We start from the raw sequence: 125,463 nt of genomic DNA, 5'->3' as shown, positions 1-125,463 counted from the left end.
CTCCTCCAGCTTATTGTCCGGTTGGAGGCAACATGCACAGATGCATAGTAATGCAGAGACTTGAACAACCAGCTCGGCCAACCATCCAACCCAAACTTTGGGTCTGCTTCGTGGATGACATCTTTGTCATCACTAAACAAAACAAATTAGAGGAAACCTTCAAGACCATCAATAGTACCCTTACTGGCATAGAATTCACTTAATAGGGGCTTTAATGGATCAGTATATTGTTATAGAGTGGGAGGTAGATAACAAACATTTAAGAGAAAGGAGGCTTAGAGTTGTAAATAGTTGTTGTTTAATGTTCATTTTAGAGTTAAAGAATAAAATTGGTATTTTTTCTTTAAATAGTGGAATTTAGGTAGTTCTCTGTCACTCATACTTCAACAGATTACAAGGCGAGGTGAGCTTTTCTGCGTGTTTGCTTTAATTAGCAGAGCATTTCCTGCACTTTCACAATGGGAGCAACTCAACATAAATGCGTGAAAGACTGAGCATTGAAGCATATGTATTCTTGTGGGAGAAATGTCATCAGCGGTCACCACCATGGTTTGTTGTGGGTGAACACTGCATCACAATGGTCAGCATAACTGAACTGTGGCTTGAGACGTACTGGGTAACGTAAGGAGAATCAAACATAAAGAGTTGGCTGACAATGTGAGGAAGCTCTGAAACGACGGGGTTGACAGGGAGTGTAAGGGAAAAGAAACACAAAGCATTGTGGAGTGGGGGATTCATCTAAATTGGCAGGCTGAGCTTGCGATTCATTCTGTGAAGTGTGACCTTATGCTGCCTTCCATCTCACTTGAAACTCAAATGCGCAATGGAAATGAAAATGCTGCCACCCCAGCAGGAATGGGATGAGAAAGTTATTTTTTCTGCCAGAGAAAGCAGGCTGTACTAATGACTGTTGTGAGGCCCTTTCAGTTGCAAGGTGTTAACTGTGTACTTACACATTTCAGATTTAAAATATCTGCAATCATAGAATTCTGCATATGTACCGAATGCAGTAACCAACAGTTCCAACGTTAAAAAGACATTTGGACAGGTGTATGCATAAGAAAGGTGTAGAGGCATATGGGCCAAAAGCAGGAAAATGGAACTAGTTCAGCTCAGGAAACCTGGTTGGTATGGGCAAGTTGGACAAAAGGGCCTGTTTCTGATAACTGCATGAGATACAAATCCTGTCCACAAGCAATCTTGACTATGTCATTGAATATGGAAAATGATCGCAGTCAGCTCCTTGAAACAGGAGTAATCACAAGTGACCTTAAAAGTTTCACCTGCTGGCTGCAATTTATGAAGACAAATTCAAGGTCTTAGAGACTGCACAATAAGCGGAGCCGTACTTCACTCGTCTTGAACTGTAAACATTTGGCAATGCGATCTTGGACGATGTGAGTGTTGAGTGGAGACATACTTTCAGTAACCTCACTGCACTTATAAGCTGCTGTTTTATTTATGCAACATGGCTTGTACTGTATTGGAATAAGGTCTCCTGTGTGAATAGTCCATGTCTCAGCATTCTATGGCCCTCCTTGTCAGAATCATCCATTTCCCACTATATCCAGGACTATTCTACCATGTCATGTGTGTGTGATGTAAATGCTGACTGATCACAAGATTAAGCTACAGGAGGGAAAGCAGGCTCAGAGTCTATCATCCATGATGTGATTTCCTTCAGATAAGTGAGGTACATTGCTATCACAGGCTAAGGATGTCCTGAGACAGAATTATATCATCTGCTGGAGTGGGACCTGAGACCTGAGGGAGCATGTGGACATTCCATCCCAATGGTCATCAAAGTGACAGCTGCACTAAATTTTGATGAAGTTGGCTGCTTCTAAATACCTGCTAGAAACCCACATGGAATCTCCCAAACATTGACCCATAAATGCATCAAGGCAGTTGGCAATGTAATTTGTGAAAAATTACATTCTTTCATATTGTTTCCCCATGTTTAGGGCAGTGCTATAATGCAAGCAGAATGCTTGCTAATATAGTTGGTTCAGAGTGCCACAGTTACACATATGTTGGGAGTGCTATATTATAACACATTTAACTTCATCAAAAGAAAACAGTTTGGTCAATGAACAAATCATCAGTAATCATTGGTGCCAGATTAGTATGCCAAATATCCTGAGAGATACCATGATTCCTATATCCTCGATAACTCAGGCTGCTGCTTTATTTTACTGGGAGATTAGGGATACCCTGCACAATCATGGCTGATGAATCAGTTATGTAAACCCTGGAATCTGATTGTAGACATAGTACAGCTCATTGTTCCACCAGGGCCATTGTCAAGTAGACAATATGCCTCCCGAAGGTGAGGTTCTGGTGTTTGGATCAGTCAGGGGAAGGCAGCTTTACAGTTCACTCCAGAGTATACTGCATAAACCTATCACAGTATGCTCTGTGCAACTAGAACCTGAAAGAGAGGATGTGATGGAAGTGAAATAGATTCAGTCAGCTTTTTAAGCTTATTATTTCAATACAGGGATTTTAAGTTACATATCATTCTAATGGCTCCAGCTTGAACTTTATCCAAAGCTTATACATCACCTACAGTACGAGGTGTGATACTGTAAACTTTAGATTTTTAACACCTGTTCATGGATTGAAAAAAAACAACAAAGATAAGCTGTTGTGCGTGGAAATAAGGAGCAATAACTCTGTCTGGAATAAACTATTAAGAGACAGGAAATCTTATATAGAAATTGAAAGCAAATAGTCATGTCTGCAAAAAGGAAGAGTGGGGGCTACATAAATAAAACTGTTTTGACACTTGTTTGTGCCTTACGCCACAAGGATAAATGTTTGCCTTGCTGGAGAATTTGACTTAATTCCAAGACAGCATGTGTCTTCAAAGAGATGATCAATGCCAAATGTAACAAGAAACAGGTAAGCTAGTTCTGGTAAGAAGGCAAGTTGCAGACTTGGTTTCAGAAGATTAATTAATATTTTGCATGAAAGGACTCTAAAGAATCATCAATAATATCACATCAGAGACCTGAAGGACAGAAGTCTGTATAACACCAGAACTCTTCATTAACAGAACTTCGAAGAACAACACCATACACTTCCAGAGACAGACACTATTGGTTGGAATTGTAGCTAAATTCCAAGTTGACTTGTGAGGCTTAACTTGCTTACTTGAAGGGACTTCTCTTGGTTGATACATGTAATAAAGTATGTCATTGTTTCAGTACCTGATTGTGAGTATTTTAGTAAGTAGATTAATTAAAGGTAACTTTGGTGATTTACCCACAACAGAGGGAACCAAAACTGCAGTATGACTAAATGCAACATGCGAAACATGGTTCTTCTGTTTTACACTGATTCATTACAGTGATACCTCACACTGCCTTAACCTTAACTAACGCTTCATGGCACTGGTTGGAATCTTTGAGAATGATGTATTACATCAATTTATAAAGATACAGTAGAGTTTTTGTTCAGAGCTCTAACACTGTTAAATTTGCATATCAGCTGAAAACTGATGGACAATCCCTTAAAGATTACGTGTAGTGCATTAAACAATATTATGAACAAAAAATCCTAACACCACAGGACTTTAAGCTATCATCAATTTTTAATGGCAATGGATGTAATTTATAGATCAAACAGAAATTTTGGTAAGAACCTAGATAATTTAGAGACGGGGAGAAGGACAATCACTTAGTTCTTCTCAATAAGCATCTAAAAGAAATCTGTATCTCTTCATAATTTTCCCATATGGTGCTGAGAAAGAAGTAATTTAGAACTTTGACAAACCTCAACTTTAATTTCTCTAACTGTTGTATTTTACTAGGTGAAATTCTACACTGGTTCAAAATATCATATTGTGCCCACATATATATCTTTGATTAAACATTCAAACTGATTCATTAATCCCACATATGCAGCAGGTAACTGCGATTGCAAGGTCTGCATCTAAGAAAACCTATGGTATGCAACCAGTCCACACCTACCCTCCAAAGAGTAACCCACCCAGACCCATTTCCCTCTGACTAATGCACCTAACACCATAGACAATTTCCCATGGCCAATTCAGCTGACCTGCACATCTTTGTGACTGTGGGAGGAAACCAGAGCACCCAGAGGGAACCCATGCAGACACGGGGAGAATGTGCAAACTCCACACAGACAGTGGCCCAAGGCTGGAATCGAACCTGGGACCCTGCTGCTGTGAGGCAGCAGTACTAACCACTGAGCCACCGTGTTGCCTGTAATTTTCTACCCAGTTAACTTATAAGATGGAAAATTGCAAGTTTTAAACACTCAATTTCTTGAGATGTGCACCCAGCTGGAACTGTTGGATAATGGGTTATTATTAAATGGATATTAGACAGGTGCTTTTTCAAAAGTATCTAGTGTTAAAATAAGAACCCTGATTTTCCCTGAGACCAACATTGGATGCTATTCAAGTCATCAGGGAACTACAATGTCATTTATTAACAACAGTATGTGCTATGCTGAAATTTAATGGACAAACCTTGTATCCAGAAAAGAATAGAGGGCTGCATTGCCAATATTTTGCTTCAGTATAAACATACTTCTCCATAAAAATATCCAGTACTCTTCCTTTTACACACAGATCTGAAATGTAGTGTTTTTCACCAATTTGAAGACATCCACATTGCAAGGGGTAATGTAGCCAACACACTTTCTATTGTATGCCTAAATGGTTTTAGGCCTTATTGTTTTTTCTCTGAGAACAACATACCAATATTGTATGCAGTTCTGGTGGCTGTGGAAATAATTCGTAATCAAGAAAATATTATGACTGAATATGCTCGGTTATGTCAAAGAAAATTTGTACACAAATGATTTCAAATTTAGTTTCAGTAACATTTCAATTCATTTGCCTTTCTTCAGTCTACGAGATTCATGTAATGTAATCAACAATAAACTGCATAAATAGGGATATACACTTGTAATTGATGCCAATGGAATTGAATTACAACATTTTATTCATCAACTTTGACATTTTTAATTGAAATCAAACATTGCAACAAGGTTGTCAAAGATCTACAACTTCTGTTTAGAATGAAGTGAGTTTGTAACTACAAGGTCATTCATGGAAGTCAAGTCTTGCATCAAGCAAGTGTGTGCATAATTGACTATTTCAGGAATCCGAGAAAAATAGGTCTTTCCCAAAGTGTGCCGATGCTTGATCTTGCGAACAAATGTGGCCTCATAATCCTGCATGGTGAATGAGAACAGAAACCAGCGTAAGTCACTGCGATTTCAAGTTAAGGGCTGATAGATGAGATTTTCTTTGTCACATTGTAAATTCACATTTGTATGTTCCATTTGTAGCACAGACGTGAAAAGTCTTGAGGCTGTCATCTTTAGTTTAAGGAAAGTAAGGGAACACTACAAAATTACACATTAAGCACGAGGAAAAAGAGTGTAAACTGTAAGCATTAGATGATCAAAATCACGTTTCATAGAACATAGAACAATACAGCACAGAAGGTCGTGCCTCTCAAACCTCAATGAGTTTTTTGAGAAGGTGACCAAGCATGTGGATAAGGACAGGGCAGTAGATGCAGTGTACGTGGACTTCAGTAAAGCCTTGATAAGGTTCCACATGGTAGGCTTTTGGAGAAAATGCAGAGGCATGGGATTGAGGGTGATTTAGCAGTTTAGATTAGAAACTGGTTTTCTGTAAGAAGGTAAGAAGGCAGTGGTGGTTAATGGAAAATATTCAGCCTGGAATCCAGTTACGAGTGGTGTGCCACAAGGATCTGTTTTGGGACCACTTCTGTTTGTCATTTTTATAAATGACTTGGATGCAGGCATAGGTGGATGGATTAGTAAGTTTGCAGATGACACTAAAGTTGGTGGTGGACAGTGTGGAAGAATGTTGCAGGTTGCAGGGAGACTTGGATAAATTGCAGAATTGGGCTGAGAGGTGGCAAATGGAGTTCAATGCAGATAAATGTGAGATGGTTCACTTTGGGAAGAATAACAAGACGGCAGAATACTGGGTCAATGAAAAGATTCTTGGTAGTCTGGTTGTGCAGAGGGATCTTGGTGTCCATGTACATAGATCCCTGAAAGTTGCCACCCAGGTTGATAGTGCATACGGTATGTTAGGCTTTATTGCTAGAGGGATTGAGTTCTGGAGCTGTGATGTCATGCTGCAACTGTACAAAATGATAGTGGCTTCACTTGTAATATTGTGTGCAGCTCTGGTTGCCCCGTTACAGGAAAGATGTGGAAGCATTTGAAAAGGTGCAGATGAGATTTACCAGGATGTTGCCTGGTCTGGAGTGAGGAAAGGGTGAGGGACTTGGGTCCGTTCTCATTGGAGAGAAGGTTAAGAGGAGATTTAATAGAAACATACAAGATGATCAGAGGATTAAATGTGGTGGACAGTGAGAGTCTTTTTCCTAAAATGCTGACACCGGCTTGTACGAGGGGGCATAGATGCAAATTAAGGTGTGATAGGTTTAAGACAGATGTCAGAGGCAGGTTCTTTACTCAGAAAGTGGTAAGGGCATGGAATGCCCTACTTGCCAATGTAGTTAACTCAGCCACATTAGGGGCATTTAAACTGTCCTTGGATAAGCTTATGGATGATGATGGGATAGTGTAGGGGGATGGGCTTAGATTAGTTCACAGGTTGGTGCTACATCGAGGGCCGAAGGGTCTGGTTTCATAAAGACTCACAGAGGAAAGACAAATGAATTAAGAGAGGAAGGAGATGTGTAGAGGGAGGAACTGTATGAGACCATAAAAAAGGAATGATATTCAGAAACTGCTAAAATATGGATGAATAAGCAAGTTTAAAAAAGGGAGATGAGTTTATGTACCTTTTCAATATTGCTGAGTTTAAGATGGGCAACAGCTTCTTCTTCTGTAAGGAGGATACAGTTCCATGGAGACCACTCAAATCTTTTATCCCACCTTATCATCGTTAAATCTTTCAGATTATTCGAAGCGCTCAATGCAGATTGTGTTCCCCAAATACTGTCAACCAGATGCTTCAAATCTTGTTCCTGCCAACATAATTTTTGATTTATAACTTAATGTCAAACTAAAAAGTATTGGTTCAAAATAATGGTTCAAAAATGTTAAACTCGAAATAGTTATTTGTTCAAAATTGCATTATTTTATTACGGAGGTATCAGACAAAAGGAGAACTCTTGTTGTGGCCAATACTCCCTCTTCTATCAGCAGTATAAAAGTATTCATCTCTCTGCAGTTGCCTGTGTTTTCAGTATTCACTGCTTTTCTGTCAGATTACCTAACATCAGTAATATTCTACTCTCTTCAACATAAAACTACTTGACATGAAAAGTGCATGAATGTACAGTCACCTCTGGCCACTAGAAAGGTTTTGTTTGTTTTTGTGTTAGAAAACAGATATGGCCGCATAAAATTAGCAAATCTGCTTTATAGTCACATATATTTTCATTAATATTAGGCAGGAAAATAATAACAGAGAAGTATTTGTTTAAAAGTTTTGCACAAGAATTATATTGTACCTGTAATAAAAATGCCAGCCGGGATCCATCTTCAAAGTTTGCCTCAGTTTTTCTCAGCCGCTTAAGCATTGTTTTGTACAAGGTCGATTCTTCACGACGTCGAGCTTCATTATTCAGCTGAAAGCATTGTCGACATATTTTAAGAGTCTGTGAAGTTAGTGACAAGGGGAACTCTGTGGATGGCAAATAGCTTCCACAGCTTGAACAGAAGTAAATATTTTTGCGTAATTGCATTGGATCCTGTGGGACCTATAAAAGAAATGAAATATTTACCTTATATTGTTAGCAAAATCTTCAATTCTGCTACTGCGTGCAAACCAAAAACTGAAAGAGGAAGTTCACCCTATTTCTACTCTTTGCACAGCAACATTGAAGAAGAATTAAATTTACCTTCCGGTGAAGATTATAGAATCACTACAATGTGGAAAGAGGCCATTCGGTCCATCAAGGCTGCACCAACCCTCTGAAAAGCATTGCACCCAGACCTGATGCCCATCCTATCCCTGTAACCGATTACCATGGCAAATCCATCTAGCCTACACATCCTTGGATTGCACAGGGAAATTTAGCACAGCTAATCAAATCCTTGGACAGTAGGAGGAAACTGCAGCACCTGGAGGAAACTCCACACAAACACGGGGAGAACGTGCAAACTCCAAAGCCAAGGCTGGAATCGAAACCAGGTCAGTGGCACTGTGAGGCAGCAGTGCTAACCACTGAGCTGTGCCACCCAGAGAAAATGAAAACTAAATAATATCAGACTCCAGGACCAAATACACTTAGTTACAATATAACAACACAATTCACACGCTGGAAACTAGAAATTGAGATGACACAGTCCTGTTGCCAGAACGACAACAGGACAGCCCAATATTTGGATCCCCTCAAGGCCTTGTCCGAAACTATTTAGGGGAGAGTCCTGTGCTTGCAGTGGCACGTCCAATATTAACAAAGGATCTTTGGAGTGATGCCATGCTCAACCCAGTGGAGGTTATTAATCAGTGGTTTAATCAATCGGAGTTTTACAATCTCCGTTTGTCAGTCCACAACCCAACTAGAGCTGTTACTGTTAGGCCCAATATCATCACAGAATGTTAATTATGCCTGTTTTTAGTATACCAGAGGAATGTAGGAAATATTTTCAGGATTGCCTGGGAAGCACCAAACTGCTGCAAGGTTGAACTAAGTCATTAGACATAGCACATGCTATTTTCCATCACTGAAGTTGAGTTTACTGTACAGAACAAAAGCAGCAGGACTCTTAAGTGTGAGAGCCTTTCAACATTTCTAACTCCATGAGGTGCACAGAGAAATGCTAACACTGTGGCCGCAAAAGTAGGATAGAAGTTTAGAATCCTGTCGTGAGCAAATCACCTACTGACCTCCCAAACCCTACTCACCATCTACAAGGACAACTGATACATGTATCACTACCTGTAAGTTTCCCTTCAAGATCATCTGACTTGGAAGTATATCACCACTCTTCCAGCGTAGCTGGATCAATATCCTGGATTTTAGCCCTATAAGTGGGTCAGCATAAATGCAATAAAAGAATGCTACAACTTAAAACATAAAGTCAAGCAGATTAGCTTGATAAAACTGGTTTGATTTACATAAACTTAGAAGACTCTGGGGTGATTTACTTCAGGTGTTCAAAATAATAAAGGGATTTAGTCCCTCCCTAATGGCACTGTAGGGATAACTAATCCAAATAGATTGCATCAATTTGAAAAGGCAACTTATCACCACCTTCAAGAGCAGCTACAGATGGGTGAAAAATATGGATGATGCTCAGGTCCATTGAATTAATTTCGATATATTTATTAGATTTCTATGTTACTGTCTACTTTCATGTAAAAGCAATCTATCTCAATTTTGAAAATTTTAGAGGTTTTTTGGCTGAGACTGCAATATTTCCAGTTGCGTTTCCTGAAACTAATTTAAAGACTATGCCCAGCGTTTTGGATTTCCGAACCAGAGGAATAGTTACTTTACAATTTTCTTGAAACCAATTTGTGATGACACAACTCTGGATCAGGTAAGAGTTGAACACAAACCTCTTGGTCCAGAGATAGGGATATTATGACTATGGATGTAGGCTTGCTCGCTGAGCTGGAAGGTTCGGTTTCAGACGTTTTGTCACCATACTTGGTAACATAATCAGCGAGCCTCCAGATGAAGCACTGGTGGTGTGGCATGCTTTTAATTTATGTGTTTAGGTTTCCTTGGGTTGGTGGTGTCATTTCCTGTGGTGATGTCATTTCCTTTCCTTTTCTCGGGGTTGGTAAATGGGATCCAAGTCGATGTGTTTGTTGTAGAGTTCAGGTTGGAATACCATGCTTTCAGGAATTCTCGTGTGTGTCTCGGTTTGGCTTGTCCTAGTGGAAATAGTGTCCTTCCTCATCTGTATGTAAAGATACTAGTGAGAGTGGGTCATGTCATTTTGTGGCTAGTTGATGTTCATGTATGCTGGTGGCTAGTTTTCTGTCTGTCCAATGTAGTGTTTGTTACTGTTCTTGCAAGGTATTTTGTAAATGACATTAGTTTTGCTTGTTGTCTGTATAGGGTGCTTCAAGTTCATTAGGTTGCTGTTTTAGTGTGTTGGTGGGTTTGTGGGCTACCATGATGCCAAGAGGTCTGAGTAGTCTGGCAGTCATTTCCGAGATGTCTTTGATGCAGGGGAGAGTCCAACCGAAACTCTATCAACAAACAAATTGACTTGGATCCCATTTACCACCCCCTGAGAAAAAGAACAGGAAATGACATTACCACAGGAAATGACATCACTAATTCAAGGAAACCTAAACACATAAATAAAAAGTGAGCCATACCACCAATACTTCGTCCGGAGAATCACTGATAATGTTACCTAGTACGGTGACGAAATGTGTGAAACCGAACCTTCCAGCTCAGCTAGCAAATCTACATCCAGACCCTGAACCTGAGCTACAAATTGTCTCAAAACTCAATACTACCACTATATCACAAGAGCGCTCTACAGTTACTTTACTAAATCCTTTTATTGTTTTGAACACCTGAAGCAAATCAATGCTCAATCTTCTAAGTTTATTTAAATCAAGCCAGTTTTATCAACCTAATGCCCAGGACTATGTTTTAAATTGCAACATTATTCTATTGTAATTATGCTGACCTACTTACAAGGCCTATATATATATATTATGTATATATACTTGTACTGAGACAGCCAATGTCTGCTGCACCCTCACAGCAACACTCTAATTAATCAAATCTATATCTGAAATGCTTAACAAATGTCTAATAAAATTAGGTGCAGGAGTTTATTTTCTCTGACTGTGGAATCTAGAAGATGGGAGCCCAGTCTCAAAGTAAAAGGGACAATCATTTAAGATTGTGATGGGGATAAATTTATTCATTCAAAGCATTATGAATTATTGGAATTCCCAACCAGAGAATTGTGATTGCACGATATTTTAGGCTGAGATAGGGAGATTTGAAATCCATGATCAGTCACATCTGCAGTAAATGGCAGAACAAGCTTGATGGGCCTTGATGGAAAGTCTTCTCTAGTGACCATTTCTTATGTTCTTTCCTTAGGTTCAGTATTTAAACAGAACAAAGCATTAGCTCCGGGTCTACCGTCTTGGATCAAAAATGGATGGCCTTCCCATATTTTGTTCATTTATTCTGTCTGTGGAATTTTCCATTTACATGACATCAAGCATGAATATAGAACTCAATTTGTCCATCCAGGTTTTTAACATACGTGATCAAAAACTGAAGACTGAGCACAGATCCATTGGGACCATTAATTGCCACAAACTGGCTATTAGCAAAGAGCTCCTTTATTCTCATTTGTCACCAATTTCCGAAACTATTATCAACCCATGTTACAATGTGACATCCAATTCCATGAGCCTCTGTCCTATGAATCTTATAAAATGTTGTCTGCAAGTCAATGACCTTTGCCACTCTCTTAACCACTATGTTAGGGACCTCCACAAACAAAATAACTAGATTAGTCTGACATAACCTGTCCTTCAAAAATTCATGCTTGGACTAGATTAGAGATTAGATTCCCTACGTGTGGAAATGGGCCCTTCGGTTCAACCAGTCCACACCGACCCTCTGAACAGGAACCCACCCAGATCCATTTCCTTCTGACTAATGCACCTAACACTATGGGCAACTTAGCATGGCCAATCCACCTGACCTGCACATCTTTGGACTGTGGGAGGAAACCGGAGCACCCAGAGGAAACTCACGCAGACATGGGGAGAATGCGCAAACTCCATACAGACAGTCGTCCGAGGCTGCAATCGAACCAATGTCGCTAGCTCTGAGGCTGAAGTGCTAACCACTGAGCCACCGTGCCGACTCTCTCTGATTAGCTGGCTATGCATGGACATTGAGATTGATGCAGCCAGCTACATGTAAAGCCTAGTGTATAGGATTCTTGCTGACCATTGACAGATATTAGAAAGTGAATATATTGGATTACTTTTGTAACAATGGAAGTGCAGAAATGTTTACATCTAAATCAACCCTGCCATTTGAAACCATATTCATCCTTTTTTTGTACCTTAAGAAATCTGGCAATTTCTGGGTTAAATGTTGGTGTTTTGACATACTGAAGAAAGAGTGTTGATATTCTCTGTCTGAGTCCTTCCAGGTAAGATTCCTTCACTTGTCTCATGAGAAGATCTGCCTCTCTGTCAATCAATTCCACAATTTCTTGTGTTAACTTACAGTCATGTTCCTATACAGAAAAAAACAAGTGATATCAGAGCTTAACTTAGAATTTAAGAAGCAAATCACACAATCCTAAATAACAAAGCTTTTGAAGACAAAACAGAAAATAGTTACCATTTAATTCAAGTTGTAGCATGAGAATGAAAGATAGTTAATGTTTACTTCAACAGGAAGACAAGAATAAAAGGCAAACCCTTATAATTCATATATCAAATAAAATATAAAACAAGGAAAGCACTTATGTTACTTAGTGCCTTTAATGATACAGGCCTGTGTCATAATTACAGATACCATTCAACAAAACTATTAGAACATCACTAAAATGCTTTGTCTTTCAAAGAAAGTGTCAAAGGATGACTGAAGATTGATGTAAAGAGGTTTGATGGGAGCTTGCAGGTTGCTGCTTGGGAGTGGGCAGTGGCCAATGCCAACGAGATGCAGGAATTCTGCTATGGAATCCTTAGCAGACAATATAAGCATGTCATAAGATGGAGATCATTCGCACACTGCCAGCTTTTGAGATTTACCAGAAAGTGAGAAATAGGCACTGAATAGTGAGCACACTGTGGAATGTTGATTCCTCATCATCCACATACACTGAGCAGCAATATATTTATCAATTAATTTTCCATTGTGACAGCCATTACTGAATAAGGTGCAATTTCCTGCTCTGCACATTAATATTGTGTAGCTTTAATTTTCTTTTTATTTGGCTCTATATGGAATAAACATTTTAAGCTGTGTATCTTATTAGTGTAAAAACCTAACTTTAAAATACTGTTTTCTTCCATGCCTTTACTAACTCTTTAAAATATTTTATGAATAGAATTTCTTTGTTTCCATGGGTGGTACACATTTGCACACTACCATGATTACTTTAATATTGATATGCAAAACAAAATTTGGGTGCCCTATTTAAGGAAAGATAAACTGGGAATGATAAGATTCAGTAGGTTGACCCCAGGTATGAAAGAGTTTTTCTTATGATGAGAGGTTAATAGGTTGGTACTCATTGGAGTTACTTTATTAAAACATAAGATTCTTTGGGGCTTGACATGAGAAATGTGGGGAGGTTGTTTCCCCTTGTGGGAGAGTCTAGGAACAGAGAGCTTAAGTTCAGAATAAGACTGGGATGAGGATTTGTTTTTCCCTAGAGGCTGATGAATCTGCAAAATTCTTTACTGTGACTGTCAGGGCTGGATTGTAATGTATTTTCAAGAGTGAAATGGACAAATTTTTAATCTATCAGGGAATCAAGGGTTATGAAGAAAAGACAGGAAAGTGGAGTTGAGTTTATCAGATCAGCTATGCTCTCATTAAATGGCAGAACAAACTTGATGGGCTGAATGGGCTACCTTTGCACATTTGTTTTATGGTCTTAACTCATGTCAACCTCATTTTATTGTTCATCCCTGCAAATGTGCTTCCAGGTATGCATCTGAGTTTTAACAGAGAAAAAGTATCATCCAACATCAGTCGGTTAATAACAAATAAAAACAGAAATTGTTGGAGAAACTCAGCAGGTCCAGCAGCATTTGTAGTGGGAAAACAGAGTTAATATTTCAAGTCCAGTGTCCCTTCTTCAGAACTGTTCTGGTAGTTTAATGTTTGTCGGGCAGTTCTGTGCCGATTTTACACACTTCAATACCTTGACAGTATGCTTCAGTGTCAAAAGTGCATCCAGCCGCTCGTCCCGGGTCAAGTATTTCATGTTAATACTGTTGTAAATATCTCGTAGCTCTCTGGCCCGGATGGTGAATGGTGTGTCCATTTCAGTGACTCGCCCATCATATGCTTTCCACCTTATGGGATCTGCACACTGCAACAGTTAAATATATTTTTTAAAAACATTTTTCACAGCTCACATTAAATTACATTTAGAACAAAAGCGTTTCCCATATAACAAACGGTCAATAAGATATATTCCATCATACTATCTTAACACTTTGTGAGAATAGTACGATTAGTTTAGTTGAAAAGTACAGCTAAATAAACATTTGAGGTACAATACATTTTCATTAGTTTTCGTTCTTCAAGGAAAATTCTGAATTAAACTAAAGCACTATATTTAGGCAGACAGAAAGAAATATGTAAGGTTATTTTAATAATAATTGAACAAGATTTCACCAAAGGCAAACAAAGTAACAAAATCTTGATAAGGAAGGAAAGTTGCAATTATCATAAGACAAAGTATCAGGTACTTGCCTGCATCTTCAATTTTGAAATAATAGCTGACTGACATTATAAACTAATTAAAATATGGAGTTTTCTAAACTTTATAGAGGAGCATATGTCAATGCCTTTTGAACTTAACTAGACTTGAACTCCAGCATACTTCAGAGTTAATGGGATGTGAAACTTCTTGTAACAAATGAACAAATTTGTATTACAAGAATGAAGCATACTTTTAACGTGAACAGTTATGGATTGTGCCACTTATCAATCTGCAAACTTCTGATCATTAGTTTAGATTCGTAAGGGGTACAGAAGGTTGGTTTGCTCACTTGACTAGATGTCTGGAATGTTGTGTAGAAAGTGTGGGTTCAATCTTACCAGTTCATGAAGGTCTGACCCCTCACCTTACTGCATGCTTATGGAGTGATTACCCTCAATCCAGACAAAACCAAATGTATCTCTCTAATGAAGAAAGATGCCTATAGTGCCTTGTGGATGATGATTCCATGCATAACCTCAATCATCTTGTGAAATGTGGAATTCAAGAGCAGGAATTTAAGGTGGAGTTGGATTCTGTTGCCAAGATTACATGAAGGCTGTGTTCTTATATTGTTTAGGAAACACCTCCAGTCAGTAATTTTTCACAACTTGACCAGTTAACAGCCAGACCACATGCTTGTTGTCCAATTAGGAATGTTAGACTGATTCTCTGGAGCAGGAAGCCCAATGGGAAATTTATTGTTCAGATAAGAGAGTGTGTGGGTCCCTCCAACAACTAACATATTTCAACTAAAAATATCCTCATTGTGGAGGAAGAGCTGGGACTATTTTCCCTGGAGCATCAGTGGCTGAGGGGTGGCATGGTAGCTCAGTGGTTAGCACTGCTGCCTCACAGCACCAGGGTCCAAGGTTCAATTCCAGCCTTGGGTGGAGTTTGCTCATTCTCCCCGTGTCTGCGTGAGTTCCCTCCGGGTGCTCCGGTTTCCTCCCACAGTCCAAAGACATGCAGATCAAATGAATTGGCCATGCTAAATTGCCCATAGTGTTAGGTGCATTAGTCAGAGGGAAATGGGACCAGGTGGGTTACTCTTCGGAGGGTCGGTGTGGGCTTGTTGGGCTGAAGGGCCTGTTTCCACACTGTCGGGAATCTAATCTTATAGAGGTTTACAAACTTATGAGGGCACAGATAGGATAAATAGACAAAGTCTTTTCCCTGGGATGGGGGAGTCCAGAATTAGAGGGCATAGGTTTAGGGTGAGAGGGGAAAGATATAAAAGAGACCTAACGGGCAACTTTTTCACACAGAGGGTGGTACCTGTATGGAATGAGCTGCCAGAGGAAGTGGTGGAGGCTGGTACAACTGCAACATTGAAAAGGCATTTGGATGGGTATATGAGTAGGAAGGCTTTGGAGGAATATGGGCCGGGTGCTGGCAGGTGGGACTAGATTGGGTTGGGATATTTGGTCGGCATGGACAGGTTGGACCGAAGGGTCTGTTTCCATGCTGTACATCTCTATGACTCTAATAACAGGGCCTTAAAAGCCTTCCAGGAGCTCTGACCTCTGTTCTGCCACTGGGAGGTCACCTCCAGGCAGCTGGCTCATTCCTTGACAACATGAAAACCAGTCAGCAACCGACAAGAGGCCTCGAGTGACCTTAGGTCCTTTTAATAGATTACCCAATCACACTTAATCACCTGCAACCCTTATCCCGTATTCAGGGAAATGGCCAGAGGATTGGATGGTTACAGAAAACAGGCATGCTGGCTGGCAGCATGGATTTTCATGTCTGTGTAGCTCAGTACCTCCCTCCACCACCTTACCTTCCAACCCCCGAAGAGAGTAAAATCCTAACAAAATCCTAATTTAATTTTATACTGTTGCATGGGATTCCAGAGATACTGTTCAGCGGCTATCTAACTTCCCTGATGCAGGTTTGACTATATTCACTATCTTATTTGATCGACATTTCAAATAAGATCTGGCTTGTATGAAATTGTTTTAATATAATAAGTAACATTGACCTTATTCAAAAGATTCTGAATTAGTTTTGGTCCAGTTTCCTTAGCAGCATCAACTTTGTGTCGAGAAATTGATGCAATAAGCTGTGCTTCTTGCTCCAGCAGCGTGTAAAGAGCTGCTTTTCTCTCTGGTCCAGTAAGAGTCCGGTTTATGTTACTCAGCTCCTCCTGTTTCCACACTATATACACATAAATAAAGAACATAGAGGTAATCTCAATTTTCAGTCTTACCACAACCAATGAGTACCAGCAACAAATGATCACATAAAATAATCAGAATGAGTACGTAAATGTAAAGACCAAATCATTTTACCTTTCTTTGTAACTTTGACTCTTATAAAAGAATAGTTTTAAAAACCAAGGATCGTGTAAAGTATTACTGCACTTTTTAAAAGCAGGTAACCTAATATTCATTGTAAGTGCTATTTACAGAGCTGCTGATTCAAGCAGTAGTAGTTGTCTAGTTGCAGACAAGTAGGAGCATCTGTGAATGGAGATTTGACCAGTGGTAAGTAGTTGAATGGCCTGGGGAATAGTGACCTGTAATCAGTGACAAAGGCCTTCTACCTGCCAACAACCTTCCTAGGTAGCTGAACAGCTTGTGGATGTGAATGTTTAAGGAGAAACCATTGGACCTATGGAAAGGAAGGAGATGGATTTCACGCGAAAAAAGATCTCAAGCCTGAAAAAAGGAAGTTTATTTACCGCATCAGTTACTGTACACAGGGGCTTTTAACCAATAATTCAGAGACATTACATGTGAACCACTCACACTTTTGTAACCTGCAGGCAAGTGTAAGTACCTGAAGAAGGAAGGTCAAGAAACAGCAACAAGTCCTCACAAGCCAAATAGGATCATTTAAGCAAATCCTGTGAACAGGAACCATTGAACTGCCTTCCCAGTCTTTCTGTCCACCTTGACATCCATATCTTCCTGTGTCTATCTTTATGTGTGCATAGGGGGAGTTTTATAAGCGGGTTAGAAATTTAATCAGTAGAATTAAATGGTTTTGTGAAGATTTGTAGTTCAGGTTGTGGATGCATTTGTCGGTTTACTTGCCAACTCCAAATGGAGTTGTTGGTTTGCTTGATGAGCTGGTAGTTTGTCATACAGATGTTGTGTCATCATGTGAGGTAACATCATCAGTGTGACTTCTGTGTAGTGTTGTTGTTCTACTCTGCTTGACATTTATATGATTTGGTCTGTTGAGGTGGGTAATGACAACACCCATCTTAACAGACCAGATCATATAAATATCAAGCGGAGTAGAACAACAATGCTTTATAGAAGTCGCATTGATGATGTTATCTAGCATGGTGATGAAACATGTGCAGAAGAATTATGTGTCATTGGTTTATAATTATTTACTTGTAAATAGAATCTGCTCATTTGTATAGAAACCTGCTCCATAGTTTCTGTCAACCAAGGGCTATAAGTCAGGTAAATTGGAAAATGTAGGCACTTTTATAAAATTCTTTCACTTTTATGTGACTTCAGGAAAAGCAGGGCTTGATTTCCAGCATGCTATCCAAATTAGTTACAACAAGACAAAAAAAAATCAGAACTGAAAGTGAATGTCACCTCTGAATTGACACAAAATGTCCAAGTTCAGGAATAAAATAACATTTAATAAAAATAAAAATTATGTCCACATTACAGGAAGCAAGAACATTAAAGGTCTATCTTAAAGCATAAATATACCTTCCAATGCATGAAAGAGTAGGTCAAAATCTTCTTTTGTCTTAGGATTCATTCTTCTTTCATACTGTTTCTTCAAGTATTCTTGCTTTCCCATTTTAATTTTTAGTTCTTGCTCCTGTTCCCATTGTATCCTCCTATCCCTTTGCATCCTCAGTTGTTGAACATAATTCTTAGCAGCCCAGCGTCTAAAGTGGGTCTGCAGCACAATTACCTAATAAGAGGAATAAAACTATGCAGCTAAAAATCACACATGAATTTTTGTTCATACATCAGTACAATAATACAGACATCTTTTAAAACAACGCTTTTGTAAATGTGATAACATTTATTTCTTATTGCCATCAAATAATCTTCTCCAAGAAATTAGCTGGTGCTAATTACCAACAGGTTAATCAGAGCAGATACTTGGCGGCTACAGTTCACTGATTCCCAGCAATCATTTAGCTGTACCTTCAGTGCATGCTCGTTACCATCTTACATGCCCATGGACATCATTCTCCTCAACCTTATATCCATTCAGCTTTGACAAAGGGTCAGTTAGACTCAAAACGTCAGCTCTTTTCTTTCCTTACAGATGCTGGTGAGATTTTCCAGCATTTTCTCTTTTGGTTTCTTATATCCATTCAAGTTGGCATTTGCAAACCATCAGCCTTGCCATGTCATCATATCAAATCACACCACTTGAGTTTGTCAATACTCTACTTCAGAGTTAACAATATACATGTTTCTGCCAAGTTGCTACAGAGCATGGACCAGGCATTTACATGGCAAACACATTTGCTTCAACCAAATAACCATGTGTGAAAGTCTAAGGGGAGCAGTCCATAAAGGTATTAAGGTGGACTGTGGTCAGTAACACTACAATCAGTAAAAGAGCTCATTCAATTCCATGCTAGGTGATGGTTACGTTCAGGAGGGAAAAAGTGAGGACTGCAGATGCTGGAGACCAGAGTTGAAAAATGTGGCGCTGGAAAAACACAGCAGGCCAGGCAGCATCGGAGGAGCAGGAGAATCGACGTTTTGGGCATAAGCCCTTCTTCAGGAATGAGGTTGGTGTGCCAAACGGGGTGAGATAAAAGGTAGGGGGGAGGGGCGCTGGGAATACGATAGGTGGAAGGAGGTGAGGGTGAGGGTGATAGGCTGGAGAGGGGGTGGGGGCGGAGAGGTCGGGAAGAAGATTGCAGGTCAAGAGGATGGTGCTGAATCCGGGGGTTGGGACTGAGATAAGGTGGGGGGAGGGGAAATGAGGAAGCTGGAGAAATCTACATTCATCCCGTGTGGTTGGAGGGTTCCTAGTCGGAAGATGAGGCACTCTTCCTCCAGGCGTCGTGTGGTCAGGGTCTGGCGATGGAGGAGGCCAAGGACCTGCATGTCCTTGGTGGAGTGGGAGGAGGAGTTAAAGTGTTCAGCCACAGGGCAGTTGGGTTGGTTGGTGCGTGTGTCCCAGAGGTGTTCCCTGAAAAGTTCCGCAAGTAGGCGGCCTGTCTCCCCAATGTAGAGGAGACCACATCGAGTCCAGCGGATACAGTAAATGATGAGTGTGGAGGTGCAGGTGAATTTGTGATGGTTACGTTCAGTCAGGCACTTGGTTCCACTGAGGACTTGTGCCCTTGCAATCCGTGGATCAGGATCATGAGTAAGCCATTTAGCCCATAGATTCTAGATCATTGCTGATCATCTATGCAATGCTGCTATCAAACTCTACCTCCATATCCCTTGGAGTCATTAGTCACTGTTTCTTTTCCTGACACAAAGTAAATTTCTTAAATTGGAGGCACTGCTAAGGGAAGTTGCAGTAATCATGCCTTCAATCATTAGTAATGTCACCCACCTAGGTGCACTTTCTAGTCAAGTTGTTTATTGTCTGTGAATACAGATTAAGAATTTTGACTTCAAACAATCATGATGAACACACTGAATTGTTGCCATAGAGTTACGGTATCCCTATGTAACAACGAGCACAATGTGATTTTTACATCTGGTTTGAAAGGGAAACGATTGGATCTAAGACTTGCATTTTAAACCTGAATAAGGGAAATTATTTGACACAAAAACTAAGTAAGCTGAACTTACCAGGAATAGAATGCCATGTGCTAGATAAATAAGGAAGAAGTAGCAAACATTTAAGGCAATATTTCAGAATACATATGTTCCAACTATAAAGAAAAATTCTAAATTGAGGAGCTAGCATCCATGGTTATCCAAAACATTTAGAGAAATAGTATTTAATTACGCAAAAATGAGTGGTGGGTCAGATCATTGGTCAGAATATAAAAAACAGCAGACAGTATGATCAGGAGAAAGAAATGAAAGCATAAGAAGAAGCTAACTAGATACATAAAAATATATTGTGAAAGTTTTTATATTTACTCAAAAAGGAGAAGAGTACGTTGAGAATTGGTCCTGAAGACAGTGGGAATGGGGAATTAATAGTAGACAAAAAGAAAAGGCAAATGAACTAAACAAATATTTTCTTTTTGTCTCATTAGAGGGGACAAAGAACACCTTGTCAATTCTGCCATGCATAACCTATTTCAATCAGAACCTGATAAGATTCTGCCCAGTGTTTATCCTAAGTATTGTCGATATTAAAATGCACACTTTGGCTGTAGTCCTCAATATCGTGGTTGAAGGATCTCTGATAGCTGAGCCTATCTGCAGTCAAAGACTTGGTTACTTGTCAGAGATGAATAATGCTTGGCTGTTACAACTCCTTTCATCTTTGGTTATCTGAAGATGCTGCTTATCTCGCAACTTAACCAGGTACAATAATGAAAATATACTGGAGCAGACATTTTAACAGTGCAAGTGAAACTATAATGACTAAAGTGAAAGGTTATTTATACCCATGACATATTTTACCCATGTTATCTGTGTCGTCAGAAAGTTTATTTTTCTTATTCCGTTCCACCTCCATGTTCAAATGTAGTCCCAATTTACAAAGCTGGAGGTGGAGAAATCCTGCTTTTAGTTGGCAATGTTGACCGGAGACTAGATGGTTACACCTGGATGTGTTATTGACAACATCCTGTCCGAAGTTCATCCTCTTCGGTTTGACGTTCTGTCGGTTTTGCGCACACAGGCAATGGGGACGTGGAGGGGCTCGGCACGCCAGGAATTCCTGAGAAGTTCGACCTCTACTGTCCTACCTTTCGTGTCTGTTGGAAACGTACAGCCTCCATGAAAAGAAGGAGCGCCTACCTCTGGGTGAGGCTGAGACCCCTTGATTCCCATTTTACCCTGCCGTTGACATTGAGAACCTATAACTAGAGCGATGGGTGTAGGTCCAGACACAGAGCTTGATGAGGTTGGGTCTCTATGGCAGCTGCTAACCTCTCCATGGAGGTAGTCAGATACATGCATGATGAAGCCATCACAGTACTGATTTCATTAATGAACTCCTTGATCTTTTTAATGTAGCTTACTGAATGTCTCTGAGAAATCTACCTACTGTTGCTGTGCTTGTCCGTGCATTCTAACAAATGGCCAATACTATAGAACCATCTTCTGCTTGGGCAGAGACAGTGAGTGATCTCCAGGAGTTCTCTGAGAGACAGAGACTGGAGCATTCCTTCTTCAGTCAGTTGCAGACATGTCAAGGATGTGCTCACCAGATTGTGCCCCTGAGTTTAATGTTGCAAGAGAACCCACCAAGGTGTAAGATCTGAGCTGGTGAAGAGTGCAGGAGGAAACCTAGCTGGCACATCCTTTGAAGTTTCCTCCTTAGAGGCAGAGCTGAACATTTCTGGCCTTGGCCTCAGCCTGACAAAAATTCATTGAGTGCACCTTGTACATAAGACAAGAGACGGAATTATTTGCCTAAAATTAAAGTTAGTACAGATTAAGAAAGAGTCAGCAATGATGTTTATGGAGAGCAATGAAGCACAATGAAGTTGACTCGATTGAGTGGCCATTGCTATCTCCCAGTCACCACATGATCTTCTCTGTCTAATTTGAAAATCTTCTTGCAGACAATGAGAATTTCCACAACACTCTCTCCCATCCATCCAACAATTCACATCCTAGTCTGATTATTAGCCATTTTGAGACAAAGTGAGGGATTAAGTACAATGAAAGTGGATGGAAAAGCAGTTCATGATAATGCATAAGTAGGATAGGTTGCATAGAAAACTCAAGAGGGTAGGAGGGGTTATTAGTATGAAAGTTTGAAGGAGGTAGAGCTGTTGATTGGACATGATGCATGCATTAGTGAGAGTTGGAGACAATGATCCTTGGTGAGAATCACGTGTATTGGCAAAGTTAGATGGTAATCCTGCTAGTGTCAGTTGCAGGGAGAATATGAAGTGAATTGATTTAGTTTTATTGTTAAATGTACTCAAATAAGTACAGCAAAAAGTTTATAAGTCACCACATTAAGGCGCCACCTCAGGTACAGACCTACCCAGGTACAGAATCTGAAGAACAAATTCTACGGAAAAAAAGATAGAAAAATTAATGAAAGGTTCAGAATAATAGGCTTTCAAACCCAGTCCACAACGGCAACTAGCTTCCAGTAACTGCAAGAGAGACCTGCGCTGGACCTACAATGTAGGATACTGGATTAGTGGTGCTGGAAGAGCACAGCAGTTCAGGCAGCATCCAACGAGCAGCGAAATCAACGTTTCGGGCAAAAGCCCTTCCTGATGAAGGGCTTTTGCCCGAAACGTTGATTTTGCTGCTCGTTGGATGCTGCCTGAACTGCTGTGCTCTTCCAGCACCACTAATCCAGTATTTGATTTTCAGCATCTGCAGTCATTGTTTTTACCTACAATGTAGGAGCCAAGATTAGAGTAGTGCTGGAAAAGCACAGCAGATCAGGTAGCATCCAGGGAGCAGGAAAATCGACGTTTCGGGCAAAAGCCCTTCATTAGAAATGGCTTTGAATATTCCTGACTGGCTTTTGCCCGAAATGTCGATTTTTCCTGCTCCTCGGATGCTGCCTGACCAGCTGTGCTTTTCCAGCACTGCTCTAATCTTGACTCTAATCTCCAACATTTGCAGTACTCATTTCTGCCCACCAATGTAGGAGTCATGACACTTTAGGCGCCAAGTCTTCGCCACTGGGCCCACTTTGTGAATGTTGCTGAATCCTCACTCACCCCAAAACCAGGAGTCCTCAGCTCCGCAGCCTCACCAATAACCAGAATCCCCACTCAGGGTCTTCCACGATGGCAACCAGGCATCCTTGGCTCCCACACTGCCTCGATGATACCAGGAGTCCCTGCTTCAGGCATACCATATTCCCACCACTACCACACCAACACCAGGAGTCCCTACTCTGGGCCAACACCACCAAATGTCTCTGGATCCACTACCAGGCCAGACTGCTGTGATAAAAACAATGACTGCAGATTCTGGAATAGAGTGGTGCTGGAAAAGCACAGCAGTTCAGGCAGCATTCAAGAAGGAGGAAAATCGACATTTCAGGCAAAAGCCCTTCATCAGATTTCTTGCTCCTCGGATGCTGCCTGAACTGCTGTGCTTTTCCAGCACCACTCTAATCCAGACTGCTTTGATGCCAAGAGCCCTGCTTCAGCTGCAGATGTTGCCTTGCCGGCTCCATCTTGATGAGTCCACTGCCGCCAGCACCAATGCCCCCAAACGCTGGAGGAGCTTTTATGCCACTGCCGCTGGCCCCAAGTACTGGAAGGACGTTCTTGCTGCCACTGCCACAAACACTGGGAGGACATCCATGCAGCCGCTGCCTCCAATTGTCAGGAGAAGTCACATCTGCCACTCCACACCCGGCCCACTCTCACTACCGTGCCAAAGCTACCAACCACTCACCACAGAAAAGTAAAGAAAGAAAAAGGATGGAAGCAAAAGAAAAAAAAAGGAAAACAGATGGGAGTGGATGTGCTTATTCTTGCAGAGCACAGACATTCATTGACATTTTTGTGCATTGCTGGGTGTCTCCTCTGACACAGTATTATACCAAACTGCTACTTGGGTCCAGGCTGGCTTGGTCTGGTGGCATGGCCTCCTGTGACAGTTGACAGAAATAAAATAGCACTGCTCTTCACCACCCATCGAGCAGCATCTCCCAGATCCCCGTCCATTATGCACAGTGTAAAGGACAGTTCCTAGTTTATAGTGTCCAGAGTGATGTTTTAAGTATGGTGCCAGTGATGTGAATGTTACAAGATCCCTGGAGTGAAAAAACACTTCCAGTACTCCTGACATGCAATTCCACAAAATGGATACTGAAATAGCCACCAGTCGCACTCATACAGTGAAGAGCAGAAATTTCATGATAAAAGCCACTTTGATCCATTGTGGTTCAGGTGCCATGAATCTTGCTTGACAAAACACTGACTGAAAATGGGAATAATCCACTCATAACTTTATATCGGCATATCACCTATCTAAATCAATTATTATTTGAACCTGTTACCATGGGGAAAAAATGCTATAATTATGTAGTTAAGTTGCTGGTTCAGAAATGTTAAAAATGTTTACAATCTTTCTAGACACATTAATAACTCACCGCTTTCAATCTCTGAGCATGGTATTCTGCAGCAGTGAAGTATTTTCCTGGAGTAACCAATTTGTCTGTGATATTGGACACGTAACAGCCAATTTTGGTCATTTGTGTAGATGTGTTATTTGTTGTTTGCTGATACTGATTCTTGGCAGAAACTGTCTAAATGGAAACAATATTATTTATTGAGGAAATTTGCCAAAGACAAAAGAAAATAAGTGTTATTACAATAAGCAAAATTTGTGAAGAACAAACATCATCATGCATCTCCTTTTTGATTTTCTCATTAATTTCATAGTACGTTTACCCCATTAATAATTAGGCTAATTAACTCCAGAAGTAAAAGAGCCATTTTTTCTCAATACTGGCAAGCAGTTAGCATATTGATAACAAAGCCCACACTGAAGAAGAACAGAATAACAACTTCTATTAATATGGCATGTTCAATGTTATGAAGAGTTCCAAGGCATTTTCCAGGAGCATTACAAAGCTAATTACGCCACAAAACCAAACTAGATTATACTAGAACTGAAAGCAAAAAAATGCTGAGATCACAGCAGGTCAGGCAGCACTCACAGAGAGAAAGCAAGCTAATATTTTGAGTCTAGATCACTCTTCAAGTGAGGTGAAGTCAGGTCTGCTGAAGAGTCATCTAGTCTCAAAACGTTAGCTTGCTTTCTCTTCATGGATGCTGCCTGAGCTGCTGTGACCTGCAGCATTTTTTGTTTTCAGTTCAGATTTTATCATCTGCAGTGAGATGTCCTGTATTATACTAAATTATAACGAAGTTGTTGGAGGGTTTGAGCTACAGGGAGAGGCTGAATAGGCTGGGGTTGTTTTTCCTGGAGCATCAGATGCTCAGGGGTTACCTTATAGAGGTTTATAGAGGAGTGGGGGAGTCCAGAACTAAATGGCATAAGTTTAGGGTGAGAAGGAAAAGATTTAAAAGGGACCTAAGGGGCATTTTTTTTCATGCAGAGGGTGGCACTTGTATGGAATGAGCTGCCAGAAGAAGTGGTGAAGGCTGGTACAATTACATTTAAAAGACATGTAGGTGGGTACATGAAAAGAAAAGATTTAGAGGGATATGGGCCAAGTGCTGACAAATGGGACCAGATTAATTTAGGTTGGACTGAAGGGTCTGTTTCTGTGTTGTACATCTTTATGACATTATAAGTAGATTTTAAAAGAGGAAAGGAATGTAGAGATGTTTATGGAGGAAATTCCAGAATGTACGATCTAGGCAACTGAAGGCATGGTCAGTATTAGAGAAGCTTTTCAAATTGGAACTATTGAAGAGGCCTGGGTTCAGTGAGTACAGATATCTTGGAGGGTTGTAGATTAGGAGAAAATTTTAAAGATAGGAAGTGGAGAGACCATAGCATGATACGAACATAAGGCATTGTTTAACTTGAGAAATAACCTGGATTATAAATCCTATATTCATAGATTTATATGGGAGAGATAGTGAGCAGGAACTGATGTGGATTCAGACACAGGCAGCAGTTTGAATTATGTTAAGTTTCCCATGTATGGGCTGGCCAAGCGTGTTTTGATAAACACAGGCAAGGACAGAATTAGTAATGATATTGAAGTGGAAATAGGTGGTCTTAGGAGTGATGTGGATTTGTGGTAATAAGCTCATCTTAGTGTTAGAAACAAATTAAAAGATCTTCTTATCATTGAATCCACCCCTGTGGAGACAAATGTTCTCAACATTTATTAGCAGAGCTTGCACGGGCAGTCAGAGTTTCATCTGAGGAATGGAAAAGTAAAAGAAGTGCCTTGTAAATTCATTTCACATTTCTGCCACTGGTTAACACAGAAATGTTGAAGTTAGCATTAAAGCTGAAAACCTACTCCTGAAGAGCTAGCTACGTGACAGGAAAATACTTTTCATAAGAGGGTGGAATTTTCAAGAAAGCAATAACATATTTATAAAACACAACAGCAGGTTAAAACTTGAAAAGTTTTAAAAATCTAACAAATTACATAACAAATTTGCTTCAATTTACCTGTGTTTCCCTGCAGAACCTCTCCACACAGCTACAGTTTGTTTTTTTGATCGGAGTCTGTGTTCCTGCATGATGAAATTCTTTTCCTGTAATCTTGTGCCTGAAGCCACCCAAAAAAGGCTTGTGATAAGGACGTCTTTCAATTTCCACCACAACACAATAACAAGTCTCATCTTCTGTAAGAAATCAGTGTTACTTGTTGAAAGAGAAAACTTTCAGAATATACATTTAAGACCATAAGACATAGGAGTTGAAGCAAGGCCAGTTGGCCCATTGTTCATAAGCAATTGTTTTAATCCAGTATTTTCTCCTTTTGATAACGTTTGCATTCTAGACTTAATGAATGTATAAGTGATATCATGTTTCCTTGTTTTATTTGTAATAAGTACCTGTCTGTAAAGGAGGAGTATGTTTGTTTATAACCTGAAGTAATGAAATACAACCCTAGGCATTTCGAGCCACCCACCTTTAACTTCACATTTACCATGGCCAATCCACTTAAAAACCCATGCAGACAGGGAAGAATGTGCAAATTTCCCACAGACAGCCACCCAAGGCTGGAAGCAAATCCAAATCCCTGGCCCTGTGCGCTTTTGTAATATATGCAAAAGGACTCACAATTCAATCTGTGTTGTAGCTTTCTGCAGTCTTTCTCCAGTTAAATAATAGTTGAGACTGAAAATTTAGTGCTTGAAAAATTGCAGGTATAAGTCTGTCTTCTACCATTCATCCATTCAGCGTGTTAGTACAATGAAACAGCATAAATAAACTTACTCATTGCTCAAAGACCTCAAGATACCTTTGTGAAACAATATGTGTGGACAGCTAAGGCCCAAGGACTTTCATCCTCAAAATCTATTAATTTCATCTGGTCAGAAATATATGAGCAAGTAACGAGTCAATATCTCCATATATCTTGAATGGAAATGGAGCTAAAAATCATCATAATTTTCAAGTCTTAGTATGAAAATGTATTGACTTTTGTACTTATAAAGAGGCCCAGTAGTAGAATGCCCCTCTATGTGCATCAGGCACAGAGTAAACAGAAGAACTGATCCACAAGTTAACACGTACCTCGTTTACAAAATTTCAAAAATGAGAAAGGTCAGGAATTGATTAAAAGGATCAAAAGTGTAAGATGAAAGATCCACATTGTTCCTCAATTTCCTCCATAATTCTAATGTTTCTGTTTAAAAATAATTGTTGTAGAGCTGTGCGTTCTTGGACAAATCTGAATAGATTTATCTTAGTATCTAATATTCATGGGTTGGTGCTTATGCAATACCTTTTTGAATGGTGACAGTTATTACATCAGACGTGGCAGATTCCTGCTGTGGTCTAATTAGTTTGATTGGGTGTTTTTCAGGATCAACAGATGTCAGTTCCAGCTGGATAGAGCCATGTGGTCTGACTCCTAAGTCTACCAGCGTTTCAGAGTCCTTAGCTATTTTGCCTAAAACATAAGACAAGAATGTTAATTCATTAGAAGCTTAAACCTTAATATTAGGTTGAGGTCCAAAACTTTCTATGATCAATTCATTCAACATGAAAATAGTACAGACTTCATTCTGTAATAAAAAATACAACCAAATTCTTCACATTTTCAAAAATACATTGTTTTAGCAACAATAACATGTTTCTACACAGTATCTCCAATGTAATAAAACATTCCTTTGCCCTTCACACAAGCATAATAAGGCCAAATTTACAAGCCACAGAATATTGATATTGAGCTGAATGGCCAAAGTCTTTGTCAAAGAGGTAGTTTACAAGGAGCATCCCAAATGAGGAAGGAGAGAATTAAAGAGGTGGAGAGGTTTAGGAAGAGAACTCCAGAGACTTGAGACGAGGCAGCTGAAATTTTGACTCCAAATGGTAGTACAATTAAAATGGATAATAATCAAGGGCTATTCTTATATGTTGTTCCCATCAAACAATTTAAGATCATATTAAGACTCGCCAAAACTTTAGGTTGTAAGGTAACAGCTCATATCTGTCTGTTAGGCACAAGCAGCAGTGAAGAGGAGTGTATATTTTTGCCTCATTCATATACTCCGTCAATTTTCAGTACAATAATGTGGATTTTCAATCAGTATATCTCTCAGATTCACTGAGATGCATCCATGAACAAAACTGCAGAACTCAATTCTCCCAGATGCAAAACAGGCATTTCTTCTCCAACTCCAAGCAATCAACATCTTGAGCAAAGTTAAATTATAAAACTGCTAAATTATAAAATAAGTACTGTTCTTGGAGCATCTCCAAATATCCTCGCAGGTAATGACTGCAAAATTATGAAAATATCCTATTGAATCAGTAACATTAATGGGCCTGAGGAAGGCTTTGCTCACTGAACAGTATGTTCTCTACCCCACTGCAGCAACTGTCTCTCAAAGATACTCAATTCAAAAACTTTTAAATATATCACTACAACAGGCAAGTTTAATCTTATGTACATTAAATAGATCAATAGGGCTTATTGAACTTTACAATGGAAATCATCTGTGTCGAACCAAACTGATCTGATATAAATCTGTACACAAACTGTAGTGAGGATTTGGATCTGCAGTTTTACTAATTTACCAGAGGTAAGGAACTCCAAATCAGTCTGCATTAAGTAAATCCAAAATTATGACTACAAAATATTTTAGGCAATGTTCTCATTTTTAGTCAGAATGGGGTGTTCAATGGCCACTAGCATGCCCCCTCCCAATGCCAAATAACTTGACCTATCACTTGGTAATCAGATCATTAAGAATTTAGGTGGTTATCTTGACATTGGCATTCTGAATTGCCTGAAACCGCTGGACAATCAGTGGCAGGGAGGTTCTGGGACTTAAGAACCTTCACCAAGCCTAAGCCTTGGGTAAGACAGCAACAAGAAGGTTAGTGTTCTTTATCTTACGCAGGGTGGAGTTGCAGGGAGAGGGACATCAAAGGCAAGGGCAGACAGGTGCACTTCAGAGGCCACCCCTTTGTCCCCCAATCCAGCAAAAAAGGCCATCCTGGTTTCATTGTTGGAAAACTTTCCCACCCAATGCAAAGGCAAGAAATCAGAGAGGTGATGAGTTGAGGCACTTAAGTGGCTATCACTTGACTACTTAAGCATCTTAATTACTGGCAGACTGAGAAAGCTCTAAAAGGACCTTCCTGCCCAGAACATAGTAAGTGAGGTGGCAAGAAGGTGTGGACATCTTGTCAAATAGATGGGCCTAATTAATTCTCCTTCTCACCACAATCAGATAGGGAAAATAATTCCATCCACTAATTCCACTACTCTACGATCGTCCTTTGCAATCGTGGCAATGGATTTCCATTATCCAATTACTAACATGCCTGACCCTGTCAGAATTCAATGGGTTAGTATCAGCCAGAACGTTTGAAAATTACTGATCACCTTTAAGACTAGCTACAGCAACGAAATTACTTAACAAAATCTTATGGACCACACTTCAAAACAATTGTGTCAACAGTCACAATCAGCATTTGAGACCACATTACATGTTGGTAGCACTACAGGCAGGTCAACCCAGGATGTTATCTTACCAATCAATTCCTATCTGTTTCTACAGACTGTAAGGTAGTGGATGGAAGAGCTGCACATCTATGCTAATAAGATCTCATACTTCTAGTGTAATTTGAAGATCCAGTATAGCTGGTAACATGCTGAAAAAAGCCTTGTACTGACAATAGTCCAAATCCACCAAAAAGACTGTAACATGCATTCCACTTGACATTTCAAATCAAGTTGATTTAATTTGGCCTGACTTCATCTGTACTTCTGTTCACACAGAAATGCTTTACAGAATGTTACAAGGGTGATAGGGGTGGATAGAAAGGGACAGAATAACTGCCACTTTTATGAGCATCTTACCCGTGACTGGCGTTACAGTTATGTACCCAGATTTAAAGGGTTGGAGTTTTAAACAGTGGTCTTCAAAAGGTTTGGTTATTGACCTGTGAGAGGCATGAGGAAAATGGAAGGTTGACCTGCGAAATGTAAATGAGAGAGTGGAAATCTACAGTGACCACAAAAAGAATTGAATGGGTAGTTAAGATAATCATTACATTGCATGTATTTAGAACGTAGAACTCTCTTCTACAATCTGACATTCCAGGAGAATTCTTAAGTACTTTCAAAATGGAAATTGTTTGAAATACTGTAATATTCAGAATATTTGGAGAGGAAGCAATTTCTGAGACAAGGTGGTTTATGTTAGTAAAAACAATGAGACAAAACCTGATAGACAAAATGATTAACCACCAGGCTAGAAGATTCCATGGCTAATAATGCATCAGATAACAGTTCAGTCAACACATATATTGTCACACATTATTTCAGCCTTACTGTCACATGTTATTTCCAGTTTATTTGCTGGTACTTTCAACTCTTTTCCAAATCGTGCTTTTAGCTTCCCTGTTGTAAGGCAGATGGGGAGTGCCACAGTCATAACATCACCAGTAGGAAGTAGGGCAACTTTAACTAAATTAAAAAAGCACAAAAAATTAGTTTGAACACAAAAATAAACTTGGTACTGTTCTACTGAATTAACATTGGAGTAATTTATTCATAGTCATTATTTATATTATAGCCATTTGTGTTTAGCAAAACCTGTAAATCAAAACTCCCTCCCAAAAAAAACCTGTAAATTTGAGGAAGGCATTTTGATTCCAGAATTAAAATTAACTGGAAAGGCACATTTTGTAGATTCCAAAATCATTCTGCCTCTCTACAGTACAATGGTTATGAATATTCAGTAGTTTTCTGCAAATTCAAAATTTGGCAATTTTTTTGAACCATTATGTACCATCCAACAGTCAAATATAACACTGGTTAACATTGCAATATACAGGTTAAATGCTTGCTGTTAAGTCAGTTAATCAGGTAAACCATAAACTGAACACATGCAACAACATTTTTCTTTGGGGGTCATTACCTGTGACTGTACTACTTGCAATATCTGGTGGTGGGGTCTTTGGTAGCGGAGGATATGCCTGCAGTACTGATCTCTTTTTTAAGTCTCTGTCAGCAGCAGTTGGTGGAGATCGATAAACCAAGCATTCGGTAGCATCTTACCAGCAAGAGGGAAAACAGGAAAATAAATGTAAAACCTAAAAGGTGTGAAGAAATACACAGCTGGTGCAACACAGTGACACAAGCTCTTTTCATTCATATCCTATCAACTTGTATGTCTAGAGACTGGTAGAGCTAGTTTGTTTGCTAGTTCTATTCAAATGTTATCTGATTGAAATGCACACAAACCATCAAAGTCCATTGTGTTTACTTTTATCGTAATCTATTCTGATTTATGAAGGATGTATATTAACTACAGTTGATTCCTTGCTGGGTTGCATGATAGTAACCAATTTTGGTGTTTCAGTCGTGAAAGAAAGCTTCATTTTGCTTCTGAGGGAGAGATCACGCCATACTTATGCTAACCTTACCACATTTCCCCTCTGTGATTACTGAAAATTTCAACAGAAGAAGGAATACTAGCTAGAATTTCATGATTCTTAACCCAGTACTCTGGGTTCAATAGTTGGGCTCTCACCATTGGTTTGGCTGAGATAACTAAATTTGGGGAAACGTGGGGAGAAACCTAGAATCTCTGTAAAACTCATTGAATAAACTTATAAATGAGAACATTTTTTTACCTTCGTAACTTTATAAACAATCAAATATTTATAACTGGGAACAACCACCAAAAAAAAATTAAAATTTATTAGTTATTAGTATATCCTGAAGTTAATGTCATTATTTGATAGGGATGCAGAGGTAACGTGGAACAGAGATGGTTATAAACTAATTGGGTGAGAACTTGATTGGGTGCATTTCAGCCTATAATCATCCCAGTTTATATGCAACCTGGAGGCTTAGGGAGCTTGATAGGGTAGATGTGGAGAGGTTGTTTCCCCTTATGGGATAGACTAGGGCCAGAGGAGAAAAATCTCAAGAGTAGAGCCTCACCTATTTAATACTGGATTAGTGGTGCTGGAAGAGCACAGCAGTTCAGGCAGCATCCAACGAGCAGCGAAATCAACGTTTCGGGCAAAAGCCCTTCATCAGGAATAAAGGCAGTGAGCCTGAAGCATGGAGAGATAAGCTAGAGGAGGGTGGGGGTGGGGAGAGAGTAGCATAGAGTACAATGGGTGAGTGGGGGAGGAGATGAAGGTGATAGGTCAAGGAGGAGAGGGTGGAGTGGATAGGTGGAAAAGAAGATAGGCAGGTCGGACAAGTCAAGGAGACAGTAACTGAGCTGGAAGTTTGAAACTAGGATGAGGTGGGGGAAGGGGAAATGAGGAAGCTGTTGAAGTCCACATTGATGCCCTGGGGTTGAAGTGTTCCGAGGCGGAAGATGAGGCGTTCTTCCTCCAGGCGTCTGGTGGTGAGGGAGCGACGGTGAAGGAGGCCCAGGACCTCCATGTCCTCGGCAGAATGGGAGGGGGAGTTGAAATGTTGGGCCACGGGGCGGTTTGGTTGATTGGTGCGGGTGTCTCGGAGATGTTCCCTAAAGCGCTCTGCTAGGAGGCGCCCAGTCTCCCCAATGTAGAGGAGACCACATCGGGAGCAACGGATACAATAAATGATATTGGTGGATGTGCAGGAACGGATACAATGCTGCCTGAACTGCTGTGCTCTTCCAGCACCACTAATCCAGTATTTGATTTTCAGCATCTGCAGTCATTGTTTTTACCTCACCTATTTAAGACAGCTGGTTATGCAATTGGTGGAATTCCTTACCATGGAGAGCTGTAGAAGCTGTGTCATTGGGTGTATTCAAGCCTGAAATAAACAGGTATTTATTCTGTAAGGGAATCATGAGTTCTGGTGAAAAGGCAGCAAAGTGGATTTGAGGCTGGTCAGATCAGCCATGATCTAACTGAATGGTGGAGAAGACTCAATGGCCTACTTCTGCTTCTATATACTTTTATATATGGGGAAGGGGTCTTATGATGCAGTTGTACTATCCCTACCTCTGAACCCTACCAGAGACATGTTTCCATATGAAGTTGATTAAAAGAAATAGGTGTTGGAATAAAACTGACGACTGACTGGATTCTGTCTAGCCAATATTTAATCTCTGTTTTTATCATTGATAACAGTGGATTTAGCTATTTGCAAGTCAACAATTGAAAACAAAGAATTATTATACCAAAGACTGATTTACACAAAACTTTCGAGAGATGGCTGAGTCAAAATCTAAAGCATTGGGGTTTGAGCGGCAGGGCATGTTCAACCTAACCATTTTATAATATGGGAACAACTAAGCAATGGTGTTGATGCTGGTGATGTTCAAGTTGGAATAAAACTGACCACAAAGGCATATGCCTGAACTCTGTCTGAACAACATTTTATGCTCTGGTTTCACTGATGGACATGACCCCTTTGCCCGCCTCCAACACAATCCATCCACCTGGACACCCCGTGCTGGCCTATTACCTGCCCTCGATCTCTTCATTTCCAACTGCCGCCGAGACATTTACCTCCTCAACCTGTCTACCCCCCTCCCCCTCTCCAACCTCTCACCCTCACAATGCGCAGCCCTCCACTCCCTCTGCTCCAATCCCAACCTCACCATCAAACCTGCAGATAAAGGGGGTGCAGTGGTAGTTTGGCGCACTGACCTCTACACCGCTGAAGCCAGATGCCAACTTGAAGACAGTTCCTCCTACTGCCCCCTTGACAATGACCCCACCCCCCCATCACCAAAACGTCATCTCCCAGACCATACAGACCGTCATCACCTCAGGAGAGCTCCCACCCACTGCTTTCAATCTCATGGTCCGGGAACCCCGCACCATCCGGTTCTACCTCCTTCCCAAGATCCACAAGCCTGACCACCCTGGCCGACCCATTGTCTCAGCATGCTCCTGCCCCACCTAACTCATCTCCACTTACCTTGACACTGATCTATTCCCCCTAGTCCAGGAACTCCCCACATACGTTCAAGACACCATCCACACCCTCCACCTCCTCCAAGACTTCCATTTCCCTGGCCCCCAACGCCTCATTTTCACCATGAACATCCAATCCCTCTACACCTCAATCCACCATGACCAGGGTCTCCAAGCCCTCTGTTTCTTCCTCTCCCGACGTCCCCAACAGTACCCTTCCACTGACACCCTCATTCATTTGGCTGAACTGGTCCTCACCCTTAACAATTTCTCCTTCGAATCCTCCCACTTCCTCCAGACCAAAGGGCCGTATGGAACCAGCTATGCCTGTCTCTCTGTTGGCTACGTAGAACAGTCCATCTTCCGTAGTTACACCGGCACCACTCCCCACCTCTTCCTCCGCTACATTGATGACTGCATTGGCTCCACCTCGTGCTCCCGCGAGGAGGTTGAGCAATTCATCAAGTACACCAACATATTCCACCCCAACCTTAAATTCACCTGGACCATCTCTGACACCTCCCTCCCCTTCCAGGACCTTTCCATCTCCATTAACGACGACCAACTTGACACTGACATTTTTTACAAACCCACCGACTCCCACAGCTACCTGGATTACACCTCTTCCCACCCTACCTCCTGGAAAAATGCCATCCTGTATTCCCAATTCCTCCCCCTCCGCTATATCTGCTCCCAGGAGGACCAGTTCCACCACAGAACACACCAGATGGCCTCCTTCTTTAGAGACCGCAATTTCCCTTCCCATGTGGTTAAAGATGCCCTCCAACGCATCTCGTCCACATCCCACCCCTCTGCCCTCAAACCCCACCCCTCCAATCATAACAAGAACAGAACCCCCCCCTGGTGCTCACCTTCCACCCTACCAACCTTTGCATAAACCACATCATCCAAAGACATTTCCGTCACCTCCAGGGATATATTTCCCTCCCCACTCATTTCCGCTTTCCACAAAGACCGTTCCCTCCGTGACTACCTGGTCAGGTCCACACCCCCCAACAACCCACCTCCCGTCCTGGCACCCCCCCCTGCCATTGCAGGAATTGTAAAACCTGCACCCTTACCTCCTCCCTCACCTCCATCCAAGGCCCCAAAGGAGCCTTCCACATCCATCAAAGTTTTACCTGTACATCCACCAATGTCATTTATTGTATTCGTTGCTCCCGATGCGGTCTCCTCTACATTGGGGAGACTGGGCACCTCCTAGCAGAGTGCTTTAGGAAACATCTCCGAGACACCCGCACCAATCAACCAAACCGCCCTGTGGCCCAACATTTCAACTCCCCCTCCCACTCTGCCAAGGACACGCAGGTCCTGGGCCTCCTCCACCACCGCTCCCTCAGAACCCGACACCTGGAGGAAGAACACCTCATCCTCTGCCTCGGAACACTTCAACCCTATGGCATCAATGTGGATTTCACCAGTTTCCTCATTTCCCCTTCCTCCACCTCACCCCAGCTCCAACCATCCAGCTCAGCACTGCCCTTGTGACCTGTCCTACCTGCCTATCTTCCTTTCCACCTATCCACTCCACCCTCCTCTCTGACCTATCACCTTCATCCCACCCCCATTCACCTATTGTACTCTAGGTTACTTTCTCCCCACCCCCACCCCCCCTCTCATTTATCTCTCCACTCTGCAGGCACCCTGCCTCTATTCCTGATGAAGGGCTTTTGCCCAAAACATCGATTTTCCTGCTCCTTGGATGCTGCCTGACCTGCTGTGCTTTTCCAGCATCACTCTAATCTCGACTCTGGTTTCCAGCATCAGCAGTCCTTGTTTTTACCACAAGGAAATCACGAGCAGTTGCCAATTCTGAAGTATTATTCAGCCTCTCCTCCTGCTTGCAATGCACATGAAACCTGGCTGCTAATTTATTCCAATAAACACAGAACTAGTTTTGAAAGTGCAGACCTTTGACAAACATTTCATTGATCATTATTTCCCAATGGTCAACTCTGAAGTGTGGGTGAATCAAGTGATGACCTTGTACAGTAATGATCTAAAGTTAAATCATTTGTACAAATCTCAATCATTCAAGTTTTTAAATAGTAATATCCTATGAATCAAGAGACTCAGATTAAATGTTCCCTCCTGGAGCTAATGTTTTAGTGATTTCTAATTACTGTACCAATTTCAAAACAAACAAAAATAGCACAAAACAGTGTAAACAAATCGGGACTGACAATTATTTTTGAAAAGCTTTAATCTGGTCATGTGAAGTTGCTGAGTAGAATGGGACAAAATTGGTTTACACCGATGAAGCAACTGGAGAAATGAACAAAAAAAATTAGTTTGATAATTCTGCTCCCAGACATCACCAAACATCTGATTATACAGTCAACCTGAGAATAACAGTACCTGCCAACTACATTCACTATAAAATGGTGCGGGTTTTCGCTAACTCTATAAACCATTTCAAAACATGGTAATAAAACTAACCAATTTAATATTATTTTGCTGGTTAATAAGCTGCAAATTAAAACACTTTGATTAGCAACTTTACCTGTGCCTTTGGAAACTAGTGTCTCAGTCTTTTCAGGTTCAATTTTACCATGTACTGATGCAATAGCAGCTATCTGTGCTTCTAACTTGGCTCTTAATTCCTCACAGGTTACTGCAGGTTCAGTTTCTGGTTCTTCTGCAGAGTAAAATAGAAAGTGAGAAATAAACATAGCTTAAATGAAATTAAAGGAAGGCAAAGTCAATATTTGCTGTTGTGACTAATACAAGAAACATAGACAAATACAGGGGAATCAAGGCAATCCAAATTTGCGTTCATCCTAACAGAGTTTAACATAAAAGGGCAAACAAAGTTCATGGATCTTTCAATCTTCATCCCCACAAATAATAACATACACCCGTGTTTTCCAATCCTACCATCTCTATTTATCTCTAATAACCTAACCACGCTAAGTCCAAACTCTTACATAAAAAAATAATATCGATTCAAGGCCTGTATGTCTCTAAAGTAAGTAAACCTAAACCGAGCTGTCGAACCAGTTCTGGTCATTCCCCTCTGCAGCTTTACCAAAGTTTGAAAATTCACATATTACCATTCTATGTTGTGCATTTATGAGCTCCACAATACAAAAGTATAAGACCCAAAAGAAATAGTGTTCATATCATTCAGGCTAATCTCCAAATCTGGTGTTTGGAAGTCACCAGCCTCAGACTAACTGGGTGAAAGTCAGGAAGACACAAATGTTTTAGCAGGTAAGGGTAAAGACTGGTCAGAGTTGAAAAAGCTTACTCATTTGAAGAAAAAGTTGCAACAACCCATCACTGGAGAGGGGAAGAATCAGCATGAAAACTTTGTCAGTTCAAGAGGTCATTCTTCAATTGGCATTGTATCACAAAGAGCAGTAAGCAAGATTGTTGGATTCCACAGCAAGGTGCATCTGCTGCATAATAAAGTGGTTCATTCTGCAATCCTCTGAGAAGAGAACTTCCTTCTTCTCATTCATGGCCTCCAGCAACAGATGCAGATCAGTGAGTGATAAACGTATTGTCAACCCTGAGTGCAACATCTCCAGTTCCTGCGTGCTATTTCATTTCCTTGTGTGTAGTGGCAAACATTGATCCAAAACCACAGATCTCTCTCAGAATAACCAGTGATCTCAGAGAAGGCTACCAATGAAGGGTCGAGATGAGTCCCACACTTCAGCTGATCCACTTTCATTTCTGACCACTAACTGAACAGAAAATCCACTTCCGCTTCAATTAAGACTAATGTCCACAAACGTCTGAACTTTAGTCAGTTTCCTATTGGAGGTAGGTTTTTGACATTGTTGTGAACCAGACAAACCCTCTCAAAACATTTCAAGAAGGTAGCCCAGGCCCTAACTTTGCTCGTTGTTTTAAGCAGGTGTTAAGAGGATATTCCCAGAGAGTATCAGCTGGTCAAACTACTTAGTTTAAACAAAACAGAATTTAATTACAAGATTACTGAATGAAGCACAAACAACAGAAAACAAAATACGGAATAACTTAATCTCTCTGAAAACCCAATGGATCATTCCATCTTAATGATGCTGTTCCAAATACTTGCAACAATCCCCACAAACACCCCTTGCCACATAAAGTAAAATCAAACACAGGTTTTTACAAGAAAGAAGTCAGAGACAAAGTACCAGCCTGGACCTGCTTTCTTTGGGTCCAGCAGCTTTTTCCACACTACTGCTAAAAACCAAACCAAACAAGAGAAAAGCTGAGCTAGCCACTCCCCTTTCATTGTACATGTGTTTGCTTTTAAAACTTGAAAGCCTTCTTCCCAAGGCAGTATCTGTTAGCTATTATCAAATTGGCCCTAAAACCCTTCAACCCCCAGACATTTTGAAGTCTGCGTTGTTTATGACCTCTCAAGAAAAAAAGTCAAAGACAGCATAACCTTGTTAAAGGAACAGTTTCATCACAACATACATACCAAGGACCCCTATGCCTGCCTCTGTGAATCTTGCAAAAGCATCACTGGTGGTGCTTCTCCAGTGCTTTGAGATGCTTGTTGCAGCTTACTCAAGTCTCCACATACTAGAGCCTGGAGATCATTGTTGCCATGACTTTCACCTCAGCTTTGAGGTTCTGGCTCTTAAGTACTTTTATCTTCAGTTGGTTAAAGGCTGAGCTGACCCAGTGGCAATTATGCATTTTGTCTTCTATGTCTGATGCTATTGAATAGAGGTTCTCAAGATATGTAAAATGGTTCACATGCCAAGTGGCCCATTGCACACAATTTGAAACTGTACTGTACTTTGAAACTGTATTTTAGTCATTCCTGGCATGTTCACATCACTGGTTAGACTAATATATATTACCCATTCCTACCTGCCCTTCAGAAGGTCATGGTGAACTTTTTTAAAAATTTTTGCAGTCCTTGGCAAAGGTATACCCACAATGCTGTCAAGGAGGGAGATCCAAGACCCTGACAGAGCATCAGTGAAGGAATAGTGACACATTTCGAAATGTGATGGTATGTGGCTTGGAGGTGAACTTGCAGATGATGGTGTTCTCAAATATCTGCTACCCTTATTCTTCTGCATGGTTGAGGTCCCATATTTGAGAATTTTATTTTGCAGACTTTGGCACCCTTTTCCAAGTATGTAAATTAATTTGGCAATACTGTAGCTTTTCAGTCACCGAATGTCACCTTGTCCATTCAATGTGGCCAACCTAAGTAAGCATGTTAAGCCCATTAAATAGCATTGAAACAAATAACCAATTAATCTGGAAGTCTTTGATGCTGTTTGTTGGAAATGTAATGTTGATTTAGACACTGAGAAAATCACTGTTCTTAAAAGATGCTCTGGAATCTTTAAAGTCCACTTGAACCAATTTACTTTCTGATGAAGCAGTTAACATTGGGTGGGCAGGAATAATGGAAAAATGTAAATTAATATTTTATGAGCGATAAACCACAGCTGTATAGTGACTGTACAGTGATGAGGGTGCTCACTACAGACAATGGTTTGTAACATTCACTTACAAATTTCAACTAAACATTTGAACTGTGCTATATTGCATATACTCAATTTATACAATATACCACAGTTTAACGGTGGTGTATTGCATAAATTCAACCTTCATGTAAAAGTTCATCTCATGATTTTTGGCATTAAAGAAACATAATTTCTCATATGCCTTATGCAAAAGTGGACCATAGTTTTTTTTTGGGATTAAGGCATGAAAAGTTCAGAATCAAAGGATACGTGGGGTTGGGAAGAGAGAAGCAATTGCTTTAACTGCTTTGGCTACAACTGAAAAAGCAAGAGCAAAACTAACTAAATACATCTTAATATGGATAAGAATTGCAAAAAATAAATCCAGCAATTAGAAAAGTTAAAGAAATTATTACAGTGATGGTCAGTAGCTGAGATTATAATGGATTTATTTTATTTGTTAAAATGGAGAGAATATTGTTTGGACCCTACTGCAATGTTACTGATATATCACTCAAAAACAACAGCAAAGGAAGGATATCTTTATAAAATGCAGTACAAATGCCATAGCTGCCTTAGGTTTCTTTCAGCTATACATAGTTAAATATTGAAAAGGATCAGATTTGAAAGGTCTATTTAATAAACATCGACTCCCTTTTATAATATGTTAAAAACTACTTAAATTTATTTGGCAATGCCTCAGCTCCGTAGCTACTCAAGGTCATCTTGCCCATTCAATGTGGCCCAAATCATCTATGCACGTGAAAAACATTATCCATATAAAAGTCAATCCCATGACTTTTGACAGATTGTTTCAAAAAATTAATCTTTTACATGAATCTATAGGGTGATATAGTATCTCTTCATGAAAATATAAAAATAATCTCCCATGTGTATTACTGAATGTGTACTACACCAAGTGACTAGCTGGTGTTTATGTGTTAAATCCTAGATTTTATTAAATCCTAGACTTTGTGCGTTAAATCCTAGGAAGGGCATGTTTGTTCAGCCCTCCCTTGATTTGTAGGTATCAGTTCTAATCTTCAAAGAAAGTAACTTACTTAACTGCTCGCAGTCCTTTCCCATGATTGGCAAATTTATATGTGGAAAACGAGTAATACAACATAAAGTAGCTGAAGAGCTCAACAATAGTTTGCTTCAAATTAGCATTGATTTACCTTCTGGCCACTCATTTGAGACAATCGGTGTAGGGCTCTCTGTTGTAGTACATTTCGAACAGTCCAAAATTAGAGTGTCTGATCTCACTGTCACATCTATTTGTTTCAGGGAATGCAATAGGAAAAAAGTTGTGAACACATTAACTCAAAACAAATGCTAATGAGCTAAATTGTTGTCCCAACATAGCAAACCAATGTGGTGTGATATTGTGGACACATGCTAATACAATGAGCAACAAAGTGTTTCTTCCCAAAATTCTATATCTGCTGAGCATTTCATCTCATTTGGGCTAGCTGTAGTAGGAAATTTGAAATGAAATGCTCCTTTAAAGGAAAGGAGGGAAAAGTGATTTGTGAACTACATTGTGCCACTTCTGCTTAACATTTAAGGAATATATTTATGATAAATGCAGGTTTAAAACCAACAAGATACATGGCTAAAATGGAATTATTAAACGCACAAGGGAAAACAACAAAATATTCCATAAATGTCATCAATGTATGAAAACTCAGCATTTGAAACAATTTGAATAAAGTAGAACTGATATTCACTTTTGAAAAGCTGCAATCAGGATGTGCGAAGGTTGTTTGTGGGGAGATGGAGGAAACAATTTTATAGCCTAAAGTCCATCTGGAAAAGTCAATTTTAACAATGTGTTGATAATTTTACTCTCTGACACTTCAACCATCTTAATAGAGAGGTGACTGGGGAACAAGTCAGCTACATAAGTTATAATGACTTTTATAAATACAGTAAAGGAATGAGGTTAACCAGAGAAAGAGTATGGCCCATTAGGGATGAAGAGGGTAACCTGTGCTTGAAGCCGCAGGATATTGGAAAGATGTTGAATGACTACCTGTCTTCGGTCTTCACTCGGAAAAAGGACGATGTTGGTACTAAGTTTGGAACGGTGATTGTAAGGAACTTGTACAGTTTGACATAGGAAATGGGAAGATAGTGGAGACTCTGTCAAGCTTAAAAACAGACAAATTCCCTGGTCTGGGTGAATTACATCCCAGGCAGCCGTGGGAATTGCAGGGGCTCTGGCACAAATTTCTAAATTCTCTCAGACAACAGGGGAAATGTCAGAGAGCTGGTGTGATTTTTAAGAGGGTGGTAGAGGTGAACCAGGAAATTACAGACCAGTGAGTCGCACGTCAGTGGAAGGGAAGCTATTGGAGAAAATTCGGAAGAAACAAAATAATACTCAGTTGGACAGGCATGAATTAATTAGGGATAGTCAGCATGGTTTTATCATGTCTAATAAATTTGTTAGAATCACTTGAAAACATGCTCAATGTATGGATGATGAAGTTTAGTTATGTAGCTTATATGGATTTTAGCAAAGCTTTTGACCAAGGTCCCACATGGGAGACTGATTGAGAAGGATAAAGCATGAGGAACTGCAGGAAACTTCGTAAGATGGACTAGAAACTGGCTTAGCAATAGAACATAAAGAGTAGTGGTAGAAGGCTAAATAAAAACTGAAAGAACTGCAAATGCTGTAAATCAGAAACAAAAACAGAAGTTGCTGGAAAAGCTCAGCAGGTCTGGCAGCAACTGTGAAGAGAAATCAGAGTTAACATTTCGCGTCAGGACCACAAGAATCCGTCCTGGGACCCTTATTGTTTGTTATATACATAAATGACATAGATGAAAATGGGGGTGAAATATTCAGGAAAATTGCAGATGACACCAAGATTGGTAGAGTGGTTAATAGCAAAGAAGATGGTTGTAGATTACAGGAAGCCATAGATGGACTGGTCAGATAAGCAGACCTATGGCAGATGATATTTAACCATGATAAGTGTGAGGTGATGCACTTTGGAAGAAGAAACAAGATAAGGGAGTATTTAATGAATAGCAGGACATTGGGTAGCTTAAAGGAACAGAGGGATCTTGGAGTAATTATTCACAGGATTTGAATAGGATAGTTAATAAGTCATATGGGACTTGCCTTCATCAGTCGTGGCATAGAGTATAAGAGCAAGGAAGTAATGTTGGAGTTGTGCAGAGCATTGGTCAGGCCACAACTGGAGTACTGTGTGTAGCTCTGGTCACCTCACTACAGGAAGGATGTGGCAACACTGGAGGGGTAAAGAAGATGTTCATCAGGATAGAGCCTGGGAGGGAGAAACTGATAGCTTCGATTGTTTCCTTAGACCAGAAAAGACCGAGAGGGGACATGATTGAAGTGTATAAGATCATTTGGGGTACAGACAGGAAGATTAGACAGCAGCTGCTCCCCTTGGGTTGAGGGGTCAATCACAGGTAAGGGACAAGAGTTTCAGAGAGGATTTCGGAAGAGAACTTCACTTGGCAGATGGTGTGAATCTGGACTGCACTGACTGGGAAGGTAGTGGAGTCTGGAAACCTTACAACCTTTAAAAACAATTGGATGAGTACTTCAAATATCATAACAATGAAGGATTTGGGACAAGTGCAAGAAATTGGGATTAGCACACATTTAGTGGTAAACAAGTTGCTGCAGACTTGATGGGCCACTTTTCTATGCTGTATGAATCTCTTAATATATTCTCTAATATATGAAAAATATATAAAGTATATAAATTAGAGAATAGTGTGTGCTGTGTCCAGTTCAAAAAAATTATGTTTCTAAAAACTGAACAACTTGTATTTATATAGAACCTTTTTGATAATAAAATGTCTCAAAGTGCAATATAAACAAAAAAGTATCAAAAAATAACAATCCACCCAAATATATGATAAAATGTTAAAATTCTGCAACTATTTTGAAGAATAACCATTAAAACTGAGGAATTCACATTCATTTTACTCATATTCAAATGGTATTATAAAATGCAAGCAATCTGTTAGCCAACTTTACCTCTTACTTCAGAGTTTGGAGCAAGATGTAGAAATTTGTGCCACATTATTCATGGGGTGACACTGGGGGAGCAAAGGATGGCTAGAAGGTCCAGGCCCTCATTTAAACTTCTTGGACCCTTCTCCCCAACTCACTAACAGCCAGATTAAAATATTTAAATAAGGATGTTTCTGGGCAGTGAGGTTCTTGCCTGCACTTCACTATGCCTTTATTAAAAGTTGTGCTCTGAAGGTGGGTTGGATTGAGTTTCCCTTTTTGAATGCTAAATATTCCCCCTACCTGATCATTTCAGAGTTTAAAATCTTGTCTCCACTCCCACACATCATTTTCTGCTGGTTCCCCTTTGAGATGCACTGTTTGTTAACAAGCATTTGTGCTTCTACACGCATACTTAGTTTTTTGAATATTGCAGAACATTCAATTACTAAATGTTCTTTACAGTAAAACAGTAGGAGAGATAATAACATGGTTTCAATTAAAACCAGCAAAATAATGCAATGACCATAGTTGCTAGTGAGGAACCTGAACAAATAGAGTAACTAAGGGCAATCAGGAATGTAGTATGTTCTTTCCAATAAGGGAGTTCACAGATAAATAAATATATCAAACGGACAAGTAAAGATCATGGGGGTCCATCAAGCTTTACTGTACAGACAGCTTTATGCCTTCTGATTCTATAATCACTATTATCCTAAATAATCTAACTACACTAAATCTAATCCTTTCAACATTTTAAAACTTCAATCATATCTGCTCCAAGCCTTTTTATTTTAAACCCAGATAAATAAGCCTAATCCTAGAAGCTGATAACACAAGTAGGAGTTCTAAGGTTAGGACTAATCTGATCCTTCTCTGTTTTTCCTCTAATGCTTTGATATTCACAAATTACCATTTCGGCGTGCAATATATTTTGATTACTGACAAAATAGCCTGTAAGCAGGTTTAATTGAAAATTAAAATTGTTAGCTAAATCCCTTAAACAGTTCTCATGAATCCTGAGCAGCTCTTGCACAAATATGGGCAGAAGCTTGGGAAGAGGAAGAAAAGATATTTTGTCTAAAATCTTATTTTAAGATTATAAATTAATTCATGGTATGTCACCATTGCTGACTAGGCCTGTATTTATTGCCCATCGCTAACTACCTTAGAGAGTCAACCACACTGCTATGGATCTAGAGTCACAAGGAGGCAAGACCAGGTAGGAAGGCAGGTTTCCCTTCCCTGAAGGGAATCAGATGGGTTTTTATGACAATTGTCAGTGTCTTCACCTTTAATTACCAGAATAGTAGCCTGGTTTGCTGGATTACTAGCCCAGTGTTGTTTACTATTAAGCCACTGCCTCTCCTTAAATGAATGAGTCATAGTATCATATTGCCAATGTTAGCATGTTATTCATTACCCAGCAAAGTTTTACAAATAGCCTTGATATGTATTTTGAGTTAATCTGTTTTTGGTTGCTGAAATAGATGAGGCAGGCCATGTCACTGTAAATTCACCCTCAGAAACTGCAATAAAATCTTTCCAACCCATCTGGAAAAATAACGTATGTGAAAGGAGTGGAATAAAATAATTGGAAAAAAAAGGAAAGTAAGTCATATTTTATATTCGGAAGAAATGAAGAAGTACAGCAATAGTGATTTAATAAGTGGAGCACACTATACACTCAAGCGCATAACTCTTATAAACGGTTAATAATTGAAAATGTATTAAAAGTGAATAACAAAAACATTTTGTAAAATTGTATATTACCTTCTGGCTTCATAGTTGATTGATCAGAGACAACATCTAAAGAGTTTTCTTTTCCGATTTTGCTACAGTCAATAATTATAAGCCCTTCTCTTGCCATCTCTTTTTTTGCATTCATTGGTTTGGAGGAATTCAACAGAGGAAAGAGAAGAGGTCAAATGAAAATGTTACTTGCAAGTAAATATTGATTAGACACTTTGCTGTTTGAATACAAAAGATAGTTATGAACTGGAAAATCCACTGCAAGCTAATGTGATTAGTACTTAACTGGCTGATACACTGGCCTTTTAATGAAATCATTCCTCCCATACACCACATCCAATGAAACTTGTCAAGTAATTTGGGTTTTATCTATTACAGCCAAATAGACACCAGGTTTTCTTTTGATTTAGAGGAAATGTAGGAACACCAAGAAGTCAATGAACGTGTGTCATTCTTGAATACAACTTGGGGGAATAGCTTCATGGTGTGTAAACACTTGATAAGAGAATGCTACATGTCTTCTGTCAAATGTAAAATCCCTTCCATCCCTTAAAGTTGTTCTGCTATTCAATCAGATCAGAGCTGATCTGTACCTGAAGGCAATGGACCTGTATTATCTCCTTATCATTGGGAAGATTAGTAAAGAAACTAACATTTATTGATAGACTTTAGTTTAGTCATAAACACAGAATTAATAGATTATTAACTGATCTCTACAATATTGTCTTAATCTGGTAGTACGTTTGCTCGCTGAGCTGGAAGGTTTGTTTTCAGATGTTTTGTCACCATACTAGGTAACATCATCTGTGTTCTGTAACTGATTCTGTAAGTACCACTTTAGAAATAGGTAAAGTGGGATTATGTATGAGGCTAAGCAGAGTCATATGATTTTACAGTAATTAGCTCATCATCAGTAATTTCATCACCATACTAGGCAACATGATCAGTGAGCCTCCGGTGAAGCACTGGTATTACGTTCTGCTTTCTTTTTATTTGTCTTGATCTTTTAAGGTGGCTGATATAATTTCTGGTTCTTTTTCTCAGAGGATGGTAGATGGGGTCCAAACTGATGTGTTTATTTATAGAGTCCCAGTTACAAAGAACAAAGAAAATTACAGCACTGGAACAGACCCTTCAGCCTGTGCCAATCCAGAACTTATATCTAAACCTGCCGCCTATTTAGAATGCCAAACCTCGAGCAATTCCCGTGTGTGTCTCTGTTTTGCTTGTCCTAGGATGGATGTATTGCCCCAGTTGAAGTGGTGTCCTTCTTTGTCTGTATGTAAGGATACTAGTGATAGTGGGTCATGTCTTTTTGTGGCTAGTTGGTGTTCATGTATTCTGGCGGCTAGTTTTCTGCCTGCCTATCCAACGTAGTGTTTGTTACAGTCCTTGCATGGTATTTTGTAAATGACATTTGTTTTGCTGGTTGTTTGTATATTGTCCTTTAGGTTCATATTCAAAAAGAACAGGTACCCAATAAACACAGTCCGCTGATTTCTCAACAACAAACCCATACAAGCAAACATAACACACTCAGAAACTCTAGCCACATTATCATATATCAAAGACATCTCTAAATTTAGTTCCAGACAACTCAGACCCCTTGGTATCAGGGTAGCCTACAAACCTACCAACACACTTAAATAGCAACTAATGAATCTGAAAGACCCTATACAAACAACCAGCATCACAAATGTCATTTACAATATATCATGCAAGAACTGTTACAAACAGTACATTGGATAGACAGGCAGCAACCTAGCCACCAGGATACATGGACACCAATTAGCCACAAAAAGACATGACCCACTATCACTAGTACCCTTAAGAAACAAACAAACAAGGACACCACTTCAACTGAGACAATACATCCAACCTAGGACAAGCTAAACAGAGATACGCTCGGGAATTCCTAGAGACCTGGCATTCTAACTGGAATTCCATTAATAAACACATTGATTTGCACTCCATCTATCATCCTCTGAGAAAAAGAACCAGAAATTATATCAGCCACCTTAAAAGACCAAGACAAATAAAAAGAAAGCAGGACATAACACCAGTGCTTCACCAGAGGCTCACTGGTCATGTTGCCTAGTATGGTGATGAAATGTCTGAAAGCAAAGCTTCCAGCAAGCAAACTTACAACCTGAACCTCAATCTGAGCTACAATTTTCTCAAAAATTGTATTAATCTGTTTAAGTAGAGCTAATTACTGTAAAATCATATGACCCTGCTTAGCCTCATACATAATCCCACTTTACCTATTTCTAGAGTGGTATTTACAGAATCTTACATGGTCAATCCATGCAAGATTCTGTAAATCCCACTTCAGAAATAGAACCAGTCAGACTCAAAATTGGGACACAGACAGACTTTAACCTCACACCTTTAATGCATTGTCTGAGCTGTGATGACACACTCTGTTAGAAAACCTGAAGTTACTTTGAGAATATGACTTAAAAAGAGTATTAGATTAGATTAGATTACTTACAGTGTGGAAACAGACCCTTCGGCCCAACAAGTCCACACCGCCCCGCTGAAGCGTACCCACCCATACCCCTACATTTACCCCTTACCTAACACTACAGGCAATTTAGCATGGCCAATTCACCTGACCTGCACATCTTTGGAGTGTGGGAGGAAACCGGAGCACCCGGAGGAAACCCACGCAGACACGGGGAGAATGCGCAAACTCCACACAGTCAGTCGCCTGAGGCGGGAATTGAACCCGGGTCTCCGGTGCTGTGAGGCAGCAGTGCTAACCACTGTGCCACCGTGCCGCCCACTATTAATGAACTGAAACTAACAAAATCATTCTAAAAGATGAAAGACTTTATTTAAGTTTGTTTAATATTTTTGAGCTGCATGACACTAACCTTTTGCTATAAATTCTGTGTCTTATGGTCCTGCTCCGCAGCCACTTGATGAAGGAGCAGTACTTCGAAACCTACTGCTTCCAAATAAACCTTTTGGACTATAACCTGATGTTGTGTGATTTTTAATCTTGAATCATGATTACAAAAGCCTCCTTTTTCAAGACTATAAATTTCAAATTAACAACTTCATATTGGTATTTGAATCTGAATGATAAGACCCCTAAAACTTACAAAATTGGTGACCCTAATGTGGTTGAGACTGAACAGGAACACTCAGTGTGTGTAAAAAAAAGGAACCTAGCGAATCTGCCAGGCTAACAGTGCCATTGAAAACATCATACGTGAAGGATGTGGGGTCATTGAGAATCCACCAGTGACCCTCAGACACGAATATTGGCACTGAGACTCAGACACTGGCAAGGAAGTCAGTTAAAGTGGTCTCTTCTCTGTGCCAAGTTAGGCTGGACAAGATGACTAGCAAAGAAGTCGAAACACTGCTCACAGAATAGTTGGATAAAGGGGACTCGGTCTTGTTTAAAGAGACAGTTATGTTTGTCCAGATATGGAATTTACCGGCATCCCTGGTACTCACACCATCCTCAAAAGACTATTATGCACACAGACAAGTCTGGAGCTGCCGCGTACTGTCCCTGACATTCGTCCTTGACATAGCAATAAGGAAAACAGGTGTCTCACTTTGTGGGCAAAGACCTGGAGGCCCTGCTAGCTGAGGTGGCGCAAAGACAGAACTTCCTTTTCCCCAAGGATCAGTAGTAGAAATCACAAAACCAGCCCATGCCAGCCTGGTCTCAGCTGTCCAGAGAAACATACACCAGGATGTAGGATGTTGAATGACCTTCTCTACTTTGCCAGTATTAACTATCACTATCTCCGATCCTTCATACTCACTCCATCTCTGCTACTCTACTGACCTCCCAATAAAGCTCATGGTCAGTTAAGTGGTGAGGTGCTTGACATTCAACTCCTCAGCCCTAATGTGGAGAGCGCCCTGACTTTTTCTTTACTCATTCATGGGATGAGGGCATCGCTGGCTAGGTAAACATTTACTGCCCAACCCAGAGGGCAGTTATGAATCAACCACTTTGCTGGAGTCACATGTAGTCCAGATCAGGTAAGGATGGCAGTTTCCTTCCCTAAAGGACATTAGGGATCCAGATGAGCTTTTCCTGACCATCGACAATGGTTTTGCCGTCGTCATTAGACTCTTAATTCTAGATTTTCATTTAAATTTGTGTGCTGGGCCAACCGAGCAAAAGTTGTCTCCCTTGACTTGATGGAGACATGCTAACAGTCAGGACAAGCTTCTTTCTTTTATGTCAGCGCTAAATGGCAAGGCAAGATAAAAGTAATATGGCGTCTTTGGTTGAGGGGGGTGAGACAAGGCAAAGCTTTTCAAAATAGGAGCTTTGTGAGCATCTATGTAGGCTCAGAGTGACTATGCACTCTGACGGTAAACAAAGAGCCCATGGAGATGCAGCTTGATCCAGTTCATCAGTGAGTTGGGTGCATGTCACTGAGCACACAGTGCCTTTGCTGTAACATTATAATGATAGTTGCTGTGCATCCCAAGATTCAATACTGAAGTGTAGAATCATCCTGTAAGTGGGTTGGAGATGTGCCTGAAGCTTCTTACAGCGTGGCACATATCAGATGCCCTTGTCTGTGAACACAGAGTGTGGCAGGTGCCCATTGAGCATACCCTGACATGTTGGTGCCCGGTGTCCAACATGGAGGTTCTTTGGAGCAGGAGGTGAGCTGCATTTACCAGATTTAGGTACCATGTCAAGATTTTTCAATGTCCAGCTTGTTTGGCACATTTAGTAACATTGAAAGTTGAAGGGTAAGGAGGTGAGTTACGCCATCAATAAGTTATTTAACAAGCTTTAATCACTGCCAATAGGCAACTTATTGTTGCTTAGTGAGAATCTCGCTATAGCATTTATGAAAAGCATACATGATGGAGCAAGATGCTCTCAATGTCAAGATAAGCCTTGCCAAACATCACATAAGATTCAGACCCCATAAGACTCTGCCACATATTACAATCTGTGAAAGTGTCAACATTACCTGGTTTGCTCAGGTCAGCACCACCTGTTGACACCGTCTCTTCTGTTGTAACATCCTTTTCTACCACCATTTCAACAGTTGTGACGTCGTCAATTGGATTTTCCCCAACCTTTTGTTCTGGGGATTCAGGATTTTCTGCTTCAACTGAATGAGAATAAATAGGATGCAATACAAATAGAATAAATGCTTGAGCATTGAAATTCATTGAGATAAAACATAATCTAACTAAATAAATAGCATGCTGAGTAATTGAGCATGTTATCACAAAATTTACAAGATTATACACTTCCCTATAGAATTGTAGAATTCATATGTGTACAAATCTCATCTTGCTGATTTTTCACTTAAAGTGGGGGCAAAAGAATCAGCTGGATTTACTTTTATGTGCATCTTACTTTCCAACTACGAAAACAAAGCAAGTGATCTTGCTTTAATGTCAAATAAGATAAAGTGCCTATCCCTATTCCCCTCTACTCTTACTCTCCTTACTGGCTCTTTCAGTACCAGTGCCTTGCCATTCCTTTTGTCCTACCTTCAACCTTCCTGGAATGAATTTGGATGGGGGAGGTCAAAGGCTGGGAAGTAAATTGTTTAACAATATCAATTTGAAAGAAACCTAAGATTATTATGAACAGTTAATGGGCATGGACATCCAGATTGAGTATTCTGAAGGCATCTTTGCCAGACTGCCCACCCTGTAGTCTTCAGAGATTCCAGGACTTGCCTGCTTGCGCTTCCTACTGCACTGAGGCCCACACACCCATCACTCTCATGCCATCATGGTTCCCTGCTACCAATATAATTTGAGCGAAATTCACATATGGTAAATCACCACGACTCCATATTTCTTTACCTTAATCTTTACAATCTATATACTCCTGCCATATACTCTTCCTTAAAATAAAACAAAGAACTACTAATACTGGAAATCTGAAACAAAAAGAGAAATTGCTGAGGAAACTTAGCAGATTTGGCAGCATCTATGGAAAGAAAGCAGAGGGGCATGGTGGCTCAGTGGTTAGCACAGCTGCCTCACAGTGCCAGGGATTCGATTCCACTCCCAGGCAACTGTCTGCATGGATTTTGAACGTTCTCCCTGTGTCTGTGTGGGTTTTCCGCCGGGAGCTCTGGTTTCTTCTCCAAAGATGTGCTATTGGCTATGCTAAATTATCCACAATGTTCAGGGTTGTGTAGGTTAGGAGTGTTAGCTATCAGAAGTGTAGAGTAAGGGATGGATCTAAGTGGGGTGTGCTTTGGAAGGTGGGTGTGGACCTGTTGAGCTGAATGGCCTTTTTCCACACTATAGGGATTCTTTGGATTAATGTTTTGAGTCCGGTGATCCTTTTCCAGAACAGATTCTTCTGAAGAAAGTTTATTGGAGTCGATGCAATAACTGCTTTCTCTCCACAGAAGCCGCCAGACATGCTGTGCTCCTCCAGCAATTTCTGTTTCTCTTTTTACTTTGTATATGCTCTTCCTTGTTACTGTGAAGTTACTTCTTGTCCTTTGGTTTCTTTTCTACCATAGAATGTTAATTTTTCAGTCATAATATTTGTACCCTCTACAATTTTCACAAGACGATTTTGCTATTTTCCTTATTACCTTAAAGGACTTCTAAATGCCCATCTCTTTAAACATGACTGAAAGCTATTTCCCCCTCAATTTAAATAAAAATAATGGAATGATAGCAGCAAAATCAATTGACAACGATTGCACAATCATATCTCCATTCAGAATTGTATATTTGCAACCACAATACTACATTAGCTTTCCAGGTTGGTCATTTTCTTTTTGATGGGGGATGCTGCACGAGAAGAAAGGTCTATGATCTTCCAAAAGTTTAGTGAGCTATTTTGAGATGCACTTGAGCATTGACTGCAGATAGTTATGATGTAATAAGGAGAATAACGTGGAAACAACACATCTCTCCACTTTTGAATAGGGCATGAAGAAAGATATGTGGAGTCCTAAAGAATGCTGTTGAAAAATTACAAAAAAAGTGAGAAAATATTAATGTTAATAGATATAATAACATTACCTGCCATTTGTGCCAACACATTCATAGTTTTTAAACTGAAATTTCACCAGTAGTTTCAAAAATAAGACTTCAGTAGTTAATGAACACTTTTTGTTCTAGTAGCAATCAACAATACCTGTTGGATCGATAACTTCAGGACTCTCCATTGATATAATTTCTTCTGATGTTTTATTTACTGTTTCTTCATCAATCAAAGTAGCTGCAGATACTGAAGTTGTTCCTGCATCATTATCTGCAAATTCAGAACTTTCTATTGAAACAGGCAATGTAATATCCAGTATGAAAAGGAGAAACAAAATAGGTTATCATACATACAGATAGGGTAGGAAGAAAATGATCTAGTGCCACAGTAGGTTAGCATGTAATTAGATTGTGTGCATGGTATTAGATGGAATGACACAATATGTTAGGACTCAAATTCACTATTTCTTTGAATGCTTAATCTCAGGATCGATGTATTTAGCCTTTCAGCTGAAATTCTTGGTTTGGCAAAAATGAGATATTCATGGTATGGAAATTTTCATCTATCATTTAAATATTGCATTTGGGGAATTCCATCTGTTTTGAACTAGATATTTCCTTAAATTCATTGTTCAAGGTCACTCCAGCATATTCATTTATGATCCAAGTTGCTTATTTGTTCTGTGCAATGTAATTAATAGCATGATACAGAGAATTAAGCAAAGACTGCTTGCTTCTTAACTATGGCCATTGAATATGACATAAATTATGTTCTCCCCTCGCCCTTTATAAGTTGTAGATTAATACAAATTCTATTGAGATGAGTCTTAACTTTTTGATTCAAAATTGATTTATATTAAATACACAAATAGAGCAAAAACACAATTTCCAAAGTGAAAGCATGAATATCCTTGGGGACCTTTGCGTATGAAAACAAAAATAAAATTTGCATTTTCTTTGAGCATATCAAATGGTTTTAAGACAGATGGATATTCATTCTAGTTGATTATTTGATGCTTTGCCAATCCAGGCTTTTTAATTAGTTTAAAAAGTATTAAAAATAGCCAGAGACAGGCAGACTTTGTCAACAGTTCATCTAAATCTGTGTGGGAGAGAGGCCTGGCCACTGGCCTGTTGTGTAAAGTGGATCCCAATCAACAAATGGCATACTTAATTTAGCAAAGAATTCATAAATAATTTTCCTTCAAAGCTACACTCTAAGAAGAGAACTCCAGTCTATGATTAGGCAGCTCAAAAGAAATCTTCCACTCTGGCAATGAGAAAAGAGTTGCAGATTGGACCATCACAAGAAGCCATCTTAATGAGAAAATTGAGAAAAAAAAGTAACAACTTGCCCTCTTGAACTAACTGACACTTCAAATTACTATATTTTCCATTTCTCCATTTTTAGTTCCAAAGTGTAACACTTCTCATCTTTTCTATATTGAACTCTCTGCTAACTACTAGTTTATCAATGTGTTCCTAGTGTTTCCATAGCATTTCTCACAGCATCACCACCAGAAATTTGCAGAACAACAAACTTTGATATTTCGCCATTTAGTTGGGCAGATGTGTTTCCTTTAAATGCAACTGAAATAGGACAGCTTTTCATATTAGCTAATCTTTAAGCCTTGAAACAATAAAAAGCCACAAACCTACTGCAGCTGATGAAAACAAATGTAAGCCACATTACTCTGTCTATCAAAAAAATCCTATGAAAAAGCTATTCAATAATTTCCCCAATTGAAATGCACCTTTTTCACATAGCCATCCTTTATGGGTTACATACATCTGCTGTAGGATGGGAAATGTGTAATTGTTTCTACCAGGAAAAGACATATTGTATCAAATGGCCAAAGGTAAAGGGAAATTAATTGACAAAGGAAAATGAGTACTCATATCAATTTGAAAAAGATAATTTGTTACAATTCCAATATCAAACTTATCATGAAGACATCAGCAATTATAGTATTAATAATCAATATAGTGCATAAAGTTAAATAAATCAGTAGTATTCTATCATAGGACTCTAAGTTAAATTTCTTTAGCATTCTTAGCCGAACTGAAGCGTACATATTTGCAAGCGTACATATTTGCATCAATGATTAGTTAGGCTATAGATGGGTTATATGGGAGTCATTTATTTCTATTGCAGTAGCATTACTAAGGAGGAAAAAAAACAGGAAAGTTCAGACAAAATGGCAAACAATCTATACGTTGCCTGATGTAGAAATATAAGAAGTGAAGTAGTGCATTTGGTCTTGACAGCTTGTTAGCTGTGGAAAATGTAGCCTCTTTGCAATCTGATTCCCAACTTCACAAATATACATCCCACGTTTAAAGACTTCAATTGATTCTACACAGCAGGAACATAACACAGTTTATTATCCCAGAATATTGCCCAAGTAAGATTTTAGACGTAAATACTAGTTATGTTTAAAATACGATTTTACCTGAAGGTAACTGAACAATGTATTCTGCAGATTTTGTATCATCTACTTCACCTGCAGGCTCTTCAGGATGACCCTCATCTGACACTTCATGAATTTCTATGGCATGGTCAGAAGTGTGCTCCTCTTGCTCAGATGCAATGTTTTGTTCTTCAGTCTTCTGGTTGCGGTCTTCATTTTCTGCCATTTGTCTGCACAAAATAGAAAGACACCTTATATAGTACTAAGTTCAGCCTGATTATGTTTTTAAAAAATAATTTCATGATATGGGCACTTCTATTTGCTCATCCTTAGTTTCTTTGAGAAATTGTGGGGAGGTATTTTCTGAAATTATTGTAGTCAATATGACGCAGATACTCCACAGTGCTTTGAGGGATGAAGTCCCAGAATGTATTGCACTGTAATGTTTTATGTTTTAACTCTGGTCCAGTAATTGTGCAGGAACAGCATGATATTTCTGAGTCAGGATGACATATGACTCATAGCTGAACCTATAGGTAATGATGTTGCATGTTTCTTTTGTGGTAGAGTTTGCAGGTTTGGATTTTCCTGTTGACGAAGCTTCAGGGAGTTACTGAAGTGCAGGTCATAGATGGTTGACTCTACAACTACAGTCTGTCACTGGTGGAAGAAATGAATTTTTAAGTTGGTGGATGTGGTATAATGCATGGGAATGCTTTGTTCTGGATGATGTCAAGCTTTTGTGGGAGATGCACTCATCCATTTTACTCCTGACTTATCCTGCCACTTGTCAATAAACTCGTCAATTCATTGAAATATCTTTAAGATATAGGAAATAGGAATAACCAGTCCAGACTTCTTTAATAATTTATTTCCACTGAAATAAATCCTGAAAAGGTTTATTTCTGGTATGAGTCAAAATACAAAAGGACTATAATTCGAAACTGCTTCATTTACTCTGAGCAATTAGGCATTGGTAATAAATGCTGACTGAGCCAGTGACACCCACATCCAATGAATGAATTTAAAAAGAAAGTCAGGAGTTTGATGTAATATTCTCCACTTGCTTGGATGGGTACAGATTCAAAAACACTCAAAGACTTAGCACTATCAAGGACAAAGCAGCCTATTGACTGGCACCCCATCTACCACATTCAACATCCACTCCCTTCACCGCTGTTGCACAATAGCAGCAATATGTATCATCTAAAAGCAGAACTCATCAAGCAACTTCAAAACCTCTAGGCTCAACCACCTAGAATGGCTAATGCATGTAAATAACACCACCTGTATGTGCCACACCCCATCCTGTCTTGGAACTAAAGTAGCTGTTCTAATATTGCCACTGTTTCAAAGTCCTGGAACTCCCTTTCGAACGGTATTGTGGATGGCACAACACCCCAAAGAGTGTAAAGGCTCAACAAAGTAGCTCAGCACCTTCTCCATTACAAATAAGAATAGGTAATAAATTATGGCCAAGCCAACACCACCCACGTCCCCTGAACTAATTTTTTTAAAAGTCCATGGTACTTTTACAGTAATTTTTTTCTCTATTCCCCTTCAGGTTTTGACATCTTTCCTAAAGCTTAGCGCTAGAATTGTGCTTATACTTTACCTGGTCACTTACTTACAATTTATAATGATTTAACCTAAGTTTTTGACGTATTCTATTCCATGGCCAACCTACACTTATTTTTAGTAACCTTCCCAAATTGTCCTCCTTCTGAGATTTATTTATGTACACTCCTATTTCCCCTTTAAAATTAAGTTTGTTTTATGGCCTCTCCTAATTCTTCCTATAAAATAGCATTACCTCTCATTCTCCTATCTTACACTGCATATTCTCTGTGCCTTACCAGTTCATTAGTCCATCTGTGACCTCCTGAAGTTACTATTCTCCTCACTGCTCACTACATCTCAGAGTTCCAGCAACTGGCACATTTAAAAATTATGCCCTGTGTATTAAAGTCCAGGCTATCAATAAATATTGAAGAATCATTGTTCTAGTAATAAGTGCTCAGGGATGCAAGTGTATACATCACTTCAGAGTGAAAAATAACAGACTGCCACTACTCTCTGCTTTTGGACTCTTAGCACATTTCATACTTTATTCAACAGGAAGAGGAAAAATTAGTTCAGTAAGAGAACAGCCTAATGCCAGAACTTGATGTTATGTGTCTGAGATTCTCATAAACAAGTTGAATTCCAGAAGGCCCTAGAGGTTTAATTTCAGAGTTCACTTGAGAGCGGATGCCTGCAAAGTTGTCAAACAAAGACAGAGCTAACTTGGATATTTACGTAGTTGGTTTTAAAATAATTTATATTAACTTTTAGAATGCTCAATTAAGGATAAAAGTGGACTAAGAACTGAGCACATATTTCCAGGTACGTGATCTCATGAGGGTCTCTGTCCTGAGTTGGGGATACCCCAGGGACCCTCAAGGGGCTCTCCCCAGCTCAGGGACATCCCACAGAGCCCCGAAGGTCTCAGCTCTGGGTCAAGGAGGACTCTGTCCCAGGGAGCCCCAAGGGTCTCTGCCGAGGGTCAGGGATACCCCAGTGACCCTCGAGGATCTCTGAGCTGGGTAAGGGAGATCCCACAGAGACCCGAGGGTCCCCGTCCCGGGACAGTGCTGTCTCTGAGAGGAGCCGAGCCGAGCCTTAAAGAGTGAGCAGAAAGCATAGAGGAAGTGGACCTGATTGCACTGCTGGGCCGTGTCGGGTTGTGATCTCCGGTTGCTGCCTCCTGCTCTCCCCGCTCCGGTCCCGGGCACGGCTGTTGACAGCGGAGTCATGGCAACCGCATCGGCAGCACTGCGCCTGCGCCAGGATACTGCGCATGCGCCTCTCCACCACCTTCCCCATTGTGACGGGTCACGTGTCTGCAGTGTGACCTCACTCAGGAGGAGGAGGGCCTGAGGACATAGGGAACACAGTGAGGGTCAGGGAACACAGTGAAGGTTAGACAACATAGTGAGGGCCTGAGTGCAGGAGAACCTAACAAACACTAAATTACACTTCCAACGCATTTTAACCAGTCAATTTCATACCCAAGACAGAAATGAACTTCAGATTTGCACTTTAAGCCAATGCTCTGCAGTCTGGCTTACTTATGACTCCAGTGCTGCAGCAAGAGCTTGACTCTGAACTGCCCCTTGCAATAGCCTTACAGTATAATCAGTTCAAGGCCAGCTCGGCAAGGGCAACAACTATTAACCTTCCTAGTGACTGCCACATTCATTCAGAAGAATTTAGATCAGAGCGGTACTGGAAAAATCACAGCCAGTCAGGCAGCATCCGAGGAGGAGGAAAAAAAAATCGACGTTTCGGGCAAAAGCTATTCCTGATGAAGGGCTTTTTGCCCGAAACGTCAATTTTCCTGCTCCTCGGATGCTGCCTGACCTGCTGTGCTTTTCCAGCACCACTCTGATCTAAACTCTGGTTTCCAGCATCTGCAGTCGTCACTTTTGCCACTTTCATTCAGAATAAAGGAAAAAAAACTGCATTTTGTTTTTCACTTAAGATGTATTCCTTAATGTCAGCTGTGTAGCTGTGTTTCTGATATTTTGAAAAACAGTTCTATTTTGTGAATTTGCATCTCGATTATACTGTTTTAAGGGCAGTACAAGACCTAATAAAACTGAATATACATAAATGTTTGAAAGGTGTGGTATGTTGTTGAAACGTTAAAGAAAATTACATAAAACATTGGCTTTGTCAAGACAGGTATTACAAACAAAAAGTCATGCAAAACATTTAAAAATCTCTAAGATAATAGTGAGTTTTGAGAAGATTTGAGGTTCTGGATGTAAGTTGGCGCACAGAGCTAGTAGGTTCATTTTCAGACAATTTGTCACCATACTCGGTAACATCATCAGTGAGCCTCTGGATGAAGCACTGGTGATATGGTCTGTTTTTTATTTATGTGTTTAGGTTTCCTTGGGACACTGATGTCATTTCCTCATTTTTTTTTCTCAGGGATGGTAAATGGGATCCAAGTCAATGTGTTTGTTAAGGGAGTTCCAGTAGGATTGCTATGCTCCTAGGAATTCTCATGCATCTCTGTTTGGCTTGTCCCAGGAAGGGTCACAGGCAAGCCAAACAGAGACATGCATGAGAATTCCTAGAAGCATGGCATTCCAATCAGAATTCTATAAACATACACATTAACTTGGATCCCGTTTACCACTTCCTGAGAAAAAGAACAGGAAATGGCATGCCACAGGAAATGATGTCACTGACCAAGGAAACCTACACACATAAAAAGTGGGCCATACAACCAATGCTTCATCAGAGGCTCACTGATTATGTTACCTAGTGTGGTGACAACTGAAAACTAATCTCTGAGATAATTTTGAGCACTACATTTCAAAAGGATCACTACTCTCTGGAACAGTTATAAAGGAGCATGTTTTCCAAGGTGATGCTGGGAATGAGGGAGCTATGTGACAAGCCTCTAGAAGCTATAATTGTGCTCCTGACAGCAAAAAGACCACAAAACGATCAGGAATTTTGTTAGAGTAAATAGGAAGAATCCATTCTTCTGTCAAATGTTTTAGTAACTTGATTGCTTGAGGTAAAACAAATCGATAAATAAGCCAGGTTACTAATATTGGGAATATGCTACCTGAAAGAGTGGTGGAATCTCATTGCAAGTTTATACTTTTATTACAGCTTAGTCTCCATGGGGTATTATAAAAGTGTTGTATAGTCAATTAATTAGTTTTGAAGTACACTCATTTATAGAAGTAAAGACAGTTGCAATCTGGACACAAGAATTCAACATAGTAATTTCACAGCAAATGGACTTAATGCAACAGAGGTAAAACTGATTCACGAACACTGCTTTGATCATCAATAAAAACAGCCTTTTGCAGAAGGTGGCAAATAGTATGGATTAACCCTAAATCAAGGGTGATCTGAATATAGTTAGGGGACTGGTCCAGTCCAACATTTCCCAACATCATGCCCTTATAGTTCTTTCTTTACTGTATACTGTAATGTTCTGGAGCCTATTTAAAGTTCTTAAGGAGTCAGAAAACTAAGCTTGGTTTGCATTCAACTTCAAGTATTCTTTCACTCATGAATGAGTGAATCATGGAACTTTACAATGTTGATAGCTAATAAATGTCTGCAGCTTTTTAGGAACTTATTTAAATACAGCAGTCCAGGCTTCCTGAAAATTCAACCAACCAAAGCAGTGAACAACCGAATCACAGAGAACAGGAAATTTTCAGGTTTGGCACCCTTATCTGTGCAAACAGTAACTGAATGGCCTCCTATTTGGTGGTTTTGTAAGTAGTATGGCTGCTGTCACTGGATTTTAGCCAGAGAAAATAAGGAAATAGTGTAACAATGCATTTGTTCCTACAGATCAAAATTACCATACGTACTCGAGTAATAGTCAAATTTTTTAAACTACTTTTCGGGTTAAATTTGTGTGGTCAACTAGTAAATAGGTACTACTTTTGGGTGGCTGAAATTCATACCATATCATTAGTAGAAACCCAACTGATCTCTAAACAAATAAAGTAAAAAAACCAAATTACACTAATTCTGAAAATCCAGAGTGGAGCGGTACAGCTGGCACACTGACTCAGAACAAAGAATACTACAGTGTAGTACAGGCCCTTCGACCCTCAATGTTGCGCCTACCTGTGGAACCAATCTGAAGCTCATCTAACCTACATTATTCCATTTTCATCCATTTGTTTATCCAATGACCACTTAAATGCCCTTAAAGTCTACTACTGTTGCAGTCAGGGTGTTCCACACCACTACTACTGAGTAAAGAAACTACCTCGGACATCTGTCCTGTATCTATCACCCCACCCACCCCCTCCCCCATTTTAAAGCGATATCACCTTGTGCTTGCCATCGCCATCCGAGGAAAAAGGCTCTCACTGTCCACCCTCTCTAACCCTCTGATTATCGTATATATCTCAATTAAGTCACCTCTCAACCATCTTCTCTCTAATGAAAACAGCCTCAAGTCCATCAGCCTCTCCTCATAAGACCTTCCCTCCATACCAGGCAACATCCTGGTAAATATCCTCCAAAGCCTTTCCAACAATTCCACATCCTTCTTACAATGCGGTGACCAAAATTGTACACAATACTCCAAGTGTGGCTGCACCAGAGTTTTGTACAGCTGCAATTTGACCTCATGGCTCCAAAACTCAATCCCTCTACCAATGAAAGCTAACACACCATATATATCTTCTTAACAACCCTATCAACCTGGGTGGCAACTTTCAGGGATCTACGTACATGGACACATATCTCTCTGCTCATATACACTACCAAGAATTTTACCATTAGCCCAGTATTCTGCACTCTGGTTGCTCCTTCCAAAATGAATCACCTCACACTTTTTCCGCATTAAACTCCATTTGCCACCCCTGAGACCAGCTCTGCAGCTTATCTATGTTCCGCTGTAACTTGCAATATTCTTCAGCACTATCCACAACTCCACTGACCTTAGTGTCATCCACAAATTTACTAACCCATCCTTCTATGCCCACATCCAGGTCACATAGAAAAATGACAAACTGCAGTGGCCCCAAAACAGATCCTTGTGGTGCACCACTTGTAACTGAACTCCAGAATGAACATTTCCCATCAACCACCATCCTCTGCCTTCTTTCAGCTAGCCAATTTCTGATCCAAACCTCTAAATCACCCTAAAGTCTCACACCTCCATATATTGGACAATAGCCTATCATGGGGAACCTTATCAAGCACCTTACTGAAATCCATTTACACATCAACCACTTTACCTTCATCCACCTCTTTGGTCACCTTCTCAAAGAACTCAATCAGGTTTGTGCCTCACAACCTACCCTTCACAAAACCGTGTTGACTATCCCTAATCAACTTATTCCTTTCTAGATTATATATCCTCTCTCTTATAGCTTTTTCCAAGATTTTACCCACTGGTAAGGCTCACTGGTCTATAATTACCAGGGTTGTCTCTACTTCCTCTTTTTGAACAAGGGGACAAGCTTTGCTATCCTCCAGTCTTCAGGCACTATTCCTGTAGTCTCTTAAAATGTTGACCTGTTATGTGAAGAACTGGGGTCAACTTTTACACAAGATATGGAAAATTCCAAATTTTTTGGCTGAAAAGAGGGTTGACTTTTATATGAGATTGGCTATTATTCGAGTATATACAGTAATTGAGACATTTTCAGAATTATCCCAGTACACTAATGTCCTTTAGGGAAGAAAACTACCATCCTTAACTAATCTGGCCTACATGCAACTCCAGACCCACGTGGTTGACCCTTAACCACCCTCCTGGTAATTAAGAGTTCGGCAATAAATGCTGGCCTGTGAATAAGAAAAAAGGTACCCAATTTTCCCTGAGATGTGATGGCTGACAGTTAACTTCTAAGAACATGGGATAACTGCCTAAAACAGGCTGACTCCTTAAAACAGAGAGACAAAAAAAAACTGTAGACGCTGGAATCCAAGATAGACAAGGAGGAGGCTGGAAAAAGACACAAAGCCAAGCGGCATCAGGAGGCGGAGAAGTCAATGTTTCAGGTGTAATTCTTCTTCCAGACTGAGGGTAGGTGTCAGGTGGGCTGTAGATAAAGACGGGGGGGGGGGGGGGCAGTGGGAGGGCAGGGTGGTGAGGTGGGGATAGGTGAACACAGGCAGAAGGTACGACTTGCTTGGTTGATGGGAGGAATGAATCCAGTTTGTTGCCAGAAAGAAGCATCGATGAGAGGCATGGAAGGAAGGGGGAGGGGCTGGGAAGGGAATCAAGTAATGGGAAGAAGGGTTATTTAAAATTAGAGGGTTTAAATGTTGTTGTTCCTCCAGTTTGTGTCTGATTCATTGCAGCAATGGAGGAGGCCAACAATGGTCATGTCGGAAAGGGAATGGGAAGGAGAATTAAAATGGGCGGTGACTGGGTGAGATGCTCAGCGAGATGTGCCCTTTGTTTACGTTTGGTCTCCCCAATGTAGAGAAGACAAAATCAGGAGCACCAGATACAGTAAATTAGAGGTTCACCTGCTTCTCCTCTAACCTATGTCATCTGGATGAACTGTTTGGGGCCCTGGGTAGAGGTGAGGGGATAGGCGTGCCGACATTTTTTTCTCATTAAACTACTTAAACATGCTCATCGGAGCCTAACACTCAACGGAAGGACATGTTTTTCTTTGGTTTACATTTACTTCAATTTGCAGTCAGAGGGGCTGCCCCTCTTTCATCCACAGCCAATTCTTCTTGTTGCTGCTCCCACTTTTCCAGGATGTACATCCACACTGACAATATCCAATCTTGCAGATAAACTGCCACAGTAGACAGTGCAAAAGGTGATTACTCTGCTACATTCACAGGATTAAAGGCATGCATTTATTGCTCATTTCAGATATTGTGCCATGACAAAAGTTAAAAATGAAGCAAAGAATGTTTCACCAATAAATTTTAATAACATTGTTACCAGTTGAAACGGACAGAACAGACAGTATGATTTTCTGAATAAAGCAACGTAATTTACATAAAATTTAAACTGGCCATTTCCATTGGTTGTGAGGGGCTTCTTCTATTAATGGTTCCCAAGGTTTCCACTTAACCATTTTGTATGCCAGAGAAAGTTCACTCTCAGCCTGTAATTGAAATATAAATTAGTAGCCAAGGGTAGTCTAATAACATTTAAAACATTTAGTCTTCCAACTGATATTTCTTTTCAACTCTAAAATAAACTATAATTAATTCTATCCAATCTCTACTTTTAGTTTAATTGAGTCTTAAAAACCACAAACTTCGAAAGACATTAGAGACTATGTCACCCTCCAAAAATATTTAACAACATCTTAACCACTGCACTACATCAGAGCTAATAAAGCAGCCACTTGTGATTTGGATCTTCACAAAAATGTACATTATCTGCTACAGTCTGGCTGTTTTCAAACGTTAACCTCTTTATTTTAGTGAAATCAACAACTTCAAGAAAAAAAAAGTGTTGATTCCATAATATCTTGTCACGAGTAATGAACCAGTGAAGTCAGTAAAAAGTTAGACAAATAGTCACAAACTAATATCGGGAAATAACTATTCTCATTCTCCAACATGACAGTGCAGCAATCTTTTGACCAGAGACAGAGTCATAGAGATGTACAGAATGGAAACAGACCCTTTGGTCCAACTCATCCATGCTGAGCAGATATCCCAACCCAATCTAGTTCCAACTGGCAGCACCCAGCCCATATCCCTCCAAACCCTTCCAATTCATATACTCATCCAAATGTCTCTTAAATGTTGCAATTGTACTAGCCTCCACTACTTCCTCTGGCAGCCCATTCCACACACGCACCACCCTCTGCGTGAAAAAGCTGCCCTTTAGGTCTCTTATATCTTTCCCCTCTCACCCTAAACCTATGTCCTCTCACTCCCAACTCCCCCCACCCCAGGGAAGAGACCTTGTCTATTTACCTTATCCATGCCCCTTATGATTTTATAAACCTCTATAAAGGTCACCCCTCAGCTTCCAACGCTCCAGGAAAAACAGCCCTAGCCTGTTCAAACTCTCCCTATAGCTCAAATCCTCTAACCCTGCAATATCCTTATAAATCCTTTCTAAACCCTTTCAAGTTTCACAACAATAGGAAGGAGACCAGAATTTCACACAATATTTCAAAAGTGGCCTAACCAATGTCCTGTACAGCTGTAGCAAGACCTCCCAACTCCTGTACTCAATACTCTGACCAAATGCCTTCTTCACTATCCTATCTACCTGCAACTCTACTTTCAAGGAACTATGAACCTGCACTCCAAGGTCTCTTTGTTCAGCAACACTCCCTAGGACCTTACCATTAAGTGTATAAGTCCTGCTAAGATTTGCTTTCCTAAAATGCAGCACCTTGCATTTATCTGAATTAAACTCCATCTGTCACTCCTCAGCCCATTAGCCCATCTGGTCCAGATCCTGTTGTAATCTGAGGTAACCTCCTTCGCTGTCCACTACACCTCCAATTTTGGTGTCATCTGCAAACTTACTAACTATACCTCTTAAGCTCACATCCAAATCATTTATATAATGATGAAAAGTAGTGGACCCAGCACCGATCCTTGTGGCACTCCACTGGTCACAGGCCTCCAGTCTGAAAAACAACCCTCCACCACCACCCTCTGTCTTCTACCTTTGAGCCAGTTCTGTATCCAAATGGCTAGTTCTCCCTGTATTCCACGAGATCTAACCGTGCTAACCAATCTCCTATGGGAACCTTGTCGAACGCCTTACTGAAGTCCACAGACATCACATCCACCACTCAACCCTCAATCCACTTTGTTACTTTTTCAAAAAACTCAATTAAGTTCATGAGACATGATTTCCCACGCACAAAGCCATGTTGACCTATCACTAATCAGTCCTTGCCTTTCCAAATACATGTACATCATGTCCCTCAGGATTCCCTCCAACAATTTGCCCACCACCATCAGGCTCACTGGTCCATAGTTCCCTGGCTTGTCCTTACCATCGTTCTTAAACAGTGGCAACACGTTAGCCAACCCCCAGTTTTCTGGCACCTCACCTGTGACTATTGATGATACAAATATCTCAGTAAGAGGCCTCGCAATCACTTCCCTAGTTTCCCACAGAGTTCCAGGGTACACCTGATCAAGTCCTGGGGATTTATCCCCTTTTATGCGTTTCAAGACATCCAGCACTTCCTCCTCTGATCTGGACATTTTTCAAGATGTCACCATCTACTTTCCTGCAGTCTACATCTTCCATATCCTTTTCCACAGTAAACACTGATGCAAAATACTCGTTTAGTATTTTCCCCATTTTCTGTGGTTCCACACAAAGGCCGCCTTGCTGATCTTTCAGAGGCCCTATGCTCTCCCTAGTTACCTTTTTGTCCTTAATATATTTGTAAAAACCCTTTGGATTGTCCTTAATTCTATTTGCCAAAGCTACCTCATGTCCCCTTTTTGCCTTCCCGATTTCCCTCTTAAGTAAACTCCCACTGGCTTTATGCTCTAAGGATTCACTCGATCTATCCTGTCTATACCCAACATATGCATCCTTCTTTTTCTTAACCAAATCCCCGATTTGTTTAGTCATCCAGCATTCCCTAAAAGTACCAGCCTTTCCTTTCACTCTGACAGGAATATACTGGTCTCTGGACTCTCGTTATCTCATTTCCGAAGGCTTCCCACTTTCCAGCTATCCCTTTACCTGCGAACATCTGCCTCCAATCAGCTTTCAAAAGTTCTTGCCTAATACCATCAAAATTGGTCTTTCTCCAATTTAGGACTTCAATTTTTAGATCTGGTCTATCCTTTTCCACCACCATTTTAAAATTAATAGAATTATGATCTCTGGGCCCAAAGTGCTTCCCCCACTGACACCTCAGTCACCTACCCTGCCTTATTTCCCAAGAGTAGGCCAAGCTTTGCACCTTCTCTAGTAGGTACATCCACATATTGAAACAGAACGTTTTCTTGGACACACTTCAATTCCTCTCCATTTAAACCCTTAACACTACGGCAGTCCCAGACTATGTTTGAAAAGTTAAAATCCCCTACCATAACCACCCTATCACTCTTGCAGATAACCGAATTCTCCTTACAAATTTGTTACTCAATTTCACGCAGACTATTAGCTGGTCTATAATGCAATTCCTATAATCACTTTCTTATTTCTCACTTCCACCCAAATAATCAACATGGCACAAGCCTTACTGAATTCTTTGAGAAAGTGACCAAGCAGGTGAGTTAAGGTAAAGCGGTTGGTGTGTAAATGGATTTCAGTATGAAGGTTCCCCACGGTAGGCTATTGCACAAAATATGGAGGCATGAGATGGAGGGGGATTTAGCGGTTTGGATCAGAAATTGGCTAGCTGAAAGAAGGCAGAAGGTGGTGGTTGATGGGAAAAGTTCATTCTGGAGTTTAGTTACAAGTGGTGTACCACAAGGATCTGTTTTGAGGCCACTGCAGTTTTATCATTTTGCTAAGTGACCTGGATGAGGATGTAGAAGGATGGGTTAGTAAATTTGTGAATGACACTAAGGTCAGTGGAGTTGAGGATAGTGCTGAAGAATGTTGCAAGTTACAGCGGCACATAGATAAGCTGCAGAGCTGGGCTGAGGGGTGGCAAATGGAGTTTAATGCAGAAAAATGTGAGGTGATTCACTTTGGAAGGAGCAAGGGGTGGCACGGCGGCTCATGGTTAGCACTGCAGCCGCATAGCACCAGGGTCCCAGGTTCGATTCCAGACTCAGGGGACTGTGTGTTGAGTTTGCACATTCTCCCTGTGTCTCGTGGATTTCCTCCAGTTTCCTCCCACAGTCCAAAGATGTGCAGGTCAGGTGAATTGGCCATGCTAAATTGCCCATACTGTTAGGAGCATTAGTCAGAGGGGAAATGGGTCTGGGTGGGTTACTCTTTGGAGGGTTGGTGTGGACTTGTTGGGCCGAAGGGCCTGTTTCCACACTGTAGGGAATCTAATCTAATCTAAAACTTCCTTAGATGTATTTCTAGGAATATCCTCCCTCAGTACAGCTGTCATGCTATCCCTTATCAAAAACATCACTCCACCTCCACTCTGGACTCCCTTTCTGTAGCACTTGGATCCTGGAACATTAAGCGGCCAGTCCGGTCTATCCCTGAGCCATGTTTCTGTAATTGCTAGGATATCCTAGTCCCATGTTTCTAACCATGCCTTGAGTTCATCTGCCTTCCCTGTTAGGCTCCTTGCATTGAAATAAATGCAGTTTAATTTATCATTCCTACCTTGTTCTCTGCTTTGCCCAGCCTGTTTAGACTGTTTGACTCGCTTCTTTTCTCAAATGTACCAGCCTCAGATCGATCTCTTTTCTCATTATCTCCCTTGGTTTCCCCCCACCCCCAACCTTACTAGTTTAAGTCCTCCCGAGCAGCTCTAGCAAATTTCCCTGCCAGTATATTAGTCCCCTTCCAATTTAGGTGCAATCTGTCCTTCTTGTACAGGTCACTTCTACCCCAGAAGAGATTCCAATGATCCAAAAAATGTGAATCCTTCTCCCATACACCAGCTCCTCAGCCATGCATTCATCTGCTCTATCTTCCTATTCCTGTCCTCAGTAGCTCGTAGCACCAGGTGTAATCCAGGTATTACTACTCTGGAAGACCTTTTTAAATTCCTGCCTAATTCTCTATATTCTCCCTTCCTATGGCATTGTATATACTGGAACCAGCGAGCCAACACCATTCTGATTTTTCACTGCTGGCCACAGAAATGTCTGCCTGTGCCTCAGACTAGAGAGTCCCCGAACACAATTGATTTCTTGGACCCCGACGTAACCCTCACGGCATTAGAACCAGTCTCGATACCAGAAATGTGGCGGTTTGTGCTACATTCCCCTGAGAATCCATGACCCCCTACATTTTCCAAAATAGCACACTTGTTTGAAATGGGGATAGCCACAGAAGACTCCTGCAGTACCTGCCTACCTCTCTTACCTTTCCTAGAGTTAACCCATCTATCTGACTGTATGAGACTTTTCTCCCTTCCTGTAACTGCCATCCATCACACCCACTTGCTCTTGTAAATTCCTCAATGCCTCTGACTGTCGCTCCAACCGATCTATTAGATCTGACAGGATTCACAACCAATGGCATTTATTGCACATGTATCCTCAGTAACACAAACTCTCCCTAAACTCCATAGTGTGAAGTGGAGAGAATTTGCACCACTATATATAAGCTATAAGTTTCCCTTAACTCCATGGACTAGTAGCACCTGTCAACGATTTCATCACCTTACACGCTATATCATACAGCTTAACATTTGGCCATCTATGTCAGTCAAATATATTCATAATTGATTTTTAAAAGTTCATTTCACAAATAAAGCATTTAAAGTCTGCATTGTCCTCAGATACAAGTTAAAAACTACTTGAATTTGACCAGTGTTCCAAATAGAGGACAGCCACATCACTTCTCACTATCCCAATTATTTGAAAATCAAGTAAGTTGCAAGTAGGATAAAGGAGAGCCTGGAGACATCATATTTTGTATTTCCAGAAGTCCTTTGACAAAGTGCCGCATAGGAGGCTGTTAAATAATAGCCCGTGGTGTTAGAGGTAAGGTTTTGGCATGGTTAGAGGACTGGTTGACTGGCAGAAGGCAGAGAGGTAGTAGGGATAAAGGGATCTTTTTTCAAGATGGTAGCTGGTGACTGGTTTTGTTGCAGGAATCCACATTGGGACCACAAATACTCAGAGCATACATTTACAATGTGGATGAAGGAACTGAGGACGTTGTTGCTAAGTTTGCAGATGACATACACAGTGGTGGAGGGACAGGTAGTGTTGAGGAAGCAGGGAGGCTGCAGAAGGACTTCGACAGGCTAGGTGAGTGGGCAAACAAGTGGCAGATGGAATACAATGCGGAAAAGTGTTAGGTTATAAACATTGCTATGAGAAATAAAGACAAACTATTTTCTAAATGGGGAACTGCTTCAGAAATCTGAAGCACAAAGGGAATTGGGAGTCTAGTTCAGAACTTTCAAGGTTAACATGTAGGTTCAGTTGGCAGTTAGGAAGGCAAATTCAATGTCAATATTCACTTCAAGAGGGCTAGATCACAATAGGGCTAGCACCACACTCTCGACTAGAACACAATAGCAGTTTAAGGCTTTAGTCAGACTACATTTGGAGAAAGTCACGACCGCAGATGTTGGAGATCAGAGTCGAAAAGTGTGGTGCTGGGAAAGCACAGGAGCTCAGGCAGCATCCAAGGAGCAGGAGAATCAATGTTTTGGGCATAAGCCATTCATCAGGAATATGGGATGGGTGGGGGTGAAATGATACTGAGAGAGAAATAAAAGGTTGGGGGTGGGGAAGGTACCTTGGAAGGCGATAGGTAAATGCAGGTGAGGGGGGGATGGGTGGAAAAGGAAGATGAACAGGTGGGACAGTTCGAGAGGATGGTGCAGAGATGGAGGGCTGGATCTGGGATGAGGTGAGAGGAGCAGAGATGAAGAAACTGGTGAAATCGACTTTGATGCCATGTAGTTGGAGGGTCCGAGGGCGGAAGATGAGGTGTTCTTCCTCCAGGCGTCAGGTGGCTAGGATTTGGCGGTGGAGGAGGAGGTCCAGATTTGTATATTCTTGGCAGAGTGGAAGGGGGAGTTCAAGTGGTCGGCCACAGGGCAGTGGGGCTGTTTGGTGTGTGTCTCCCAGGGATGCTCTCTGAAATCTTCCACAAGTTGGTGTCCTGTGTCAGTGTAGTGACCACCACATTGAGAGCAACGGATACAGTAGATGAGGTGTTTGGATGTGCAGGAAAATCTCTGCTGGATGTGGAAGGATCCTTTGGGGACTAGTATGGAGGTGTAGGTGGATGTGTGGGTGCAGGTTTTACACCTCTTTTTGGCAAGGGAAGGTGCTGGTAGTGGAAAGTGAGTTGGCAGGGGGTATGGGCCTAACAAGGGCATCGTAGAGAGAATGATCTCTGAGAAAAGCTGACAAGATGAGGAGGGTAATATATCTATGATGGTGGGGTCTGACTGTAGGTGGCAGAAATGGCAGAGGATGATGCGTTGTGAGATTGGTGGCGTGGGAGATGAGGACCGGGCTGTTATATCCTTGTTGCAGTTGGAGTTCAAGGGCGGAGGTGCAGGAAGTGGAGGAGATGCACTGGAGGGTATCCTTGACCACATGGGAGGGCAAGGTCTGTAGTTTCCCCTCCATAGAAGAGACCTTCATTGAATGAATGTAGGGAAGATGTTTCCACATGGACGGCATGGTGCCTCAGCAGTTAGCACTGCTGTCTCACAGCGTCAGGGACCTGGGTTCGATTCAAGCCTTAGTCTGTGTGGAGTTTACACATTCTCCCTGTGTCTGTGTGGGTTTCCTCACGTTTTCTCCCACAATCCAAAGATGTGCAGGTTAGGTGAATTGACCATGCTAAATTGCTTATAGTGTTCAGGGATGTGTAGGTTAGGTGCATTAGTCAGGGGTAAATGTCGGGTAGGGGAATGGGTCTGAGAGGGTTACCCTTCGGAGGGTTGGTGTGGACTTGTTGGGCCAAATGGCCTGTTTTCACACTGTAGGGATTCTATGACTCTATGACGTCTCATAGTACGAGAGACTTTGACACAAGGGCACAGCATTAGAGTGAAGGGGCACCATTTACAACTGCGATGAAGAATTCCTTTAGCCAGGGGGTGATTAACCTGTGGAACTCACTGGGCGGTGAAAGCCAAGTCATTGAGCACATTTAAGCTGGAGATGGATAGGTTCTTAAGGGAATCAACGGTTACAGCAAGATAGCAGGAAATAGAGTTGAGAAAGAGATCAGCAAATGGCGAAGCAGGCTCAATGGACTGAATAATTTAAATCCAATCTTATGGTTAGACAGAGACAAATGATAAAAAGTGAGAACAGCACATTTTGCTGCACAACAAATATTGAAAGTGTTTTTGTAATATTTATACACCTCTTCAAAATTTGTTTAGTTATACTCTAGCGAAGTGTTTAGGATATTTCACAATGTTACAAAGAGTTAGGTAAATACAAGTTGATGTTGTTGCCTCTACTTAAGTTATTACAGATTCCAGAAGTCCAAATCAAAGTCATCCAGAGGAATAGCTGATATTATATGCTTCTGACTCAATTAGCTGAGCACAAATGAAAGATCAAGAAGGTCAACATGATTAAAGAAGGAAACATATGGTTCAAAGACTGGTGTGGAAGAAAGGGGTGCAAATTCATGGGACATTAGTACTAGTACTAGGGAAGGAGGGAGATGTTCTGATGGGATGGGCTCCATCTGAATCATGCTAGGATCAGAGTCCTGATCAATCACAAGAACTAGGCCTGTAGGTAGGCCTTTACACTAAATAGTTGAGAGGCAGGTTCAGTCACATGCCAAATTAGAAAATCAAAGGTAAAGGCAAAGGTAGGATTGCAGGTTAGTGAGAAGGCTGATTGTTACTAGAAAATAAAAAGAAGAGACAGAATGTGAGAATGTTATATTGTACCAAAGGACTATAAAAGTGTCTCAAAATTCAACAATAGAACAAATATAACGGCTTTTATTTTCATGCAGAAAGCATTCGGAATAAGGTACATGAATTGACGATGCAAATTGAATGAATATATGAATATCCCATAACAACGGGAGTTGGGAGGTCATGTTGCGGCTGTACAGGGCATTGGTTAGGCCACTGTTGGAATATTGTGTGCAATTCTGGTCTCCTTCCTATTGGAAAGATGTTGTGAAACTTGAAAGGGTTCAGAAAAGATTTACAAGGACATTGTCAGGGTAGGAGGATTTGAGCTACAGGGAGAGGCTGAATAGGCTGGGGCTGTTTTCCCTGGAGCGTCGGAGGCTGAGGGGTGACCTTATACAGGTTTACAAAATTATGAGGGGCATGAATAGGATAAATAGACAAAGTCTTTTCCCTGGGGTCAGGGAGTCCAGAACTAGAGGGCATAGGTTTAGGGTGAGAGGGGAAAGATATAAAAGAGATCTAAGGGGCAGCTTTTTCATGCAGAGGGTGGTAAGTGTATGGAATGAGCTGTCAGAGGATGTGGTGGAGGCTGGTACAATTGCAACATTTAAAAGGCATTTGGATAGGTATATGAATAGGAAGGGTTTGGAGGGATATGGGCCAGGTGCTGGCAGGTGGGACTAGATTGGGTTGGGAAAATTGGTCAGCATGGATGGGTTAGACCGAAGGGTCGGACCAAAGGGTCTATTTCCATTCTGTACAGCTCTATGACTCTAATTGTGAAAAAGTAGTTACAAGGAAATCAAAACTGAAAAGCTTAGCATTCAGGAATATTTGAACTTTGGAGAGGCAAGAGGGATGGAAAAAGTGGTGGTGTAACACTATTAATGTGAAATGAAATGAGGACAGTTGTGATAGATGACCTAGGATAGGATGATTTAGCGTGCATTTGGACAGAGGTACAAAGCAGCAAAGAAAAGATGACATTGGTCAGAGTAGCGTACAGAGCCCAATAAGTAGCCACTCTAGGAAGGGAAGACGATAAATCAACAAATAATAAGAGCATATAAAAAGATTAGAGCAATAGTCATGGGTGACTTGCATCTTCATGTTGATTAATCTAATCAATTTGGAAAGGGTAGCTACGACAATGAGTTCACAGACTGCATTAAGGCCAGTTTCCTTGAGTAATGTGTCATAGAGCTAACTATCTTGGATCTGGTAATGGCTAATGAGTCGGGTTAATAAATGACCTCAGGGTAAAAGATCCCCCCAGGAAGCAGTGATCATAACATGATAGAGCTTAATATCCAGTTCTAGAATAAGAAACTTTAGTCATAAACAACTGTGCTTAACTGAAATAAAGGGAACTACAATGAAACAACTATAGGGCGGCACGGTGGCACAGTGGTTAGCACTGCTGCCTCACAGCGCCAGAGACCTGGGTTCAATTCCCACCTCAGGCGACTGACTGTGTGGAGTTTGCACATTCTCCCCGTGTCTGCGTGGGTTTCCTCCGGGTGCTCCGGTTTCCTCCCACAGTCCAAAGATGTGCAGGTCAGGTGAATTGGCCAATCTAAATTGCCCGTAGTGTTAGTAAGGGGTAAATGTAGGGGTATGGGTGGGTTGCGCTTCGGCGGGGCGGTGTGGACTTGTTGGGCCGAAGGGCCTGTTTCCACTCTGTAAGTAATCTAATCGAAACAAGCTGAAGTGAACTAGGTGGATAATATAGCAGGCATGACAGTAAGGAAGCAGCAGCAGCAGACATTCAAGGACATAATTAATGATTCACAGCAAAAATCTATCATAGGAATGAGGAAACATTCTAAGAGAGGGATAAACCAACCATGTCAAACCAAGGAAGTTAAGAACAATATTAAGTTGAAGGAAAAAGCATACAAGAATGGCAATATCAGTGATAACCACAGCGACTGGGATAAATTCAGCATTCAGCAAAAGAGAACTAAGAAGGTTATAAAGACAGGGAAAAAAGTATGCGGGCCAATTTGAGAAGATGAAAAAAAATAGACAATAAGGAGCATCTTTAATTTTCTAAAAAGAAAGAGAGACGTGTCAAAATGACTATAGACTCCTTAAAAATGAGTCCGGAGAGACACTTAAGGGAAGTAAGGAAGTGGCACAGGAGTTAAACTGATATTTTGCATCAGTCTTTACAGTGGAAGATACTTTGTACATCTCATTAAAACTGAAGAATATGGGGCAGAAATTAAGTACCAACACCATTACTAAAGTAATAGTATTAGACAAACTAATAGGGTTAAAGGGAGATATGTCCACTGGCCCCAATAGCTTGTTTGCTAGGATCCTAAAAGAAGTAGCTACAGAGATAATGGATGCATTGGTTGTAAGTTTCCTAAAAATCATTGGATTCCGGAGAAGCAGAGTATTGTAAAACTGCGAATGTGACACCCCTAGTCAAAAAAAAAGAGGAGGGGGGAGGCAAAATGTGTGTTACTGTAGGCTGGTTAGCCTAACATCTGTTGTTAGAAAAGTATTGGAATCAAGCATGAAGGAAGCGATAGCAGAACATTTGTAATTTACTAACCTAATCAAGCAGAGTCAGCATGGCTTCATGAAAGAGAAATCACGTCTGACTAATTTATTAGATTGTTTTTGAGGAAGTCTCAACCAGAGTGGATACAGGGGAGCCAATAGATGTTTTGTATTTGGACCTCTAGAAGGCATTTGACAATGTACCTCACAAAAGTTTAAGTCATAAGAGCCCATATACATTAACACCAAGAGAGAATTGACATACTTGTACATGAAACACAGAAAGCTAGCGCAGGTAGCAGGTAATCAGAATAGCTAATGGAAAATGGACCCTTATTTCAAGGGGTTTGATTGATTGATTGATTGTCTCATGTACTAAAGTACAGTGAAAAGCTTTGTTTATGATCAATACAAGTTGTAATACAAAAGTAGGGAAGGTTTATGGCAATTGTACTAGATGCTAATGAGGCCACATTTGAAGTACTATGAGCAGTTTTGGTCCCCCTATTTAAGATAAGATTATTTCATTAGAGGCAGTTCAGAGAAGGTTCACTCGGATGATCCTTAGTATGGAGCAATTGTCTTATGAGCAAAGGCTAAACAGGTTGAGACTCTACTCATTGGAGAAGTTTAGAAGAATGAGAGGTGGTGGCCTCATCGAAACCTATGAAATTCTTAAAGGGCTTGACAGGTTAAATGCTGAGAGGATATTTCCCCTCATGAGAGAAGCTAGGACCAGAGGGTACTGTCTCAGAATAAAGGGACACCAATTTAAGACTGAGATGAGGAAGAATTTGGGATCCTTTGGAACTCTTTGCTACAGAGAGCTATGGGGGTAAGTCCTTGTTTATATTTAAGGCTGAGATATATTGATTCCCCTACTGATCAATAATCTAACTTTAAAAAGGGAAAAGGCAGGAAAGTGGAAATGAGGAACGTCAGACCATCCGCAATCTTACTGAATTGCAGAGCAGGCTCGATGGACCAAATGGCGTAATTTTGCTCCTATTTCTTACGGTCTTATTGCACTCAAGATCTTGCGTGTATCTTCATTTTGAATTGTAAGATGAATAAGTTGTTATCAATGTTACAAAATGTCCAATTACTTCTGACATTGAGGGGAAATTCCTAATGTGATGGTTCCTCCTTGTTCTTGAAAGTCTGAATTGAGTATGTTTTACTGAATTGCAGATGAAGTCTGAAGAAATGAGACAGTGGCATACCTGTGAAATGACTTCTTCAATCTGTCCACAGTTGATTTTGTCTTCTAGTTTTTGAACATTGCGCTCCTGCAATACATAATCCACAACAGGTGGCTTGAAATTAATACTTGTTTACAGGGTCTCAGTTCGCAGTACAGTTGGGAAGTTCTAAGACTTTGAACCATTAACTGCTTCCTTCAAGGTAGCAGACACCATGCATTTGCAAAAGGGCTCTCATAGCCAGCGCGACATCTTTGATCTAATACACACTGTTGTCTTTCTACTTCGGTGACGGCAGATGACGTATAGGTGTATCGGGTGCCAACCAAACCGATTACTTTGTCCTTGGTGGTACTGAATTTCCTGAATGTTGATGAAGTTGCACACACCCAGGCATGTGTGTAATATTCCATTATACTCCTGATTTGTGCTCAGTAGATAGTGGACAACCTCAGTAGTCACATCGTGAATAATTCCCTGCAGAAGTCTTCGTGTCTGAATAACTTGCATAGTTACATTACTTATATAGCTAGTCTAGTTAAGTTTCTGCTGAATGGTAACACCCAGGATATTGGTGAGAAGCGACTTAGCAATTGTAATGCCGCTCATTAACACAAAGAAAAAAGTTACATAAAATATCTTTATCTGAAGTTTTAGTTCCTTTATTAGTCTTGATTTCTGCAATCGTCTGAAAGGCATGTATGATTCAAGTGTACTGCCCCTATAGGCATTTTCCAGTGCTTTTCATTTGTTGCACAACTTTCATTACCCTTCATTATTTCAATGTCATAAACTGCCACATTTACAATCAGTTTTACAAAGTTCAAGACTTAGGAAGACAGTTACATGCCTTGAAATGAGAAAATACTCATGAAACATCATTGATCAATCTGGCAAATAATACACCATCCACTGAAAACAAGTGATCAATTAAATCAGGCTAGCTTACCGATTTTACCAAGTTAAGCCTTTCATTGATGATCTGCTCCGTGTATTTTCGATAGGCTACATCCTGAGGCACAGATTGTAAAACAGTAAGAATTCTGGTGTACAGAATCCTTAAATTCTGAAAGAAAACAATATTAAAAAAATTGAAGCATTAACTTTCTTGTGGCTTATTTATCTTCTTTTTACCTCCTCAAACAGGACAGGTCGTAAACTTGTAGATATGCTCCTGCCAGACAGCTGTTCACTCATCTTCAGTTTTTCCTTTTCTTAAGGAACACTGATGTTCTACCAATTTGAAACTAGCAATATTTCAGAGAGGTAAAAACAATGACTGCAGATGCTGGAAACCAGATTCTGGATTAGTGGTGCTGGAAGAGCACAGTAGTTCAGGCAGCATCCAAGGAGCTTCAAAATCGACGTTTCGGGCAAAAGCCCTTCATCAGGAATAAAGGCAGTGAGCCTGAAGCGTGGAGAGATAAGCTAGAGGATGGTGGGGGTGGGGAGAAAGTAGCATAGAGTACAATGGGTGAGTGGGGGAGGAGATGAAGGTGATAGGTCAAGGAGGAGAGGGTGGAGTGGATAGGTGGAAAAGAAGATAGGCAGGTAGGACAAGTCTGGACAATTCATGGGGACAGTGCTGAGCTGGAAGTTTGCAACTAGGGTGAGGTGGGGGGGGAAGGGGAAATGAGGAAACTGTTGAAGTCCACATTGATGCCCTGGAGTTGAAGTGTTCCGAGGCAGAAGATGAGGCGTTCTTCATCCAGGCGTCTGGTGGTGAGGGAGCGGCGGTGAAGAAGGCCCAGGACCTCCATGTCCTCGGCAGAGTGGGAGGGGAAGTTGAAATGTTAGGCTACAGGGCGGTACGGGTGTCCCGGAGATGTTCCCTAAAGCGCTCTGCTAGGAGGCGCCCAGTCTCCCCAATGTAGAGGAGACCGTATCGGGAGCAACGGATACAATAAATGATATTAGTGGATGTGCAAGTAAAACTTTGATGGATGTGGAAGGCTTCTTTAAGGCCTTGGATAGAGGTGAGGGAGGAGGTGTGGGCGCAAGTTTTACAGTTCCTGCGGTGGCAGGGGAAAGTGCCAGGATGGGAGTGTGGGTCGTAGGGGGGCGTGGACCTGACCAGGTAGTCACGGAGGGAGCAGTCTTTGCGGAAGGCAGAAAGGGTGGGGAGGGAAATATATTCCTGGTGGTGGGGTCTGTTTGAAGGTGGCGGAAATGTCGGCAGATGATTTGGTCTGTTTGGAGATCCTGGCCTCCTTCACCGCCGCTCCCTCGCCACCAGACGCCTGGAGGAAGAACGCCTCATCTTCCGCCTCGGAACACTTCAACCCCAGGGCATCAATGTGGACTTCAACAGCTTCCTCATTTCCCCTTCCCCCACCTCACCCTAGTTCCAAACTTCCAGCTCAGCACTGTCCTCATGACTTGCCCGGACTTGTCCTACCTATCCACTCCACCCTCCTCCCTGATCTATCACCTTCATCCCCTCCCCCACTCACCCATTGTACTCTATGCTACTTTCTCCCCACCCCCACCCTCCTCGAGCTTATCTCTCCACGCTTCAGGCTCACTGCCTTTATTCCTGATGAAGGGCTTTTGCCCGAAACATCGATTTTGAAGCTCCTTGGATGCTGCCTGAACTGCTGTGCTCTTCCAGCACCACTAATCCAGAATCTAGCAATATTTCAGTTTACCTAAGTTTCAACTGGTAACAGAAATATATTCTATTTAGATGGACAGATTAGATAGGGAGGATAAAACTAATATCACAATTAAAAATTAAAACAGAGTCAGTTTAGATGGCAGGAAGTGCTCTTCTCATATAATTATCCATTAGCAAAATAGGTAGTGTGAACTCACCACAGTCATTCAAAAAAGGAACTGAACAAGTTCATGACAACTGAGAAGATCCTAGTTGAGCAATATAAATGGAGAGATAGCTGTAATTATTTCTTACAGCTTGCTTTCTAGAGCAGAATGTAGTTTGACAGTTTCCTTTATTAAATTGGCCACAAATGTCTTCGCCTCTCCTTGATGAATGTGAAAACTTGTGCAAACAAGTGTACATTTTACTGCACTGACAGAGCAAAATGTTATTTGTGCTTTATCATGTACACCTCCAATCAACTTTACCTTAAGGCCTTGGAATCTACTTTGAATTTCAAACATTGGCAGGTGAAACTAACATGAAAGCACTGAGACAGTTAATATATTACACAAAAACATCAGAAGAAATATATTCCAAGAAGTCAACAGAAAATCAACTTCTCCACAGTTTGTCTACTTGCATTGTATACATTAATGCTGTATATATAAAAGCATTAGATTTTACAATAATTCAAAAGCTTTCCACAAATTATTGAATAAAAGTTAGAATAAAAATTTCCAAATTCTGCACCAAGATCTACACTGTGTCCCTATGTTTCTCCCATAAATTGTCTGCAAATAAATGAACATTAGAGAATGAGATTTTTTTTTTAAAATATCTCAATGTTAATTTGTAATAAGTCTCTCAGGTTTAGCTCGTTCAACCAGTACTATTCTGACCAGCAAGTCAAGTCATTTTCAATAGAACAGAAAGTCTGGTTTCTTTCTCTCACTAAATGTATGGAATATACTATTCCAAAATAAATTAATGTTTAAATCATAATCATGTTTGTCATACTAGCACAGGTTTTATTGTAGGCAACTTAGCAAAGACAAGTACTATACCAGAGCACATGCACAATAGCCATATTTTACAACTGGTGGAATTGCATTTTACTGATTTACAGATAACCAAAATAATTGGAAAAGGTAAAATACCTCATGAGGATTCTGGGCCACAGCAAGACCCACCAACCCAGTAGTCTGCAAGAAAAAGAAACAAACATTTATCTTTCAGGATATGTTGACTCCTGTGTACATCCTACTTCTTCTCTCGGACAACCTTCATCTTCCAACCTTTTTCTTTCCTCACATCCACTGCATCCTCTATTATTTTCCCTATCTCTCAAATGTTCCCCATGTCACCTCCCCCTTTCCCGTTATCTCTATCACTGTGTTTTCTCCTCCACTTCCCTCAGCCTTTGCTTCATATTCTCCTTCCCCTTTCCTGAGCCCTTATTCTCATTCTCTGTATTCACTGTCCTTTACTTCTCTATTTACTGTTCGCTCTCTCTATAGAGGAACGTAAATAGGAACAAAGAACAGTAAATATATATATATTTATAATAAGAATATATACTATAGAGAGAGGACAATAAGCAGAAAAAAAAGTAAATATGGTATTTACAACATAAATATATTGAACACCAGAGAGGGCAGCAAACAAAGAGAAACAGTATACACACTGTATACTATAGAGAGAACAGTAAGCAGAAAGAACAGTAAATATATATTTAACATATATATAAATAAATAAAACAAATATACTGTGTACAATAGAAAGAGACCAGTAAGCAGAAAGAACTATAGATATGATATTTATAACATAAATCTCTGCCTAAACATGAAAGATTATTGATAACCAATAAGTATGTTTGGACTGTCCTTTCTCCCTCTGAGCTGACCTCCACTCACTTTCTTCAGGACACCAGCCATTGTCGCCGCGGTGCACTGTGGGATTCCCCCACACCCCAGGGGCGCTAAATCGAGTTCAGAGTTATCGCGACGTCTAGACACGATCAGAGGAGCCTCGGAGCAGATCGATGGTCGCCAGGATCGAGACCGCGGCCTCACGGACGGAGCCCTTGGAGGTGAGGAGCAGGGAGAGGGCATGCCCCCCCCCCCGGACTGTCCCCTCCCCCCGTGTATGGTGTAAGTGAGCAGTGGTCCTGGTGATGAGCCCGGGTGGACAGGCCTCACTCACCCTGAGCTGAACTGCAGCGTCCAACAGCCTCAGATTTGGAGAAGTTTGCTCTCCTGTGGTTTGCGCAGGAAAACTCTCTCTCTCTCTCTCTCTCTTCAGGGTATATTGTTGTTTGCAGCTGCCGCCGTGGTCCCACACAGCGTCCCCGTTCCCCATTTTCCCCAGTACTCTCATGGTGACATGAGGCGTTAACTCGTCCATGGTGCCAACTGTCAGCATTTGACAGGAGGCCCCTCTTCTCTTCCTGAGGCAGCCCCTCGTGATTGAGGAGGACTTCTTTCCACGCTGAAAATGAGTCGTCAAGCAGAAGAATATTCCAGTGTGTGGTCTCAGTGGCAGAGAGTGGTCAGGGAGGAATAAGAGGATAACATGCCCTCCTTTTTAAGGGAGAGTGGCGAGCCTTGGTGTACTGATCTATCCCGCACAGGCTTTTACTGTCAGTGCTGAGCTCTGGTGTAAAGGCCTTTCCTACAGATTCTTTCCCTCCATTTCAGGCAGTCTTGAGCCAAGATTTCCCGGGTTTTGATGGGAATGTTGCATTTCTTCAAGCAGGTTTTGAAGCATTTGCCTTGTCCACCTGAGCCTCATTTGCCATGTCCAAGTTCCGAATAGAACATTTGTTTTGGGGAGTTTTGTGTCTGGCATGTGGGTAATGTAAACCACCCAGAGGATTGAGCGTGGTCAATGCTTTGATGTTGGCCTGAGCATGAACACTGTTAGTGATGTGTCTATTGCCAATTGATTTGCAGGATCATCTGGGAGGTAACACTGGTACATTTCCAAGGTTTTAAGGTGTCTGCTGTAGATGGCCATTTCTCTGAGCCATGTGGGAAGGCAGTTATTACTACCGCGTGGTCTTCAAGCACAGTCCTCCTCAGGCAACCAAAAGCCATGCTGACACAGTGGGGCAGTGTTGAACCTTGTCTTTAGGCCTTACTGCAGCATCAACACTGCCTGGCAACATTTCCCTGACTCAATTCAGCATGTTTCTTTCTCAACAGAATAATGCATTTTATTTTGTCAGTTTCTCTGTACTTGTGTTTGTGGAGTTATGTTGCAAAATGTGTGCTGCTGCAGAGCTTTCTCCTGTGAATATAACAATAAAGCTGCATGAATCACAAAGCACTGAGTGAACATTTATAATTTGTGAACCTGCACAGAGTGCAGTAATCCACTGCATACATGCATTAATGTGTCTTTTTGATATTTGCATTCTGATGCTACCAAACTTGAAAATCAATTGCAACTTGATCAAACTACTTCATGTTACTAATGAAATGTGCATAACCTTCCATATTTTTGGCTACAAAGTAGTATGAGAACAAGTAAAAAACAATTGCAATTCTACTCCAACTTCTACAACATCATTATGTTGTTTTGTAGTTAATTAAGCAATTTTGAGTTTGCTGTTTGTGAGAGTTTTGTTATTTTCAATGAAATAAATCTATTTTACTGACCATTATTGAGGATAAGTATTGACTACCTCAGTATACTCTCCAAACATGGTCTTGGGATCTCTTTTTGTTTTGATTAATTTTAAAAATTACATTAAAGGATTTGGATGTTTACCTAATTATCTTGAATTAAAGATTCATTTTTTGAAAATATGGAAAAGGGTAACAAATCCTACTTTTTCCTTTTGACATGTCACATTCTGAAGATTCACTTGCAAGTAGAAACACTATGCGATAAAAGAAGTGAACATCACCACACTCTGTCTACACAAACTATGTACAGTCTAAAAAGACCACCAGTTTTAACATTTGCTCCAGTTGGTACATTGCCCATACTTCATTGGTAATTTGATGGTCATCACACACTTTTGGCTGGGTTCTTAATTAAAACTCTGTCTATGTAATAAGCATGAATTCCAGCTGTAGCCTCACCAAAATTTCTTTAATTTCTGCTTTTCTGTCGAGTTTGCAAACATTGTATTTTAACTAACCTTTCAACCTAATTTTATCACTTCAGAGTTTGCCATTTGAAGTGTAATATTGTGTCATCAGCCTTTTGTTTTAACATAACAAGACTAGGGATGCAATGCAGCATCACCTCTGAAGTTTTGCATAAATCACCAATACATTGGCAGCTAACTGTTATTGTTTGAAATATCATGTTAATCACATTTTATAATTATTTTTCCTCAAATCTTGTTTTTGCTTTGCACAGCGGATGAAATAAGGATGAAGGCACTGAGATTGAAAAGCTAATTAGTAAAGAAAATGCACTTCTAAAACATACATCACGAAGAAAAGAAATAAATCCTCTGCACTGTTAATGCTAGGAAGGATTCTGGGTTAAACAGAAGAAAATATAAATGCAGAAATCTGTTGTTTTGTGTTTACATGCGGCACTGTTGGGTGTACTTTTGAAGTCTCTGCAGATGAAAATCATGAGAAATCACTGATGTAATGAGAACATAGTATGTTATTATACTGGTATTTTAAAAAATTTTGCTTTAGTAGTGAGGCAATACCGCATCATGACCAAAACTGAATGACCTTTCTGCCCTTGGAAACCCAATGGCAAATTTTTCCATTACCACAATTCCATAGTTAAAAAAATCACACAACACCAGGTTATAGTCCGATATTCTACCTCAGACCTTCGTGTGACCATCCTCCAAGGCAGACTTCGAGATAGGCAGCAACGAAAAGTGGCCGAGCAGAGGTTGATAGCCAAATTCTGTACCCGTAGGATGGCCTCAACCGGAATCTTGGGTTCATGTCACACTACAGGTGAACCCATTGCACTATCCTCGCACACACAGACACTCCTACAGACACACACACGGCTGCAGACCCTTTCTCATATGCTCACACATACACTCGCACACTCAAACATGCACTCTCACATACAGACACAACTCGCCCCACTGCCCACATACATACACATATAGGTTTTTGGGGTGAATTTGTACTTGCAGAGTTACATTTTACTTCGCTCAAAAACTGCATGAATCCATGTAAGATTCTGAACTGAAACCAACATGGCCATTCTAACAGATGAGAGACTTAACAAACAATCTAGGTCTTTTTCAATATATTATTTCAGTTACACCACACTGTAAACTTTTGCTATAAATTCTGTTTCTTACAATCTTATACTCCACAATCACCTGATGAAGGAACAGTGCTGTGAAAGCTAGTGCTTCCAAATAAACCTGTTGGACTATAACCTGGTGTTGAGTGATCTTTAAGTCTGTAACACCCAGTCCAATACCGGCTTCTCCAAATCACAATTCCATAGTATTTAATGCCATATGTTTCAAAGTTTGTTTTTGCTATTTCAGTTACAAATAACTGTAGCTCAAACTTTGTTTTGATCTCTGATTGTCTTTCACCTCTTTAAATGCATTTTTCATAGCATTTTACTTCCTGGTTTACTGCCTCTGAGCATATACCTAAGTGATTGGCTGCTTACTATCTGATGAGATCATTATTGCGGGATGTCTGGAGATCCCCTTAACTTGTCAGATTCAAATTAAGGTCAAGAAAGGTCAAATCCATGCCGCAGACATCTTTAAGGGCAGCTTTCATCAAGGCAAGTGGCACTGATTGATTAATCTGGGCCAATGATTATTAAGACGTGTGAAGAATAATGTAAAAGATCAGCAAAAAAAAGGAATCCAGTAAGCAACAGTATTGAAAGTAAAGGAGAGACACTGACAGATGTGTTGACTATAAAACTGCTAATAGTACATTGAATAAGATTTTTATTTCAGATAGCTGCTAGTTATGTAAGTTTTGGCCCACTTGAAAATGTCTGGGTCTAATGAAATGGCAACATTGTCAAATAATTACTTTGCAATTCTTTCTACAAAGAGGAGGAGAGAAAGTCAGACATCAAATTTTCAAACAAAAAAAGAGGCAGAATGAAAAGTAATAAAATGCAAGATACAGCTAATCACTTTTTGATGGTTCACCTGCCTATATATTGCTGCACTCTCACCACAGTTTTATCCATCACATTCCACTTTTAAAAATCCTTTCAGTCACAACTTGCACTTTGGTAACATTTATAATATTTGGGCATAATGAGAAACCTGGAGGCTGAGTCTAAGCTGGAGTTATCAGAGCACATGACCAAAGTCCTGGTGAAAGAAATGGGTTTTAAGTATACCATCTTTAAAAAAAAGGAAGTAAAGGTAATATAATCCTACCGGGCTATAGATCTACTGTCTCATTAGAGAGAAGCAACCAGTGGAAGTTTAATCGACATTTCAGGCCAGAGCGCTTCATTAGGAATGAGGCTGGGAGCCTTCAGGGGTGGAGAGGTAAATAGGAGAGTGGTAGGGCTGGGGAGAAGGTAACTGAGAGTTCAATAGGTGGATGGAGGTGGGGGTGAAGGTGATAGGTCAGAGAGGAGGGTGGAGCTGATAGGTAAGAAGGAAGATTGACAGGTGGGACAGGTCATGAGGGCTGAGCTGGAAAGTTGGAACTGGGGTAAGGTGGGGGGAGGGGAAATGAGGAAATTGGCGAAGTCCACATTGATGCCCTCACCCAATGCCTGGAGGAAAAATGCCTTGTCTTCTGCTTCGGGATCCTTCAACCTAGGGAATCAATGGAGAGGGCTATATAAGATGTACAATGAATGAGTGGAGAAGTTCTTGAAGTTAGCATTAAGGGTTCAGATGGAGAGGAATTTGTTGAGTGTGTACAAGAAATTTTTCTGATTCAGTAATGTGGATGTACCTAATAGAGAAGGTGCAAAACTTGTCTTAACTCTTGGGAAATAAGGCAAGGCAGGTGACTGAGGTGTCAGTGGGGGAGCACTTTGGTGCCAGCGACCATAATGCTATTAGATTTAAAATAGTGTTGGAAAAGGATAGACCAGATCTAAAAGTTGAAGTTCTAAATTGGAGAAAGGCCAATTTTGATGGTATTAGGCAAGAACTTTCGAAAGCTGATTGGGGGCAGATGATCGCAGATCAAGGGAGGCTGGAAAATGGGAAGCCTTCAGAAATGAGATAATGAGAATCCAGAGAAACTATATTCCTGTCAGGGTGAAAGGAAAGGCTGGTAGGTATAGGGAATGCTGGATGACTAAAGAAATTGAGCGTTTGGTTAAGAAAAAGACGGAAGCATATGAAAGGTATAGACAGGATAGATCAAGTGAATCCTTAGAAGAGTGTAAAGGCAGTAGGAGTATATCTAAGAGGGAAATCAGAAGGGCAAAAAGGGGACATGAGATAGTTTTGGCAAATAAAATAAAGGAGAATCCAAAGGGTTTTTACAAATACATTAAGGACAAAAGGGTAACTGAGGAGAGAATAGAGCCCTTCAAAGATCAGCAAAGTTGCCTTTGTATGGAGCCGCAGAAAATGGGCGAGATAGTACATGAGTATTTTGCATCAGTATTTACTGTGGAAAAGGGTGTGGAAGATATAGAATGTAGGGAAATAGATGGTGACAACTTGCAAAATGTCCATTTTATAGAGGAGGAAGTTCTGGATGACTTGAAACACATAAGGTGGATAAATCCCCAGGACCTGATCAGGTGTACCCTAGAACTATGTGATAAGTGATTGCTGGGCCTCTTGCTGAGATATTTGAATCATCAACAGTCACAGGTGAGGTGCCAGAAGACTGGAGGTTGGCAAACGTGGTGCCACTGTTTAAGAAGGGTGGTAAGGTCAAGCCAGGGAACTACAGACCAGTGAGCCTGACGTCAGCGGTGGGCAAGTTGAGGGACAGGATGTATTTGGAAAGGCAAGGACTAATTAGGGTTAGTCAACGTGGCTTTGTGTGTGGGAAATCATGTCTCACAAACTTGATTGTGTTTTTTGAAGAAATAACAAAGAGGATTGATGAGGGCAGATCTGATCTATATGGACGTCAGTAAGGCGTTCGACAAGGTTCCCCATAGAAGACTGATTAGCAAGGTTAGATCTCACGGAGTACAGGGAGAACTAGCCATTTGGATACAGGAGTGGCTCAAAGGTAGAAGACAGAGGGTGGTGGTAGAGAGTTGTTTTTCAGACTGGAGGCCTGTGACCAGTGGAGTGCCACAAGGATCGGTGCTGAGTCCTCTACTTTTTGTCATGTACATAAATGATTTGGATGTGAGCATAAGAGGTACAGTTAGTAAGTTTGCAGATGACACCAAAATTGGAGGTGCAGTGGATAGCGAAGAGGATTACCTCAGATTACAACAGGATCTTGACCAGATGGGCCAATGGGCAGAGAAGTGGCAGATGGAGTTTAATTCAGATAAATGCGAGGTGCTGCATTTTGGGAAAGCAAATCTTAGCAGGACTTATACACTAAATAGTAAGGTCCTAGTGACTGTTGCTGAAAAAAAGAGACCTTCGAGTGCAGGTTCATAGCTCCTTGAAAGTGGTGTCGTAGCTAGATAGGATAGTGAAGAAGGCGTTTGGTGTGCTTTCCTTTATTGGTCAGAGTATTGACTACAGGGGTTGGGACGTCATGTTGTGGCTATACAGGACTTTGGTTAGGCCACTGTTGAAATATTGAGTGCAATTCTGGTCTCTTTCCTATCGGGAAGATGTTGTGAAATTTGAAAGGGTTCAGAAAAGATTTACAAGAATGTTGCCAGGGTTGGAGGATTTGAGCTATAGGGAGAGTTTAAATAGGCCTGGCTGTTTTCCCTGGAGCGTTGAAGGCTGAGGGGTGACCTTATAGAGTTTTACAAAATTATGCGGTACATGGATAGGGTAAATAGACAAAGTCTTTTCCCTGGGGTTGGGGAGTCCAGAACTAGGGGGCATAGGTTTAGGATGAGAGGGGAAAGATATAAAAGAGACCTAAGGGGCAATTTTTTTCACACAGAGGGTGGTATGTGTATGGAATGAGCTGCCAGAGGATATGGTGGAGGCTGGTATAATTGCAACATTTAAGAGGCATGGGTATATGACTAGGAAAGGTTTGGAAGGATATGGGCCGGGCGCTGGCAGGTGGGATTAGATTGGGTTGGGATATCTGGTCGGCATGGATGGGTTGGACCAAAGGGTCTGTTTCCATGCTGTACATCCCTATGACTGTATTGGAGAATCAGAACCTTTCAGAAGAATGGTATCATTGGAAAAATTAGTAGCTCGTGGCAGCTGTTTGAGATGATTTTGGTTTTCCTGATGCTTATCTAGAATAAGTATGGCTCGTTAAAAGCTGGGTGTCAAACAGACAGTCTGATTACATTGGTGCGGCACAGATAATTTGGTAGAACTGGGTATTCAAAAAGACAACAATGTGAATAAAAAGATGTTAGTTTCCAAAAGACATTTGGTAAGGTGCCACAACAAAGGTTACTATACAGAATAAGAATAAATGAGACAATGGATACCACATTATGGATCAAGAATTGGTTACCTTACAGGAAGCAGAGATTAGGAATAAAAGAGTCATTTTCTGGTTGGAAACCTAACAATAGTGTGTCACAGGGACCAGTGCTAAGGCCTCAACTATTTACAATCCAAATCAATTACTAGTAAGAAAGGAGTGAATGCAGTTGCTAAATTTGCTAATGAATCAAAGAAAGCTCAGAAAGTAACTTATGAGCACATCAAATGTGTACAAAGAGATTCAGATTAATTAAGTAAATGGGCAAAGAGTTGGCAGATAGAATGTTTGATGGGAAAATATGAACTTTTCCACTTTAGTAAGAGGAATAAATACGGCATATTATTTAAATGGAGAAAGATTGCAAAACTCTGGCACAGAGGTATCTTGGAGTACTTGTATATGAATGCTAAACAGTTAATATGCAGATACAGGAAGGCGAATGGAATGTTTTTAATTCTTGCAAAGGTGAAGTAGAATACTTGGGGTGTTTTGCTGCAAAGTATAGGGTGCTGATACGACTACATCTGGAGTGCTGTGTTTGAAGCAATTCTGGGATGAAGGCGTTATCTTATGTGGCAAGCGTCATCAGCTTGATTGTGTATCTAAGGCCTTTAGAAGGTTGAGAATGCTATTATTGAAACACATAAGATCCTGAAGGACTTTGGCTGTGGATGCAGGAAGAATGTTTCCCCTTATGGGACTTGTGGGGGGCAGAGTTTAAAAATAAGGGTATGTCCCATGCAAGATAGGGGAGAAACCTTTTCTCTCTGAAAATCATTAGTCCATGGACTTCTCTTCCCCAAAGAGCTGTGAAGGCATGGTCATTGACTTTTTTTTAAAAAGCTGAGTTAATTATAATTTTAGTTGACAGGAGAGTCAAAGGGTATCGAGGGAAGATAAGAAAATAGAGTTGAGGCCATAATCAGATCAGCCATGATCTAATAAAATGCTGAGCAGGTTTAGATGACTGAATAGTTTACTTAAACTGTTAAAATTTTTCTGTATTAATGTTCATGTTGTCAGAATGTATGTTGCCACTGATCATTGTCTTTGGTGTCAGCAAAAGACACTATTTGCATTAAGAGAAGGGATTAAAAATTAATTTTTGTTGACCTCCAAAAATAAGCATTATGAATAAATGGAGCTGTTCTGGAGACAATCTGACAGATGAATCAAATGAGGGGTAGCCCCAGTAAGTTAAATAATACAGGAGAGGCATTGTAGGAAGCTGGTCTAGTTGTCCATGTCTTAGAGAAGACAGATAAAGCACCATAATTACAACCACACAGGAATCAATTTTTGATGTAAATAATGCCTTGTCAGTTCTGTGACAGGGGCAGAAGCCTGTTTGGAGCAATTTATTGGGGGAGAATTGTGGTAAAGGTCTGGATAAATTTGGAAGATGCAAACACTGTCAAGAATTTTTGAGAAAAGGGGAAACAGGAAATAGGATAGTTTACAAGAAAAGAAGCATCTAGGATGGATTTTCTGAGGAACATTTTTAACATGTGGAAGGAGGAGCAATGCCTAAATTTAGAAAACCAATTACTATATCAGCATAAACAGCAGGAGGTAAAGTAGGTGGTCAGTGATGTAGCGTAAATGGGGTCATTGGAAATGAGGACATGCTTAAGGGACTGAACATAAAGAGAAATGGGAACAAGATTAGAAATAGATTCAGTGCTAGGGTAACTGAGAGTGTTGCAAAATATTTTTGTGGAGAAGGGGTAAATCAGAAGATGGATCTAACATCAGTGACAAAGGAATTCATTAACTAGCTGCACTTTTGGAGGGGGCTGAGTCAAGTAATTAACTCCAATCTCACTTCTTCAAAAAAGCATCATCAAAATGGTTTTGATTATTAGTCACCTTGCCTAACTCTTCTCAAATCAGTAGTTGTTATTCAGTTATTTTCTTTTCAAAAACATGCTGTGGACCATGTTATACTAAATATAAAATGGGCATTATCCCTGTAAAAAAGGGCATCATATGGAACTTTTAAAAGCTGTTATAGACTTAAAGCAGACAGAGGCATAATAAGCCATTGAATATATTCCTAAGAAGAAAGTATAATAAAAAAGTATGGTACTTTTTTTTAAGAAGTTCAGGTTTATTCAGGCTAAGTAGTTTGTTCTTGTTGAAGCTCTTGTTTTAAGTGACCATTGGTTTATAGAACTTCTCAATTGAGTTCTAACCTCATAACGGACTGCCGGGTGTCTATTATCCAATACATAAATTAACCATTACATTTTTACTTAATGCCTTCTCTGCTAGGTTTTAGCACAGATCACCTATTCCTAAGATAATGGATGCAAGCACTGATTCGGTCAACGACCAATTGACACAGTATGCTATCCAGCTGAGTATTCAAGAGACCATTGAAGCCAATAATAATTCACCATCTCAGTATAATGAAAGGTAATTGACAGAGAGCAGACTATGATAAAATGTTGTGCTATTCTGACTCCATTTACTTCACCTTAAAAAATAATAGAAAGCAGAGAGTTAGGATAAAGTTTAGTTACTCTGTGTGGGAAACTAGAAAGTAGTGTTCCATTGAGTAAATACAGGATCCACTGTTATTCAAAAATTACATTAATAATTTTGATTTAGCAATCAGAACTTCAAAATTTACAGTTAATATCAAACTTAAGGCAATGGCAAACACTGAGGAAGTGCAACATAATGCAAGAAAAAATTCAAATTTGACAGCTAATTGACAAACGAACTTTAACGTAAGTGGGAAGTGTTGCACTTTGGTAGGATGAACTTATACTTGGAAAATAACAAATTCAGAAACTGATTTGGGTAGAAGAGAAAATGGATTTAGGGATACATGTGAACAAAGCAATTAAAAATGCTAATTTAAATTCTAAAGAACTGTAATTTATTTATTTGAGTGGAGATTTCAAGTCAAGTGAACTATGTTAAACTTGTATAGGAGTCAAGAGTGTAGTGCTGGAAAAGCACAGTAGGTCAGGTAGCATTCGAGGAGTGAGAAGATTAACGTTTTGGGCAAAAGCCATTCATCAGAAAGCCTGATGAAGGGCTTTTGCCCGAAATGTCAATTTTTCTGCTCTTCAGATGCTGCCTGACCTGCTGTGCTTTTCCAGCACTACATTCTTGACTCTAATCTCCAACATCTGTAGTACTCACTTTTGCCTAAACTTGCATAGGATCATAGTCAGGTAGCACTTCTCTGGATTCCACATTATGAGCATGATTATAGAAGCAATAGAAACTATCCAAACATTTTCGAAGACCATTACCAGAATAAAGAGAATACAGCTCTCAGGAAGAATTGAAAGATTGGGCCAATTTTCTTAATAGAAGACTTAGAAGAGACATGACATCGATCCTCAAAAGTTATACACGTGTTGGACAGGATAGATACGGAGAGAATGTTTTTCACTTGTGAGAAAGGACCAATCCAGAGACTATAAATACAATATAGTTTTTAATAATTCAGTATGGAAATAAGAAATTATTCCTTTAATTCAGAGAAATTAGAAGGTAGAATGCACTATCACATTAAATGGACGAAGCTTAAAGGTTATTTCAGGAAGAAACTAAACAAATGCACAAGGGAGAAAAGAAGGAAATGTTGGCAGATTAGGATGATGTAGATGGAAAGGGAGAAAACTGTATGCAATATTATCATCAGTAGAAACTAGCTGGGTCAAATGACCCATTTGTCTACTGCATATTCTATTTAAGCATTTTCATCAATCCAAAATAGGGACCTAACTTATCTGATGCTATTTTTTATAGGTTTCTATTACCCAGCCAAGAAAACAGACTAATAGTGGAAGCAATCAGGCAAGGTACAGTGTCTGCCCTGTGCACTGTTATGTATGTTTTCAATATTACTAACAGTTACTAGGATGTTGCCAGGTCATCACGGTTTGAGTTATAAAGAAAGGCTGGATAGGCTGGGAAGTTTTTTTGCTAGAGCACAGGAGGTTGAGAGGTGACCTTACAGAGGTTTATAAAACCATGAAACATATAGATGCGGTTAATGGTAGTGTCTTTCCCTCGGATTGGGGATTTCAAGACCAAGGGGCTCATTCCTAAGGTGAGGAGAGGAAGATTTTAAAAAGACATGGAGGCATTTTTTTTACACAGAGTGCATGTGGAATTAACTTCCTGAAGAAGTGTTCGATATGGGCACAGTTATAATGTTTAAAAGACATTTAGATAAGTCTACGAATAAGAAGGTTTGGAAGGATATGTTCCAGGAGCAGCCATGTGGGACCAGTTTAGTTGGGATGATGTTCAGCATGGATGGGTTGGACTAAAGGGTCTATTGCTGTATTGTATGACTCTATGACTGTATAAAAGTGTTCTTTTCATTATTTCCAGGAGAAGTCTTCGCTCTACAGCAATTAATTAAACATAAGTTTGCTTTTGATGAAGCAGATGAAAGGGGTTGGTTTCCACTGCATGAAGCTGCTGTTCAACCCATTCAACAAGTGCTTGAAATTGTTCTGGACTGTGAGTTAATGTTTCATTCTAGGTCCTCGTTTGTTGGAACATTATCAATGTCTTTCTATTGAAACAAAATACTTTGCTTATCATACTAACCCCTCTTTTCTTTAAGCCCTTGAATATAATTCTTTTGATAGTCTTGAATCTTGAATGCCTTATCTAATTGTCTATTACCAATGTATCTCAGCAAACGACAAAAGGGTACCATGCAATGTCACATTGAGTCTATGGCACAAAACAGATGATTCAGCCAACTTGTTTTGTGCCAGTGTCCATGAGAGCTTTATTCCATCCAACCAGCATTACCTTCCCTTTTTCCCCTGATATACTTCCATAGATTTCCTTTAACCTCATGCAAAGAATTCGCCTCCTTGTAGACTAACAGATACCCTGGTTGTAATACAGTCACTCAGGTCACAAAGAAATTGGACTTGAGATGTCCCTGGTTGTATGACTTAAGGATTATTTTCTTCCTTGGGGAAAACAAAGGAATTTGATTGAAATGTGACATTTTCCAAGCAACTAAGATAATATCTTTAATTGCATGTTTCTGCAACAGTGACCTCATCGAAATGCCATGGTTTTACTAAATGCATTTGTCTCTTTTCTTTCTGCTAGAGACTAATCACTGCCAAACCATGATAGGTGACCTTGTTCTGAGAATTGTATTTTATAGCCACTCAAGCTGATTCCCTAAACATTCAAGTTAAGCAGGTTTACAAAGTATCCAGGACTCCACTTAAGTTTGTACATTGTGAGCATTTAAAGCAGGTTTTACATTGCACTGTGATTATACTCTATCTGGGCAAAATCATTTGAGAATGCTCCTTTCTGGGATTGGGCTCTTACTTGAATTATGTTGCCATTATCAACCCATTCTCTCAAGCTGACCTAAGTCTACATTTAGTATTATTAGTGGGAAGCATGGTTGAAGAAAAAAACGGTCCAGCATATGAACGTATCCATTCATTTTTCTAAATTGTTAATTGTAGCATCCTATAATACAATTTGGCAACAGAGGACAGAGGATGGGGAAACTCCACTTACTTTGGCTGCTACAGCTGGGAAATTGGGAAACGTGCAGGCTCTTTTGGAAAAGAGGATCTGCCCCAATGTCACTAACAACAGGGGAGAAACACCACTGTTGATTGGTAAGCATAACTTTTATTCTTTTGAATATGAATGAATATTATTGAATATTAGTTTGCTTTTCCCATTGCCTTTGTTCCAGACTTCTTGCTGCGATATGGATTAGATGCCTGGAGATGGACACTTCAATCTCAACCATCTATATATACACATTTGGCAGGGCTGTCAGTTGATTTACCTATTGATTAAGGTGGCCTAAACACCCACAATAAAAGGGTGAACCTTATTAATATGTGCAAATCAAGAGATGCAGTCATTTTAATCTTTGATGAAAGATCGTTGGAAACAAGGTTTTCTGCCAGTCTTTCATTAAAATTCGATCAGGTGAAGCACATGAAATTCCCAGTGGAAGTAAGAACTGAAATTCCCTAAACATTCAGGCAAAGCAGGTTCACAAAGTATCCAAGAACCCACTTAAGTTTGTACATTGTGAGCACTTAAAGCAGGTTTTACATTGCACTGGGATTATACTCTATTTGGGCAAAATCAGTTGGGAATGCTCCTTTTTTGGGATTGGGCTCTTACTTGAATTATTCTGCTATTATGGGCATGCAAAATATTTCATACCAGTGCCAAACTGGCATGACAAATACCAGTCTGATGCCAAAAAAATCATAATGTTAAGGCCAACCTTCTAAATGAAAGCAAAAATATATTTAATGACATGCCAGGACAGATGATGATGGTTATCAAAACATTCATATCTTATGAGATGATAATAGTCACCCTGGAAAATTAACAAACCAGTCATTATTATGCCTTTATCCAGAACGATTTTGCAGTTTATTACAATTCAAATTCTTTATCCTGAACATAGACATATTAAAGTAACACCACTCTCAATAGTTCTGCCTGAAATCTGTTCCAATTGCTTTGCTGTTTGAAAATCCATGTTAGTGTTTGAATAGATATCATATTCTAAAGATGCTGGTGTTGCATTATCACACCTGTCCAAATTAGATCATGGTGTTCATCAACTTTGGTTGCACAACTGTGCCATGATTTGCATATTATGAGTTTAGTTTAGAATATAACAACTACAAAAAAAACTGAACAAACTGTGAGACAATAGCAGCAGGGTAAATGTGATTTATTCTCCAGCCTTATTCTGAATTCTTTGACAATTATGACACATTTGCAGTTAAAATGGTCAGTTCAATGGAGAGTTTTCAGTCCGATTTGGATTATTGGAAAGCTTGTTCTGAACACTCAAGTTTTGAACTTTTGGGAGGGAAATAATTTGCAGTACAAATTTAGAGAAAACAGCATAAAATATTGCTTACATTTTACGTGAGATTTTGGTTTTATTATTGTATTGCTTTAAAAAAAAGTTAATGGAAATGGTAAGTATAACATAAACCAGACAGCACTATTTCTTGGTTCTCTGTGTCTAAATAGTTTCTTTGAATATCTCAGCTTGCAATTTTCTGGCATTAAATGGTGGTTGTGCTGCTATTGTGCTTTTTTGATTTCTCTAAATGGAAGTGATTCTGATAGCATGGAGGATAATTAAAAAGCCATAAGGCAATAAAGTAATCGAGGGATTGTGGTGACATCATGGAATGTAAATATGAAGCTTTACTAAGATTGAAGATGGGCTTGCTCCAGAAGTTGGATATCTAACCATCCAGTAAACATTAGGTGGCATCCACTATCTCAACAATGCCTTGAGAACTAATTTTCTTTCCCAAGGCAATAGATTTTATTTTAGTTGATGCAGGAAGTGATCAAGCACCTTGCTACAAAGACAGACGAGTGACTTCAGTCTTTGATCCATAGCCTTCCTTGTATCGGAACAGGATGTGTACTGCAATGTTACCATCCCTCCATCCCCAACAAATTACAGCAGTATGGATTGGTAATCAGAGATGTATTTTGGGAACTTGCATAATCTATAGGTAAATGTGGATCATAATTTACAGATGTATTCTTTATCTAATTATTGATTTGAATAGAAGGTTCTGCTGATATTTCTGGGGATTGCAATAGCATTTCCCTCATGTCCACATGTCCAAGTAGAGTCTCGAGCAAAAAAAAAGTTATTTCTTTTGCTCAGCTGTTCTAACCCATAACTCTTCAACTGGTGTTCTCTCACAATCATTCCTAAAACCTTGTATTATTCTCACTGACTTCATCAAGATAAATATCACTAACAATAAATTTGTGAATTGCCCAATAGAGGGCAGCTCATTACTGTATTTTTTTTTGTGTGGTTCACTTTCAGATCTCTGTTTACAAATTTCAGAGATGTTGAAGGAGACTCAGCCCTTGAGCTTGTCTGACAGGTTTGAGATTCTTGCCCCTGTGTGGATCATACAGGCGCTTTAGGGAGGAAGAGCAAACTGACCATAGCACTGTGGTACAGGGAGCTATTCAAGAGAAAATAGAAAATAGAAATGTAGTTATAATCAGGGATAGTACAGTCAGGAGAATAGATACTGTTCTCTGTGACGAGGTGCTCAGTGCTCAGATTCAGGATATCTTTTCTGGGCTGCAGAGGAACTTGGAGTGGGAGGGGAAAAATCCAGTTTTCATTCTCCACGTAGGTGCAAACAATATTGGTAGAAAGAGGTACTGCTGGGGGCTAAATTAAAAAGCAAAACCACAAATTTAACAATTTCTGAACTAGTACTTGATCCACAATCAAATTGGCACAGGATCAGCCACATTAAAGAGGTAAAAGGATGGCTGAAAGGTTGGTGTAGGAGAAATGGGCTTGAATTCATGGGATATTGGCACCAGTACTGGGGAAGGAGGAAACTGTTCTAATGGGACTGGGCTGCACTTGAATCATGCTCGAGTCCTGATGAATCGCGTAACTAGGGCTGTGAAAAAGGCTTTAAACTAAGTAGTCAGGGAGTGTGATGAGTTGCATAGAAAATTATGGAAATAGTTAAAGGGCTGGGAGGGCAGGGCTCAGCAGAGGTTATTAAAGTTTCCAGAACAAGTCATAGGACAGAGTACAGAAAGGGTCAGGAATCTAACTTCATAAACAGAGATAAGGGGACAATTGTGAGAAGGGACGCAGTCACCAAAGGGACTGAGGGTACTTAAATGCATGCAGTATATGAAACAATGAGCATGTAGCACAGCTTGAAATTGGCAGGTGTGATATTGTGGTTACCGCAGAGATGTGGCTGCAAGAGGCTCAGGACTGGGAACTACATATTCTGTTGAAAATAAGACAGATTGGCAGAGGAAGTAAGGGCTGCCTTGTTAGTAAGAAAAGAAATAGTGATATAGAGTTGGAAGATGTAAAATCTGTGTGGGTGGAGTTGAGGAACCACAAAGGAAAAAAGTTCCTGATGGGACCCTTAGTCCTTCTAGCTGCAGTCAGGATGTGGGAATGAAAATAAACCAGGAGATAGAAAGGCCTGGAAAAAAGGCACAATGATAATAATAATGGGGAACTTCATTATACAGATGGGCTGGGAAAAATGGGTTGGTAGTGGATTCCGTGAAAACGGTTTTGACTGAGAAGTACCTGAAAAGTACTAGAAGGTTTTGATTTGATTGGCTAATCAAAGGGGTCTGATAAATTTGAATCTGTGTCAAATTGAATCTTGTTAATTTATTGGTTACAACTTATTTATTGGTTACAACTTGCATAACAAAACAGTTAATTAAAAATACCAAATTCAAAATCAATTAAATAAAATAAGGATGGAGGGTCAGGTGATGTGTTGTTTCTGCATGATCTGGGAGCTGGTGGACCCCATCCCAATGGCCATGTCTGTAGTAAATGTTGGTTGCTGAAAGAACTCCAGCTCAGAGTCGATGAGCCAGAGTCTGAGCTTCAAACATGGCGACACAAGAGGGAGAGGGCAGGTACCTAGATGCTGTGTTTCAGGAGACAGTCACAGCCATTAGACTAACTAACTCAAATTTCGCCAGTGGTCAGGGACAGGAGGGTGTGGCTGTGTATAAGGTAGGTAGGAGGGATCCAGGAGTGGGAGAGTTAAGATCCCGTGGTCATGGTCCATTTAGGTAACAAGGACATAGATAAAAACAATGGGAAGAGGTTCTGTTAAGAAGGTATGAGCAGCTAGGAGCTAAATTAAAAAGCAGAACCAAAAAAGTAATAATCTCTGGTTTACTACCTGAGCACAAGCTAATTGGTGCAGGGTCAATAACTTTAAGTGGGTCAACGCATGGCTCAAAGATGTGTGTGAGAGAAGTAGGTTTGAATTCATGGGACATTGGCACCAGTATTGGGGAAGAAGGGAACCTGTTCTAATGTGGCAGTCTTCATTGAACCGTGCTGGAATCAGAGTCCTCGTAAATCGCCTAACTAGGGCTGTAGACAGGGCTTTAAACTAAATGGGGTAAGGGAGGGTTCAATTGTAGGAGAAATTAGACAACCTGAATTAAAGGAGGAGGTTACAGTGTAGAACTCAGTAGAGGTTCTTAAGGTCTCCAGCACAGACACAAACAGGACAGAGTGTATGGAAAGGCTTAGCAATCAAACTTCAAGCACACTGGACAAATGACTGACAGTGAGAAGAGGGATGGTTAATACAAGACTGATAGTGTTATATCGGAATGCATGCAGTATAAGGAATAAGGTAAATTAGCTTGTGGCGCAGATCAAAATTGACAGGTATGACGTGGTGAGCATTGTGGAGATGTAGTTGCAAGGAGATCAGGATTGGGAGCTGAATATTCAAGGATGTGCATCCTGTCGAAAAGCCAGGCAGGTGGGGGAGGGGGGGTTTGCCTTATTCATAATAAATGAAATTAAATCAATAGTAAAACATGAAGTCAGGTCAGATGGTGCAGAATCTGTGTTGGTAGAATTGAGGAACTACAAAGTGAAAAAACTATTGTTGGAGTAATGTACAGGCCTCCAAACAGTAGTCAGGAGCAAGATACACCAGGGGATAGAAAAAATGTATAGGGAAGGCAAAGTTACAGTGATCCTGGGGGATTTCAATATGCAGGTGGACTGGGAAAATCAGATTGGTAGTGGATCGCAAGAAAAGGAATTTGTGGAGTGTCTATGAGATTACTTTTTGGAGCAACTTGTGGTGGAACCCATGAGGGAACAGACAATACTGGATTTAGTGTTGTGCAATGTGGCAGACTTGATAAGGAAGCTTAAGGTGAAATAACCTTTGAGAGACAGTGATCATAATATGAGTGAATTTACTCTGCAATTTGAGAGGGATAAGATAGAAATCAGAGGTAACGGTATTACAGCTGATTAAAAGCAACTACAGAGGCATGAGGGAGGAGCTGGATAGAATTGACAGGGAGAGGAGCCCAGCAGGAAAGACAGTGGAACAGCAATGGCAAAGGTTTTTGGGAATAATTCAGGAGACACAGCAGAGATTCATCCCAAGGTAAAAGCATGGTACAGGGAGGATGAGACAACCATGGCTGACTAGGGAAGTCAGGAGTAGCATAAAAACAAAAGGAAAAGCATATAATATGGTGAAGGACAGTGGGAAACCAGAGGATTGGGAAGCTTACAAAGACCAACAGAGGGTAACAAAAAAAATTAAGCAGAGAGAAGATTAAATATGAGGCTAAGCTAACCAGTAATATAAAGGAAGACTGTAAGAGTTTCTTTAGATATATATAGAGCAAAAGGTAGACAAAAGTGGACAAGGGGCCACTGGCAAATGACACTGGAGAGATAGTAGTGGGGAATAAGGAAGTGCTGAGGAACTGAATAATTACTTCGCATCAGTCTTCACAGTGGAAGACACGAGTAATATCCCAAAACTTCAAGAGAATGCGGGGGCAGAGCTGAGTATGGTGGCCATCGCCAAGGTGAAGGTGCTAGAAAAACTGAATGGCGTGAAGGTGGATAAATAACCTGGACCAGATGGACTACACCCCAAAGTTTTAAAGGAGGTAACTAAAAAGATAGTGGAGGCGTTAGTGGTGATCTTTCAGGAATCACGAGAATGAGTGAGTGCCAGAGAGGACTGGAAAGTCACTAATGTGACACCCCTGTTTTAAAAAGGGAGTGAGACAATGGACGGAAAATTATAGACCGATTAGCCTGATCTCAGTCGTAGGTAAGATGCTGGAATCCATTGTGAAGGGTGGGCTTTGTGAATACTTGGAAGTATATGATAAAATAGGACGAAGTCAGAATGGTTTTATCAAGGGGAGGTCATGCCTGACAAATCTGCTAGAATTCTTTGAGGAAGTGACAAGCAGGTTAGACCAAGGAGAGCCAACAGATGTTATCTACCTGGACTTCAAGAAGGTGCACAGGAGGCTATTGAGTAACATAAAGGCCCATGGTATTCATCCCAAGGAAAAAGCATGGTACAGGAAGGATGAAGCAACCATGACTCACTAGGGAAGTCCGAGGCAATGTGCTAGCATGGATAGAAGCCTGGCTGTCTGGCAGAAAGCAGAGAGTGGAGATAAAAGGCTCCTTCTCTGGATGGCAGCTGGTTGCAGTGGTGTTCTACAAGACTCCATGTTGGGACCACAATGTTTCACTTTATACATTAACGATCTAGGTGAAGGAACTGAGGGCATTTTGACTATGGTTGCAGATGATACAAAGACTGTTAGAGGGAAAGGTAGCATTGAGGAGATGGGGAGGTTGTAGAAGGATCTGGACAGGGCAAAGAAGTGGCAGATGGAGTACAATGTGGGAAAGTGTGAGGTCATGCACTTTGGTAGGAGGAATTAAGGCATGGACTATTTTCGAAATGGGGAGCAAATTTAGAAGTCTGAAGTGCAAAGAAACTTGGGAGTTCTAGTCCAGGATTCTCTCAGGTAAACTTACAGGTTAAGTCAGTAGTTAGGAGGTCAAATGAAATGAAGGCATCTATTTTGAGAGGACTTGAATATAAAAAATAGGGATATCCCTCCAGTCAGACCACGTTTGGAGTATTGTGCACAGTTTTGGGCCCCCTATATCTCAGGAAAGATGTACTGGCCTTGGAGCGTGTTCATAGGAGGTTCACAAAAATGGTCCCAAGAATGAAAAGCTTTTCAGGACTTTGAGTCTATACTTGATGGAGTTTAGAATAATGAGGGGGTGGGGGGGAATACTGATAGCCTGGACAGAGTAGATGTTGGGAAGATGTTTCCATTGGTAGGAGAGACTAGGAGCTGAGGGCACAGCCTTAGATTAAAGGGAAGACCTTTTAGAATGGAGATAAGGAGAAACTTCTTCAGCCAGGGAGGGGTGAATCTATGGAGTTCATTGCCACAGAAGGCTGTGGAGGCCAGGTCATTGAGTATATTTAAGACTGAGTATCAAGGGGATCAAGGGCTACAGGGATAAAATGGGAGAATGGGGTTGAGAAGCCTGTCAGTCATGATTGAGTCTGCTCCACCATTCCATGAGCTGAATGGCCTAATTTCTCTTCCTATGTCTCATGGTCTTATGAAATTTGTGGAAGGAACCTCTAGGTGGCACTGACCATAATATAATAGAATATAACCCACACTTTTAAAGGGAGAGATAGAATCACATGTAATGGTATTGTAATTGAGTAAAGTGACTACAAAAACATGAGGAAGGAACTGGTTGGAGTTGATTGGAAGAAACGTACTAAGGGCAATAATGGCTGACAAAGGAAGTCAGGGAAGTCAGGGATAGCAAAAAAGCAAAGGAAAAGCATACAGTGTGGTGAAGATCAGTGGGAAGTCAGAGCATTGGGAAATTTTAAAAAACTAACGGAGTTTAAAAAGAAAAATAGTGGAGAAGATGAAACATGAGGGTAAGCTAGCTCATAATATCAAAGAAGATATTACAGGACAGGACTTATACAATTAATGGTAGGCCTGGAGAGTATTGCTGAACAAAGAGACCTAGGGATGCAGATGCATAGTTACTTAAAAGTGGAGTCGCAGGTAGACAGGGTAGTGAAGAAGGCATTTAACATGCTTGCCTTCATTGGTCAGAACTTTGAATGTAGGAGTTGAGATGTCATGTTGCGGCTCTACAAGACATTGGTGAAGCCACTTTTAAAATAGGCATACAATTCTGGTTGCACTTAGAGTCAGTGAATCATAAACCCCTCATGATTTAATAACCCTCTATAAGGTCACTCCTGAGCCTCTGATGTACCAGAGAAAAAAAGACCCCCTTTTCAGCCTTTCCCCACAGCTCAAACTCCCCAGTGCCAGCAACGTCCTTGTAAATCTCTTCTGCAACCTCTCATGTTTAACAAAATCCTTCCCACGGAAGGACAACCAGAATTGTATGCAGAGACCTCCAGCAAGTTAATCGAACACAACTGGCCCTTCATGAAACTGTGCTGACACTGGTGAATTGAGCTTTCTTCATCCAAGTGTATAGTTATCTCCTCCTTTATGATTAATTCCAGCAACTTCCCCACCAGGCCTGTATAATTACCTTTGCCCAACACTATAATTCTCGTATCCAATTCTGTCTTCACTCTTTCAATCTGAATTTGAAACTCTGGCCATTTTAGAATTCCAATTACTGCTACTAACCTCAGGCTTTACTGCCATTTTCTGATATCATCAAGTTTCGTGAAGTCTTACGCAACCTGTTCATCCATTATGAAACCTTTATTCGGTATCAACTTATATTTCAATTGTTAATGTTTGAACAAAATGGTTAATCTTCTTCTTGTGTTCCTGTCTGCTGTATATTTCTAAGCTGTGAGGAAGAATTTGCTTGAGATGGGATCAGTGCTGCTACAACATGGAGCACTTATAAACCGGCCCTGTGTTAGAAGATGGACAGCAATGCATGAAGCAGCCAGACAGGGGCATGATGACATGGTGGCTCTACTGCTGAGGAACAATGGAAGTGTTAATCAAAAGGATGGATACGGAGTAACTCCTGTTGCCACTGCTGCTGCATTTGGACACTGCAGTGTACTGGAGCATCTAATTCATAAAGGTACTATACGAAAGTGGCATTTACATTATTGTGGCCAACAGAAGAACATATGGAGCAGGAGCAGGCCTCTTTGAGCCCACACAGTCATTCAGTAAGATCATATGAAATTTATACCTGAATTCCACCCTCTCCCCATTGCCCATAATTGCTTTACTTTCTACAAATATAGTAATCACAGTCTTCGATATCTCTTAATAAAATTCACAGTCTTGTGAGGTAGAAAATGCCAAAATCCATAATCCTTAGAATGAAGGAATTTCCACTGACCACGATCCTAAAAGGCTGACCCCATATTCTGAAGCAGTGACCATTCAATCAAGCTTTGCCAGCCAGAAAGAAAAACCTGGCATCGACCATGTCGAGACCTTGTAGGATTTCAATAATATCACCTTCTGTGCTTCCAGGCTTGAGAAAGCAGAGCCTCAATGGCTCCTTATATTCCTGGAATCAACCGAGTGAACCTCTAGGAAGTGTGACTATTATTCCGTTTATGTATTTCAATGTGGAATGTGTTATTTTGTCTATAGGAGGTGATGTCCATGTTCAAGCAGACGATGGAGCTTCGGTGTTATTTGAAGCAGCTGAAGGTGGAAATCCAGATTGTATCACTGTTCTGCTCGAGTATGGGGCCAATCCGAATGAAGCAGATAACTCAGGCCATCTTCCAATCCACAGCGCAGCACAGAAGGGGCATTACCTGTGAGTAATAGAAGAACTCTTTAAAACACTAGACATTGAAACCAATACCTTGCTTTGATTTGGCTAATAACTGATTAGTTATTATGCATATTTGGTGGATCTTTGCTATCTTAATTCTAAGAGAGGCTAAGTCATACAAATCAATTAGATTCCAGACTTGGTCTGTGCTGAGTTAACTGACAGAATTCCTATATTTGCCCTCTGCTCCTCTGGGCTATGGATCTGTAATGTAGCATGACTCCTATTTTTGTCAATAACCCTTTGGGACCTGCTGTAAATGCGTTTGTTGTGTGAAGTCAGTACTCAGATTAACTTGATGCCTTATAATTAAGTAGCTTGCTGCAACTTATCATCAAGTCTCACCGGTCATCACTGGTCCATCACTTCTCCAGTGATCAAATGTAGACTGATAGCGCAGTAATTCAACAGGTTGAATTTGTCTTACTTTGCCTGGATAGGACATACCTGGGAAATATTCCATATTGCCAGGAAGATACCATGTTGTAGCTATACTGAAACTTCTTGCCGAGGGACAGGACAAATTCTGGAGCATACTTCTTCACTACTATTAGGCAAATATTGTCAGGATTCATAGCCTTTGCCAGTGTCTTTGACTTATTTCTTGACATCATATGGAATGAATAAAATTGGATTAAGACTCACACTTATGATGTTGAAGACCTCTAGAGGATGTCAACATTGAATATCTGCTTGGCACTTATAGAGATGTACAGAATGGATACAGACCCTTCAGTCCAACCTGTCCATGCCGACCAGATATCCCAACCCAATGTAATCCCACCTGCCAGCACCCGGCCCATATCCCTCCAAACCCTTCCTATTCATATACCCATCCAAATGCCTCTTAAATGCTGCAATTGTACCAGCCTCCACCACTTCCTATGGCAGCTCATTCCATACACGTACCACCCTCCATGTGAAAAAGTGGCCCCTTTTTTATATCTTGCCCCTCTCGCTCTAAACCTATGCCCTCTAGTTCTGAATCCCCGACTCCAGGGAAAAGACTTTGTCTATTTACCCTATCCATGCCCCTCATAATTTTATAAACTTCTATGAGGTCACTCCTCAGCCTCCGACGTTCCAGGAAAAACAGCCCCAACCTGTTCAGCCTCTAGAGACAGGTTGTTTTCCTTGGAGCAGAAGTCTTCCAGAGTCTGGATAGTTGATGATTGATGTATACTGGATAGATGATGCAGATCAGGAGGCAAGGAAGTCCTCATGTTCTGACAATGCAGGAATTGCCCATTAGAAGTTTCATTTTCTGACAATTAGCCAGTATCTGCAATCCTTCATAAAAATCAGCAGAATTGAGTTTGAGCTTGAGATTTACAGAGGGGGCCTGAAACTTGTCTGTTCAGATAGACAGGAAATATGGGAGGAATTAAAAAATGTTTTGAGCCTTGAATCCCTGACTGAAGATGTTTGCAAATGCTTCAGGCTCGGTGTATTACACTCTCTGGGATCCTCCATTGTTTGGGATGGGAATATTTGGGAAGTTGTTCAATTGTTCAAGACTGGATATGGCAGGATTGTGGAGCTTAGGTCTGAACTGTTTGTTGTGGGAATGCTTAGCCTTGTCTATTGCGTGCTGCTTCACCTGCTTGGCATGCAAGAAGTCCTGTGTTCTGGCTTCACCAGATTGCCACTTCAGTTTTGGTTATGTCTGCTGCTGCTCCTGGCATACTTACCTGCAGTCTTTATTGGACCACCAGCGTCAAGCACTTGGGATGGTCATAATGGTAGAGTTGGGATTATGCCAGGTCATGAGATGGTTGGATACAGTTCTGCTGCTGCTGGTGCCCCACGGTGTCTCATAGATACCCAGTATTGGGTTGCTGAATCTGTTCAAAATCTATCCCATTCAGCATGATAATAGCACCACACAACATGATGAAGGATATGCTCATTGTAAAGTGGGGTGCCCTCATTTCCACAAGCACTGTGCTATGGTCAGCCGTAGCATTGAAAGATTCTTCTGCTACAATTAGATTGGTGAGGGTGAGGTCAAGAATACTTGTTCCCTTTGCTGGTTCCCTTAACATGCGCTGCAGGCCCACTCTCACCAACTTGGGCAGTAGTCACACTGTCAAGTTGCTGTTAGTTCTCAGCATTGAAATGCTCTATCCAAAGTACATTCTGTGCCCTTGCTGTCCTCAGTGCTTTCTCCAAGTGATGTTCAACATGCAGGAGAACTGATTCATCAACTGAGGGGTGTTGTAGATAATCAGCAGAAGGTTTTCATGCCCATGTTTGACATGATGCCATGAGACTACATGGGGTCCAGAATCAAAGTTAGGGACTCTGAGAGCAAGTCCATCCTTTGCTGCACTGTCTGATGAGTCTGTCCTAATGGTAGGAAAAGACATACCCAGGGATGAGCATTGTTTGCAAGGTATGGTGCCTTGAGAATGATTACATCCAGTTTTCCCTTGACTTGTTCATGTGACACCTCTCCCAATTTTGACAATTTTACATCCCATATGTTCATAAGGAATAATTTGCAAGGTCAGATTTACTTTGGTCGTTTCCAGTGCTTTGGTCAAAGAGTGACCTATCTAATTTAATTTCTTTTATCAGACTTTATAATGATGTTGAGACAACTGAGTTGGTTGCGAGGCCATTTCAGAGAGCATTTAATATTATACTGAATCAGACCATTTCTCTTCTGTTTATAAATATTTACTAAAACTGCTTCAGATTTTGTCATCTTGCACCATTTTTGTTGCAATAATATCATGTAACTTTCTAAATCATTTCAGTGCAGATTTGGTAAACCAGGATAAAACAATTTGCTTTTTTAAAATTAAAACAGTGCCAGTTAAATGTGCTTTGATGCCGCTTTGCATATTCTTAACATGTGCTTTCTAAGAAGTGCTTTAAATCAAAGTCTTGCCCAAGCTAATATGATCAGCCTGTATCTGCAGCCATGGCAGAAGGCTGCTCAGCAGGCCAGGAATTCATAACTGTGGATGCTGTGAGCAGAGAATAGACAAGGACATTGGAATAGCGGTCAGCTTGTACATCTATCACTAATCCATTGAGTATGTTGAGTGCATACACTTATTTATACCTAAATTATACAGTAAATTACATCCCTCACATAACATACCAAATTGAGCAACAAAATATTTACAATACTTCTCTCTCAAGCCTTTTGAATAAAACTTTAAACAATCCTAGTGGATGCAAAATTTTATTTCTTCTATCATGGGATTGAAGCATCATTGACAAGGCTAGCATTTGTTGCCCATTCCTAATTGCCCTTGAACTGAGTGGCTTGCTAGGCAATTAGAGGGTAGTTAAGACTTCACCACTTTACTGAGGTTTTGGAGTCACAGTTAAGCCAGACCAGCTAAGGATGACAGATTTTCTTCCCTAAACATTTTTATGACAATTGATGATAGTTTCATGGTCACAGTCACTGAGACCAGCTTTATATTCCATGCTATATTAATTTAAATTAAATTTTTATCAGCTACCTGGGTGTGATATGAGCCCATGTCCCCAGAGCGTTTACTCAGGATGTCTGGATCACTATTCCATGGACATTATCACAATGTCACCATCTCGCCTCCCATACAGTCCTTGCTCATAAAGCCCACAGGATTGGTTTTATATTTTACTCAGTATTGCTTTATTGACTTCAAAAGAGACTAAAACCAGGCAGCATTCCACTCAATCCGATATGTTAATTTAAAATTGCTCCCAAATATTTTACCAGAAAAGAATGCGGTTTTGAATCAGGACTTGGTGGTTGTGGATTCCTTGACTTCCTGATACATTGATCTCATATGTTTGGAGACCTGTCATTAACCCTTTGTTCATTCTACTGTATGGAAGGGCACACAGGGGGAAAAAATCTTTGAAGAGGAATTAAGAGCTGTAAGTACCATCATCTTTAATCAGTGCACAATACCATTGATTTTGCAGACATCAACAATACCAACATACCTTTTTCATGTGATGTACATAATGGAATGGGAAAAAATTTAGGCAACATAAACGTCAACTCTTTGAAAGAAATAAAAATTGGTTCCTGGAAAGTCAGAGGCAGTATTTATATCAAGCAGCATCATATGATATAGCTTATGTGCTCTCTATCACTTGATCTCTAAATTAAGATTATTACTATAATTCTACACTTAAAGTCCCAGTTTTTTTTAAAAGTGTTCCTTTTGACAGATATTTTGTTTATGCTGGGATTAATTCCTTCCCGAACCATGAGTGTTAGAGGGTCATGGAGAGTTTGTGATGCATGATGTCAATAAGCAGCAATGTTTACACTGAACAATTAATGAAAAATTGTATGTCAGCAAGCAATTGAAAATACTGATTTAATTTGAGAGGTATAGCATCTAAAAGTAGTGAAATTATATTAAACTTGGTTAAGAAACACTTGCATTTCTGGCCTACATACTATGAAGAAATGGACATAGAAGGTAATCAAAAGCAGCAAAGAGATTTACAAGGATGTAGCCAGGACTGAGAGATTACCAGTATCATGAAAGGTTGAAGATGATGAGCATTCTTTTCTTCAGAGGAAACTTGATGGAGATCTTAAAAAGTTATGAATGATTTGGACGGGCTAGAGTACATATGAAATGTTTCTGCTTCTAGAAGAATCCAGAAGTAAGGGTCATGATTACAAAAAAGTTACACATAAAAACAATAGAGAATTAAGGGGAAATTTCTTACCCAGGGCAGGGGTACAATGTGGAAATCAACCAGAGGAAGAGGTTGAGGTGAATAGCTTTAGACTTGCCTGGTTTCCTTTTGAAGGTATCTATGAGAGAAAGGGAAACAGGAAGATTTATTAGAAGATTGAAATGAGATTGATGAAACAAAAGGAAACTTTTATGTGAACTATAAATACCAACATGGACTAACTGGGCTGAGTGGCCTGACCCTGTGCTATATATTTCTGTAATTCATGTACTGTTAAGATGTCATTTGCAGTCAGTCATCAAGGAACTCAGTGATATAGGCAATGTTAAATCCTGAATTCCCTCTGCAAGATTGAACTCCAATTCATCTGTAAACATGGGCTTAATGCTACATATTTTCTTTGTAGGGCCTTGAAGCTTCTTATTCTAGTTACTCGGAAATCTGCAATAAGGAGAAGTGGGATAAGTCCAATTCATTCAGCTGCTGAAGGAGGCAGTGCCCAGTGCCTTGAATTATTGATTGAAAGTGGATTTGATGTTAATGCACTTTTAGATGAAGAAATATCTGAAAACTATGACGACAAGCGGAGAACTGCCCTATTTATTGCCGTATCTAATAATGATGTTGCATGTACTGAACTCCTGCTTAAAGGAGGTGCATTACCAAACAGAGATCCATTGTCCTGTCTCCTTGTTGCAGTAAGAGCAGGGAATCATGAGCTGGTGAATTTGCTTCTACACCATGGTGCCAATGTGAACAGCTACTTCCTACTGATTAATGACACTCATTTTCCCACTGCTATCCAGTATGCTGTAAATGATGAAATGATGCTGAGACTCTTGCTCAATAATGGCTACAATGTGCAGATTTGTTTTGACTGCGTGCACTCTGAAAATGTTGGAAGATTTCTTCCCTGGCCTATGGTTGAACCAAAGTCCTACATCACCTCAGTAAGTGACCCACTCCTGGTTTGTATTGCTTATGGAAATGAATTGTAGAAGATCCTTTTTACAATGAATTGGTTTAGCTATGTGATTGCATACGACAATACCAGTCAATGGTATCTAATTTCAAAATAATTTGATATACATGAAGTGTTTGAGAAGTTTCTGAGATGTGATAAGGCCAAAGAAAGAAATATTAGCTTACATTTGGATTACACTTTTCACAACCACGCATGTCCCAAAGTGTTTTGAAGCCAATTAAGTGCTTTTGAAGGGTACTTAACACTGTAGTTTAGGAAGCAAAGCAGCTCATTTGCACAACCTGTAATGAAATAAAAAAATTGAGTAGTCTTAATTGAGGGTTAAAATTTGGCCTGGTCATCAGGAAGGTTTGCCAGCACCTATATTTGCCTGAGATGGAAGACAAGTATCTTTTCCATTATTACAGCTCAGCTTCAGTACTCAACTGAAGTCAATCCTAAACTGTCAGTCTGGAATGCATGCTCATTGATTTTCAATTGTTGCTTGAAGTCAGAAACGTCTGAGTCAGGTGAGTATGTGAATACCAAGTCAAGGCAGCAGACAACTAATGAATTTGGTCAAGCAATTGGCTCAGTGGTTAGTACTGCTGCCTTACAGCACCAGGAACCCAGGTTCGATTCCAACCTCGGGCGACTGTGCAAATTCCACACAGACATTCTCCCTATGCCTGTGTGGGTTTCCTCCGGGTGCTCCAGTTTCGGCTCACAGTCCAAAGATGTGCAGGTTAGGTGAATTGGCCACGCTAAATTGCCCATAGTGTTAGGTGCATTAGTCAGAAGGAAATGGGTCTGGGTGGGTTACTCTTCGGAGCATTGGTCTGGACTTGTTGGGCTGAAGGGTCTGTTTCCATACTGTAGGGAACCTAATCTAATCTCAAAATATTACATTACTGATTGACTGATGTTGCTCCTGTCTCCTGGATAGTTTGGAAAGAGCCAGAAACAGAAATGGTCAGGATTGTGCATACCTGGACTGCTGCTGGCTGTAACTGACTGCACCTTAGCCTCGCTGGGGAAGCTATTTTTGTGAAAGATTTCCTCAGACGTTGTCACTGAGATATGCTTCAATTTGCATTTGTCACTCAATGGGTGAGGGTGGGCGTTGTCAGTGTGCATTGGTGAATTTAACTTGGCTAATTTTTCCCTAATATGTTGATCTTCTTTGTTGTGTATTGAGGTAGGATTGATTAATAATCTTATATGAAAAGGTTCCCTGGGGAAGAGTGATCATATTATGAAATGCTTCCATATTAACTTTGGCAGTGATCTATTAATATGCAAAACCAAGACCTTAAATTCAAATTAAGCTAACCTCAGAGTTATCTGGAATGAGTTTGCTAAGACAAATTGAGAAATTAAATTGAAAGGTATGTTAGCAGTGACAAGTAATTACATAAGTTAACCATAATTTTCACTGAAGCAAAAGTGCTACAGCCATGGTTAATAGAGAAGTTAAACAACATAATAAATTTCAAGATGTTTTGTAAAGTTGCCAAAAAAAAGGACAGCAAAACATCTAGTTATCTAAAGTTAACAAAAGATGAACAAGAAAATGATAGAGAGATAAAGAATATGAGAATAAACTGGCAAGAAAAGTAAAAACTGGTAAGTTTTATAAGCATGTAAAATGAAGGAGATAGGTGAAAATAAGTATGGATCTCTCAAAGGCAGGGATACGATAAACTATGATGGTGAACAATGAAATGTAGAGATATTAAACAAATATTTGAGTCAGTCCTCATTGAATTTTGGCACCTTTGTGCCTTTCACAATGAGGTCTGAAAACAGTGCAATTCCATGAACCAGTGCCCATTGTTTCCAACGCAGGCAGCAAACAAACTCTGTGCTAGCTGCTCATTTCCAAGATTGCACTGTTCAGCTCACTCAAGCACATTGTTGAATAGCTGCACCATAAGCAGAAGTGCAAAACTGTGAGAGGCTAACACAATTCACTTTAATCTTTACAACTTGAAGCCTCTAAAAGGAGATGTATATTTCAACTGGAAGTGGTTGGGAAAGAGTTTGTAAGCTGCAGGAAGAGTGATAGTGCAATAGCGGATTCAGTAGACTCCAAGGTTCTCTGACACAGCAGTGAAGGCCTTAGTGCAAAAGGAGGATAGGGGAAGAGGAGACCTTTATCCACAGAGGAAAAATAGCCTCTCTACGCCGACACTGTGAAGGGCAGTGGAAGGTAGATGTCACAGTCAATGCCAGCAGTGTAGTCCTGAAAAACTGGGTACAGTGCTGCAACAGGTAAATGAGTTCTCAAAGTCAATGTATGCATCTTCCAATACCAAATCTCATCAACAATGTCAGTAACTTCACACTCTACTCAGATACCCCCCATCATTCAGCTCCTAAAAGTCTCCATCAATCCGGACTCAGATCTGACATTCATAGATTCACCTCAACCTTATTCACCTCGCATTACTGCAAACCTCATATCAATATCCTATAACTTGCACACAGTGCCAATTATTCAACCATACCAAGCACCACATTCACTTACACTTTCCTCTCTATTGCAGGGCAAGGTGGTTTGTAACTGAACCAGTAAGTATTGGACATGCTCATATTTTGTCTCCCTGGTGGAAGAGATGATGCTGACCACCATTGCAGCAGTCATGACGGAAGGCATAAGCAGCAGTGGGGCATAAACTGTGGGAAATTATGGTATGCTCATATGTAATTTCCTTTCTCATATTCCTGAAACTGCACCCCTCCCCCCAATCCCATTCCTCCTCTGGTAATCACTTCAGATTTCTATATCAAGTATTCTCCAATCTACACTCCCCACCCCACATTCCACCCTTTGTATCCTTCTGCTTTCAGCTCTCCAAGCCAAGCCAGGAGAACAAAATGTAGAAGAGCAGGAAGACAAGTGATGAAGATAAAACTCCAGCACTCTCACTGTGACTTGCTGCTTGCTATCAGCACATATACCGACACTTTAGCTCAGAAGCAGGATCTGTGCAGATGAGGTACTGGGCTGGAGTGGCCTACAACCAAGGAATGGGAGTAAGCACAGCACAAGCACTAGCTTGTCAGGGGGTGAGATCACACATGAGTTTTGCTGCACTCAGGTGAAGACTTTCTTTGGGGTGGCAGCAAGTCAAAGGTTGATGGGTATGCAACCAGAAAAACTTTGTACATTGGCAGGCCTGCTAGAAATCCTGTGGTTGGTGTCACTAACCACATACCACATCCTAGTACCACATTCTGGAAATCATCCTGCTGAAGCATCTGATGATGACTGTCCCCATTTGCATTGCAGCTCAAGCAGAAAACATCCAAGTATGAGTTCTACATGAAAGCTCAGTCTACTATCATTGAAGATTATTATCTTGTGATGCTAACAGTGCTCTCATCATGGTTGCAGGTCCCAGTCTTCAAAGAGTCTTGCAGTGTCTCAGAGCAGCCCTTTATCTCTCAACCCTGGAGGTTCCCTGTCTCATTCCTGATGTAGTGCTTTTGCCTGAAACATCGATTTTCCTGCTCCTTGGATGCTGCCTGACCTGCTGCGCTTTTCCAGCACCACTCTAATCTTGACTCTGATCTCCAGCATCTGCAGTCCTCACTTTCGCATAGCAGCCCAACAGTCTGTCCTCCAGAACATTGCAGGACATGTTAAAGTGTGCCCTGAAGGGTTGGTATTAGTCTCCTGGACCCTGACTGTCCTGTCCACTCAGGATGACAATATTCATTCTCTCACCATGGCTACTTGCTGTGTCCTTGCTGTTGACCTGCCTGCCAGTCCAGATTGCGACCACATATGACGATAGTGCACTCTGAAGCCAAGCCTTCTAGGCCAGAGCTGCATGAAGTTGCTCTACGAGACCACCTGCAGTCTCTCCTACTGAAAATCAGCAGCCTTCAACCAGCCCCAATACAGATACCATCATTGGGATAGGCAAAAACATTTAAACAACAGGCACTGAGAGAATGAACAAAGGTGATTCATTTACATTTATATAACATATTGGATGGTTTGTTTGGCAAAGTTGGTTTGCAATGTTGGCTTTGTTGTGACTTTTACCACAGCGTTCTAATTGTGAACATGTGTAACAGGTAATGGGAAGTTGGGAACGCTTTCACGTGTATCTGTGCACTTAAATGAAATGATACCAGTCCAGCTGGGAAGGGGACTATGGTCATTGCCGCCTCCAGCTCTTCCTTTTCCTCTCCTTTAGCTGTTTGCCATATAACCGATGGCAAGGGTTATTCTCCTCGTGATGGTATACAGAATGCAGTAGACAACAATAAGTGATAACTAGAGTACTGTAGGGTTCCTCCTCAGTGAGCCAAGCAGTGGATGTCTTATTTACACATTCCAGTAGTCTATTTAATGAGAGTTTGTGTGGGGGTATGATCCTGGTTTTGTACATATTGTGTGTGTGTGTGTATATTATATATATTATTATATAGATAGATAGATAGATTAATAATGGAGTCATGAGCCAACTGGTCAGTGGACAGCCTTTGTCACCCAGGAACAGAAGTCTGGTGATAGCATGAAAGACTGGCCCAGTATAAAATCTTCATGATCATTGCCAGGCTAGTAGGCATTGACTTGCACAGTGTTCTGTATTTACTCACATCACCTGGATATAGAGGGAATGGATCCTGTTGAGTTTACAGTGCATTGCTGAATGTATGTTCAGCATAAAGCAAGATGCATAGTCAGTGGGAACTGGCTTCTCGCACAATGGGGAAGTCCACTAAAATTGTGTATTTGTTCCATCTTATCTCTCTGGAAAGAGTGGATGCAATGTAATCTTTTCTTTGTGCACATGGCACGTCAATAACCTCTCTAATACAACTCTTGAAGTCAGAATGAAAGCTTCCACAACGTGCCAAATCTCTCACTGTACCTTTTCAGTAGCAGTGCAAATCATGACATCCTGCTCCTAACTCAGCAATATCCAGTGGGAATCAATCAGCAATAACCTGAAAATAGGTCTTCCTTTACAGAACATTTTTGGACAATAGATGCTGCTGAGGAATGGCTATTCAGCTATGCTGAATTAAGACAGAGCATAATCTGGACCATTCAGGTTCAAATAACTGTTACTCAGTTCGCTGGATGACTGGGTTGTGATACAGAGTGATGCCAACATCATGCTTTCAATTTCTGCACTGGTTGAGGTTACTATGAAGGACTCTCCTTCTCTCCCTCTCCCGTAACCTGAGGTGTGGTGAGCCTCACTTAATGAACAACCAGTTATCTCTCCCCAATGAGAGAACAATCATAGAGTCATAGAGCTGTACAGCATGGAAACAGACCCTTTGGTCCAAGTCATCCATGCCAACCAAATACTCTAAATTAACCTAGTCCCATTTGCCAGTATATGGCCCATGTCCCTCTAAACCCTTCCTATATATATACTTATCTAAATGCCTCTTAAATGTCGTAATTATACCTGCTTCCACCACATCCTCTGGTGGCTCACTTCCATACGCCCACCATCCTCTGTGTGAAAACATTGCCCCTTAGGTCCCTTTTAAATCTTTCCCCTGTCACCCATAATCTTATACCCTCTAGTTCTGGACTTCCACACCTCAGGGAAAAGACCTTGTATTCTGGGACTATGGAGATTTTACCTTTGCCTTTACACACTGAGTCACATGAACCTGGGACCTACTCATAATACTGCTGAGTTGCTCCCAGGCACCCACACTCACAACTTCATCAAGATGATATCAGCACAACTGCCATCAAAAATATACTTGTGCAGACAACATCTTTCAAACCTAATAATGCTAGATTTATGGTTCCTGTCCAAATTAATTTAGTAGTCATGTTTAAAATGCTGGGGAAGGGTCTGATGATTGTGAAAAACCTGAAGTAATATTAGTAAAAACAAAGTACTGAAGAAATTAATGGGAATAAAACTGAACAAATTCCTGGACTCTATTGTATTCACTATAGGGTTTTAAGAGTTGTTTACAGAGATAGTGAATGAATTGATTTTGATCTTCCAGAATTGACAAAAAGGAGGGCAAGAGAAAATAGGGAGCAATAGGGCAATTAATCTGACATCCACTGAGAAAGTCTTTCATCTGTAAAGACCCAGTTACAAAGCACTAGGAATTTCATTACATGATAAAACAAAGTCACCAAGTTTTGTGAAAGGGAAATAAATAATTCTGTAATGGTTTTTTGATGATGTATTGAGTAATGTAGATAAGGAGAAACCAGTAGATATAATATATTTAAATTTTGAGAAGGCATTTGATAAGATTCCATGGAAAGGGTTGTTAGGAATTACTGGTAATGTGTTAGAATGGATCAAGGATTGATTACCAGGTAGAAAACAGTAAATAGAATGAATGGTTCATTTTCAGGATGGTGGAATGTATCTTACTGAGCACTATATGAAGCTTGGTCTTAACTGTTCATAGTGAATATTAATGACTTAGATGAGGAGACTGGTTGTAGTATATCTAGGCTTGGTGATGATACTATGTAGGAAACTAGGTGGGAAATAAGGTAGGCTGTGAGGAGGAGATAAAAGGCTAAAAAGGGATACAGACTGATTAGGGAATTGGGGAAGAAGGTGGCAGATGGAGACTAATGTAGGAAAGCGTAAATTATCCACTTCTGCAGGAAGAATGGAAATATAGATTTTTTTTCAAAGATGGGGGTAGTGCATATTGAATTCAGAGGCACTTGAGTCCGTTATACAAGAACCACAGAAAGTTAACGTGCTGGTCTAGGAAGTGATGAGAAAAGCAAATGGCATGCTCGCACTTCTTATAAAGGGGTTTCAATAAAAGGATGACCAAGTCTTGCTGCAACATTTGATCAGAAGTACAGTGTACTTTCCTTCGATGTACAACAAAAGGATGAGTAGACTGATTTCTGGGATGAGTGAGCTGTCCCATAAGGTGAGTTGACAGAATGGGCCTATTTTCTTCAGAGTTTAGAAGGAAAGATTATTTTATTGAAACGTCTAAAGTTCTTTGAGCTCTCAGTAAAGCAGATACATCTCAAGGTCATAACTCAGAATGAGGCAGCAGCCATTTAGATCTGAGATAAAGAATTTATTCACTCAGAAATACAAATTTTTGAAGTTCTCTAGTAGAGGATGCTCAACTAATAAGTGTCTGTGATTGCTAGGATCTGAGGCATGGGGGTAAAATGGGAAAATGGATTGTTGTATAACCTTAGCCGTGACGTTATTAAAAGTGGCTACATGGCTGATTCATGTTCTTATTTTGTATGCTGTTCTTCCTCCTCCAAACAGTAGAGTGACTTCCAACTGAGATTTGGAAGACCACTAATTCGATTGAAATGATGACAAACCTCACTGACAACAGTGTGAGTTAGAAAACACCAAAATCAACAAGGTTGCGAAAAACAAACATTAAATAGCTATGACAACTGAATTTTCAACTTGTGATCCAGATATGTTTACTTAACCAAGCACTTCATCTGTTCAGAATATGCCTAACCCTGATATGTGCTCATTTCCACATGATTTGTTTTATTTTTACATGTTGTTTTAACGTTGTTACTCATTTTTGAAGAGTCATCAGCTCTGGAGGTGAGTTTGGAATTGGTGGTGGTATCCTTGGCAGAAGGTTGCAGGGAGGAGATCCTGCCATTTTTCCACCTCTCTCGGATTAAGTCTGGGGCAGAAGGCTTCTGGGCAGCAGTGTATTCTACCAGAAGCAGGTGGGAATCTCGCCATCCTGACAGACTGCCCAGTAAACCCTGCTGAGTTTGACTGCAGCCTTCTTGAAGGAGGAGGGCTCCTCATTCATAGGTACCCTGTGCCCAACACAGTATCCTGGCATCAGAAAAGGGGGAGGGAGTGGGGACCACAAGAAGCCAATCACCCCACAATTGCTGTCAATCTCCTTCCGCATCTATCAATCCGTCCCTTGGAACTCCATGCCTCCACCTACCAGACTCTGGAGGATTTAGTACAAATCCTGTGTTTAGGTCCTAATGCAATATTGGCGGTGCCCACTGCTTCTCATTATATGCCCATATTCACTAGCCTCTGAATGACCAGCAGCTGTCAGGACTGGGATGGCCACCCTACTGGGTTGTTAATTCAGTGGGTGATGCGAGACTGTCCAGGTAAATGCTTAATTACATTGTACTAGCACCAGAAAAACAACATAGAACTCCCATCCATGCTTTATCTGCATTGCTGATATTGCAACTAAATTCCATCCATTGTCTTTGTCCTCTACAACAAACTGTGTTCCCACAACTCCTATTCAATTCCCCCTTCACTTTCTTAGACTAAACCAAACTGTTTGAAACATCAGATACTTCATATCTTCTCCATCACAACCATTACCTACTTTCTAACAATGCCTGCCTGTACTCTGCCTCAGTTTATTTGCTGTTAAAATTCCCAACTATGTTCTTGTTACCTGTAGATTTGATGCTTCCAGTGTTCCCTTACAATAGGGATATGGCTAGCCTACCACCTGTGCCCTTCATAAACTTGAGCTCATCAGCAACTCTGTCCACATCCTAATTTACCTCAAGTTCTACTCTTTGCTCTCGATCTACTAATGCCCCAATTTTACGAATACTATCCCACTGTTCAAGTGCCTGTTATTTAGGCACTTGAATCTTTCCAATTTTTAATTTCTCTCCAATTCTGACCTGTTACACACTTCCCAATCCCTTTAGCTGTGCCTTTGGCTGCCCTGGACATTGAGATTCCCTCCTTAAACACCTCTGCCTCTCTACCTCACTGTCCTCCTTTCAGACTCTTCTTGGCCAGATTTTTAGTCAACCTTCCTAATTTCTCCATCGTTAGCACAATGCTTAATTGTGTATGTGTGTCCATGTTTTTGACATTCTCCTGTTCTTTACTGTTGTTTGTAGTTTTGTGAGTTCATCACCGTCTCCTGGTTAAATCATTTGGTCGGCAGGGTGGTGCGTGTACTAATAGATTACGTGGATTACGTTCCCTTCTGCGTGAAATTAAAGCCTGTTCTTGAGAAGCAAAAGGAGTGGCCTGAGATCCGTGATATCATGGGTAAATCAGCTTTCATTCTGTTCCCTTGCCAGAAAATTATGGTGCATGGAGTGAAAAGGGCTTAAAATGGTGGAGAAACTCAACATGCAAAACATCACAAAACAGTTGGTTTTTCTGAGTGCAGTATGCTTCAGATCTGATTTGGCTGGAATCATTGTTTCCTCTGACTCAAATCGAATGAACAGCAGCAATCATGAGATTTCTCAATGTGTCTAGCTCCAACAACACTCAAAAAGCTTTACATCATTCAGAATAAAGCAGCCAGCATGATTGGCACCCCATCCACCACCTTCAACATTCACTTCCTTCATCAAGTAATGCACTGTGGCAGAAATGTTTACCATCTTCAAGATACACTGCATTAGTCATTGGGATGTACAGCGTGGATCAGACCCTATAGTCCAACTTGTCCATGCTGACCAGATATCCCAACCCAATCTAATTCATTTGCCAGCATTTGGCCTATGTCCTTCTGAACCCTTCCTATTCCTGTACCCACACAGATACATTTTACATGTTATAATTGTACCAGCCTCCACCACTTCACCTGGCAGTTTATTCCACACTCTCACCACCCTTTGTGTGAAAAAAGCTGTCCCTTAGGTCCCTTTTAAATCAGTAAATTACTAAGGTTTCTTCCGTAGCACCTTTCAATAATCCTTTACCATCCAGAAGGACAAAGGTAGCAGATGCATGGGAATGCCACCATTTCCAAGTTTCATTTTCTTTCACGCACCATCCTGAATTGGAATTACATTCCTTTACTGTTGCAGAATCAAGATATTTGCTGAACAGCACAGTACGTGTCCCAATAGCCCAGGGATTGCAGCAGTCCAAGAATGAAACATCTTCTCCAGGGTAAAGAGGGATGGGCTACAGATTTTGGCCTTGCTCACATCCCAGTTCGGAATAATAACTTCTTAAAAAATGATTAAATTGTTATCTTTGAGATACTGAGCTTTGACAGCCAAAGTGTGCACTGTGAGATGCACAGGGGGGTATCCATTATAAGGGGGTATGCACCACAAGGGGATATCCACCACAAGGGGGGACAATAAAGAGCCAGAGAAGGCTCTTTCTCTTGCCTAATCATGGGGCAGAAAAACTGAGGCAACGTTGTGGAATAGTTCATTGCTCTGAGTTTGCAAACCGCTTTGCCTAAATGGCAGCCTAGCTCCATAGTCATCAATATGGTCGAGCCCCTTAGAGGCCTAGCTGTGATCTGTATCACTGCCTGTAACTGTCAGAGAAGCTTTACTGGATGATTTCAGAAGCAAATGCAGCAGGCAGCTTGCATTTTGCTGCCTAATCTTGACAATCTCCAATTTGGTTAAAGCAGATCCCAACATATGTACATTTAAATGTCTGTGCACAGCTCTGTTCACTGGCAGCAAAATATTTGCATTGTTTCTCATGTAGGTGAATTTTAAGTCAAACCCCACAGTATCTCTCACCGTGCTTCAGTTTGTTTGCAGCTCTATTTGTCAAGACTTGGAAGAATATGTTTAGACTGTCACCTGCAGGACCCAGTTGTCACCTTCTCAGAAGCTGGCTTCATGTTCATTAGGTTTTGCATCAGCACAGAGCCAGGATGATGGCTTTAGACTTGAGGCATGTCTGTGCTATCAAACAATGTAATTAGAGTTTCAGTATTGGAGGGAAATTTGAGGAAAGCATTTTACAAAGATTACCTGCAATTCTCTGCCACCTGTACAAGTGTGGGGAAGTTAGAGTGAAAGATTCTATGTTTCCACAATTTGTGATAATATAGTAAAGTTTATGTTCCCTTTCTTCTATTGAAATGATGCATTATTGCAGGATCATTAAAAAAAAGCTTAATAGTCTATTCAAGTAATATAGCATATTTAACGCAGAAAAATTACTGCTTTTTGAGAGCCCTGAAATTTTCCAAACACAGACATTAGCAGAATAGCTGTAACATGGAGATGTTTAAAACTTACACTAAACCTTTTTTTAAATTACCAGTTCACAGTTATCATGAATATTGCTTTCCATAGGTTCATTTTGAACTTTTTCTAAAGATTGAAATGAAATGATATCATTACAAAATCCTGCTCAGCTGAAGACGTTTAACAAACAGTGAAAGCTGATAACAATCTCTGCTGGTATTAATCCAGCTTATTCATCTGTTGGGCTCATTCACTCTTCCAGGTCACATTTTTCCCCAAGTCTTTTTTTTAACTTGTATTGTGGTGCAGTGGTAGCATCCTTACCTCAGGTCCAGAAGCTCTAGGTTTAAATGCTATGCCCCCATTTTGCTTTACTTTGCCCATGATGTAAACCAATTCAATGGAAATCAATTGGCCCAACCTTTAGAAATTAGGGCAGCAGAAAAGGCAGAGAGAATGATACACTTTACAAAACAAAAAATCCATTAGCGTCTCCCAAATTTGATTGCAAAATTATGCAATATATGAATATATTGCTACCTTACTGACTGCAACGCTGTGAGCTCAGATTTTCTTTTACACTTTTGAACCCTCTTTGGCACTAATGGAGGTCTGGTTAAAATTCACTGACTGGAAAATAATATTGGAACAACTTTGATTTTCTTGCAGAAAACCCTCGTTGTTTGAAGCATTTGTGTCGACTAAAAATTCGCAAACATGTGGGACAAAGACGACTGCAAAACCGAGCATGTTTAGCAATGCTTCCTCTGCCTCCAGTGCTGGTGGAATATATCTTATATAAGGAATATGACCTGTATGGAAGAGGTCTTGACTTGCAGTATTAGAAATGGAAATTGCAATCACTTGTGTCTTGGTGTCAGTGCCAAAGTTGGTACCCATTTTTGACTTTAAGAAAGCATTTGGCATAACACAGACGGTTTACCAACTGCAATAACAAATATACTTCATCTCTCTGAATAAGCCAGCACTGCAACAAATGATATCCCCATAGCTTTAAGTGTTGGAAGACTGCTGATTGAACTGCTTTGCAATTAAAATATTTGCAATTCGCACAAGGCTGAAAATACAGGGCTTTCCAAATTTGCCACACCTAAAGTTTTTTTTTAAACAGTCACTCATGCATGCCCAATAGAGAAACCTCCACCAGTATTTTTGCAATATTAAATGTTAATGAGATATCATAGCTACACTGGAACCTTCGTAATAAAATTAACTCTGTCAGATACAATCCTTTCATTTGGTGAAAGCTTTTGTTGCATGTTTTTTAATCCGATACCATTTTCAATGTTAGCTTTAAGTGCAATCACTCCAACACCAAAGTTGTATCATCTGGAGTAAATGTCCTTTCCAGTCTTCCAGTTTTCTCCCTATTTTTGCAGACTCTAGTACCACTGGTGCTGTATTACACTGCTTTCAGTGATCATTGCTCTCTGATATGTTGTCTAGCGTGTGAACTCTGACATTAATTAGTGACAGGATGTTTAACAAGGATGTAGAGCACATCTTCACCAGATGTCCATGCTAAGCATGTATACTCCAAGATAATTAGCAAAAATTAAAGCAAAGGGAGTTAGCTTGCATTCGTATGGGCTGGCTAAAGAGTAATATGGAATGTGAAATATAATTTGGGTTTCTCTACAAGCTCCCAGATGAATCTAATCTGGTTTTAAGTGTGCAATTGGTACCAAAAGTAGTAACTGTATTTCAGGACTACCTCATTGTCATAAAGCATTTTGGGAACATCCTGTGAAAGGCACTACTGTCTATAATTAATGCATTTTTTGGCAGTATATACAGCAAAGCCTTTTAATAATATTCAGTTACTGACATTGGCAATCCAGTTTATATTAAATGACCAATACTTAAATGACTGTTCCCTCTGCTTGATAGAGAAAACAAGATGCTGGTAGAGGGTTCATATTTGACAGAGTTACCCCTATAGCCAAGAATAGATAAGCCTCACCCAAGGATGGATAAAAATTCAAGTTGGTACAGAAGCCAAGTGCTCAGCCTGTGCAGTCACTGGGATGAAACTGTATCTTATATCTTCATTCAGCAGGTCCCCTAATAGCAATATACTCCCAACAAATCACTCCTCACTTTGCCATTTGCGTCATGCTGAGATACTAATAGTCTACAGGAACTGTTAATCTTCTCAAACCACACATCCACAAATATTGATGAATGTTTAGAAAAATAAGATTTCTCTTTCTAAGAACTGTTTCTCAATTAAACAGTGTTTCTTTTCTTAAATGTTATGTTATGCAAAGAGTTCTCTTACAATCTTGCTTCTTTGTTTTGTATAAGTATGTTTTACTGATTGTGTTCAAGAAGTAAATGTAGAAAAAAAATATTTATTTTGTGCTAAAAGATTTGCATTTGCTTATTTCTGAAATATTCTACTATTATTTTCAATTATTTTATTTTTCTGGATTGTTAGTTCTAACATCAAGTGAGCTAATGCATTGATTTGCCTGTGCTGTTCTACATGTTTCCGTTTGAAAACAGGATGTTGAGAAGAATAACTAACTTGCCAGCTCCTTTTATGCCTGGATCAGAATTTCAATAGATTGTTATTTAAAGCAGATTGTAAACAAGTCTGTTTACAAAATATCTGAAGACACTTAACAAAAATAACTGTTTTCCATCAAATTGACTAATCTTTTAATCTGTGATGTGCCCTTCAGGTGGAATTCATGGGTGTATTACTGGCATCAAGCCCCAGAGTACAATTGCTCTGTATTGGATGAGGACTGAATTACAGCACATAATTTGCGACATTAAGTAAATATTATGACTCCATATGTAAAAAGTGGACTGGCCTGTTCAAGGTCAGATCTGCGTTAGATTTAATTGTTGTGTTAAGAAATATATCTTATTGTTCAGATATTTTCATGACATAGTTAGGTTCACCATTTTGTAAAAGGGTTTTGTGTAAATTATTGTTAGAAACGAAAATCGCTTCTTAATAATCGCTCTAGACAAATTCAGGAAAACAAAGTTTTATTAGCAAGTCTGCAGAGTCGGGCAGCCTTCTGAGTAAAAGGCGCGCTGAGGCTTACAAAGTTTCTCATTATATACAGTACAAATCCCTCCCCTCCTTGGCTCTAACAAGCCATGAGGTTCACATTCTTAAAAACATCATTATTCTTCGATTTACACCCTTATCACAAAGTCTGCAACAAATGCCTCCAGACCCTCCCCTCCCTGGCTCTAACGAGCCATGAGGTTCACATTCTTAAAAACATCATTATTCTTTGATTTGCACCCTTATCACAAAGTCTTCAGAGTCTCCAAAGTTGTTTCTCTCACCCTGCAGTATTATCAGTCAAGGACTCATTCTTCCCTGCCTGTGTTAATGGTTTCATCAATCAAGGGCCTGTTTGTTTTTACTCTGCTCACAAATTGTCAGCATTCTGCACAATTTAAACTATTCTACTTTTGAGTATACAAAATGTTTTAGAAAAGAAACAAAAGTTTTGTCTTTTATTATAGATCAGTCTGTGGTCCAGGCACATCTTAAAGTTTAAACCGAAATTACCTCTCACAATTCCACCCTTTTCTTTCTTTAAGATGTGCCTGACCAATATAGCCCCCCCTCCTCAAGGGCCCGGGAAATCCTTGGTCTTTCGCAGCAACATCACTTTAAGTTCACGTGTCCCATGTTGTGGAACCACCACTGCCTGGAGTCGGGAAATATTTTTCTGAATTAAAAACTGAATACAGGGAGTTAGGCAGGGTAATACGAGAAGAAGAATCATGCCCCCCCCAACCACCAGCAACGCCGTGCGCCACCAGCTACCACCTAGGAGACCATCCCACCATCCGATGCCACTAAGAGGACGCCAAGATTGTACTGGCACATGGGCCAATTTCCGAATTTCATCGGAAATTTTCAAAACCGCTTTACCATTATCGTCAATTTCTAGACAGCAGTTAGTCAGGTTAAACTTCCCGTACACACCCCCCCTCCGAGGCCAACAGATAATCCAAGGCAAGTCGGTTTTGATATATAGCAGCCCTCATCTGATCCTGCTGCTTAGCCAGCAACTCCAGGGCCAGGGCAGTCCGGTTAGTAATAACCTCTACGACTGCTTGGAGCCTGATAATTCGATTTAACATATAGATAGGAGTACGATATCCCCATGATCCGTCCTGTGCCCATGTAGCTGGCCCGTAGTATTCAATAATCCGGGCCGGTGGCCACTCATCCCCCCAATCACCGACTTGGATATCCCTTGGTGACCTACGGAGGGAGTCAAAGAGTTTAATCCCCAAATCATCGCCTTCCTCCCGGGGTAATAGGAAGAACGCAGGTCGTATTAGACCCAGGAAGCATACCCCAGCCCATCCCATGGGCAGTTTGGAGTATGCCCGATTACCGCATATCCAAAATAGGCCATCTGGAGCAGGCCCCCCCTGTTTCGCAACTTTATTCCACACCTCTTTTACCCCAGGAATGCCCTCATAAGGGCCGGAGCCGCTACAATTCCAAAACCGAGAGTCATCACCCAGCCTCACACAATTGCGGTTCTCCTGTTTTGCAATGTACCATGTGATATCCTTAGGCCACCAGACTTGTGTGGTTGCATTCAACACACTCTGACAGGGGCTGATACCCACCTCAATCTTCCCTTTCCCTTCAACACACAACTGGCCTTCCGGGCTGTTAGTCAGTCTCCACCTCTGTCCTTTTCTTTCGTTGACATGTGTCCAATTATACTGATGTAACTCCCATATATCTAAGCTATGACCAGACCACGGCCATTGTTCAGTCATATACGGCCCCCCACAAACCCAGCAATTGCTAACATTTAAAACAGTGGCTATTCTAGAGGTGAGATCAATAAACAGGTTTTGTGTAACATCAGGGAGTTCAATTTTTCCTTCTACCTCTTCGTATACGGATGGCACTTTAGGGAGCACGACCGTTCCCTAACGGTCTTGCTCCTTCCCCAACCCCCGATCAGTGATCTGTATCTTGGTCTCCTTGACTCTGTCAACCTGCTCCCTGAGCAACACGGAGGATAGGTCCCACCTCCCAGTTTTGCTAATAGACACCCAGCGGTCATTTATAGGGCATCCACGGATTTTGCCACCGTATCCTTTATTATATACCTGATAATAGGGTCTTCCACCCTCCCGACATTCTTGCCGTGCACTCACATCGTAACACCTATCGTCCACATAGGAATGGGACACAATGTTCCCGAGTAGATTCAAATCCCAAGTCTTACTATAGTTCGACATTTGTCACATCTCCCCTCACCCTCCCCCACATACAGGAGTAAATTGATCAATATCCCCACCAATACAGTCCAAGTAGAGTTCATTATTGCTGTCTTTTCAGTTTTACCACCAACGGCTTGTCCCCTTGCTCGCATGTCCAAGTGCTTTCTTCTTCAGATGGAACAGGCCCCTTTATCCTCGATGCGTGGACCCACCCTTTCTCTTTCGTCCGAACAGCTGCTTCAGTTGTTAACAGAACCAGGAACGGTCCTTCCCACCGCGGCTGGAGCTTTTCGGCCTTCCAGGTCTTAACAAGTACCCAGTCTCCGGGCTCCACCTTATGCAAGAGGAAGTCGAGCGGCGGAGTCTGAGCCAGGAGACCTTTCCTCCGGAGTTCTCTTGGGCAAATTTGACCTCAGTGGGATCCCTCCTGCGCCACGTGGTGTACCACAGATTGAGGTCACCTTTGATATTGACGCAAATGGCATCTTGAATGTCTCTGCTGTGGACAAGAGCACTGGCAAAGAGAGCAAAATCACCATCACCA

General features: G+C 40.5%; 3 protein-coding genes across 5 annotated transcripts; 1 reads left to right on the top strand and 2 right to left on the bottom strand.

The window, feature by feature from the left end:
• Positions 1–4,943: 4,943 nt before the first annotated feature.
• Positions 4,944–57,921, bottom strand: iqub (IQ motif and ubiquitin domain containing). Of its 3 annotated transcripts, none has more exons than XM_072552675.1 (19): positions 57,805–57,921; positions 55,151–55,338; positions 52,852–52,968; positions 50,699–50,842; positions 45,753–45,851; positions 41,155–41,250; positions 37,048–37,182; positions 31,565–31,699; positions 30,976–31,110; positions 27,913–28,080; positions 26,628–26,803; positions 24,619–24,774; positions 18,132–18,342; positions 16,433–16,608; positions 13,882–14,052; positions 12,064–12,240; positions 7,503–7,751; positions 6,828–7,013; positions 4,944–5,208 (listed from the first exon to the last, which is right to left on the bottom strand). In XM_072552675.1, exons 2-19 carry the CDS (start codon positions 55,332–55,334, stop codon positions 5,035–5,037), a joined length of 2,889 nt encoding a protein of 962 aa, XP_072408776.1. In that variant the 5' UTR covers positions 55,335–55,338; positions 57,805–57,921; the 3' UTR covers positions 4,944–5,034. The 3 variants fall into 3 exon arrangements, with proteins under 3 accessions (XP_072408776.1, XP_072408777.1, XP_072408778.1); XM_072552676.1 differs by having other exon boundaries at positions 26,628–26,800; XM_072552677.1 differs by lacking the exon at positions 41,155–41,250.
• Positions 57,922–63,528: 5,607 nt separating this feature from the next.
• Positions 63,529–80,398, bottom strand: ndufa5 (NADH:ubiquinone oxidoreductase subunit A5). The gene is made up of 5 exons (XM_072552674.1): positions 80,301–80,398; positions 79,545–79,589; positions 76,735–76,851; positions 75,807–75,872; positions 63,529–63,729 (listed from the first exon to the last, which is right to left on the bottom strand). Exons 1-5 carry the CDS (start codon positions 80,319–80,321, stop codon positions 63,628–63,630), a joined length of 351 nt encoding a protein of 116 aa, XP_072408775.1. The 5' UTR covers positions 80,322–80,398; the 3' UTR covers positions 63,529–63,627.
• Positions 80,399–80,409: 11 nt separating this feature from the next.
• LOC140458271 (ankyrin repeat and SOCS box protein 15-like) lies at positions 80,410–121,845 on the top strand. The gene is made up of 10 exons (XM_072552673.1): positions 80,410–80,476; positions 90,165–90,308; positions 91,662–91,714; positions 92,253–92,384; positions 93,371–93,529; positions 102,133–102,378; positions 102,906–103,077; positions 108,170–108,713; positions 117,603–117,756; positions 120,336–121,845. The coding sequence occupies exons 2-10, from the start codon at positions 90,196–90,198 to the stop codon at positions 120,509–120,511; spliced, it is 1,749 nt and encodes a 582-aa protein (XP_072408774.1). The 5' UTR covers positions 80,410–80,476; positions 90,165–90,195; the 3' UTR covers positions 120,512–121,845.
• Positions 121,846–125,463: the final 3,618 nt, after the last annotated feature.

Source organism: Chiloscyllium punctatum, chromosome 32 (genome assembly GCF_047496795.1).
Source record: "Chiloscyllium punctatum isolate Juve2018m chromosome 32, sChiPun1.3, whole genome shotgun sequence".
In the NCBI taxonomy this organism is placed as follows: domain Eukaryota; kingdom Metazoa; phylum Chordata; class Chondrichthyes; order Orectolobiformes; family Hemiscylliidae; genus Chiloscyllium; species Chiloscyllium punctatum.
This window is presented reverse-complemented; position numbering and strand designations above follow the sequence as displayed.

Bases quoted from the DNA above. Each gene is read 5' to 3' on its own strand.
- iqub (XM_072552675.1), bottom strand. From the start codon at position 55,334: ATGGCAGAAAATGAAGACCGCAACCAGAAGACTGAAGAACAAAACATT. The intron at 28,081-30,975 runs GTAAGGCTGAAA...CTTATGTTTTAG, and splicing joins ACTGGAAATAACATGTGACA to GCAAAATAGCTAAGGACTCT. The intron at 5,209-6,827 runs GTACATAAACTC...TTCACCATGCAG, and splicing joins AACTCAGCAATATTGAAAAG to GATTATGAGGCCACATTTGT.
- ndufa5 (XM_072552674.1), bottom strand. From the start codon at position 80,321: ATGGCTGGTGTCCTGAAGAAA. The intron at 76,852-79,544 runs GTATTTTACCTT...GTTTTCTTTCAG, and splicing joins TGGCCCAGAATCCTCATGAG to AATTTAAGGATTCTGTACAC. The intron at 63,730-75,806 runs GTATGCCACTGT...TTTCAATTACAG, and splicing joins TTGAAGAAGTCATTTCACAG to GCTGAGAGTGAACTTTCTCT.
- LOC140458271 (XM_072552673.1), top strand. From the start codon at position 90,196: ATGGATGCAAGCACTGATTCGGTCAACGACCAATTGACACAGTATGCT. The intron at 92,385-93,370 runs GTGAGTTAATGT...TGTTAATTGTAG, and splicing joins GCTTGAAATTGTTCTGGACT to CATCCTATAATACAATTTGG. The intron at 102,379-102,905 runs GTACTATACGAA...TTTTGTCTATAG, and splicing joins GGAGCATCTAATTCATAAAG to GAGGTGATGTCCATGTTCAA.